Below are 144,179 nucleotides of genomic sequence, written 5' to 3'. Positions count from 1 at the left end.
ATGTGTGGAATGTTTAAACAACTTAGACAGTGTGTGGAATACTGTTTATTTAAACAATTTATCTAAGCAATATCCCACCTCCACAATTGAGAAGGCAAGAAGCAGCAGCAAGAGAGTGGTCAAAAATTCATGACTCAGATTACCCACAAAATCTATCAATCCATGATGTTTTGAACGAAATACCATCTACCAGCTTGAAATCACGGAAGCCTATATGGGTTAATACACAAGAACATCAACCTGACATCATGGAGCAATGGCGGCACTTTTGGAATGATTCTCGAATTAATAAACAAGGTATCCAAGATCCTACTCTGGAATTACCAGGCTTTGACCTGAAGAGATGTACCTGGACTAAATTAAGCCGTATCAGAACGGGTCATGCAAGATGCAATGCATATAAGTACAAGTGGGGTCTATGCGACTCACCAGCCTGTGACTATGGAGCACCAGAACAGAACGTCCGCACTATTATTGAGGAATGCCCCTTAAGAGGATACGCCGGACCTCTCTCTGAGGTTATATTTGTAAAACCCTCTGCTTTGGATTGGCTGTACAATCTAGATATTGAGCTTTAAATATACGAATGAGTTTCTAGTCAGGCTTGCCAAGCTTTTAACGTGTAGTTATTTCGTCTTGAGTGTTTGTTGTGCTATTGCTTGTTTTCTTTACACATGTACTATTTACACATTGTTTTGTTTTATACATTTCGTTTACATATTGTTGTACTTATATAAAATATTGTCGCTGTATTGCCATACGCAACATAAATAAATAAATAATAAATAGGATATAAGGCAGTGTTTGAAATATAGTTTATTCATTTATTTAAAGAATTTGTCGGGTATCGAGTACTGTTAATTTAAACAATTTACAGGGTACAAGGTGGCATATGGAACATAGTTTATTTAAAGAATTTGTCGGGAAATCGATTGCAGTATGTGGAATATTTAAAAAATTGCGGCGGTTTTTCATTCCGATCGCGTAAGGAAACACGTAGTTACACTGTCACATATTGCTTAAACATGTCTGAAACACTTTCTCTCGTCTCGCCACCCACACAGGCTGGGCAGAGTAGGGGTGTGTGTGTCAGAGGGACTTACAAGCACCAGTGGGCTCGCCGCATAGCTGTTGGCTGCCGGCTGCCCCCACAGCTCCGTGAAATGCCACAGTAATCCCCGAGATAAAAGCACAAATCCTGTCGGCGTCCTCTGCCATCTCACGTGGTCTGAAGGCACGCACCCATCTGTCAGTTACCAGCACACGCGAGAGGTGTGAATCGATCCAGACACACTGCTGAAGTTAATAAATAATTAATTTCCGGTCACATGATCGTGATATAGGGGATGTAAGAAGGACGTAGTACCTACTCCACACAGACACACACACAAATTGACGATGTCACAAAACTAGTAGCTGGCTGACTAGAAATACACTTTAAAAAAGGTCGTTGCATACAAGGAGAGAGAGAGAGAGAGAGAGAGAGAGAGAGAGAGAGCTGCAGTTAGCTTTGCAGATGACATAGGAAGAAGCATGGGATATTTAAACAATTAAACTTCTTCATTCAGCCATGGATTCTAAACTGCCCCCAGTCTTCCTGATTCTCTTTCTTGTAGTACACTTCACGAACTGCTTCAGGAGTTATTAAATCTGGTGCAGAATATCGTATCTTGAAGAGGACACAAATGTTGCTTCAGAAGATGTACCACAGGAAATATTAATTAAATCTTTAATATAGGCGTTTAAAAACTTTGCTTCAGTCACACACAGTTTTAAATTACTCGAAATCACAAGATCGACACTGCATAATAGTTTGCATGCATAAACAATAGTGTTATGTTTTTGACGAGAGATTTCATTAAATAATCCAAACCTATTATTATTTCACATCACGGTTGGAAGCTGTAGTGTATGAAATGATAGTTGGAATTTCAAATTTCTACGTGAATTTATAGTGTCACAGTTATGGCGTTACCAACGACTCCAGGTCTGCTAAGTGTATTTTCTTTTTTAAAAGTACTGTAGATATGGGAGTATCCAGCGAAGGGCAGGGGGGGGGGGGGGCAGGGACAACTGTAGAATTCCTAAGTTGACTGATTTTGTCAATTACGCCAGGAGGAAGAAGGACGGAGGAAAGAGTCTAGAGCGTGATAGGATAGTAACAATAATAGCAACAATAACAGCAAATACCACTGCAATTATTTGAGAAGCACTAAACATCGTACACTAAGCCGCGTTCCAAACCGTAATAATTTCGTGGCTAGATGTCGAAGATCGCTATCAATCGAGAATTTGACGTCGCGATTGGGTTTTTAAGGCACTTTAGAATTCGTAAACTGGTTCTCTCCACTACATTCGGAAGAAGGAAGGGCCTACTGTGTGATAGAATAGAGACAACAGCAAATAACATTGCAAAACAGAGTCCAATGCGATGCACTGAGAAGCACTACACACAACATTCTTAAACCACGATCCCGTCCGTAGCAGTAGTTTTCACGGCTAGATGTCGGAGATCGCTGGAACACTCGCACATCCCGCGCAGTGTACCAATCTCCTCGTACACTGCTGACACCAACGCTCAGGGGTCGGTGAGAACTAGCATCGCGGGCAGCCGTGGAGGGCATCCGGGGATGGTTGGAGTGGTAGGAATTCGGTTGTTATCAATATGTCCAGCGCATACACCTCTCATTTTGGATCAATACACACGTCCACTTCGATCCCCGCTTACGCAGCGCACTGGTCACTTCGTTACACTCCACTGCAGTGGGTCGTATCAGACAGGTCGGTGCATTCTGAATCCTCGAGATAACCCCTGCCGCCAGCTGCGGTGCACTGCCGAACAAACAGCTACGGCTTGTATGTACACAGTAGTTATAACCAATGCCAACCCGATACTGACCCCTCACATTAAAAAAATCCGGTTTACCCAATCAGAGACAGCGATGTTGTTGACAGTAAACCTCGAATTTCTCACGCAAAATGTAGATTTCTTTCCCCATGAACCATAGACCTTGCCATTGGTGGGTAGGCTTGCGTGCCTCAGCGATACAGATAGCCGTACCGTAGGTGCAACCACAGCGAAGGGGTATCTGTTGAGAGGCCAGACAAATGGTTCCTGAAGAGGGGCAGCAGCCTTTTCAGTAGTTGCAGGGGCAACAGTCTGGATGATTGACTGATCTGGTCTTGTAACACTAACCAAAACGGCCTTGCTGTGCTGGTACTGCGAACGGCTGAAAGCAAGGGGAAACTACAGCCGTAATTTTTGCTGAGGGCATGCAGCTTCACTGTATGGTTAAATGATGATGGCGTCCTCTTGGGTAAAATATTCCGGAGGTACAATAGTCCCCCATTCGGATCTCCGGGCGGGGACTACTCAAGAGGATGTCGTTATCAGGAGAAAGAAAACTGGCGTTCTACGGATCGGAGCGTGGAATGTCAGATCCCCTAATCGGGCTAGTAGGTTAGAAAATTTGAAAAGGGAAATGAATAGGTTAAAGTTAGATATAGTGGGAGTTAGTGAAGTTCGCTGGCAGGAGGAACAAGACTTTTGGTCAGATGAATACAGGGTTATAAATACAAAATCAAATAGGGGAATGCAGGAGTAGGTTTAATAATGAATAAAAAAAATTGGAATGCGGGTAAGCTACTATAAACAGCATAGTGAACGCATTATTGTGGCCAAGATAGACAGAAGCCCACGCCTACTACAGTAGTACAAGTTTATATGCCAACTAGCTCTGCAGATGATGAAGAAATTGATGAAATGTATGATGAGATAAAATAAATTATTCAGGTAGTGAAGGGAGACGAAAATTTAATAGTCATGGGTGACTGGAATTCGAGAGTAGGAAAAGGGAGAGAAGGAAACATAGTAGGTGAATATGGATTGGGAGAGAGAAATGAAAGAGGAAGCCATCTGGTAGAATTTTGTACAGAGCATAACTTAATCATAGCTAACACTTGGTTCAAGAATCATAAAAGAAGGTTCTATACATGGAAGAATCCTGGAGATAATGACAGGTTTCAGATAGATTATATAATGGTAAGACAGAGATTTAGGAACCAGGTTTTAAATTGTAAGACATTTCCAGGGGCAGATGTGGAATCTGACCACAATCTATTGGTTATAAACTGTAGATTAAATCTGAAGAAACTGCAAAAAGATGGGACTTTAAGGATATGGGACCTGGATAAACTGGCTAAACCAGAGGTTGTACAGAGTATCAGGGAGAGCATAAGGGAACAATTGACAGGAATGGGGTAAAGAAATACAGTAGAAGAAGAATGGGTAGCTCTGAGGGATGAAGTAGTGAAGGCAGCAGAGGATCAAATAGGTAAAAAGACGAGGGCTAGTAAAAATCCTTGGGTAACAGAAGAAATATTGAACTTAATTGATGAAAGGAAAAAATATAAAAATGCAGTAAATGAAGCAGGCAAAAAGGAATACAAACGTCTCAAAAATGAGATCGACAGGAAGTGCAAAATGGCTAAGCAGGGATGGCTAGAGGACAAATGTAAGGATGTAGAGGCTTATCTCACTAGGGGTAAGATAGATACTGCCTACAGGAAAATTAAAGAGACCTTTGGAGAAAAGAGAACCACTTGTACGAATATCAAGAGCTCAGATGGAAACCCTGTTCTAAGCAAAGAAGGGAAAGCAGAAAGGTGGAATGAGTATATAGAGGGCCGATACAAGGGCGATGTACTTGAGGACAATATTATGGAAATGGAAGAGGTTGTAGATGAAGATGAAATGGGAGATACTTTACTGCGTGAAGAGTTTAACAGAGCACTGAAATACCTGAGTCGAAACAAGGTCCTGTGAGTAAACAACATTCCCTTAGAACTACTGAGAACGTTGGGAGAGCCAGTTCTGACAAAACTGTACCATCTGGTGAGCAAGATTTATGAGACAGGCGAAATACCCTCAGACTTCAAGAAGAATATAATGATTCCAATCCCAAAGAAAGCAGGTGTTGACAGATGTGAAAATTACCGAACTATCAGTTTAATAAGTCACAGCTGCAAAATACTAACGCGAATTCTTTACAGACGAACGGAAAAACTGCTAGAAGCCGACCTCGGGGAAGATCAGGTTGGATTCCGCAGAAATGTTCGAACACGTGAGGCAATACTGTCCTAACGACGAATCTTAGAAGAAAGATTTTAGCATTTGTAGACTTAGAGAAATCTTTTGACAATGTTGACTGCAATACTCTCTTTCAAATTCTAAAGGTGGCAGGGGTAAAATACAGGGAGCGAAAGGATATTTACAATTTGTAAGAAACTAGATGGCAGTTATAAGAGTCGAGGGGCATGAAAGGGAAGCAGTGGTTGGGAAGGGAGTGAGACAGGGTTGTAGCCTCTCCCCGATGTTATTCAATCTGTATATTGAGCAGGCAGTAAAGGAAACAAAAGAAAAATTCGGAGTAGGTACTAAAATCCGTGGAGAAGAAATAAAACTTTGAGGTTCGCCGATGACATTGTAATTCTGTCAGAGACAGCAAAGGACTTGGAAGAGCAGTTGAACGGAATGGACAATGTCTTGAAAGGAGGATATAAGATGAACATCAACAAAAACAAAATGATGATAATGGAATGTAGTCGAATTAAGTTGGGTGATGCTGAGGGAATTAGATTAGGAAATGAGACACTTAAAGTAGTAAAGGAGTTTTGCTATTTGGGGAGCAAAATAACTGATGATGGTCGAAGTAGAGAGGATATAAAAAGTAGACTGGCAATGACAAGGAAAGCGTTTCTGAAGAAGAGAAATTTGTTAACATCGAGTATAGATTTAAGTGTCAGGAAGTCGTTTCTGAAAGTACACTCCTGGAAATGGAAAAAAGAACACATTGACACCGGTGTGTCAGACCCACCATACTTGCTCCGGACACTGCGAGAGGGCTGTACAAGCAATGATCACACGCACGGCACAACGGACACACCAGGAACCGCGGTGTTGGCTGTCGAATGGCGCTAGCTGCGCAGCATTTGTGCACCGCCGCCGTCAGTGTCAGCCAGTTTGCCGTGGCATACGGAGCTCCATCGCAGTCTTTAACACTGGTAGCATGCCGCGACAGCGTGGACGTGAACCGTATGTGCAGTTGACGGACTTTGAGCGAGGGCGTATAGTGGGCATGCGGGAGGCCGGGTGGGCGTACCACCGAATTGCTCAACACGTGGGGCGTGAGGTCTCCACAGTACATCGATGTTGTCGCCAGTGGTCGGCGGAAGATGCACGTGCCCGTCGACCTGGGACCGGACCGCAGCGACGCACGGATGCACGCCAAGACCGTAGGATCCTACGCAGTGCCGTATGGGACCGCACCGCCACTTCCCAGCAAATTAGGGACACTGTTGCTCCTGGGGTATCGGCGAGGACCATTCGCAACCGTCTCCATGAAGCTGGGCTACGGTCCTGTACACCGTTAGGCCGTCTTCCGCTCACACCCCAACATCGTGCAGCCCGCCTCCAGTGGTGTCGCGACAGGCGTGAATGGAGGGACGAATGGAGACGTGTCGTCTTCAGCGATGAGAGTCGCTTCTGCCTTGGTGCCAATGATGGTCGTATGCGTGTTTGGCGCCGTGCAGGTGAGCGCCACAATCAGGACTGCATACGACCGAGGCACACAGGGCCAACACCCGGCATCATGGTGTGGGGAGCGATCTCCTACACTGGCCGTACACCACTGGTGATCGTCGAGGGGACACTGAATAGTGCACGGTACATCCAAACCGTCATCGAACCCATCGTTCTACCATTCCTAGACCGGCAAGGGAACTTGCTGTTCCAACAGGACAATGCACGTCCGCATGTATCCCGTGCCACCCAACGTGCTCTAGAAGGTGTAAGTCAACTACCCTGGCCAGCAAGATCTCCGGATCTGTCCCCCATTGAGCATGTTTGGGAATGGATGAAGCGTCGTCTCACGCGGTCTGCACGTCCAGCACGAACGCTGGTCCAACCGAGGCGCCAGGTGGAAATGGCATGGCAAGCCGTTCCACAGGACTACATCCAGCATCTCTACGATCGTCTCCATGGGAGAATAGCAGCTTGCATTGCTGCGAAAGGTGGATATACACTGTACTAGTGCCGACATTGTGCATGCTCTGTTGCCTGTGTCTATGTGCCTGTGGCTCTGTCAGTGTGATCATGTGATGTATCTGACCCCAGGAATGTGTCAATAAAGTTTCCCCTTCCTGGGACAATGAATTCACGGTGTTCTTATTTCAATTTCCAGGAGTGTATTTGTATGGAGTATAGCCATGTATGGAAGTGAAACGTGGACGATAAATAGTTTGGAGAAGAAGAGAATAGAAGCTTCCGAAATGTGGTGCTACAGAAGAATGCTGAAGATTAGATGGGTAGATCACATAACTAATGAGGAGGTATTGAATGGAATTGGGGAGAAGATGAGTTTGTGGCACAAATTGACAAGGAGAAGGGACCGGTTGGTAAGACATGTTCTGAGGCATCAAGAGATCACAAGTTTAGCACTGGAGGGCAGCGTAGAGGGTAAAAATCGTAGAGAGAGACCAAGAGATGAATACACTAAGCAGATTCAGAAGGATGTAGGTTGCAATAAGTACTGGGAGATGAAGAAGCTTGCACAGGATAGAGTAGCATGGAGAGCTGCATCACACCAGTCTCAGGACTGAAGACCACAACAACAACAACAACAATATAAGTTATTTTCGAAGACAAGAAGTCGGGTCATACACGCGTTTTCGCATCGCTTAAGTATCGTTTGTTGTGAAAATCCTGTAACAGTATGGCATAAGCTACATTTTCTTTAAGTATTCCCTCATCAGGTAGAAAAAAATCTTTTCTTATCTGCTACGTCATGCATCACAGGACTAGAACTATAAAATCATTTTTGGCTCATGACGAAGTGCTGAGAGCCTGCTGTATCTCTGTCACAGGATGCCTCCTCACTTTCCAACTCACTCGTAAAATGACCAAATGTCTCGCCACATAGGAAGTCTCCTAAGTTAACAGCACAGAGAAATCGTAAATATCAGGTTTATGCTACGTATCGCATTATAAATTCGGTAATATATCTGATTTTATCACGATGCTCGTCTCTCCCGGTAAAATGGAAATGAGCGTCTGGTGTCATTGGCCGGGAGGCCCCTTGCGGGGCAGGTCCGGCCGCCTTGGTGCAGGTCTTATTACATTCGACGCCACATTGGGCGACATGCGCGCCGGTTGGGAGTGAAATGATGATGAAGACAGCACAGCACCAGTCCCTGAGCGGAGAGAGTCCCCGACCCAGCCGGGAATCGAACCCGGGCCCGTAGGACGGCAATCCGTCACACTGACCACTCAGCTATCGGAGCAGGCGTCTCTCCCGGTCTAAGTGTGAGACTGAAATTTAGTTAAAAGATATCGCCGCAACGAAAAAAAAAAAGAGTCTGATTACCGTTCCACTTCAAGAATCGTATCCGTGGTACCCTAGCCATCGTTTCCAGTCGCCAGGCAGCATGTAATTGATATCAAATTGGTAGGCTAATTAATTAAATTGATCATGAGAGTCACTGTGCATGGCGAGTAATTTTTCTTTTTCAGCAGTAGGATTACACTCACCAGGGAGCTCAAATGGGAATCCCTGGAGGGAAGACCATGATCTTTTCGAGGAACACTATTGAGAATCGACGTTTGAAGCTGAGCACAGAAGGATTCTACCGCCAGTAACATACATTTTGCATAAGGACCGCGCTATTTAAAACAAAATGGCAACGACTATGTTACTGTCACCCAGCATAAAAAAGCACATACAAGAGTCACTGATAGTGCTACACTTTCTGTCAGAAAACCTGGCCATGATTTGGAATCAAGTCTATCCATTCAATCACATACTTGGGTTGGACCCTGTAGAGATGTCTTTTAACGATTACAGTCACTAGTGAGTCATATTCGTTACACTCTCATATCTCGAAAAGAGTCCCATTTTTCGGCCTCATCTACTAAGAACCCCATACAGCAAAACTTTAGCGTGGTTTTTAGACAGTCCCTGTGCAACTTGTAACTGTTTCTCAGTCTCTGCCCCCCCTCCCCCCCCCCCCCCCTATGCAACTGAAAATTGGGTGGAAGTTGAAGAGCGCTATATCTAAGACCTTCTGCATGCTATGGAGAAACATTGTGAGTCAAGTTAATGCGACAGGACCATGTTGTGACCACTTGGTAGAAATGGGAACAGGCTGTAGTAGCTCCGTGAACCACATACAAAGTTCAAAGACAAAGCCAAACAAACCTTTATCCTGTAACACAAGGTAGTAGAAAAGACAGTTGAAGCAGTTACAATGGTGTTTCTTTTTGGAAAAATTAGGAAGACTCCACACCATACAGGAACTGGAAGATAGACGAAGATTCTGCTACTGCACTGTGGTGTCTTCCCAAACTACAGACTGGAGTCTGAAAGAGACCTGCGTCCCTCAGAGGTGCATTTAGGTCTGTCAGCCAAACATTCTCTGTATCCCCATTATTTTGTACCATCAAAACAAGAAAAACATACAGACTATAAAAACTGCACTAACATCACCTTCTCGAGAACTCGATAAGGGTTTACCACATTTCTCTCTTCTGATATATTGGGAAACAAATACCGTCTGTTTGCTGACATCGAGTGTATGTGGTGATCCCATTAAATATACATGTGTTGGTCCACTGGAGCAGGTGGCCAGTGATCAAAGTCGCTCACACAGACCAGTGAAAGGTTTCAGTTTAAATGAGTAGGTAAACTCTTTACAGACCGCAAATGTTAAACATGCAATTTTTCCTAAGATAAGATGTATTGCTTTAAGCTGTATTATAAAACAATTGTGTGTAATAACATCTTCGGTTGTTAGTGTTAGAAATAAGAATGGAAATAATTCGTTTTGGCATCAGAAAAAGCATGTGAAGCTGGACAATTAATTTTCATTTGCATGCAATACATAATTGTTTCAAACAACTTCTGGGAATGCAGCCAGGTAACACTTTCAGCAACCGCCGATATTTCGGCGGAGGACACCCCGCCATTTTTAAGGCAAACTGCAACAGTAGTCTGTTGTCTCTGTGATCGCAAATTTGTTTATGGAAGACTTCGAGGAACGTGCATTGGAGTCGGCGCCTTTGAAACCCGCCTGTTTCTTTAGATATGTTGACGATACCTTTGTTGAATGAGATTTTCACTCTGCAGCGGAGTGTGCGCTGATATGAAACTTCCTGGCAGATTAAAACTGTGTGCAGGACCGAGACTCGAACTCGGGACCTTTGCCTTTCGCGGGCAAGTGCTCTACCGTCTGAGCTACCCAAGCACGATCCACGCCCCGTCCTCACAGCTTTAATTCTGCCAGTATCTCGTCTCCTACCTTCCAAACTTTACAGGAGAGCTTCTTAAACTTTGTTTGCAATCCGGCTCTCTCCCTTGTCAAAAAACAAAGAGACAGAGTCAATGCTACCTCACCTGCGAATTCCTAGTCTCACTATCGATAGCTCTTACTGTGGTCATCTTTGGTGGCACTAGTGTTCAGTGTGTGTGTTATCTTTCGTGCTTCACTCCGAGAACCGAGGTTTTAAATTTGCATGTACGTCGCCTGTCCATTGCAGTTTGCCTTGAAAATGGCGGGGTGTCTGCCGCCGAAATATCGGCGGTCGCTGAAAGTGTTACCTGGCTGGATTCCCGGACGTTATTTGAAAATTGTATACGCCAGGAAAAACTCAGGTCTCACTATACATTAATTGTCTTATATGAAATTCGATTTTCTATGTGTTGCCTTCTGTTTTGATCACATAGTTGCTTACATATTTCCTGTGATATCTTTCACATGGTTTAAGATATAATATACATCAACTGATTTCCTGTACTTAATACTGTACTTAATTTTATGTAATTTTTGCATGTGTGAAAATTAAGATTTTTCCAATAATATTTACCGATTTGTACCACTTTAGAAGCCATATCCCTCCAGGCTTTGGCCTTCTTCAAGATGTTCTTATAATCTACATCGCCTGTATCATAATAATAGTTGGACTTCCTCATCTGTTCGGTAAGTTTTTCTGTTTGCATGATTTCCACAGAATGCACTGCACACTCACCGATACGATAGACCTGCCTGCCGCCTCTGCTGCTGACTCAGCCGACGGTGTGAGAACGTGGAAGGAAATGTGGGTGTGCGTGCTCACACCTGCCGACCGCTGTGGCGAGCCTGTACTTCAAGACAGACTGCCGCTGGCCGTTGCAAATGGCCGGTCGCCGTGGCGGCTAGACGCCCTCTGTGTGATCAGCAGGATGAAACAAAATGCATTTCTAAGACGCGATCTTCCTGTCGCGACTCGACGTGGCAGACCGCTTTCTGTGTGGCCAGCCCTTAGAGAATACAGACACGTACCTGCGAGTTCACTGCCGCATCTAGAATTTTGACGGAAACAAAAACAAACACAGACCTTACTGGCGGCAAAACATTTCGTCTTCAAAGATAACTTCCCGTGTGGTGGAAGGAGTGGCGGAATGCAATGATGCACTCATTGCACAGCAAACAATCTATCAGGAGGACGGCGCCTGGTTTGACGTAACAGTTTGCGAGAAAATAGTTACGAGGATTTCAGCACAAACTTTCTGCAACATACTGGCACCTGGCCACACAGGCGAACAAGACTTTAGCTACAGAGAAACATGGGAAGTGACGTAGTTCACAGAAGATAACCACATCCAGTTGCAGGCGTTGTGAGTATTATCTTTGAAGAACAAATTGTCAGCGAGAATGACTCAGGCTGCGCTGAGCTGCTGGGTAGAGTAAGGAAGGAGTGCACTCTATTTAGTTTGGGACATTTTATTTAGCGATGGAGTATATTTATCACACTGACGCAATACACTCGTCCTGATGTTCTTGGAGTCACAACACACAGTCTGTAGACACGCAAACGACTCCTAATTTTCCGAAATAATTTCAGTACAGACCTGCAAACTGCTCCTAAATAATGTACTCGTAAACTGTCCAAATAACGCATGGCACAGCCTACAGATCCGCTCGCAAATAATGCAATCAACGCACACAAGCACCCCCCCCCCCCCCCCACCCCCCACACCCTGTCCACAGGACTGCGAAGTGATGCGGTCGTTACCAGTCAAACCACACACGGATGCCCACATGCATGAGGCTGGGACATCCCATTCATACTTGATTTCTGAAAAATTCCTATCCAAATACGTGTTCACCTAGACACACGTGCTGACATGATGGGGCCGCGAGTCGCCACCGAACGCAGGTGAAAGTTGCATCTAGGCGCCAATAATGACGCGATCGAACGGGAGCGATGACTTATTTACAGAGCGCAGATGCTCCAAGCTGGCACATGGGTTCGTCAGTATCCTCGCTCTAACTGCGATCTGGCGAAGACGCTGCAGAAATCCATTCCAGAATAGCACAAGCTGCTTTCTCCTTAGCGATTCTAACGGACCATGCGTGATGTGTGGCTAAAGCTTCACCGCATGCAGCTACTTACCATCGCAAACGTATCTAGCAACGTTCTCAATGTTATACTGAAGCCATATTGCTATCTAAAATAATAACCAAGTCGAACGCTAGTAAACTGCATAATCTCCCAGAAATACTTAATGCGCGCTTTTGTAGGAGTTTTCGTGTTGTCTCAGCTTGTACGCACGGAAATTCTTGCCCTAACAGAATCTGTTTACGTAAATAGTGCAGAATAACATCGAATGCACTATTCCCAGCGATCCTAACGTGATACCCCAGTCCATCACATGTTACCCTTCCAGCTTTAAACACACACAAACGTTCCCATCGCTATGTAGAGGCTCCTATATCCCAGCACAAAGGATGTGAATGAATCGAGCAATATGATTGGCTCTTATCGAATTTACCCGCCGTCAGTATCGAAGCACCAGCCACCTCTTCGTTCTCGGACTTTCAGCGGTGGAATTACTTTACACAGATCGCTAAGTTGCATTGACAGTTAAACCCGCAACGTTGTTTACAGATCATCAAATACATATGAGACTCACAAGACTATTGGAACCCAAGAGCATATTTACCAGTGTAACTACAATTAAATATTACGATTGCTGCTACAGTCTGACACCAATCTATGTACAGTTAATGTCTCCTCTTGACGGCTGTGCTTCTGGAACCATTCTCATTATCTATAGCACACGTAATTTTCCACATAAAAAATCTCTCGCAGTTATCTATGTGCGTAATCTATGTGTCCCTCACGATAGGACACATAGTGATCCCCTCTAGTCATGCCGCAACATAAACCACACTAACTTTACAATGCAATATACACACATTTTACACAACGTAAGCCAAATTAATTTTACCATGCAATATATACAAATTTTACACAAACAGTGCAGTTATCTTTTGTATCTGTACAGAACCCAAAAAAATTATCATATGCCTACACTCTCACCTACTTTGTGTCACGCTGCTCCTCAGTCATAGGGAATCACCGTCCACCTTTTCTTTCTTTCTACAGATGTGACTTTCAGCGACAGTAAACTATTTTACACCGTTCGCCATATTGCACTGACAACTAAACCTCGCAAAGTGCCATACATATTGTCAAATACAGAAAGACATCTACTCAATTACACTGTCCTCCCAATAGGGCAAGGAGCTTGAATATTAGTGGGTGAAACCGATCGCCAACTCAGCAATATATCAACGCGTACCATGTCGATGCAGTAAACATACAATTCGAATCCTACACCATAAAAAATCACCCCTTTTACATCAGAAAGCCCTCAGTGAATCGAAGTCACTCTCAGAACTGATGTGCAAAGCCAGGCTCGTTTCCCCCTCAGTACAAACACGCTACTGTTTCTGGTCTGGACCTGCCTGTTTACTTGCTTGCTTCTACACCCATCTCCAGACTCGCATTACACGAACACAAGTATTTACGCATAATTTGCTATAATACTATATCATTTTCGCGGTACTTCTCGATATCAAGCACACAGCACTAGCCTCCCGATCGCTCACGTAACATAATTCCGAAGATATAGACTGGATATTATTTCTCTACAAAGCTGAAACTTTAGCTACATGGAGCGTGCTCTAGACCACTGCATAACCAGAAACAAACACATTAAAAATCATATTTCCATGCGCGAGTATAGATCTCGCTGATGTAACAGATTCCAAATCATCCCTATAATTTACAAGCCAACTAAGGTCTTTCCAATGTCTAGAGAAACGGCAAACATATCTTCCACATGCCAGATGCACACACCACAATCGATCTTCTCTCAGCTAAATAAAGGCGTGAAATCTGCAGAAGCAGACAACTGAACAATTTACATGGGAGGGAATAGCGGTCCAGCACAAACACACCTCCACACAATCTTTTTAAATTTCCACTAGATCACGAAAGCCATCCATCTTACATATGCGGTCTCAATTGGACGTCACTTGACAATGAGCAAAGTAGCGGAAATACATCCTGCAGTCGGCAGTGGCTTTGGAAATATAAATATCACTACCATTCTTATGACTTGATATACCTTTCCCTTTGCCATCACATACTCCAAGTCAAATCCATACCCTCCTTACGACTGGACATAGTCATTTCCTTTACACAAACACATAATTTATAAACCTGATGCTCAAATGCGAGCATATCAGGCATCCCCTACTACTAAGTATAATACATCGTCAATAGATGATTGCCTATGATACCAAATAATACTGACCGAAAATCAACGATGCGTTTACATGTCTCTTAGATTTCTTCCTGCCAGTGCTAAGACTGTGCCTTAGAAAGACAGACATAATCGGTCAGATGTTAAAAAAAAGCTGATCGCAACAACTACTGCATGTTACTGTCACAAGCGGTCTTGGTTCTACAGGTCCACCCAAGTATCCATGTTAAAAGGAATACCAACTTTACAAATCGACGTACGACATTATCTCTGAATGAGGTTTTTTTTCTGGACAAATACCGTAACAGTGATCGTAGGAATATGTATTATCAGCCCGCAATGCAACCTCATGATAAAATTACCGCATTTTGAAAGTTATTCTGCTAAGGAATGTACTCTCCCCGGCAGCCCAGTGCAGCCTGAGTCATTTTCGCGCCATTTGCCCCCTACAGGCCACCATCTGTTGTTGGGTCACAGGAGGGATGATAATACCCTCTGGTGACAGTAATCTATACTAAGTCAGTTGAAGTCTAGATCTCGTGGTGGAGAAATTGCTTGCAATATAATAATGACTTATGTTTAGCATAGGCAGAGTCGTTTTCTGGCCATTTTGCCCCACCATCTTGGATGACGTCTTGCGCTATGCACGTTAGTATACGTTAGCCCGCCAACATGGGTTGGTAAGAGGACGTGGCGGACGGTTGTGGATCGTGGTGGTGACTTTAACTATTTCCTTCCAAGTCCAGGTGTCCTTTACACTCGCGAAAATTCATTCCAAGTCCGCAGTAGAACTCTCTGGGGGTGTCAGTATGTACTAGGCCTCGTGATGAACACAATGTATGCCCCTGTCTTGAATAACGATAGTCGCGTCATCAGTTGACGTCTTGGTAGCGCCCTCTGGCAGTGGCGCTGTGTACTAAGTCAGTTGGAATCTGGAGCTCTTCGTGAACACAATGCATGCTGCCAACTTGGATTACATCACAGATGAGAGTGCCCTCTGGTGGTGGCGATGTGTACTAAGTCAGTTGGAGTCCGGAACTCATGGTGAACACACCTGCATGAAATTCTTTAAATAAAGACTTATCTCCAAGACCTATTCCCACGAATCCTCTGGAGGAGGTGGCGGTCAGACGACTGAGGTTAGTACTAGTGTCCTTTTTTTCGCGCCGTTTTCTTAGCTTTGTAGAGATATGTGAATTCACGTTTTTTTACCACCAAAATTCAAATTTGACGCCAGTTCATAGGAAGAAGTGTCGGTCGAGTGACTTAGGTTAGTGAAGGTAGTCCAAGTGAGCTTTCTTCCCGTGATTTTCTTTGCTTAGTAGAGATAACCAGGGTGTGATGCATTATCCTATTGGAATTTGAACTTCCCGCCATTTTTTCTGGGTTAGGGGTACGTAGCACTTTCCTATCAAAATTGATGTTTGCAACTTATTACTCTTGTAATGGCTGTTGGAAGGCATTTTAAAGTTAACTCTCATTTAAACATTTTGAGTTGTTAAGTAAAGGTATCAATTTTCTTTTCAGTCACTGAACTATTAGACGATGAAACTCGCTAAAAGCAGAAGGAGACATGCAGCGAAACTGGAGATGCTATGGGAAATCTGAATCTGCAAAACAATATGCTGAAATAGCAGGTAAGGCAGACATCTCAACTTTCAAAATGAAAAATTAGGAGAATTTAGCGGTGTACTATTGTGAATTACAACACATCTCTGACGATTTAAGTTGCATTAATCAATAACTGTAAAAATTCAATTACATTTGCTTTATTATTTAGATGTAAATACTAAATAATGGACACACCTGAGCCTTCAGACTGTATAATTTATCATTCAACATGTTGAACAATATGAATGATGAGCTCTGCAGGTTTCTTTGGATTCACACAATTCAAATGAGGCACTCTCGAGAGAACTACAGTTCGAAATTACGATCCGAGGGAACAAATTAACGTATATTAGATTTCTGTTTTGACATTAGCACAGTTTTTGCATGAATAAATCACTGTTAAATGATCACATGTTTTCATTTCATAATGCAACCCATATTTGCATGGCAACTTATATCCGTAAGACATCTTTCCCAAATTTAAATCAATTTTATACAGGATATACATGTTAGGCTTAGCAAATAATCTGAATAGTTTATCAGTCTGAATTTTTCTGATTACGGTAGTTACTTATTCAACACACCCGTAGCTGACTTAGCCTTCTTCAAAAACTCTGAACTAAATTTCTGCTCAAAGCACTTGCCTTTTTGAACTGACCTTAAAATCAAAAATTTCTCCAAAGACGTTTCTGAGAGCATGGACCTGAACTGAGTTTTGGTCTTTGTAACTGTGCTAAAAATTCTCTCACATTCCGCATTACTGTGTAGAATTGACAAAATAGCCAGCATCACCTTTTCAAGTTTATCATATTGAAGAACCCCATCAGCCGATTTCTTCTGACCTACCAACGCCCACTGAACATCAATTCTCTCTGCTGCCAAGTTGGTTTCTTCCAGCTGAAAGTTACAGAACTGAGAGTGAAGAATACCAACTTCTGCATCTAAGTGTTCACCTTCACTACTCAGAATATTAGGAAATCTGTTTATGAAAAATCTAAGGCTGGAAAATGAAACTTTGCCAATTATAGAAATATTTGCAACTTCTGCATGCATTAAAACTTCATCTTTGAATGGAAATTTGTATATCATGTAATCACATGATGATAAGAAACATTTTCTTACTGACTTAAAGAATATAGACTTTTCCTCAGGCTTCAAAGTGGCCACCAAAGCAAAAGTAGAATTCCCTATCATCAGATTTCATGTAAAGTTTGAAACTTTCTAAATTTTTCTTTCCTCTTTGCACTCCTTTCCAAATAATAAAATATGTCAACAATATTTTCTTCAACGTTTAAAGGTAAACATGCCGCCCCCTTCTCAGCAGCAAGATTAATTAGGTGACAAGAACAGCCTACAATGATTAAGTTAGCAATTTGTTGCTTCAAACATCCTACCACACCCTTTCTTAGCCCTACCATTACAGGAGCATTATCGGCGCCAAAGGCCAGACAATTTTTTAATGGAATACGGAATTCCCTTAAAGTTGAAAGTAGAAGATCAGCAATATTAGCTCCAGTGGCATCCCCTTTTAAATTAGACACAAAGAGTAAGCAATTGTTAATTTCACGGAGTTCAGGGCTGAAGAACGATACGATAATAGGATATAACTTAAAAGTCCGTTTTATTAGTGCCATCGGTAGCAATAGCGAATGGAATCCACTGCAAGTGCGTAATAACTTTCGCTTTTTCTTCCATGCACATTTCCGTAAGGATAGCCGTCGTTTTTGTTCTGGCGCACTCATATCGTTTCGCAATTTCAGAATCGGGAAACATTTTGCGAAATAAAGGCCCAGCGTCGTCGGCACAGTTTATAGGCAATTTATGCTCTACAATAAATGCGGTATATAAAGCCTCGGCATTCGTCACAGAATGTACATTTTGGGGTTTATACGAGAAGTTAAGTTTCTGGTTCCGTTCTACACAATGGACGCTCTTCTGGTGTTTTTTAGTTTGCACATGTTTAAGAATGTCGCATTTCCCGCCATGAGCTACTGAAGAATCACATCTACATACACTACAAAATGCGTAAGTTTGTCCCTTCCTCGATTCACTTAAACACGGAAACTCTTCCTTATGCACGTTTCTGAACACTGCATCATATTTCTTCGCCATTCTGCACGAAAAATAATCAACACCTGCAAGATACACAGCCAACAACTACTACTGAGTACACAAATCGTGCAACAGAACTGAGAACACAATGATCCTACTTTCTAGACAATGGTCTTGTAGCAGTGATGCCAACCCTCGCGCACCCTTTCCCCCTATATTGCACTTCAAATTCCCCTAAATAATTTATCACACCGTCGGGTAAGCAAGCGGGGTGGTGGGGCGGTAAAAGGGAGTCAAGAATGAAATTGTCCAGCGGAGGGGCGGGGAGGGGAGGGAAGTAACCCTAAATATTTTCCCCCTGAAACATTTATCTCTCTAACTTCCCCCTAGGCAGCTTAATTTCCCCTAAATTTAGGGGAAAATCCCCTAACTTGGCAACACTGCCTCTTAGACACAACAATGCTAATCACTTCGCTTGGAACAACTGTCGACTGCTCCTTGTCATGATAACTTTACGGTTGCGCTGGTGTTACCAGAAGCGGAGGAAATTGGCACTAGTTGAAAGATATTCATTTGTCTCCAAACGCTGCCAACAATAAGTTCCTTACTTCCTTGTGGATACGAAGCGCGAGCTACGCCTACTGCCGCTAACCGACAGCCACCGCACCAATCTACCAAGTTAACATAGACAATTAGCAGCTATACCTTGTCATCCACCAATATATCGAAGGCGTAGGATTTTCAAATAGTAAGGAAAGTATTGAAACTGCTCTGAAAATTGGAATATCGTTCTTCACTGTCGGGAGATCGGGAGGAAGAAGGAAAAATCGGAAGTCGCCCGCTTAAATCGGGAGGGTTGGCACGTCTGCTGAGGGTATATATAAATGTCTCAGATGATGTTAAGAAGATTTGTAAATCAAGTAAGTGCCTACTAAATTCACTCCCAATTATTGATCATAAGTAACATTATGGAGTAAATGCTTTGAGAATTTCAGTGTTAGAATGGACAGTTTTTAGACCTTACCTGCGCTGCATAAAAGGAAAATGCTTTAGGACAGATTGAATAAAAGTATGATACAAGTGCTGTTTGATGGCTAATACAGTGAGAAAGATTTCTAAGTGCTAAGCTGACAGTACTGACTTTTTCGTTTGTACCAAAAAGACTCACACTCTGCACAAATGTTCCGGCAGTAATTAAGCTTGATTCTAGATAATTTATTGCTGTTTTCTTGCCATTTGCCAATCATTGTCTCATCACTATTTACTACCTGAAGTAAGTGTAAGGTTATTTGCACAGCAGATGCCGATACTACACCAATCTGCTTTGACTCATGATGTAACTGTGATGTGGTGTGTATAAGCACCCATGGCGAGATGAATCCCCTCATGGTGGACAGCGTCAATGAGCTTTAGATACAAAGGCCTCATCAATCCATACAATGTGCCACCATAGTCCAGCTGCAAATGCACGAAAGCCTTATAAAACTGGAGCAGACACTCCGGTCCACTCCCCAAGACCTGTTGCTAAGGCACTTTATGATGTTCTGTGCCTTGAAGGTTCTGGCTTTCAGGTCTCTCAGGTGTGGCAACCAACAATTTGGAGCCAAAAATAACTCCCAGAAGCTTCACTGAGTCTCTACAATGAACGATCGTGTCCTCCTTATGCAAGTCAGGTAAATTAAAAATACGATGAGAATGATTAAAATGAACACACACGCAATTATCCATAGAAAACTGAAAACCTGTCTTTGCAGTGCACTCCTCTAACCTCTGCAAAGTAAGTTGCAACTGATGGCTCGCTCTTGAACACTGGAGGAGGAACAGAAAACAGCAAAATAGTCCACAAATAAGAACTATTTTACACGACTCCTCACTGTAGAGGTGATACTGTTTATGGCTATGGCAAAGAGGGTAACGCTTCAAACACTGCCATGAGAGACACCATTCTCCTGCTCAAAACAATCTGACAGTGCGTCACCAGCTTGGGTCCTAAGAAACCGCTGAGACAGGAAAGACTGGTCACAAACGCCCCATTGAAAAAGTTATGCGAGACACAGTGTCTCCAAATATACTGATATTGAAGAATATGCCGCTACAGTGATGTTTATGTAGGACATCCTGCTGAATAGCCGCCTCTAGCAGGGTCAGGTTGTCGACAATGGACCAAAGCCTACAGAATTCACACTGAGAGCGGCTAAGGAGTTGTGTAGCCTCTAATAACCAGACCAGACGACGTTTAACCATTCACTCCAGGGTCTTTTCTACACAGCTCATTAAGGTGATACTCTGATAACTACTGGAACATGTATGGTTCTTTCCGCTGGTTTGAGGAGAGGTACCCAAATTGCCTCTCGCCATAAGTTGGGGAACTAAAATGACTGCCATATCAAAATAAAAATTTCGAGGAGGACTTCCTTTGACACTGCTGACGAATGTCGAAGCATGTGGTACTGGATTTGATGGAACCAGGTGCAGTATCATGAGTCTCAGATAGTGCTGATTTTAGCCCCCACATGGAGAAATGGCAGTTGTAAAACTCAGAATAGTGGGATCTGCAGTCCAATTTGCCCCTCTCTTCAGTCGCTTGGTTGCAGCGAAACGCTGGATCTTGCTTGCACTGACAGTAGTTTTTGCAAAAATCTGTGTCTGCATCCGAGTGATGTCTCCAGGTGTTGTTTGAAGAAACCGCTATTTCAGCACTGCTGTTATTGGTAAACGACTGTGTTTACTAGAAGCCCTCTGGATGGCTTTTCATACTCTTGTAGAACAAGTGGAAGAATTGATAGAGTCCAGAAATGCTTGCCATGACCTTTCGTTGCTCACCTTGGGTCTTGCGACTTGAAAGGCTATCAGGTTGTCTGCTGTCAGCTGGCATTTAATTCGTGTAAGTGCTGTGCACCTGCCCCAGACTGCTGAACAGCACTCATCTGTCCACTAAAGTATAGGTCCCTCCTAGGATGAGCTGAACACTTTGGGATCGACAGGTCAGTGGTATGATGGATCACTCTCGCGGTATGGTTCACCCATTCCTGGATGCTGTTGTGGTGTTCATAGCCAGCTGGCTGAACACCATTCAGTTAATCTTGCTGACCATCCATTTTGGTGGCTTCTCTTCAGGGAACGCTTCATCCAGTACATGAATCCAGAGCGGATAATGGTCACTAGAATGAAGGCCATCAATGGCCTCCTATTGAATAGAGTCTGTGAGGGCTGGAGAGCAAAAAGAGAGGTCGATGGCTGAGAATGACGCAGTAGCAGTACAGAAATGAATGAGTACCCATGTTGAGGATTCACAACTCTTCAGACGCCATGAGGCTCTCAAAGCCTGACCCTGAGGGCAAGCAGAGGTTGAGGGCCAAAAGACATGCTGGGCATTGAAGTCTCTCAGTCATGGAAGTTGTTCCACAAGATATGAGACTGCCTTGGGGTCTATTGCATCTTGCAGAGGGAGATACACTGACCAGACAGTACCCACATGAATTTCAAAGCAACTGCTTGCAGGTCAGTAGCCAGGGGGACAACAGAGGACTGACACATGTTACCGACAAACACACAGGCACAGGGGGCATTCCTGTGGTAGGAGTTTCATTTCTGCCACATGTGTCCTGAACCCATTGATCTTCCACTGTAATATGGGTGCTGTCTATCAGGGGGTAGTACTTTCACACTGTCTTTTTGCTGGGGAGGGAAGTCTGTAATGGCTGGGGCGAGATGATTGTTCCTGTCTGTCATCAAGGTACTTTAGCTCTGCTGAAGAATCAAGAGATGTCAGATACAATTAGATCGACATTGGACTGTTCACCTCCCAACTTGGCCTTTGACCTTTTGCTTTGGGTAGGCTTTGGAGCCACAATGGCGGCAGTGGTAGTGGTAGCGCTGGATGGTGGACCAGTCTGAACCTTTGGGGGAGCAGGGAACTCTGTAATGTTAGCAGCTACAGACTTTCCAATGCTTTGGGAGAAAGTGTAGGCTGTGAAGTAACTACAGCACACAAGTACACTGACAAATGCAGGTACTAGTGCCAATACTAGCTACCTCCGTTTGTGGTAGCAGCATCAGTTTTCTGTTTTGGTTGTTTAATAACTGATGCAAAGGAGGTTGAGAATGTCGGGGGTCACATTGTCTTATATATCTCTTGGTCCTCGCCATAGGGGATCTGTAATATGGTTTTAATGTGCTTTATCTTCCATTCTTCAAGGAAGACACAGCAGTCCCTACTAGAGATAGGATGACTTCTAGGGCAATTCACACACTTTGGAGGAGATAAACATCTGACTCTTTCGTGGGCAGCCTTACCACATGTGGCCCAAGTAGTTTCTCTCTTATGTCCAAGAGTGGTGTGCCCAAAGAGCTGGAATTTAAAACAGTTCATTGGGTTGGGGATATAGGGTCACACAGTTTAGTGAAGAAAACCCACCTTAATATGTTCTGGGAGTTTTACGCTATTAAAAGTGAGGATGAATGAGTCGGATTTAATAATATCGCCTTAAACCTTTTCACAATATTCTGCACCTCTACAATACCTTCTTGGGACCATTCAACTTTCAGATCTTTGGGGATGTCCGCCATGTCTCTGCATGTCACAACACCTTTATTGTAGCTTAATGTGGTGTGGAGCTCCGTCTCAACGACATATTCTGCAAGGTTTCGGCCTTCTTCAGGTTTGTCACTTGTTGGGAACTTGATGTTCCCACCAACAATATCCCATTTCGTAACTGATTTTAAAGTACCTGCAGTCCTGTCTAAACCCTTTTGTATGTAAAAATATGAGACTTTTTCGAAACTTCCCTCTTTTCTTTTAACAATAACAACACTCTGGCCAGCAGCATGCGTTCTTTTATTTAACACACTAAAATTCTTTAATAACTCTAAATTCAGAGGACTTGCTACACAAGCCCTCTTATTTGACTGGGTGTCGGTACCTACCAGCGGCCTGCCCACTCTGCTGGGAGGTAGTAGAGAAAACTTCGAAGGATGCATCTCGGTCCTATGAGCAGCTAGGGAAATAAAAGTCCACACAGACAGAGCCCCATGTGCCTATGTAAGCCTTATACAGCTGAGGTGCGGCAGGTCCCTCAGGGGTTGCCCACTATTAACTGTTCCACCTCAACAGCCATGCATCTCATCAGCATGCAGCACACCTCGAGATTGAGAGTTATTTTAATAGAGGTTTTTACCATCCTTGTGATCCAGGTGGTCAAGCCAAATTCCCATTCCGTGTCACACTCAATGTTCCACTGCCACGCCAAACAGTGGTGAGTGAAGCATGTCCAGAGCTTATGGTGTCAGGGGACTGGTGGCGCTTACCAGTCCCCAGCTCAGGAACCCCGGCATCACCAAGCCTGCACTCAGCAAACAAATAACGAGCCCTTGAAGGGAGTTTTTCGCGATGCTTACTCGTGTTGTATCGATGGAGTTCACGCTTTTGTGTCTCCTAAATGTTTATTTTGTTATTATGAGTTATTTCCCTGACAAATTGCCGATGTTCCATGACAACTTGCATATTTTTTCGATTGAGGGTTCTTCCACAAGCAAGGTAAGACTTATGAAAGCGAAAACTTATTTAGTTGTACAATAACAGAATAGAGCTGACACCCACACTGCATATAAATAAGAATGTAAGAAGGTGGCACAATTTTCATTAAATAATATTTTAAGTAACAAATATAGCTGTAATGAAGAAGAAAAATAGATTTGTTTATGGTGTTATTACTTATGTAAGAAAAAACAATTTAATTGATAGGGTAAACAGGCTCTATTTATTTTCTTATAAATATTGTTCAATGCATTTGCATGTGTATATTTTCGCTAACAAATAAACGTCGGTGTTTTGAAATACTTGTAATTTTTTTTTCTTCTTTTCTACGTAATTCTGTAGCTCTCAATTCGTTCGAGCAATCAATCATTCATGATAGGAAATACAGTCATAGCTCAGTCACTCAAAATGATTCTGAAATTTTACTTGTTAGAATGAAATCAGGCGATGATTCTTCTTCTCTGCAGGCTCGTGCTTTGCGGCAGTCTGCTAATCTGTACAAATAAAATGCCTCGTAATTTTGGGAGCGTTGTATAATCAGTCGGGAAACCTCATATCAAGCGGATATTTGGCTATGATGAAGTTTAACCTTCCGAAGAAGTAATGGAGCTCTTGGATTATTAAATGCAGGTTCGTATCCAGTCTTTCGGAAGTTCCCTTCTGATTAACAACTGCGCAATATATCGATAAATATCATTAATTCTCATATTTCCAATACACACCTTTTATTTGAAGGAGCAATCTATATATATTTCCTCTTAATCGTACAGTTCATATCAGTTATCTTCTGTGATAAATCTCAATAATCAGATTACAGTTCTTCCAAACCAAGCTCAGGCTAATCGGCACGAAGACAATCTCGGAAGCTCTCTTTCTTTTTTTTTTTAACAACCACCAGAGAGAGTACTACAAAGAATACATATGCGCTCGTGGCATAGCTATTGTATGAACTACTTTTCGCATGGATTCTGCGAGTATGAAGATAGAAAATTAGTAAACGTCATTCAAGGGTAGAATTGTATCTGAATAATTCATCGAATATAAAGAGATATTACAACTGCCCCTCACAGCGAGCAAAGTTAATGATAATACACTTTGCGAGCTAACAGAAAAAATTTGTTGGGTTGTTTATTCAAAAGAGGAATATTTTGAATTAGTAGAATTTTACTATAGAGAGTATGGGTAACATGTTAAGACAATAAGTTACGAGAATACCTAAGCTGTAGCTTTTACATGTACCGGGGTATACCCGCATCCCGAGTACATAACCAGGGAAGATGTAGATTGGTGTAATTACGAAAAAGGTCTACCCATTTGGGAACTGGCCTTCACAGGGAAACCCTGGAAAACCCGGAAGAATAGACCCCAGCTCAGGTATTAAAGAAGATAGGAAAGCCTAAATCCAGTAATTTTGAAATATATAGAAGCTCTATAGATTAGATCGAAGGAAAAGTGCCCCATAGCCAAAAAAAATTTACAATATTGCTCAAAAAAAAATTTTTTTTTTAATTCTTCTTTCGACGATGTAGCCGGCGATCTCGTTGTGAAGTCGATGGAACAGGAACACTGGGTACGGACACCGGGTAGGCGACGTACAGCGTTTGGTGGACGCGGCACGGAGGACAGGCGATGGCTTATGGTACAGGATAGAAGCTGGTAATATGCCGTAGAAACAGGAAGATGATCTCAGGAACAGATGGTCCGGGACGTGAACATGAAACAGGTTTAAAGTGGAATAAGAAAAGGTTCTGACTGAATAAATCCCTGGAAGAGATTGGATTAAGGCAATGAAGTCCATATTTCATCGTTGAACTCAAAATCGGAGTGGATCCCTACATTCTTCCATCTGTACTAGACTGGAACATTCATCAGTCCTGACAATCGCGAATTTTTTTTTCTTTTTTTTTTATAGTCCTCAATACCAAAGTTGTTTTGCATTACAACTGCTGATTGTCCAAAACATTGCCATATAGACCGTGGGCATTTAATTTTGTTGTAGCTCATATCGAATGTATTCCTCTCAAAAAAAATTTTAATCTTATCTTCATTTTGTTACAGTGCAGGTGGAAGTAGAGCATTGAATCTGTCCGAGGTTTGCTTTCAATTACGAAATTATGGATAAAATTTAAGTTTACACCTGATGAAAAATTTTAAACATAGGCATATGACACTGACTCCACAAAAGGAATAATTTGAAAAATTTTCATTATTCTTATAATTAATTGATTTATAGATCTACTTGCAAATAAATATCATTAATGATGACGTATGTTCATTTAACAAATCATCCACTGGTAAAATCTTCTTCATCCTCTCATGAACATTTATGGAAATATATTTCAACAATTATGTCCATAATATGAAACACACAAACTGCTATTCTTAAAAAGTTAATTAAAATTCTTAAATTAATTCTCCTGGTAAAGAAGGCATAATGAAAAATCTAAAAATTATAATAATTTTCTCTCGCACAACCAGAGAATTTCTTCAATTGTTTCCAACAGTGACATTATCGACTGTTGCTTCATTTCACAGTTCATTTGTTTTCTTGCGCGAACAGTGCACATCATACACACAGCGTATTTACCTACATATCCCACACTGTTCAAGTTTCACACGCAATTCTCACATGAGTGCCGTGTCTTGAGGAAATGTAGATGCACTTTCATTGTATATCACTGTGGCTTCTGATCATAGTCCACACTTGCAAACACTAGTAATTAACAAACTCTTCTACCTATTTTAAAATTTTGTGCTAAACTATCACAGGAGTAATCTCACTGTCTCTTAACCTATCACAGGAGTAATCTCACTGTCTCTTAACCTAGCACAGGAGTAGTCTCACTGTCTCTTAACTTCTAGACAACACAAACTTCTTGATATTTATGTACACTGTGTAGCTCTCAATTCGTTCGAGCAATCAATCATTCATGATAGGAAATACAGTCATAGCTCAGTCACTCAAAATGATTCTGAAATTTTACTTGTTAGAATGAAATCAGGCGATGATTCTTCTTCTCTGCAGGCTCGTGCTTTGCGGCAGTCTGCTAATCTGTACAAATAAAATGCCTCGTAATTTTGGGAGCGTTGTATAATCAGTCGGGAAACCTCATATCAAGCGGATATTTGGCTTTGATGAAGTTTAACCTTCCGAAGAAGTAATGGAGCTCTTGGATTATTAAATGCAGGTTCGTATCCAGTCTTTCGGAAGTTCCCTTCTGATTAACAACTGCGCAATATATCGATAAATATCATTAATTCTCATATTTCCAATACACACCTTTTATTTGAAGGAGCAATCTATATATATTTCCTCTTAATCGTACAGTTCGTATCAGTTATCTTCTGTGATAAATCTCAATAATCAGATTACAGTTCTTCCAAACCAAGCTCAGGCTAATCGGCACGAAGACAATCTCAGAAGCTCTCTTTCTTTTTTTTAACAACCACCAGAGAGAGTACTACAAAGAATACATATGCGCTCATGGCATAGCTATTGTATGAACTACTTTTTGCATGGATTCTGCGAGTATGAAGATAGAAAATTAGTAAACGTCATTCAAGGGTAGAATTGTATCTGAATAATTCATCGAATATAAAGAGATATTACATACTGTTTCACTTTTCAGCTCTTTACCACACAAAAATGATCAAGAACGTTCATCATCAAGTTTTCTTTGGCCATTAATAAATTTTATCATCGTTAGTTCCTCAATTCAATACCACAGTCTGATTTTTGTATCACAGATGGTAACTCATAACCTCACTTTCACTGTTCATTACTGGGCTAAGAGAACTGGCGTGACCTGCTGGTTGGTGTGAATAGGCCTTAACTCTGATTTGTTTTCATTTGATAAGATAGCTGCCACAAGGCCATTTCACACTGGGTTACACTGCGTCATGTCATGGCACCATCAATGTTCCTCAAGTTTTGAAAGCCAACGTCATCATCTGTTGTTGATCATGTGATCTCCACCACCATTTCCTCCTGATACAAGCCATGTTCTCACCCTCCATACTTCGTTTTGCCATGCTTTTGTTAGGTCATGGTTGACATCAATTGTTAATCTTCCATCTTTGTTATTACTTCTTTGTTATACATTTAAAACAGTTGAAAATACCCACGCAAGTTAAGATCACGTTACCCAAATTGACTTGACTGACTTGACCTGACATGACTTAACAGAAAGTGTGAATATACTCTAATGTGACAGCGCCTAGACGTGATGGCCAGAGTGAACTGGTCTTCACTGTATAGTACATTTAGCTTACTATTTGGAAATGATGGAAGAATTGCCTCTAACTAGTCCTGACCATCGATTGGACAGTGCCCAGATGGCTTCTGACCAATCAGAAAAGACTGGCACTGCATGAATCTCTTGACCAGATGCTTGTGTAACTGGTCCAGATCGTCCTCACAAAAATCTAATGTTTCATCAAAACAAAACAAACAATATAAGAAGACTAAGAAAATACGAAATTTACTATCATAACAAGAGTGACGACTTGAATTCCGATGTAAGCAAATGATTCCATCGTCCCCCACTAATGTCAACAATTTCTTCCCTATAAACGGTAACGCCCTGTACGGTTATGTCCGATGAGTATTGTGGGAAAGTTTTCATATTTCATTTTAAGTGTGAATCTAACTTTATGTATGCGATCCTTTCACATCATTTAGTTATTTCTCAAGGCCCACGTAAACGAGCAAACTTGTTTGTCAAATTTGCCCTTATCTAGCTGCAGGTTTATCAAACAAGCCCATATATGTACAAATGAAGTTTGTCACTTTAACCTCATTTGAAGCACATGCTATTTGGGTTCGTATTTTGACAGTAGTGAGTGTTGGAATTAGCACAATTTGAGCTAACCGACCTTGCTTGGCTTCAACAAACTGAGTCTGGAGGTTTCACAGAACAAAATTCTTTATTTGAGTAACAGTGTCTGCCAAACAGATTGGACACTAAGTCGGATACAAATCTGAATGTTTAACTCACAGGTGATACATTCTGAACATACAGTAACTCAAGAAGAGCCAAAATATAGAAACAGTCATTGACACTATGTCACTCAAAGACTGGGAAAACATAGAAACATGGAACAAAGAATATCATATAAAAATTCGCAAGTCAAAGAATAAACACTACAAAAGAGGAGGAGGAGGAGACTAGTGTTTAACGTCCCGTCGACAACGAGGTCATTAGAGACGGAGTGCAAGCTCAGGGGAGGGAAGGATGGGGAAGGAAATCGGCCGTGCCCTTTCAAAGGAACCATCCCGGCATTTTGCCTGAAGCGATTTAGAGAAATCACGGAAAACCTAAATCAGGATGGCCGGAGACGGGATTGAACCGTCATCCTCCCGAATGCGAGTCCAGTGTGCTAACCACTGCGCCACCCCACTCGGTCACACTACAAAAGAATATGAAACATATTATGATACACTGGTGTGGAAGTTGTTTGACAGCTGTGACTCGTTTGTTCACTTTGAAGTATCACGTGAATAAAGCTTTTCAAGTCACAGGGTGTTTAAGTGGTTGGTGTAGCATGTCTGGAGGCTGTGGAGGGTCATATGCACGCAGCATGGTCTTTTAATTGTGGAAACAATTCCAATTGATTTTCAGCTGGTAACTGTGGTGAGCTGTCCTTGATAAACTCCCCAGGAAGATGCAATGTTCACTGTCAACTAATTCCACAGCTGAGGACTCCAAATCTTACCTACATGTCTGTTGTTCTTAGGCCCAGGAGAACGATATGAAGGGTGAAAGTCCAGGATGTACCATGATACATAAGTGCTGTCTTCAGGGAACAATGCCATCTCTCAATCATGCCGTTACTAGTGGGATGGTACCTAGTAGTATTATGATGTACATACCTGCAAATCTAGCCAGCTGGGTAAACTGTTGCAATACAGACTGCCTCCCTTGATCGGTAGTTATGTGGAGCTGGCAGCCAAACGTATGTAGCTAGCCAAGTTCATGCAAAGGCAGAGTGATGTTGCCAACAGGTGTTGCCTCTCGCCAGAGCATAAATCGTCGATCATTGTAAGGAGATATCCCCGGCCATTCAACAGCAGATGCCATCCTATAACATCAAGCTGTACACGAGCGAAACGAGAGGTTGTGTCTGGAAAATTACCCACTGGTGCATGCACATGATGGGACACTTTGAAACGCTGGCATTGAAGGCATGTCCATGTTCACTCTTGGCAATCCCTCTCAATACCTGCCCAAATGAAGTGTTGCAACATGGGGCAAAAGGTGGGACAGGCTCCCGGGTGACTTAGACTGTGATCATTATCAAAGACTTGTTGTCAGACAGCTGACAGGAGAAAGGGGGGAGGTCTTCCTTGGGAGATGTCGATATTCTCCCAGAATGTCAATGAGTTGCAGCTCCAATGCTGACGTGGCATCATCGACAAACATTTGGAGCTCTTGGTCATCCTGTTGTTCATGTGCCAATTCTGAAAATTTAACAGGGCTCACTATGCTTCTGACAATTGAGACAGTCAGCCACTATATTATCAATGCCGAAAATGTGTCTTAAATACGTACTAAATTGGCTCGTAAACTCCGCATGGTTGAACTGGTGGGGAGAGCAGTTGATGTTATTCCTATGGAATGCAAAGATCACTGGTTTGTGATCCATGTGTGTCGGGCATTTCCTCGCTTCTGTTTGTGGACAGAGGTATTTCACTGCCTCATACATGGCTAGGAGTTTGCATTCGAATGCACTCCACTTACACTGAGATGGCGACGATTTGCGCGAGAAATATGTAAGTGGTTGCCACGAATCTTCTGACCTCTGGTCGCAGTCCGATGCTGAAAGCCGTTTGTTTCACATTTACCAATAATGCGTCCAGCGAGCAGTGCTGCATTTCTATGCTGTGTTTCATGGCCTTGAAAGCAGAGCACATTGTTTCGATCCACTGCTCTGGAGCGCCATCTCGAATCTTGGGGCTAGAAAGTGCTGCATTCAATGGCCCTCACAGTTCCACTGTGCAAGATGAATGTCGGTGGTAACAGGCCTGTGTAATTCCTTGACTGTCATTGGTTGTGGCATCTGCAAGGTTGCTTTGATAATCTCAGTTGGGGGTAGGGAGCCTCTAAATGAAATGCGGTGGCCTAGGAATGTAACCTCATGCTGTCCACACACACACACGCTTGGCCACATTCAAGACCATGCCAAATTGCTTTGGACACGTAAATATTTCTTGTAGATGCTAATGATGTTGCTCCCTGTTGGCTGAAAACAACACGTGTGTGTCGCCCAAGCATGTGAAGCAAAATGGCAGTCCTCGTAGAACAGAGTCAACAAACCTCTGTCAGGTCTGTGCAGTATTCTGTAACCCAAATGTCAGAAATTTGCTCGCAAAAAGTCCTAATGGAGTGATTATCGCTGTCTTGGCAATATCATCTTCTGCTACAGGTATGGGTGTGTTAGTCAGTCCAAAATACTGAATATTGTTGCGCCATTTAGCGCATGATTATTGTCATCCACTAAAGGTACAGGATATTGATCTGGCATGGTTTTAGCGTTGAGTGCACAGTGGTCATCGTAAGGGTACTATGCTCCTCCTCTCTTCAGAACAAGGTGCAGTGCTGACAACCATGGGGTACTTGATGGCCTGATTATGCCTTCCTTAAGCATCACATTTAATTACACTTTAGCAGTGGTTAAACAAACTGGTGCCAATTTCTTCAGTCTGCAGGACACTGCTGTACCATCAGTGGTTTCTATATGGTTTACTGTGTTATGTGCCACGTGCATATGTGCACCTGGTCAAGATCGAATATTGCCCCGCAGTGCAGTGTACTCCTAGTCACACACCTCTATTAGCTTGGCACTATGCATAAATGAGCCATGGTGAAAACCTGCTAAGTGGGTTTGGTAGTACTGTCCACCAGTTTGATGTATGCTACATATGGCAAAAGATGGTAATGTGCAAGATCTGCTCCTATTATCCATTCCATATTTTTGGCGACAATAAAGTCCCATGCAAATGGACAGCATAGTCACAAATTTAACTCTACCCACTGCATACCATACGTAGAGATGGACGAGTTGCCACGTGGGATTAGCCGAGCGGTCTAAGGCGCTGCAGTCATAGACTGTGCGGCTGGTCCCGGTGGAGGTTTGAGTCCTCCCCTTGGGCATGGGTGTGTGTGTTTGTCCTTATGATAATTTAGGTTAAGTAGTGTGTAAGCTTAGGGACTGATGACCTTAGCAGTTAAGTCCCATAAGGTTTCACACACATTTGAACTTTTTTTTTTTTTTTTTTTTTTTTTTTTTTGTTTTTTGATGGACGAGTTGTTTGCAGCAGATAAACGAAATGTAGTCGGCGGTTTATTAAATACTTCTGGCTGGATCTCCTGTCACCAACAGGCACCATGACTTTATTGAGCAGTCAGTTGCACCTACTATCAGCTGCTACTAGCATTTGGTTGTGGACACAATGCTGTACATTTATATGTGTGGTCACCAAAAAACAGCGGTGCCAACATATACGGTGTTCCATGTTAACGACACAGCATTGGTTGATGACTGGCTTCTGTATCTCCAGTGATTACATCCTCTACCATTCCAAGCACTGGCCTGAGAGATTAGTGGACTGATCTGAGTGCACAGTGTGTCTACTTTCGCCGCCAGTGAGGCGAATTTCGTGCACGCGACATTTGGTGCCACTGTGACACTACCGCATGACACTGTTATTGTTCTAACCTGTGTGGGTGGAACAGCCTCTTTACTCTGATCCGCTAGCTCTGCCACTAAGTCCAACAACATTTCTGTCTGTGATGCCATAATCACTTTGACTTGCAGAGGTAATGGGCTGATCCACAGGGTGCATAGCAAGTTGTCAGGGTCGGTAACTCCATCACGTTTTCTCAGCATATAACACAGATACTGTGACAGCTTGCAGTCACCGATGTTTTCTTGCATCAATAACCGTCTGATCCACTCATTGTGCTATCTGGATTAATTTCGATTTGAGCTTTTTACGTGAATTTTCATGCAGCAGGGCAGTGATCATGTATTGTACCCCGCAGCGCAGCGATGGTCAAGTTGGACCACGATGAGGCCGAATATTGTCAGGTCGGCCATAATTCCTGTGTAGCTAAAACTGGCTTCAACTCAAGCAAATCATAAGATCGCGTTGTTCGGCCACAACGGAGGTAAACGGACTGCTAGTCTAGACACCGTTAGCATGCCAGTATTTTGCATGATATTTAAATTCCATAGTAGTCACTCAACATTTATCTTCAGCCCGGATCATGTTGTCAGGATTAGCACAATCAAAGCTAACCAACCTTTGCTTGATGTGAACAACCTGAGTCTGGAGGCTCCACATAACGAAGTCCTTTATTTCGACAACAGTGCTTCCTGAACCGATTGGACACGTGGTCAATGTCTAAGTTGGATACGAATCTGAATGTTTAACTATCATGTGAAACGTTCTGAACAACATATAACTCAGGAAGATGTGAAACAGAAAAATGTTCATTGACACTGTCTGCCTGAGAGACTGGAAGAATATCAAAACACGAAACAAACAAAATCATATAAAAGTTCACACTTTAAAGAATAAACAATACAACGCATTTTATGAAATACAGCGCCCCTAGCTGTTGGCGCGGAAATTGTTAACACGCTCTCTCTCTCTCTCTCTCTCTCTCTCTCTCTCTCACACACACACACACACACACACACACACACACACACACACACACACAAATAATGCACCACTGAACACAAGAACATCATTGGTTGGCGCGAACTTCGCAGCAGACGCTACGTGAGAATGGTCGCAGATGCATACAAAAGCATGTCTGGCACTGACTTTGACGCGGTGTTTACAGAGGAAGAAGACGAAAACAAGACACTGGTCCAGGTAATGGATTAAAATAAAAGAAAGATGTACGCACCAGAACCTGTTAAAGGAATTTTTACTTGCGGAACCTGATGATTACATCAACTTTTTGCGACTACACAGTCAAACAGGATAAGTTACTAAAAACTTGGCTGGAGTTAGTTCATCCTCACATTGAAACGAAGACAAGTATATTTCCACTTGGTACCCTATGAAAGTTCATTAAAATTCCACAGAGTGGTTTCAATACAGTCCACACTGTGCGTAGAATAACTGGAGAACTTAGATTTTTTTATATGCACTCCAGTTTGATGTGCATAGAACACTGATTTCTTATTAACTTCTCCCTGCGTAATTCATGGCTGCGAAAGATGCGAAACCGCTACCATTTTGTTTTTAACCTTGATCATAGCTTTGAAAAATCGTGATACAATGAGATAAATTGTAATACGACTATTTTTCAGTTAACAAATGTGGCAAAACATTGACACAAACGACGTCTCCCATCTTATCAGACTCACCGCCTGTCAAATTTTCTCGCAAACACGATCTATGCTCCCCTAGCACGTCAAAAAGCACCATACATGATCTAAAGGCCCAATTACACAATGTGCGTAACCCGTACACCTATACACCAGCGCCCCAAGTGTGCCTGTCTGTAATTACAGGCCGGTTCACGTAGACCTATTACGCCATCTACGTGGGATATACCCGGCACACACTCGCAGTAGACAGTGATAACGCTCAAAACGCAAACAGAACTGTCTCACCTCTTGTAAAATCGTTCGTTCTACCACGCGAAACATGAGGAGGATCGTGTCACATATTGGAACGTGATTCATTCAAAATTATTTGTCCGACTCAGGGTTCCTATTTAATAAGAAATTGTTTTTATCATTATTTCTTAAGTAATTGTTATTTTCTTATGTATGTCTGAATTACAGACTCAACAGTTAGTTTTATATTATGTCACTTGGTTACGTAGGTATACGCTATGTGATCAAAAGTATCCGGACACACCCAAAAACATAAGTTTTTCATATTAGAGGCATTGTGCTGCCAACAACTGCCAGGTACTCCATATCAGCGACCTGAGTAATCATTAGACATCGTGAGAGGGCAGAATGAGGCACTCCACGGAACTCACGGACTTCAAATGTGGTGACCTGATTGGGTGTCATTTGTGTCATACGCCTGTACGCGATATTTCCACTCTCCTAAACATCCCTAGGTCCACTGGTTCCGATGTGATAGTGAAGTGGAAAAGTGAAGGGACACGTACAGCACAAAAGCGAACAGGCCAACATTGTCTGTTGGCTGACAGAGACCACCGGCAGTTGAAGAGGGTCATACTGTGTAATAGGCAGACATCTATCCAGACCATCACACAGAAATTCCAAAGTGCACCAGGATCCATTGCAAGTACTATGACAATTAGGCAGGAGGTGAGAAAACTTGGATTTCGTGGTCGAGTGGCTGCTCATAAGTCACACATCATGCTAGTAAATGCCAAACGACGCCTTGCTTGGTGTAAGGCGCTTAATCATTGGACGATTGAGCAGTGGAAAAATGTTGTGTGGAGTGGCGAATCACAGTACACAACGTGACAATCCGATGGCAGGGTGTGGGTACGGTGAATGCCCGGTGAACGTCATCTGCCAGCGTATGTAGTGCCAACAGTAAAATTCGGAGGTGGTGGTGTTATGGCGTCATCGTATTTTTCATGAAGGGGGCTTGCATCCTCAGTTGTTTTGCGCGGCACTATCACAGCACAGGCCTACATTGATGTTTTTAGCACCTCCTTCTTTCCCACTGTTGAAGAGCAATTCGCGGATGGCGATTGCATCTTTCAACACGATCGAGCACCTGTTCATAATACACGGCCTGTGTCGGAGTGGCTACACGACAATAACATCCCTGTAATGGACTGGCCTGCACAGAGTCCTGACCTGAATCCTATAGAACACCTTTGGGACGTTTTGGAACGCCGACTTCGTGTCTAGCCTCACCAACCGACATCGATACCTCTCCTAAGTGCAGCGCTCCGTGAAGAATGGGCTGCAATTCCCCAAGAAACTTTCCAGCACCTGATTGAACGCATACCTGCGAGAGTGGAAGCTGTCATCAAGGCTAAGGGTGGGCCAGCACCATATTGAATTCCAGCTTTACAGATGGAGGGCGCCACGAACTTGCAAGTCATTTCAGCCAGGTGGCCAGATACTTTTGATTACCTAGTGTCTGTATTTATACAGCATTTTGTACATGGAGGACCAACTTGTTTTTGGAGCTATTGCCCTGGCAGTGGCAGTATATCTTCGGATTAGGGCAGAACGAAGACGAAAACAAGAAGCCACACGTTGTCGAGTTCGACCCTGGCTGAAAAGACGGGATGGAGGCTAGGATTATATTCACTGCTTATGACAGAACTGATGCTCGAAGATACGCACGAATTTCGGAGCTTTGTGAGGATGGACATGGCCTGTTTCGAGAAGCTTCTGTCTATGACAGAAGATGGAATTAGCAAGTGTGACACATTCGCGAGGGAGGCAATCTCAAATTCTCGAAAGTAAAAATTAAATCGTACATTATAAGTTTTGTGATCATACCAGCCTAGATCACGAATAAAATATCGGTAAATGCCCTGTTATGTTTCAGGCTGGTTGTAACATTACGTTTCCTGGCTACTGGGGAATCTTTTAAGAGCCTGGCTTTTAGCCACAGAATACCACAGCCCACCGTTTCAAATGTTGTTGTGCACTGCAATTTACAACACTTTAAAGGACCAATACTTAGGGCCAAATTGCATGGACTTTCTCCCCTATCACTGCCAGTTTCTCTTTTCTGGCATGCTGAAATAAAGCAAGAGATGCAATCAAATCAGACATGAACTTTCGTAAGCCAAGATGTTACGGGACAAATCGTAAAATCACCGTATAAAGTTATGTGCGATAGCTGACGTACCTTTGATACAGCAGGTCATACATACACCTTTCCTCGCTGTACGCCTGAATTAAGGCGCTTAACGCCTCTTTGCTCCATTTCATTTCTAGAATACGAAGCAATCAATAGAAAAAATGCTTTCACAAACAACTGGTATAAAGGAGTGTGCTGAGAGAAAAAAAAATAATCTGCATTTATGAAACCTACTTATAGGAAAAAAATGCGGAAAATACCCAACACGAAAATCTGAAATTAGCCATTAGCCGCGTATCAATAAACAAACAACAACCAGAAAGCACTGTGGTACACCCTCTTGCGCATGCGCGACTCATCGCTGCCTACTGTACATGCGCTAATTGATGACAGTTTAGAAATGCTCTCTATTCCGGCGCGCGGATTACGAGTCTGCTAATTTTCGCAGTTTCTTCTGTTCTACCGCTAGATGGCTGCCGCGAAAGACTAGCACTATTCGCGGCGGATCATCGTGTTAGCACCCACTTAATATTTGGCAAGTATAGGAAGTTTGCCAAACCCTTTGATCGTTTACGGGGTCTCCATGGGCCTATTACGCACAAGATAAATCGAGAGTGCGATAAAGAAAGAAAAAAAATGCAGATCTCCAGTTCTCCCACGGACGATGTAGGATAATATGTTCCCATGTTGTGGTATTTTAATGAACTGTCATTAGGGGTCCAAGCAGACATACTTGTCTTCTTTTCAATACGAGGTGAAGTGACTCAAAACAAGTTTTTAATAACTTGTTCTGTTTGTTTCACTGTCTATCCACAGAAAGCTGATAACATCAGCTTCTTAGTAACAATTCCTTTAGCTGATTTTCATGTGTGTGTTTCTCCCATTTTAAGCCATTCCCTGGACCAACGTCTTTTTTTTTCTTCTTCTTTAGTCACGGTGTCAAAGTTAATATTAGAATAATCCACCTGCATTTTTAGTCATTCCCACTAGTGCCAAAATAAAGCATACACTAAAGTGGCTGCTTCAAAAGCAACGTAAAACAGACAAATTTTGCTGATACCTGTACGAGCTTGTATGACATATCCGTGGCTACATAAAAGCTAATTTGACAAACAAGTTAGCTCTTTTACAAGGACCTTGGTGAGTTATTAAAAATTTCATTGTCATTAAAAGAAACTTGGTGTAATAATAAAGTTCTATAAAGTAAAATTTCCTTAGGGGATCTCCGTGGGTAAATCTCTCATTTTAAGCCATTTATGGCCCAGCGTCTTGTTTTCTTCTTCTGCTTTAAACACTGTGCCAAAGTCAATGCAAAAACTGTTTTGTCTTACATTCTCACTACTGTCAAAATACTCACAAAGATGAAGAGCATTAGTTTCAAAGCGACGTCAAACTGACAGACTTTCTTTGTATGTGTATGGGCTTCTTTCGCAGAACTGTAGCTGTAGTGGGCGTAGAATTCTGTGGCCAGTAGATGCGCAGACAGCAGCGCATGCATGGGGAGAGCGGTTGTGGTGGGGGTTACGGGTAGGCGCTGTAGGGAAATGACGAGTGCTGGAGGGGAAATGCCATTCTAAACTGAAGCCTACAGTCACATTTCCGGTAAATGTGAAGTGGGGAACCTCCAAACCCACACTTGCGTGGTGGCCATTCACCTCTGCTTTGGTTGGTATATAAAAAGAAATTTGTCGAAAATGTAGGAATTTATTTTCGCCTGGCTTGTTAACCATTTGTAACAATCAGAGAAGCATCATGGGTGGCAGAATTCGAGTAAAACCTACATATTTCTCTGACTGCCATGTTAAAATTTTCTTCTTTTGTCAAAACACAGTGGATTTTGCAGTTTCACCTCCGTCACATGTTGTACAGGTGCAGTCGAAAAAGAATTCTGAGACAGTGGTTAGTTAAGTGAGGAACTGAGGGAAATTAAAGTCTGTAGCTTATTAAAAAGGTCATTTTCTGTACAGAATAAACATTTAATGTCTTCACTTATGTTGTCCCAAAACCGATAGCATTTCTGGTTACACCAGCAATCGATATCCCTTAAAAACTACATTCTTGTATCGAAAACGTCTGTAGTTAGTGGAGTAACACGGTACATAATGAATACATAATAACCATATAGCAAAATACTCTCCACTTTGTATGCTATCATTCGCCAAAATCTCATTTCGATATCCCAACCTGTTTATAAAATATGAATAATGTTGTGGATATTTCACTCAGGCTTTATCACTGGAATGGCGCGATCGCAAATGAGTGTGCTACGGCAGATCAGTTTTCTCGAGACTGGTGACATTTAGAGGCCTCCACATAACTCTAAAGAAAAGTTCAATATGTTAGCTAAATTTCATACGCTGCAGCATGTTATGTAATATGCACCAAACGCAAAATCAGAGCGCCCTCTGTTTTTCATTGCAAACTTTTTCGAATTTCGCGCAGTGTCTTACTTCCATATAAATATTACAATAACTATCACCATTAACAACATCATAATGAACCAGACATATAAAGCCACAAGTAAAGCAAAAATGATTTGTTTTACCGAATAGTTTCTGTAAAATCGCTTGAGACAGATTGCAGGGCGTGCGCCTCGATCCTGTCATCACCGACCAGCTGAAAGGTTTCAGACGCTGTCGACCTCCGCTTCCGAACAAACAAATGAACTCGCCCAGTGCTTTGGATGAGAACTGGTCACTGTGCATCGGCCACCATATCCCGTGCGGGCTGTGGGCGAATTCGACAAATAAGTCTGCTTGTTTATAGGGGCCTTTAACTGGCGTCATTGAGGTATTTATTTCTTTCCTTCTTTATTGTGTGTGAACTAGATCAGTAAGAAACAAAATCCGCCGCCATAACATGAGTGAGAGCGTCAAGAACAAGTTAACTTCGGATGTCAGCAGATGATGTCATCGACCCCCGATATCGTCCCTGTCAAACCTTTCTTCTCGAGAATCTTTGAAGGTGACAGTCTGTTCTGTTGAACATCTGTGTGAATGCCATTTACAGGCGTCTAAAGCTAGCGAAATGAGGGATGCTCAACTACCGGACCTACCGATAGATGGCTCTACCAGCTGATCACTATCGTCTGTATTGCCCGCCATATTTGAATTTGCCAAGAAGTTTCTCTCGGTCTGTACGGTGTATAAGGAAATGCGGATTATCGAAATTGTGATTTCTTGTTCTGCTTTCAATTGTACGAAGCGATGGAGTAAGGAAAGTGACTTACCATTTCACAGGTAATAGGACTACCGATACAGTACGACAACAATACAGACTTAGTGCGTTTGCTAATTCGATGTTTTTGAACAGGTTTCCTCTAAAGCACCCAGAGCTGCTGAAGAAGTGGATTACTTCCGTGACGCGGAAAGATTTTAAACCTACGTCTTGCAGTTTTCTTTGCGGAAACCTTTTCCGACAAGATGATTACGTAGTGAGCCCTGGAATGTGGAAGAAACGTCTCAGACCCGAAGCAGTGCCATCAGTTTTTGGCTTTCCGACACATTTGATGCCGCCAAATAAACAGCCACGACGACATGTTAGGATTTTGAGTGACGACGATGCTTCTCCATTTGAGGTAGCTTATTAATTTCCTTGCTATGTGTGCGCTTTTGACTTTTGTGAATTTATTTCGTACGGACACAAATGGGCTACATAGGTCTAAGCAATGTTGTAATACACTTCCATATTTTTGTTTTTAGTGTTCTGTCCTGGAATCCGTGCTTGATTTGCCCCCTGCAGAAGCTAGTGATTGCGTGGAGAATGTTGTCAATGAGAATTCTTCCGTGGAAAGCAAGTCCCATTTATCCAATGCAGAAGCTGCGAATTGTATCGAAAACGTTAGTATAAGGATGTTTTCACACCCCCAAAGTTTTCTTATATTATTTTTTCATCAAGCCTTGAGTTATTTCAATCATATATAACGAAATTATTTCTTTATTTCAGAGTGCAGTTGGTTCTCAAGTAATTGATTGTGGTATACAGTCGAAAGTAGAAATGGAAGACAAGGCGACCGAAACTTGCAATTTTTTCTCAGACATTGTTCACGAATTAAAACGTAAACTGAAGTGTGTCTGAGAAAAACTTCGAAGAAGAGAGAAGAAAGTGTTTTCCATGGATAACATCATAAGTTCATTGAAGGAGAAGGGGCATCTTCCTGAGAAGTTACATAACTTCCTCAATCATCAGAAAGGAACACAAGTGGAATTAGTGTGCAATTTAGTGGACAACTCTCTCTCGTCAAAGGGTAATAGATACACAACAAATGTGAAAATGTTTGCGATGACTGTGTACTTTTATTCACCAGCAGCATATGAATACCTGCAAAAATTAATGCCTCTGACCCGTAAATCATTGATTTCCAAATGGGTGGCAAGTGTCGACTGTGAAACTGGCTTCTTAAAAGATATTTTTAAGTACGTTGATTCGAACCCAATTGTAAGGGACCAGTTCAGCGATTCATGTCTAATTGTAGACAGTGTGGCAATTAGGAAGCAAGTAGTTTGGGACCAAGGAACTAAGCAATACACAGGTTTTTTAGAGTTTGGTGGGGAAGTGCCTCAGTCAAAAGAAGTAATAGAGGCATCTGAGGCTCTGGTTTTCATGCTTGTCTCTATTAAAGGCAAATTTATATGCCCGATTGCATATTTCTTTATCAACGGTGTACAGGCAAATAATCAGGCCACACTGATAAAATCCGCTTTAGAGAGGCTGCATAGTTCTGGCATTAGGGTTTGGTGTGTTACATGTGATGGCTGCAAGGTAAATATAAGCACTTTATGTACACTTGGCTGTACTTTAAATTTTTCCAAGGGTGATTTTAAAAGCTACAGTGTTTATTGTATCTTGGACATGTCATGTGATTAAATTTGCCAGAAATGCTCTAGCAGAGGTATCTGCTATTGAGTCTCCAACTGGCATTATTAGATGGCATTTCATTGAGCAATTGAACAAGGTACAACAAGAAGAAGGTATGACATTTGCCAACAAACTATCAGGACAACATATAAGTTATGTAAATAGAAAAATGAATGTTTCATTAGCTCCACAGACTTTGAGTTCTAGTGTGGCAGATAGTATAGTGTTTTTTGAGGAGGGCTGGTGATCGAAATATTAAAGGAAGTGAAGCAACAGTAGAATTTTTGTATAATATTGATAGGATTTTTGATATTCTGAACTCCAGAAATCCATTAGGTAAAGGGTATAAGAGCCCCCTGAGACTTGACAACAAATCTTATTGGCTTGGTATTTAAAATAGAATTTAAAAAATGATTCAAATGGCTCTGAGCACTATGGGACTTAACATCTATGGTCATCAGTCCCCTAGAACTACTTAAACCTAACTAACCTAAGGACATCACACAACACCCAGTCAACACGTTGGTATTTTCAGACACACTGAAAATTATATCAAAAGCTTAAAAATCATTGGTGTTCCATTGCTGCTCCATGCAAGAAATACTTTTGCTTTTGGGATAATTTTCATAGCTCTGACAAGTATGCTTCGTGTTGAATCTCCTTTGAAGTATTTGCTAACATATAAACTGCCACAAGACCACATAGAGCTTTTTTTCCCCTGCATTCGGTCCAGATGTGGTTGGAACAACAATCCAAATGCATACCAGTTCAAATGTGCCATGAGAAAGTTGCTCTTGGGTAACAGTGTCACTGCAATGAATGGGAATTGCTCAAATTTTAATGTGTATTGTTTGCCACCTGTTTATGATTTTCATGCAAGAAAGCATGTAGTAGAAAGTGATGAAAGTGCTGCAGAAAATGGAGTAGAGGAGTGGTGTGCACTTCTTGATAAGATTAAGTTCTCATTTCACAAGTAAAACGTACCCTATTATATTGCAGGGTATGTGTCATTGCGCCTTTCAAGGCAGATCACATGCAAAGACTGTCTTCACATACTGAAGCCACCAGTAGTTAAATCTGCATTAGAATGTGATTCTCTCTATGCTTTTCCCAATATGGCCAGTAAAAATGCATTTGTAAATTTTGTTAACCAGGGAAAACTGGTTAAAACAAGTGACTGCGTGTACTCTGTTGTAGAATACTCAGAAACTGTTTCAGATGTTTGTGATTGCTGGGGATATGCGACAGAAATATATACAGGCCAAGATTTTGCATTGTTAAAAATAAATTTGTAGATTACCCATTTCTTGCTCTTGGTCATGATTACCATTATGAAATTAGGATTGAGGACTTACATCAGACTCAACTTGTTTGTAAGATTGCATCCCTATACTCCTGAATATGCTTAAAAACATGTGGAAAAAAAGCCTGCTGAGAACATTTTAAACAACAAATCAAGTATAAGGCAGACGTTAAATAAACTCGTATTGTTTAATCATGTATAGTGCTCAAATTGGAAAAATTATGTAACGGGACATTCTATGCAGATGGGTGTGACATTTTGACAGATTTTTTAAAACTATTTTGTCCGTAGAGTTGTTGTTGTGTAATGATGAACTTCAAAATATGAATCACATTGAAGTAAAATTAAGTCTTTACATCCTGTGTAGATATTGTAAAAAAATTATAATTGTTTATTATATAAGCTTATTTTAAGATGTTTGGTGTTACAAAATATGCACTTGCATTAAAAACGGGTGATTTGTGTGAAATTAATGAAAAAAAATGTTCTGAGACTTATTTGACAGATGGCTTTCAGTGTGAGAAAATATTTCCCTCAATAATTACGTTAACTTGAATTTTTCACTTCAAGAAAACAGTTTAATCACAGGATGGGTGTGATCTAATGGAGTATGCAGTGGCCCTATGTTTCAAACAGTAATGTTTGTGGATACTCTGCAACATAAGAGCAATAAAATTGTTACTCTGTTAATTCTTGTTTTAATACTTCCTATAATGAACACAATGTTCCAGTTGATCATAAGCATTCTTATTACTTTATAACCATTCTAGAATAAGGGGGCCTGAGTCAGGCAAAACCTGTCTTTATTTTGATAGGATGTCTTTCTATTATATTTTCCTGTGTTGAGGGGGGGGGGGGGGAGAATGCAAATAATAATATAGAATTATCTTTCTAGCACTACAAAGTACGTAATACAGTGATTACAGGTACACCTGGAAATCTAGGACATTTCAGTATTCATGTTACATGCCTAATTTTCATCAACATTTACCTTAATTATACGGTTACATTTTTTGTTGATTTGAACTGTGTACTACATGTTAAAAAGATTTTGTTTGGTCATAGTAATAAAAGCATTTCATTTTGTTAGTTCACATGTCCCATACGGAATTGAAATTATCAAGTTATGATGACAAAGGAAGGAAATAACATTAAGGAATCTTACTTCACAGAAATTATGTAACAATGGTTACACTTTTTGCTAGTTAACTTTAACATAAGCCATTTGGTTTCCATTAAGAGTGATAGCAGTTGCACGAGTCACGTAAAGAACAAAGTTTCCCAAAGGGAACTAAAGTATTTTACGTTTGAGTTATTGCAGACCCAAAGTATTGTGATCTTCATATTTCTATTTAAAAAAGTTTGTAACTCAAATTCACAGACATTTTGGAATCTGTACATACATGTGTGTAGCAAGGTACTTTTCATGTGCCATGTGGAACCTTTAATTTTCTGGTTTAAATATAGTTTTTCATGAATTACCTTTAATACCAGCACTGTCTGAATGCATTATTTACCATTTAGAAGAAGAAATACTAGTGTACAGAATAACAAACCTCATGAAAAATGCGAGATATTGTTCTGTACAGAACTTGGAATGGCTCTTTATCAATAGCAGGTAAAAAAGAAGGCTTCTATTAAATGTTCAAAGAAACCAGTCAGTACCTCTTAATTCACCATAGAGGGGATACAGTAATAAAACAATTTACTTTTTTCAGAATTTCTGCTAAGTATTAAAAGTGTGAAGACCTATTCAATTAGTATTTGCTTTACCAATAACCTGTAGTACAAGCACACGTATAAGCAGATAATTATGGGAGTCAAGAGTTATGTTAAAATTAAAGATACTGACTGTTATTACTTGCTCACAAAGCATTGTAGTTGCTGTACAGTTTATGCTGTATGTGGTGTACCCAATCTGATTCCTGGAGGACATAATATTCTGTTATCCTATGGGAGTGCACTGGTACCACACATGTTGAAAGTACGTTTTGCTGTGGAATAGTTGTATCAGATGTCTGTACCAGAAAACAAATCTCCACTGTGACACCCTCATGTTCTTGGTATGATATTAGCTATTATTACAGGAATACTCTTCACATGGAGGAGGAAGCATAGTGAGATTTTCTTTTTCATCATTTCCAACATTGTACACAACTTTCTTGCACTTTTATGTTATCACATTTTTCCCTTCATAATCGAAAAGAGAGAGGGGAAAAAAAATGTAAGCGAGCTTCATAAAAACTGAAAACTCTACTTGCATCATTTGTTATTTTCAAAATGTTACTCTCTATCCAAATACTGTTCTATTTCTTCCAACCAATTTTGAATTTCTCAGGTTATTACATATTATTTACTGTACTTTGTCCAGCAATACTTCTGTTGTTACCAGATAGTTTGTAATGTGGCACTACCTTTGTGCCACTGCTATTGGCTAGTGTACTCTTGCAGATACGAAAATCGACTGGACTAGAATGTCCTGTCAGTATAGGACAAATTCAGACAATATGGAACTTTTTACACTAAATTTGCAATATAATGTCACCCTTGTCTCACACAGATTGTAGCAGCCATTGGGGTGCCTATCTGGCCAGCTTCTGTAGCTTTCACTTTCAGGTTTGTTTTTTGCTTGGGCCGTATACTGACAACTAGTCATTCCAGTGATTGACACCATGTCAAAGACTGGAACCAAGATTCACAGAAATAGAATTCTATGGTTGTAATTCAAAGTGTAATTAATTTTGCTCACTGACATGTTTTGAATTCAATTTTAAAATTGTTTGGGTGTCAGACTGGAAAATTAGAGTTTTAAGACACCCCAACCTTAAAATTAACAGCTGTGATCGAGGTTATTTTCAACAAGTCCCTTCACTTCCTAGATCATCATGGTTCAGTCCAATATAATATTATTACTAGACTTAACTTCCAAATGATACAAGTCATGCATTTACGAGGAGCCTTAACGTTGGGCTTTGTGTTTGTCTCATTTAAATGTATTTCTTGTCTCGTATCAAAGAGTGAAGCACTGTTAAAAACTGTTGCTTCTACCATATCACTCAGTTTAAATACACCGTGTCATGTACAGGCGTTAATAAAATCATGGCATTTAAATTACTGATCAAACAGAGAGCCAAATTCGTAAGTGCATGTTGCAATTACAGTGTCAGCATATATGTAGATCGGTAATGCATCACTTCAGATAAAGAAAAAATAACGATTTTTACGTTTATACGTAAGTAATACTTTAATAGTTCAGTTGTAACTTCTGTTGTCAGTAAAGATACCCCTAAGCAAACGATGTCAACTTTTTTTCAAGAGACGTCTTCACTGTTGTCCACACTTGATTTTCCGAATTATACCAGCTTCAGCAAGTAAGGTAATTTGTTGACCTCCATTGAATCTTAAATAGTGTTTTAAAACGGGCAAATAAGTAAAGCACTCATAAAATAGTAAACAATTTATAGATCAGCTTGTCAAACTTTCAAAACACACTCGAATTTAGGAATTTCATAGCAGAACTGTCACCGTTTTTTCTCGCTAGATTAGAAACACTTCATTATGTTGATGTGTAGATATCTAGAACATCCAATATAAAATACTTATGAGGGCGCAGAACGAAAAACATTTTCATCCGTGTTTTGACACTTTGTTTTTTGCCAAATTCAGATATGGCGGACACTCAATGATAAGGTCTCTTGCCGGCACGCGCTACAGCCATCTATCGGTAGGTCCGGTAGTTGAGCATCCCTCATTTCGCTAGCTTTAGACGCCTGTATGCCATTTGAAATATATTTTGAAACGTTTTGCCGTTTCATTCTACCGTTTTGTCTGAATCAGCCTAAGAAGGGGCTCCTACACATTGCACACGAAAACGCTGGCATTTGATGCAATAACAACAAAACATTTTCTTTTATTTTACCTTCCCAGGCCTGCAATAGTCAACTAGAGAATTGCATTTAGATAAACTGCTGTCTCGAGGCCAAAAAAATTGTTAAAGTTCCTTCCTTGTTGTAATCAACTGAAATTATTTGCGTTATGTCCACCTGCTTAGCTGGGTGGTAACGTGCTCGCCTCCTGTGCCAGCGGGCCTGTGTTCGATTCCCAGCCGGGTCGGAGATTTTCTCTGCTCGGGGACTGGGTGTTGTGTTGTCCTCATCATCGTTAAATCCTCATCACTGGTGCGCAAGTCGCCCAATGTGGCGTCGACTGAAATAAGACTTGCACTCGGCGGCCGAACTTCCGAAGACGGGGCCTCCCAGCCAACAATGCCATACGCTCATTTCATTTCATTTGTGTTAATTGAAGATGTGTTTGCACGTACATTTTTCCCAAGCATACACCTCTACCAGACTTGCATTGAGTCACGAAATGCGTGTGGTCTTGCCTGAATAAGCAACATCGTGCTATTCCTACTCAAGTTGCAATGGCACTTTAAGGCTGAGCATCCCATCAAGAGTGACCCCTAGGCAATGTGGACTTCTGTTATGCTCCAGTCTTTTCCCTTAGATTTACTGGTATTTCCTTGTTGGCGAGTTGGTTGTTAAGATGGGAACTGGTGACATCTGTTTTGGCAGCACTCAGTTGTAACCTCCAGTTATTTGGCAACAATTTGTAGGTCTCCAGTCAAGGCAGATTCAAGACTGCCCAGGTCTCTGTGACTCACAGCAAGAGCTCAATCATTAGCTTCTTCAGATTTCCTGGTGCATGTCTACAATAAACAGGGAAAACAGAAGAGAGACTAGCACTGATCCTTGTGGAAGACCATTATTAAGCTTCATTAGAGGGCTCGGCTTATCCCCCATTAAAACTTGGAAAATCCTATTGCTTAAGATAGCACTGATTAGGTTTCAAATTTTAAGACACGAAGTGATGCATGAAAGTATGAATATTACCTCTTGCCTCCACCCTCCATCATACGACACTCACTGTTCTTTTGCTGTTTTGAAATTGAGCTTCAATAAAAACTGTCAGTGAGAGGAGCTGGTTGGTGCATATGAGGTTTGGGCGAAATCCTGCCTGTTCAACAGGTAGGTTTTGAAAAATTTTGTAGTTGATTCTATTATACAGTATTCTTTCCAGAAGTTTATATACTGTGTTATGTAAGGTAATGGGTTAGCAGCTTTGCAGTTTAATTCTTTTAAGATGGCTATGATTTTTGCTCTTTTCATATCATGGGGTTTGTTATCAGTTTGGAGAATATCTGTAAAGAACTTGGCTAGCCAGTTTTCTACATAATTCCCACTGTGAATATGGGATGCTGAATAGATGCTATCAAACCACATGCCTCCCTGCTTTCATTTCTTTGAGAGCTGTCAATATTTCCTCAGTGACGAATGGTCTAGTCTCACACAGACTTACAGGCTAGTTTGAGTGCCTTCCATTTGATTTTGACCTTAATAGTAGATCATAATTCATCTGTGGGTTTTTGGTGTGTCATCATGAACTTGACTGGTGCATGATTGTATGTATTTTTTTATGCACCATAGCACACTCACTGCTCTTAACGTAACTTTGACTAAGATTCTGTGCATAGTCCATTGAGTTTGTCACATGGAAACAGCTTGTTTCTTGCATCAGCATGACTGCTGTCCTCATTCAATCTACATAGGTACAGCCACCAGTGCTATGTCTCTATCATGTCACACCATTTGGTAAAGTACTATAAAATTCCGAAACATGTGACTGTTGTCAAAAACAGATCAATGACTCCCGATGATCAGGCCATAAAAACCTTTCTCCAGATTGTCACTTGTTTGCTGTGCATCGATTTCAATTGAGGTTACTTATGACAATGAGAAACAAATACATACATATATAAATGCAAACCTCTACTGTTTTCAAACACTATAATGTCCCACATAAACCTATTACGCACATTCATACCCACAATTTAACCATTATTTGTGAATGTAATAACCAACATGTAACTAAAGTTTTAATTTATTATTTAAATAACCCTATTTATATGAGCAATCCGAGTAATGATCATGCCTCTAGGCACCAGTCTTGACTCCAGATGCCATCGACACACACACACACACACACACACACACACACACACACACACACACAAATAAAGAAACTTCTTAAGATTAATTTCAACTGACAATTGTACGCAAGATGAACCTATATATTTTCACCCACATAAATGTTTCCTTCCTTGAATAATCACATGTCAACATGGCATCTGAATTGTCGGCCACTTTAGTGAATGATGTGCGGGCTGTCGACCGCATTTTACTTTTTATCTGCCTAAGCAATATGCCAAAGGCCATTTAATTTTTAGTTTTGGACCCCCGTTTCTGTATGGTGTCTTTTTTTTTAACCCTTTTTCCACATGCCTGTTTTTAGCTATCTTCTCTTCTGTCAATTGGGACTGACGTATAGTCGTTTAACTCCTCTCTGTGTTTGAGTTCTATAGTTCTGACTTGGGCGTGTATGACCCCAGTTGTTTTTTGCACCCTAAAGGAAAGGAAAACAATAAATTCTCATTTCCCATATTCCTATTTCCTTCACACATATATATTCTCACAATTAAATGAACATCCCCCAAAATTCTTACAGCTACATACATCACAATAGACATGCACATACATGGATTCACACAGAATTATTCATTTCACTCCTACTTTCATTTTCTCTCATACAATCTGAACCACCCACTCCATTCCAGCTGGTCACATAATCACACAACACACATTTATATAATTGCACACAATAAAAAACCCCAAAATACTTAAAACTACGTTGGATTGTGGCCAAATAACCATTATTATGTTCATTCTCTGAAAATACCATCACTTCACCACCTATCAATTCCCTTTTTCAAATCTTACACTCTTTCTGTCATCACTGTCAATCAGTCTGCCTTACATAGATGCATACACAAATACCGTAAATGTCCCCAAATTACTTTCAGTTAACAAATGTTAATACTAATAAAACTGAACACACTTGTGTGTACAAACCAAAACCAATCTCCTTCAACTTCTCACTTACACATATGACAACATGGAAAAATTCTATAAGTCTTGTGGTAAAATTAATTCTTATTTCCCATATGCTTCCCCCCCCCCCCCCCCCCATCCCCAAACCTCATACACACGCACAAATTCTTCATCTGCTATCAACCCACATGTGTGTTCCATTTCCACACATCATTTTCATATGTTGTTGTTGTTGATGTGGTCTTCAGTCTAGAGATTGGTTTGATGCAGCTCTCGATGCTGCTCTATCCTGTGGAAGCTTTTCATCTCCAAGTAACTACTGCAACCTATGTCCTTCTGAATCTGCTTAGTGTGTCCATCTCTTTGTCTCCCTCCATGATTTTCACCCTCCACACTTCCCTCCGATCCGAAATTGGTGATACCTTGATGCCTCAGAATGTGTCCCACCAACCGAAGGGTCTTCTAGAGAAGTTGTGCCACAAATTCCTCTTCTCCCTAATACTACTCCGTACTTCCTGATTAGTTACGTGACTACCCATCTAATCTTCAGCACTGTTCTGTAGCACCACATTTTGAAAGCTTCTATTCCCTTCTTGTCTGAACTATTTATCATACATGTTACACTTCCATACATGGCTACATTCCATACAAATACTTTAAGAAATGACTTCCTGAGAGTTAAATCTATACTCGATGTTAACAGATTTCTCATCTTTAAAAACGTTTTCCTGGCCATTGCCATTTTAGATTTTATATCCTCTCTACTTCGACCATCATCAGTTATTTTGCTGTTCACATAACAAAACTCTTCTGCTACTTTTAAGTGTCTCATTTCCTAATATAATTCTCTCAGTATCACATGATTTAATTCAACTACATTCCAGTATCCTCATTTGGCTTTTGTTGATATTCATCTTATATCCTTGTTTCAAGATCTTGTCCATTCTGTTTAACTGCTCTTCCAGGTCCTTTGATGTCTCTGACAGAATTACAATGTCATCGACAAACCTCAAAGTTTTTATTTCTTCTCCATGGATTTTAATTCCTACTCCAAATTTTTCTTTTATTTCCTTTGATGCTTGCTCAACATACAGATTGAATAACATTGGGAATAGGTACAACCTTGTCTCACTCCCATTTCAACCACTGCTCGACTCTTATAACGGTCATCTGGTTTTTGTACAAACTGTAAATACCCTTTCGCTCCCTATATTTCACCCCCATCACCATTAGAGTTTGAAAGAGAGAATTCCAGTCAACATTGTCAAAAGTTTTTGTTAGTCTACAAATGCCAGATGTGTAGGTTTTCCTTTCCTTAATCTATCTTCTAAGATAAATCGTAGGGTCAGTAGTGTCTTGCATGTTCCAAGATTTCTACAGAATCCAAACTGATCTTCTCCGAGGTCAGCTTCTGCCAGTTTTTCCATTCGTCTGTAAAGAATTTGTGTTAGTATTTTGCAGCAGTGAATTTTTAAACTGATAATTTGGTAATTTTCACACCCGTCAACACGTTCCTTCTTTGGGATCGAAATTACGATATTCTTCTTGAAATCTGAGGGCATTTCGCCTGTCTCACGCCTCTTGCGCACCAGATGGTAGAGTTTTGTCATGGCTGGCTCTCCCAAGGCTATCAGTAGTTCTGACAGGATGCTGTTTACTGCCAGGGTCTTGTTTCAACTTAGGTCTTTCAGTGCTCTGTCAAATTGTTCATGTAGTATATCTCCCATTTCATATTCTTCTATGTCCTCTTCAATTTCCATAATATTTGCCCTCAAGTACATCGCCCTTGTATAGACCTTCTGTATACTCCTTCCACCTTTCTGCTTTCCCTTCTTTGCTTAGAACTGAGTTTCCATTTGAGCCCTTGATATTCATACAAGTGGTTCTCTTTTCTCCAAAGGTCTCTTTAATTTTCCTGTAGGCAGTATCCATGTTACCCCTAGTGATCTATGCTTCTACATCCTTACATTTGTCCTCTAGCCATTCCTACTTAGCCATTTTGCACTTCCCGTCAGTCTCATTTTTGGATGTTTGTACTCCTTTCCACCCGCTTCATTTACTGCATTTTTATATTTTCTCCTTTTGTCAATTAAATTCAATATCTCTTCTGTTACCCAAGGATTTCTACTAGTCCTTGTCTTTTTACCTACTTGATCCTCTGCTGCCTTTACTATTTCATCTCTCAAAGCTACCCATTCTTCTTCTACTGTCTTTCTTTCCCCCGTTCTTGTCAGTCGTTCCCTAATGCTCTCTCTGAAGCTCTCTACAACCTCTGATTCTTTCAGTTTATCCAGGTCTCCCTGAATTCCTACCCTTTTGCTGTTTCTTCAGTTTAAATCTACAGTTCATAGCCAATAAATGTTGGTCAGAGTCCACATCTGCCCCTGGAAATGTCTTACAATTTAAAACTTGTTTCCTAAATCTCTGTATTACCATTATGTAATCAATCTGAAACCTTCTTGTGTTCCAGGTCTCTTCCATATATACAACCTTCTTTCATGATTCTTAAACCAAGTGTTAGCTATAATTAAGTTTTGCTCTGTGCAAAATTCTACCATGCGGCTTCCTCTTTCATTCCTAACCCCAAGTCTACATTCATGTACTACTTTTCCTACTATCGAATTCCAGTCTCCCATGACTATTAAATTTTTGTCTCCGTTAACTATTTGAATAATTTCTTTTATTTCATCATACATTTCTTCAATTTCTTCATCATCTGCGAAGCTAGTTGGCATATAAACTTGTACTACTGTGGTAGGTGTGCGCTTCGTATCTATCGTGGCTACAATTATGCATTCACTAAGCTGTTTGTAGTAGCTCATCTGCACTCCAGTTTTTTTATTCATTATTAAAACTACTCCTGCATTACCCCTATTTCATTTTGTATTTATAACCCTGTATTCACCTGACCTGAAGTCTTGTTCCTCCTGCCACTGAACTTCACTAATTCCCACTATATCTAACTTTAACCTATCCATTTCCTTTTCAAATTTTGTAACCTACTTGCCCGATTCAGCGTTCTGACATTCTACGCTCCGATCCGTAGAATGCCAGCTTTGTTTCTCATGATAACTACGTCCTCCTGAGTAGTACCTGCCCGGAGATCCGAATGGGGGACTATTTTACCTCCGGAATATTTTCCCAAGAGGCCACCATCATCATTTAACCATACAGTAAAGTTGTACGCCCTTGGTAAAAATTATGGTTGTAGTTTCCCCTTACTTTCAGCCGATCGCAGTACCAGCACAGCAAAGCTGTTTTGGTCAATGTTGCAAGGCCAGCTCAGTCAGTCATTCAGACTGTTGTCCCTGCAACTACTGAAAAGGCTCCTGTCCCTCTTCACGAAGCACACATTTGTCTGGCCTCTCAACAGATACCCCTCCATTGTGGCTGCACCTACGGTATTGCTATCTGTATTGCTGAGCCATGCAAGCCTCCCCACCGACAACAAGGTCTATGGTTCATGGGGGGGGGGGGGGGGGGGGGGCGGATTTTCATACTATTTGTGCATATTGTATCATACAATCTCCATAATAACTCAACTACACTGAATGAAAACTCCCCAAAACACATTTACACAGCAAATGACAAACAAATACAGACTTCAACACAACCATTACCTTTCTTTCTTCTGTTGCTTTTCAAACTACTGTGCTTCTGCCATATCTATCTGAAAGACTTGTGCTTCCACTTGTACCTAAGGGAAGATTACATCTGTAGTCATGTCATCACTTAAGTTCTATTCAACCATTCATATTTACTAACAATAATCTCAACATATTCCACTTTAAGGAAATACAACATATCTTTACAATTCACTGCCATTCCATTAGTACACAGGCTAGTTTCATTTATAACTGAAATTGTGTTTTTAGATAACTGTTTTATGCCACAAATCGGAACTGCAGGGACAGAGTAAAGTTCATGGCTTAATTCTTCATGACCCTGCAGTACCCATCGAGTCAGCTGACATTCTTACAACATTATAATGCCAGATTTTCACATTAAATACATATGAATAAATTGGGATAGTAAGGTACATTATTCATGCTATTGTTTTTTAGTGTAGATGTGGAAAACTCATTGCTTTGGTACTCAGGACATATCCTACTCAATGCATTGTTTATAATAATTACTTTGTTTTTTAAAGTACAAAATACATTCTAAGAAGAAAAAAAGAAGAAAAAGAATGCACCACAAATGAAACGTCTAAATGGGAGGAGATCAGTAGATGTGATGTACATGTACAGAGAAACAAATGGTCATAACTTCAAAAAATTCAGTTGATTTATTCAAGAGAAAGAGCTTTGAGCAAGTTAATAACATGTTGGTCCACCTCTGGTGCTTATGCAAACAGATACTCAGCTTTGTATTGATTGATATAGTTGTTGATATCCTCCTGAGAGATATTGTGCAAAATTCTGTACAACGGGAGCATCAGATTGTCAAAATCCTGAGCTGGTTGAAGGGCTTTGGCCATAATGTTCCAAACATTCTCAGTTGGGGAGAGATCCGGAGACTTTGCTGGCCAAGGTAGCATTCAGCAAGCACGAAGACGAGCAGTAGAGACTCTCACCGTGCGCATGCGGACATTATCTTGCTGAAACGTAAGCCCAGGATGGCTTGGTATAAGGGCAACAAAACAGGGTGTGGCATACCGTTAATGTACCATTGTGATGTAAGGATGCTGCGGATGACAATAAAAGGGGTACTGCTATGAAATGAAATGAAATGGTACCTCAGACCACCACTACTGGTTGTCAGGCTGTGCGGCAGGTTGGTATTCCACTGCTGTCTGGGGCACCTTCAGACAAGTCTTTGCTGGCTGGTTGCTGACACATTATTCGAAGCGGGACGCATCAATAAAGACGATTCTATTCCAGTGAATGAGATTCCAGGCCATCATATCAGCATGACCTCAAAGAAATTATTAATCATTCCAAAGGCATTACACGAGAGGCGCTTAGTTAAAGTTTTCAAACCGAATTTAACATGACAGGGAAAAAAAGAAGTACACAGATAGTTGTGTGAAGCACAGGCTACAGTAGGAGGTTAGCGGAAGTTAAAGCATAGAAATAAAACTCTCTCCCCTCAAATAGCTGAAATTCCTGTCATCTATCAATCACATTGCAGTGCTGGCTTACCATGTCTACAATGAATATGCGTGATGTCGCTGTACACTGCTCTGCTGCAACTGCTAGAGCCGGCTGGTGCAGGGCGCGGGCTGTTGTGGCCATTGTTAGAAGCACTCATCTTCTCAGACATGATTGCAAGAAATTTATCTCAGTCCTAAGATATGATAAATCAAACTCTGGCACCTTGGCATGAAGCTGACATGAAAATCTCTTATCCAACTCGTGACAGTCCTGAGAGTAGTGCCTAAGGCAAATTCTCCACGAGTCTCCCTATCGAAAAAATCCTCACTTCTGTTCAAGTCTCAGTGACTCTGATCGGTGCATTTTTTTTTTTTTTTTTTTTTTTTTTTTCCAGCAAATCACCAAAAAGGCCTAATGATCCCTCCAATGAGGAAGACTGGAATTGAGTCCAGTGTCTTCAGGTGACAATTAAAATGACTCAACAAAATTCAGAAATGTGTTTTTGCACCTGGGAAAGGCCTGAAACCACGTTCTCATGGCAGGGCAAATTTTCTGGGATTTTTTGTGAAGTGGAAATTTTCTCAGGTGTAGCTGTGGCAATACACCAGCATTTTGGAGTGTTGTCCAGGAACAAGACAAAATGGTAGTTTCTGCAAGTGGTCACTCAGACACCCTGGGACAGGTTAGGAACTCAAGAGCCTTCAGCCTCTCCATATTCCTAAGCCTTCTGTCCTGTAATGTCTGAGCTAGACATTCAGTCCACCTGACCAGCAGAATGTTTTTGTCCTGCCTGAGCCCCAGATTAGGCTGGCATGGCCAACTTGTGTTTACTTCTGATGGTGAAATCTGTTTCTGGGTTGCCATTACTGTGCTTGGCCAATGGGCTGATTCTTACCAAATTTTCAGGTTCCCATGAGCCAAAAGCAACAAGGTACAAAATGTCTTGTAGATTCAAGTAATGACAGATTTCCCAGAACAGAAATGAAATTGCACTGCTGCCCCTGATCACTCATGTAGCATGAAAAAAATTTGATAATGGAGGCAAAATACTGTCTGAATTGAAAGCGAGAATGAAGGTCTTAGGCAAGTCATATGCAAATCATCATTTAAATAGGAATAAAAATGTGAGAGGATGACCTGGCACAGGCCGACATCTCATCATAAGCTTGTTGTGGCCTCATGTGCTGTACGATGGCTTTGGCTTACCTGTGTGGCCTGGCAACTGTTCTCCAACTTGCCAGCCACATATCACATAATTAAACCTTCTGTTCCTTGACCAATATCTGTATATGACCAACTGTTTGTAACATTTTGAAGACCAGCAACAAAAATAATAGAATGAGGGTGTTACCATGCAACACATTGCACAGTTGAGAATTCTGAAGTAAAAGAATATTCTTGAATGGTTTCCAGCAATACCTCACCCAATAACAAGGATGTGTTGCTGACGTGTGCACCTAGCTCTGTAGCAAGCACTGAGCATGTAAAAACGTCATAGAAAAACATAAACAAAGTCACAAACATTTAACAGTTTGGGGCAGTAAAGAACAAGTACTTAGGGAAGCTTCATCCTGAGTTTATAAGGAAGCTACTTTATGGCTCAAAACTGCCATACAGGGATGGTGTTGTTATTATTTTTTTTAACTGACAGGAGGGGAATGATACAAACCATGCAAAAGTATAGCCCCATTACTCATTTAACTTATATTACACATAAAATATTAAAAGAAACATATGCAATGCAGAAGATTCAAAGGATCAGTGGTCTTAGAAATTTTTAATAATTTATTTATAAAAAATTGTGAGAAAATTGGTTCAAGTATATTACTGCTCATTAATTTCAATACAGCCAGGTATTTCAGATTTAGAATGCAAATCAGATGTTATTTCTCACAAAATATAATTATATTAACTTCCACATATATAATACAATCACAATCATTGTATTTTACTTCCATCAACGTATCCTCCTCCGGATTTAATGACTGCCTCACAAACTTGAGGCATATGGTCAATCAGATTTTGTAGGTATCGTGAATCTATATAATTCCACACATCCTTAACAATATTCCAGAAATGTTCCTTGCCGTATATATTAACTTCCATGATACATCTGTCCACTTCATCCCAGACCATTTCAATGGGTTTACAGTCAGGGCTTTGGGATGGCTATACCATATCATTCAGTACTTTTGTTTTTTCTTTGATGCAATGTAGTTTGTACAGTATGCCGACTGATGTTTTGGGTCATTATCCTGTTGTAAGGTGAACCCTTTCCCTATTAAGTGCAAACCACTTTGTATTGCATGATACTGAAGTATGCGGTGCTACTGCTTCTGATCCATACATTGTTCTATTTTCACAATGTCACCAACTCCATCTCCGGCAAAACATCCCCAAATCATAACAGAACCTCCACCGTGTTTAACACTAGGTAGGACACACTGCTGGGCTACCCTTTCCCCTACAAATATTCTCCTTCTGGTTCCAAAAATCTAGAACTTCAATTCACCGGTGAATAACACTTTCGTCCCTTCTTCCAATATCCAATTACGATGTTTTCTAACCCATTCAAGTCTCTTCTGTTTATTTATGGGTCTTAGAACAGGTTTTGTTGCTGTGACACATCCTTTCAAACCAGCTCCAGTCAGTGTCCTTTTTTACTGTTGCAATAGATATTGTTGTCATGTTCATTTCTACCAATTCTGCACGAATTTCTGTTTTGAATCTATTATTCTTACTGGTAATTCTGGTATATTTATCATCACTTTTAGTTGTTTTACAAGGTCATCCTGGTTGGGGCATGTCCTTACTGCTACCTGTTGTCTTCTGGCGGTCAAGGGTGTATTGCACTCCCCTTATAGACAAACTACACTGTTTCGCAATTTGGTGAATAGATAAACCTGCTTGGGAAAATGCTACACTTCAATGCCACGAAGGAACTGACGTGCAGGAGTCACATGTTATGTATCGTAGCAATGCTTGCCGTCTGCTGCGGGCATCACATCACTACAGGGAACAACACAGGTGCACCATATGCGGCGTCCGTCGGCAAATACGTAAACAAACATATCAGATAGGTACATAACATTTATGTACGTAACATTGTTGGATACTATTGTATCTGAATGGCCACAAACAAAAATCATGACATGTACAATTGTTGTACTTTTCCTTTGCTTCCTCAATTGTACCCATGATATTAGACCTTATCTACAGAGAACTAGATGACTTTTATTGGGTGAATTGAAATTAATGAGAGGATGTGTAGTTCGGGAGAAAAAGCAAAACAGTACACCAAAGAAACAATACAGCAAAATTTAGTGAAATAAAAATTAGACCCATGTTCCCATCTAAAATTAGGAAAGACCATCATGACTGTAAAGCAGAAGTTCATATGAGATGAATAATCTCTCTCCAGCAATACAGTACGAAGTTGTGGCCATATAATATGTAATGTTATTAGTCAATTATGTCATACACTATTAATTCAGGGTGCTTTCACAGACTGATTAAAATATGCCATTGTTAGGTAGCTCTGTATCTATAAGAAGAGAGACTTCACAGGTGTCACTAATATCCTGTGTCAGTCCTTGCATCATTATCTAATATTTTTGAGAAGGTAATGTATTCCATGGTTGTCACTCAACTGTGCACTAACAGTTTGAATTTCAAGAGGGCCACACTGTTGTGTCAGCTATTTATACATTTACTGAGCATGTAATAAAATCTCTAAATGATAAATTGTCACCAGCTGGGATACTTGTGACTAATCAAAGGCATCAGACTGTGTCAGGCATAATATTCTATTAACAATGAAAATTACTGGATGGAATAATATTTAAAATAAACCACACACCTATAATTGACTGATGAGTGGTGCATAGAAACACACAAAAGACAATACTATTTACTTTAGTTTTTGAGCTCTTGCTCTGTCTCTAGAAAAACTACACACATACAACCAAACAGAAACCCAAACGTTCTCATCCACCATTGTAAAGAGGTGGACTGTTGGTTACCAATTATTTTGAGACCAGTTGCTTGTTTGATGGAGGTGTGGAGGGGGTAGGGAACAATGGACAAGGCAAGAATGGGGCAGCAGGGTAGTGTGAGGCAGGTCTTTCAGCAAATGATTTAGCAGCTGTATGACAAGTTAAAAGGAGTTCAGAGAGTAGGGCATATAAAACGTCAAGAGAGGAAAGGAGGGGAGAGGAGAGGAGGTGAAGGTGGAGATAAAGAGGGACACAAGGAGGGAAGAGAGAAATGGGGATGAGTGGAAAATGAGAGGGGGGGAGAGGGAGGGAGGGAAGGAGGGAGGGAGGGAGGGAGGGTGAAGGTTGAGTGGGGGAGAAGGCTATATGCAATCTGGACAGGGAATGACTAGTATGGACAGAGAGAATGGAAAAGTTAAGGTATTGCAGTGGGAAACAGGTTAGCAGAGGTTAGCTGTTGAAACCATTAGTGCTGTGTGACTTGTGACGTGCAGCATGTTCGGCAACTGGATGATGAAGTTTACAGTTGGCCCCAGTTTTGCAGTGACCATTCATGCGAGTAGACAGTTGATATTCAAATAACTTATGGGAATGCAGCCGAGTGATGTCATCAACAACTGCCAATATTTCGACAGGAGCAACCCTGGCATTTTCAACACTGCAGCAAGTGTGAATTTGAAACCTCAGTTTTCAGAGAAACTCCATAAAGACCCCCCCCCCCCCCCACACACACACACACACTGCAAACACTAGCATCATCAATCATCAAGCACCATCACAAACCAAATATGACCAATGTCAGAAGTTATCAATAGTGAAATTAAAAATCAACAGGTGAGATAGCATAAACTCTGTCCCTCTGTTTTTTGACAAGTGAGAGAGCAGGATTCCATGCAGAATTTAAACAGAAACCACCATCTCTATTCATATTGTAATTTTCTAATTTCATTTCAACAGCTTCCTTAGTAACACTATCCCAATAGCTGGAAGTGCACATCAGGATCTCAATGTTGTTATATTCCATATGATGACCAGTGCCAAGACAATGTTCTGAATGGCGGATTTGCTTGGCTGTGTGCTGCTTACACTCAGTACACCAGTCCTCCACAGTCCTGATAGTCTGACCAATGTACGAGATGCTGCAACTGCAAAGAATACAATAAACACCCACCTTACAAAAACCAAGATCATTTTTATGGACTAAAAGAACCCTGATCTTAGATGGTGGTCAAAAAACATATTCCACATCATATTTCTGCAAAATACAACAAATCCTGTTCAAAATGCTCCCTGAACCAGGCAAAAAGGCCATAGATTTTGGTGACACCTCAGTATTATCACCACTCATTCGGTGCAACACAGTCTAATCTGTCTTTCACTACAATCATTCTGACAAAAAGTGGCTTTGAGGTGGGCTAACTTGGCTGACAGACTCTCTGGGTGTGAGATGACATGGGTCCTATGAACAAAGGTATGAAGTATCCCTTCATGTTGAGTGGGACGGTAACAACTGTCAGCCTGCAGGTACAAGTTAGTGTGAGTAGGCTTCCCATAAACAGCATGTCCCAATGTACTATTCACGTTCCTCCTGACCAACACATCAAGGAAGGGAAGGCAGCCATCTTGTTCCACCTCAATCGTGAAATGAGTATTTGAGCGGAATGAATTCAGGTGTTTTAAAAGGTCGTTAACATTCTCACTGCATTAGGCCAAACAACAAAAGTATTGTCTCCATGTCTGAAAAAAACATGCAGGTTTCAAAGCCACTGACTCCAAGGCACATTCGTTGAAATCATCCATAAACAAATTGGAAATAATAGGTGACAACGGGGATAAGAATAATTTCTGATTTTGGGGATACAGAAGTCAGTAAGCTAACATACTTTATGTATTTTCATTATTCACAAATGAAATTTGTTATCAACTGTTCACTGAGTTTGAGAGTAACAGATATATCACAATATAACACAAATAAAATTTGCCTTTTACTGAATTTAACTTTGGCAGAGAAAGTAATGAATGTGCAGCTATAAAACTCTTTGAAAATCTACCCATGGAAATAAAATGTCTAAGAGATGACAGAAGTGTTTTCAAATGTAGATTAAAGATATTTCCCCTTAATAACTCCTTCTATAACCTCAAGGAATTAATGAATAGAAAAAATGGTTCATTTTCACAGAAAAAATCTTTGGATGGCCAGTATGTAGCCATACAAATATTTTTTCCATTTATATATGTTTGTTCCATTGGCATGTTCCACATCACAACATTTATCATGAATATGATGTATGGAGAAAGTAAATGCTAACTAATTCCTATTTTTTACTACTGACTTACAAACTATTTCATATGGTGCACTTTTCACAGTTACATGTAGAAAACCCTAAGCACAGGCACATACAAGAGACTCAGATAGCAAAGAATAATAACAATGGCATGAGCTGATGAGACAGGTTATTTCCTTGTGTTTTCAAAATCATACTGTCCACTTTTTTGTTATTTTCATACGAAATTGCACTGAATGTGATGAAGCTGACAAGTGAATCATCACTGGCTATCCTGCAAGACAAAGTGCAAGACAAGTTTAAATTGCAGTGTCTACATCCGACACTCATCTCACATTTACTGGTTAACTTTCTTCTGTATTACTAGTAAGATTAAGTCCTCTGTACAAGGCATACAAGTGCAACACATTATTAAGACTAGTAATTCTATTATTTTTTGCATATCACAGTACACCCATAACAGTTTCAGATGATACTTCCAGAAGAGCTCGAGGACCGAGAAGGGTCAAATTTAAAGGGAGAAAGGAGAGGGAGGGAGGGAGAGACCATTTGAAATGAGGCTCACAGTATACATTAGCAAAAGGTAAGTCATATTCTTGGAGTTATCTTTCACGACAAAGTGCAACTGTCCACAAAAATGTTAGACAAAATAACTTTAAAGAATTGTGCAAGATTTTTTTTATAAAGTTTTGGAAAACATTAAGCCACTCTCACCAAAGTGCTCTTTATATGGCCTGATAAAAAGCTTGTACAGCAACTGAGACATCAAAAATTTATTTCCTGGAAAAATATGCACTAAAATATATTCAACAACAGTGGTATGTGACATTGCTATTTGTTGAAAGATAGGTGAAGTGTACTTATATTTAGGCACTGTAACACATGGTACATAAATAACTTAGAACATTACACACAGTCTGCAATGAGGAACTATATGCTACCCCCACTCATTCTATTACCAGCCAAATATTAGTCTTTAATAATACTTCTACCTCCAGATTCAAACTGACTGCCTCTGAGGTGAGCATCTCTACAGAAAAATGCACTAGCAACCTTGCTACAAGGCAAGATTTTCTCATAACTGAAGGGAACCAACAAGGAATGGATAGGGTACTTGATTCAGCTGCTGATAGTGGCAGTCTGTGGTACAGGTAAGGGGGAGATTGAGTCAATAATTAAATCACTGAAGACTAATGACTCTCAAGGATATGATGGAGAGCTTAGCACAATATTAAAGTACAGTGTGTCCCAAGAAGAATGACCCGATTTTAAACAGAATTATTTATAAGGCCGAAGCGCTTAACACCAACAAATTGCATACTAAATTACTCAGAAAAGACAGAAGTTTATAAAAATCCATCATAAATGTTCAATATGTCCTCCATTGGCTGCACGGATGACATCTGTTTGATAGCCGAATTCATCCCAAACTGAGCTTAAGGTGTCTTCTGTCACTGAAGCTACAGCAGCTGATATTCTGGTTTTTAGTTCATCAATGTCGTGAGGTAAGGGAGGAACGTAAATACATAGTTTAACATATCCCCACAGGAAGAAATCACATGGTGTTAAGTCAGGGGGCCTAGGAGGCCAAGAGTGTAAAGCCTGGTCTCGTGGTCCTGTATGCCCTACCCAACGATGAGGCACATTGCCATTGAGGAAACTGCGCACGTTGTTGTGCCAGTGCAGTGATGCTCCATTTGCTGATAGATGAAATTGTCAGGGTCAAGTTGTGAGAATAACCAGTTCCATAGCATTGCAAGACATGATTGTCCTGTTACGGTTTATTTCTCAAAAAAGTAGGTTCCATAAACTTTGCTTTACAAAACAGCACAAAAAAATTCACTTTTGATGAATCACATTCATGTTCAATTGTTTCATGAGGATTTTCGAGTCACCATATCGCACATTATGACAGTAAACCTTACCGCTAATATGGAAAGTTGCCTCATTGCTGAATAACAACCGCAACATAAAAGTGTTATCTTCCATGTCCTCCACAATAGCATTGCTAATGTCCACTCGCTTCACTTTATCAGCATCTCGAAGAGTTTGTACCAGTTGTAATCGGTATGGTTTGAGGGTTAAATGACTCCGTAACACACGCCACACCATCACGTGCAGTAACGCAAGATCTTGGCTAGCAAGACGCATAGACTTGCGGAGGCTCCACTGAAATCCTCGTCGTTGGATTTGTTCCACTGTTTGTTCAGGAACATGTGGCTGGCCAGGACTTTTGCCTTTACAGAGGCACCCTGTTTCTTCAAACTGTTTATACCACCATCGAATGTTCTTTGGTGATGGTGGTTTAGCACAAAATTGAATATGAAACGCCCGCTGAACTGCGATCACTGATTGAGTATGACTAAATTCAATAACATAATACACCTTCTGTTGCGTGGAGACCATATTGCACGAGACTGGCTGCATGCTCCAGGTCAGCGCTCGTAGCAAAATCTAGTGGACTTTCTCTGAAACTGTAGACCATGCCGATTACATCTAGCACTGTTTCAATTACCTAATAACATTTAGTGCTGTTTCAATTACCTAATGACATTTGTCTCAATATTATTACAAGTTAAAATTGGGTCACTCTTTTAGGGGCACCCTGTACTGTGCTGCACATGTTAGCCCTGTATTTAGCCATATTTGTAATTTTTCCTTTAGGAATGGTCAGTTTCCTGAATGATTAAAGTACTCAGTAGCAAGTCCACTTTATAAAAAGGGAGAATGGGATAAGTAGACAATTTTAGACCTATTTCTATGCCATCAGTGTTTGCTAAAGTTATTGAAAAGGTTGTGTATATAAGGATAATTGATCATTTTATATCACACGATTGCACAGTTCGGCTTTACAAGTTGTTTAATAACTGCAAATGCTATATTCTCTTTTCTCTGTGAGGTACCGGATGGGTTAAACAAAAGGTTTCAAATGCTAGGCATATTTTTTATTTAACTAAGGCATTCTATTGTGTTGATCACAAAATATTGGTCCAAAAGTTGGGCCATTACAGAATACAGGGAGTAGCTCACAATTGGTTCACCTCTTACTTTAGCAACAGACAGCATTCACAATGTTGAGAATGGCTGTGATGTGAGGTCTGAGTGGGATACGGTCAAGTGGGGATGCCCCAGGGATCAGTGTTGGGGAAACTCCTGTTCCTTATTTATGTAAATGATATGCCCTCTAGTATTACGGGTAACTCTAAAATATTTCTGTTTGCTGATGATACTAGCTTGGTAGTAAAGGATGTTGAGTGCAACATTGGCTCGGTTTCAATTAGTGTAGATCATGACCTAAGTTCAAAGCTTGTAGAAAATAAACTAACACTAAATAACAGTAAGATTCAGCTTTTACAGTTTCTAACAAACAATTGAACAAAACCTGACGTTTCAATTTCACAGAATGGGCATATGATTAGTGAGACTGAACAGATCAAACTTCTAGGTGTTTAGATAGATAGTAAACTGTTATGGAAAACCCACATTCAGGATCATGTTCAAAGACTTAATGTTGCCAGTTTTACTATTCAAACGGTATCTGATGTGAGTGATCATTCAACATGAAAATTAGTCTACTTTGGTTATTTTCAATCGCTTATGTCATATTGTATTATATTTTGGGATAACTCTTCCCATTCTAAAAGGATATTTTTGACTCAGAAACGGGCGGTTTGGCCAATAAATGGTGTAAGTTCTCGAATCTCTTGTCGACCCCTGTTTCACTAGCCTGGGTATTCTGACATTGGCCTCTCTCTCTCTCTCTCTCTCTCTTTCTTTACATTTGTAAAGGCCTTTACAAATGTCTGCTTGTGTCTGTGTATGTGCAGATGGATATATGTGTGTGTGTGTGTGTGTGTGTGTGTGTGTGTGTGTGTGTGTGTGTGTGTGTGTGTCGTGTGCGTGTGTGTGCGCGCGAGTGTATACCTGTCCTTTTTTCCCCCTAAGGTAAGTCCTTCCACTCCCAGGATTGGAATGACTCCTTACCCTCTTCCTTAAAACCCACATCCTTTCGTCTTTCTCTCTCCTTCCCTCTTTCCTGACGAAGCAACCGTTGGTTGCGAAAGCTTGAATTTTGCGTGTATGTTTGTGTTTGTTTGTGTGTCTATCGACATGCCAGCGCTTTTGTTTGGTAAGTCACATCATCTTTGTTTATATTACTGTCATTTCTTGCTAACAATATCAGCTTATTCCCAAGAATAAGCAGCTTTCACTTAGTTAATACTCAGCAGAAATCAAACCTGTGGATCAGACTTCCTTTAACTCTTGTGCAGAAAGGTGTTCATCAGTATACTGCTGCATCCATTTTCATAAGCTACCACTTGAATCCAAAAATCTCAGCAGTAATCCAAGCACTTTCAAATCAAAACTGAAGAGTTTCCTCGTGGCTAACTCCTCCTATTCTGCTGAGACATTCCTTAAAAAATTTAGCTGATTCTTGTTGTATTGTTGATTGTGTTTACTTAAACTGATAGATTGACATTTTTTGGGTTCATAAACATTTTATTTTTATCTGTTATTACTTTTATGTTGTAATTTCATGTACTGACACATTCCATGACCTCAGAGATTTGCTCCTCAATTTGGTCCAACAGAATGTGACATGTAAACAAATAAATATATAACGACAATGACAATAGTATTAATAATGGCACCAGTAATGAATGGCCTGTGGCATTGAAGCTCTTTTCTTATTTTAAAATGATTGTTATTGTGATAATAATATGAATTTCAGTGAACAATATCTTCAGTTACTGCATTATTCTACTGTTACACAGCAAAGCAATTGTAAGTTTATCTCTCAGTTGTCACTGCCACTATACCTTTGAATCCTTCATACAGCAATCCTTGTGATCAAAAATGAATTATTCAAATACTGCATCACAAGAAATTGAAAACACAGTTGAATTTGTTTTCTGTATTAACCAATAAATGTGCATTTTACAAATGAAAAGTTATCAGGCAGCACACGAATTTAGCAGTCTCAATGTCTTTTCTTGCAAGTCTTAGCCTGGCTGCAAATGAACAGCAATCCAGAGATAGTAAGTGGAATGTTCCAATTATTTTTAATATCACATGTTGTGTTGTGCACAAACATGTCATTTGTTAGGCACATGAATATTAAATTAAGTGTGATTAGTTAAAGGAAGCAACAAAAATTAACAAAACAGCTCATTAATGTAAAAAATATTTACAACAGTGTCTTTAAATGTGCACTGTGCTTCAGCCTTGTTTCAAGCAATCCCACCATTAATAGAATGTTTCCAATATATTACAGTTCTTCATCCAGATCATAATTTTCCTCTGGGAAATCTCCGACTGTAACATGTACTGGTTTCACAAATCCTCCATACTTTGGCTGGCATTCGAAATACCTCTTGCCATTCACACTAGAAAGAAAGGAATCATTCATTAAATTATCCTTTTAAAAATCAGTATAATTACTGTCAGACCTATGTGCTAAACTTATACATCTGTGGAAGTTAATTCAATGTCAAAGGATGCAAATAACACAGTTAATCTAGTAGGAAATGGAAATCAAGTTAGACCACGTGAATTACTGCAATTCTGAAGTAGAAACTTGTGCCTTGGTTATGCAGTATAAGCCATGCAAAGACTGCATCAAACAATGGAAGGAGTAAATACTGTCACTCACTACACAGTATAGCTAAAGCACTCAATGGTAAATAAGTCACATAAACAAGACTGTATCTGTATGTTGACTAAGCGTTTGGACAATGTCCAGCCTTCACACACACAACACATACACACGTGTTACCTCCAAGAAATTATGTAGCTCCATGGAGTTACGTTTTCTAAAAGATTAGCTATGAATTCAGTTTTGTTTAGGTGCCTGTCTACAGCTCAGCAACAAAGTGAGTGGTTAACCTCTAGTTATTCCGTTGAATGTATGCCAACTACAACTTTCCAGCATTGTATTATAGAGTGTATCAACAATACTGAGCTGTACACGTGCTGCTGACAAAAAGGAATCCCACAACACAAAGCAGCAGAAGCTGGACATAAAGTATGTACAATGTGACCGTTATTTCCATGGGCATAGTGCAATAATCACGATTAAAAACTCTGGAAACAGCACTCTGAAGAGAAACAAATGAGTGTAGCTGTCCCAGTATCCAAAATAGAAAACTTTTTTTTGTCTAAATCTAAAACTGCTCACCTGAGGAAAATTCATATATGTACAGAAGACTCAACTATTCAGCTAGGGTCTATCCTGCCTTTGTCCTACCCGGCTTGCTTAATTAATACCATGATAATACTTCACTGTGATAAAATGAGAATTAGTTTATTTTATACTTTTCCAAAGCTTTAGCAAGCAGGCACCAGCTACAATGCTGTGTGGACTTTCAAAATCTTTTATACACCTCTTTTGCTTCTACCACATCTGGAATCACAACTATACCTTATTGTTAATACTGAATAAGTTACCGTAACCACTATTCAACAAATGATACTTAGAAGCTCTCTTCCACTGATCACAAACACTGATGAAGAGACGCCGAGAGGAGCTCTGCTGGCAACCCTGCATTCTTTGTTTCTTTAGCCACATATCAGATGTCAAAAGTGTGTGCATTGATAAATAATTATTTTGTGCAGTCCTTTGTGTTTTAATTACAGAGTCCAAAGTGGATGATAAAGAAAAACTTGTACTGACTATGGACCAGAAACTACGTGCTGTAATGTGACTGGATTCTGGAGTAGCAGCCAAAATTATTGCTTCGGAGTTAGGGTTGTAAAAGGTTCTGCTGGAGACTGGAAGAAAAATTGAGCAGAAACTGGAAAGTGGCGTGCTCCCCAGGCTAGTGGAAGTGGAATAAAAGTAAGGAAGACAATGCTGAAAGGTAAACATAAAGAAGCTGAGAAAGCTACTGACCATACAGCAAAGATGCTCAGTTGCAGATAGGCACAACAAGACTTGTCACAAAATGAGCTTTCACCCAACAAGGTCTTTGTCGAACACACACACACACACACACACACACACACAGACAAATGCAACTCACACACACAAATGCATCTCACACATACAGTCTCTGGCAGTTGAAGCCAGACTAAGAGCAGCAGCACATGATGAGAGAGGCAACCGGAAGGGGGTAATGAGGAGGCTGCAGTGGGGAGGGGAAGGGATATCAGCATAGGGGTAGAGGATGGTAAAGTGCTGCTAGTGGGAGTGTGCAGGGGCGACGTGGAGAGAGGGTAGGGCAGCTTGGTGCACTCAGATGGTTAGATGGATAGCAGGGGGGAGAGGGGGTAGTGGAAAAGGAGATAAGTAAAGAGCTGGGTGTGTTGGTGGAATAGAGGGTATTCTAGTGCTGAAATGGGAACAGGGAGCTGACTAGCTGTGTAAAGACAATGACTAAAGAAGATTGAGAGACCAGGAGGGTTTTGGGAACATAAGATACATTGCAGAATTCAGAAAAGCCAGTATTGGTGGCAAGGATCCAGACGGCACAGGCTCTGAAGGAGTCATTGAATTGAAGACTGATCCCAACGTTATAATACTACCTGCTGATAAAGCCTCCATCACTGTTATTTTGAACTGCAAATACTACCTGGCAGAAGGACTCCACCAGCTGTCAGATTCGTCCACCTACAAACCCTGCCACAGTGGCCCCATTACAGAAATTCAGCAGTATCTACAGTCTCTTAGGCCAATCCCTGAACCTCTTCCCAGAGTCCGTCTCTCTCCTCACCCCTAAAACTCCCTGCATTCCTACCTTCTACATGCTTCCTAAAGCCAACCACCCACAATTCCCCATTGTGGCCAATTACTGTGTCCCCACTGAGAAAATCTCTGGTCTCACAGACCAATACCTGCAATCTACCCTCCTACCTAAAAGAGACCAACATTTCCTCCACCAACTCTCCATGGTTCCTGTTCCTTTACCATACGGTGCCCTGCTCATCACTATTGATGCCACCTACCTCTACACTAACATCCCTAATGCCCATGGCCTTACCACTATTGAACACAACCTTTCCCAATGCCCGACAGATTCCAAACCAACAACCTCCTTCCTACTTGCCATGAGCAACTATACGCTCACCCACAATTACATTCCTTTGAAGGCATTACCTACAAACAAATCTGGGGTATGGCTATGGCACAAGCATGGCACCACCCTATGCCACCCTGTTCATGGACCATTTACAGGAATCCTTATTAAACACCTACAATCCTAAACCACTCACCTGGTTCAGATTCAATGACGACATCTTCGTGATCTGGATCAAGAGTGACGACACCCTATCCACATACCCCCATAACCTCGACACCTTCTCTCCCATTTGCTTCACCTGGTCTTGTATTGTATTGTATTGAACTGGGGACCTAGAAACGACGGAGAGGCTTTGTCCCCGCCATGGCCCTCAGTGGTTCACAACCCTGCAACAGGCTACAGCAGTCCACTCACCCCACACCAAACCCAGACGAGTGTAACCCTAAATGTTTGCGTGGTAGAGTAATTATGGTGTGCGCATACGTGGAGACAGTGTTTGCGCAGCAATTGTCGACATATGAGGAATGTTTTTTAAGTAAGTACCGTTTTGAAATTTAAAAAAGACATGCTAAGATATCTAAATAATTTTATTTTTGCATGAAAGCCTGTACCTTAATCTACTTTACTACAGAATTTCTGTCAATATTGATGCACTTGTCATAACGTTGTACCAGTTTTTGAATACCCTCATCATAGAAGACTGCTGCCTGACTTGTTAACCACTGCATCACCACTGCTTTGACTTCGTCATCGTCTTGAAGATGCTGACTGCCCAGGTGTTTCTTCAATTGCAGGAACAGATGGTAGTCATTTGGTGCAAGATCGGGGCTGTACGGAGGATGATCTAGAGTTTCCCATCGAAAAGATGTGATGAGATCTTTGGTCTGATTCGCCACATGCGAATGGGCATTGTCTTGCAGCAAAACGATGTCCTTGCTCAACTTCCATGGACTGTTGCTTTGATTCTGGTGCGACTTAGGCCACCCATGTTTCATCGCGCATAACAATTTGCCTTAAGAAATCATCACCGCCGTTGTGGTACCGCTCAAGGAAAGTCAATGCACTGTCTAAACATTTGGTTTTGTGCACATCCATCAACATTTTCGGTACCCAACGTGCGCACAATTTTCGGTAATTCAAGTGCTCGGTCACAATGCCATACAAAACACTACAAGAAATATTAGGAAAGTCATCCAGCAAGGAGGAAATCGTGAAGCGTCTGTTTTCTCTCACCTTATTGTGCATTTCCTGCACCAAACTTTCATTAACGACCATAGGACACCCACTCCATTGTTCATCATGCACATGTGTGTGGCCATCTTTAAATGCTCTCACCCACTTTCTTACCATTCCATCACTCATAATGTTTTCTCCGTAAACTGCACAGATCTCACGATGAATATCGACCACTTTTAGGCCTTTAGCACTAGGAAATCTTATAACAGCCCGTACTTCACAGTCGGTGGGACTCTCGATTATCGGAGGCATCTTAAACACTCAGTTCACAACATAAACAAGGAAGAATCAGACTGTAATGGCATCAGTGTGTAGATTAAGGTACAGGTTTTCATGTAAAAATAAAATTATTGATATATCTTAGCATGTCTTTTTTCAATTTCAAAATGGCTCTTAAAAAACACACCTCATATTGTACTGAGGCAGAATAAGGTGAACCAGCCCACATTCGCCGAGGCAGATGGAAAACCGCCTTAAAAACCATCTACAGACTGGCTGGCACACTGGACCTCGACACTAATCTGCCATTCAGATTAGTGCTAGGAACTGTCACACCTTCCCACCTGCAAAGCAGTGCGTGAGACCGCACAGCTAACCGGGTGGGCACTCACATCTGGTCTTACTCAATCCAACAAGCCACCTTCCCCAATTTTGACCTCCACCTCAAAGATGGCTACATCAGTATCTCTGTCCATATCAAACCTACCACCACCAACAATTCCTCTACTTCAACAGCTGCCACCCATTCCACACCGAGAAGTCTCTTCCATACAATCTAGCCACCCATGGCCATCGCATCTGCAGTGTCGAGCAGTCCCCTTTCGAAATATACCGAGTGTCTAAATGAGGCCTTTACGGACCATAATTATCCTCCCAACTTTGTATAAAAACAGATCTCCCATATTTGATCTTTCCAGTCACCCACCACCTCCCAAAGTCCCACTTGCCACCTGTGAGCTCCTGGCCACTGACGCCATATGACCATTTCCATTTTTTCCCAACGTCCCACTGTTCAGCCACAGAGCAGCATGAATGGCCACTGACAAGCTGTGGTCAAGAAACAACTGGACCACCCTGTTGCTAAGTGCACTTCCCAACATGACATTCTTCATTTCAATGACTGCTTCACAGCCTGTGCCATCTGGATCCTTCCTTTTCTGAATTGCACAAGTGGGAACTCTCCCTGCAATTTATTGTACATTTCGTAACCCTCCTGGCCTCTCAATCTTCACTGGTCATTGTCCTTACCACCCATCTAGTCCCTTTCCTGTTCCCACTTCAGCACTACACAGCCCTCTATTCCCTCAACACATCCAGTCTCTTTACTTCTTACCTTTTCCACTACCCACCCTCTATCCTCCGCCCTCCATATAACCTCCTGACTGCACCTAGCTGCCCTACTCTCTCTCCACCTCGACCCTGCACGCTCCCACTAGCAGTACTTTACAGTCGCCCACCCCTACCCTGCTATCCCTCCCTCTCCCTGACCCAGCCTCCTCCTTACCCCCATCCAATTGCCTCTCCCTTCATGCACTGCAACCCATAGTCTGGCTTCAACTGCTGGAAGCTGTGGTCATCTATGTGTGACCTGTGTGTGTGTGTGTGTGTGTGTGTGTGTGTGTGTGTGTGTTCAACAAAGGCATTGTCGGCGGAAACCTCATTTTGTGACAGTCTTTTTGTTATGCCTATGTGCAACTCAGCATCGCCGCTATATGGTGAGTAGCAACTATCCTTTTTGTAATATTGTTAAATTCCATTCTGGATTTTCCATGGTCTGAAGTTGAGGAAGTTTGAGATGGTGCCAATAGGAAAGTGTAGTGATGCTTCTCTCTCGCTACAAAGGCAAAAAATGAACAGTTCTTTGTTTAGAGAATGTGAAAAGCGTGTGATGAAGGGTATTCTGTGTAACAAATGCAACTACTGCTTACACGAAAAGTGTGTGAAAGTAAATCTAAAATTCATCAGCGATGATTTTCCGTGGACATGTCACGGTTGTTTACGTGACGAAACGGCCAATCTTGTAAGTGCAGTTGATACAAAAAATGAAATTATTAAGTGACACTGAGGCATTAAAAACCGAACTTTAGACCATCAAGAAAGAAAAAGATACATTAATACAAGAAAAGAAGTCCTGTGTGTGCAAAAACCATCAAACGGAAAAGCAAGAAGATCGCAAAAATATGAGTGAACGATCGGACTTTAAAAACAACATCATTTCAACTGTTCCCGTTGATGTCTCAATAAACTCAGTAAGCCAAATACTGGAAGATAAATATAAATGGAAGGTGGTGACATACAGCACAGAGAATGTAAACAGTGAAGCTGCTAAATTGCCCATAGCTACAGAAAAAGACCTCCAAGTTACTGGTATAGTGACAGAGGATTTTCGAGTGTTTTGTGTGTACAGATCACCATGGAGCAATATTAGCATCTTTCTGAAAAAAATTGCTAGCTTATTGAGAATGAATATGAAGAGAAACCTTATTATATGTGGAGACTTCAACATTGACTCAACATGTACTCTCCTACATATGTATGCAGTGTTCAAAAACAAGGAGAAGGCTGTAGACATGGATTTAGAGGCTGATGGAACAAGGCTGGAAGAAGTAGAATCTGCTAGATTCTTAGGTATTCTTGGGGATAATGAACTGAAATGGAAAAAAACATATTAATAATGTCTGTAAGAAAATGAGCTCTGTCATATTCTTAATGATGCAGCTATCACAGTATTCAAACAAGAACCTTCTGTGTACAGTGTATCATGGACTTTGAACCATACTTACAGTATAGAGTGACTGTGTGGGGAAACTCAGACAAACAAGAGCAATTAGGACCATTTTAAGAAGAAAGACCTCTGAAACGTGCAGAAGCTGTTTCAAGTACCTTAACTTTTTCATTGTTGTATATATACAAAAAAATAACGTACATCACAAAAGGTAGTGACGACTGGATTACAAATGCTAGTGTACACACCCACAATACAAGAAGGAAGAATGAAGTATGGAGCACATCCCACTGAGTGGCAATGCTAGAAAAAGGACCCCAGTACTCTGGTATCAGACTATTAAGAAGTCTGCCTAAGAACCTGCAAGATAGTGTACTTGACAATGACTTTCCAAAGAAACTTAAAGACTATCTCATTGAAAAAGAGTTTTACAATGTTGCAGAATACTTATGCCATTAAATTTGTATATATTGTTATTCATTACCAATTATGTAAAAATGTAAGCTAAAGGGGTAGAAAAATAAGTGATAATGAATGTTACTACTTTGATACGTCCTATATTACAGGTACATTTACTGTACACAATGTAATCTTACAGGATCAAATAAAATTCAATTCAATTCAATTTTTGTGACATGAACATTTAGGAGGAAAATGTTTGTCCATTTACTGAGCTGATGTTGCAGGAAAAAGCATTGTAATTTCTGTGGCAAATAGAAACAGAAGATTTAGAACTTACTGCGAGTGATGGATAGTTGGATCAGTGGAAAAAATGATCTGATATTCACTTGATTGCCATTACTGGAGAAGTTTTATCTGCTGATAAAGAGGCTGTGCCAATGCTTAAAGACTTTCTTTCAAACATAATTGATGAGGAGGGGAATTTTTTGTGAACCGTAATACAATTGTGATGTGAGTGGTTTAAATTACAAGACGCTCCCTACAGAAAAGCTTTGTTCAAAACAGTAAGCTGTGCCACGTGTATACAAGAAAAGTAAAGAACAAGTTACCATATGTACTGCCTTGCAATAATGCAAATGGCTACTTCAAACCTAGACTTTCATTGCAAGCGAGATCATGGAAGCCTACATCTACAGTTACATCCATACTACGCAACCCACCTGACGGTGTGTGGCGGAGGGTACCTTGAGTACCTCTATCGGTTCTCCCTTCTATTCCAGTCTCGCTTATTGTTCGTGGAAAGAAGGATTGTCGGTATGCCTCTGTGTGGGCTCTAATCTCTCTGATTTAGGTCAGCTGTGCAGGGACTTTGAGAAGAAAGATCAGGTAATTATAACTGGGGAGCAGGAAACAGCCTGGCTATAAATCCAAGATACAGTATTAGGAGTGACCTGGATAAAATAGGAGCAGAAACTGAGCACATAAATGTGGGGTTTGAGGAGGTCTCTCAGTGCCATGATCAGCCCTGGATAAACACTGCTGTAAGGCATGTTAACACTGAGCTGAACAGGATGCTCCAGACACCGGCAAAATCTCAGATAAATGTTTTTCCAGTAAATGCTACTGGTAGGTGGGGATACACTACACATGGCCTGCACCTGAAAAGGATGGGGAAAAATAAAATAGTTTCTCTATTAGCAGAAACTGTAAGGGGGTGCACAGTCACACAAGGGGTGATCCCTGTGGTTAATGGGTCCAGACAGACAGGTTTTTTACGTTAAAACTTAAGTCCAGACAGATGACAATCAAGATAAATAGAATAAAAGAAACTTCATGTACAGTAAATAGGGGTAAAGCTAAGGGCAGTATCAACTTATTTCATTAAAATATCAGGGGAATAAAAAATAAAGTAGATGAGCAATTAGTGTGTTTAGATGAGCTCACAAATAAGAATGAGATTGATATACTCTGTCTGTCTTAACACCATGTAACTGTGGGCATGGATAGTGTCAGTATGAGTGGGTATAATTTAGCATCTTACACTTGTAGATCTAGGATGAATAAAGGATGAGTTGCCATTTTCATAAAACAGCACTTTGAGGTATGTTCATGTGAACTTCAGTTGATAATGTAGTACTGATATTAGGAACAGTGTACAGGTCCCCATTAGGAAACTGGGAGCTGTTCGTAAAAAAGTTTGACTCCCTATTATGCTGTCTGTCAGACAAAAAGAAGAAATTATTAATCTGTGGTGATTTCGATGTAAACTTTCTAAGTAATTCTGGTGTTATTAACAACACATAAATTAGAAGATCTTTTTCCGGCTGCAACCATGTCAGAGATTTAATGCTTATTCACAATACCCTCGTGAAATGGTTGTATGGGACAATCCCCACTTCGTCACTACATCGGAGATGCTGTGGCCTGTCACTCATGCGCTGACTATAACACCACATTCAAACTCACTCAAGTCTTGAATAACCTGCTATTGTAGTAGCAGTAACCAATGTAACAAAAGCACCAGACACTTGTCTTACATAGGTGTTGCTGACCACAGCACCATAATCTGCATGTTTATGTATCTCTGTATTTGAATACGCATACATATACCAGTTTATTTGGTACTAGAGAGAGAGAGAGAGAGAGAGAGAGAGAGAGAGAGAGAGAGAGAGAGGAAGGGAGGGAGTGAGGGAGGGAGTGTGTATATATATGTTTAACTTCATGTATTGGAATAAGCATAAGGAATTATTTCTAGTGAATATGTTCCATATAATTGTAAATTAAAGCAACTAAGTTTAATTAAAAAGATGAGAAGCAAAATATTTATGAGAAGTCCACATCAAAACTTATCCCAGTATTAACAGAATACAGCATTGTTTTCTTTCCAGATAATGTACCTTTTCATAAAGTGCTGGTAAAGAATGCATGAAATTCTCAGAATGGAAGCATAAAATCTCAGCTAGTAAAAAGTAACATAGCTTCTTAATCTGGTATGGCTAAATTATCATTACGATAAAGCTAAAATTCTGCATTCTGGCCCGAAACAGTCCAATTGACCTGGCTGCACTCTTTGTCATCCTCTGCCAGTGACATCATTGGATGCAGTATGGAGGGTATATGGTCAGCATACAACTCTCTTGGTCGATGTTTGGTTTCTCGACCTTGGATCGATTATAATCAGTTGAGTAGCTCCTCAGTTGGATCTCAAGGCTGAGTTCACCCTATCCACTCTTCCCATCAAGGAAAAATCCCTGGCAGTACGAGGAATTAAACCTAGGTTCTCCGCATGACAGTAAGTCGTGCTGATCACTCGGACGACTAAATTAGGATTACTACTTGGTAACTTTCTAAGGAGGAAAAGCTTCCTGCATTGTGACTACCTCCGTGTCATGTATGACATGTGATCAAAGAGTAATGGAAATTTTTGTGTTTTTTCAAGGATCTTCATTTATTCATCAACACCAAATTCATCCTTTTCAAAGTAATCCCCCTCTCATACAATACTCTTGTGCCAGCACTTTTTCCAATCTTAGAAGCACTTTTGGAACTCACTTTTCAGTATAGTGTTCAGTTCGTTCAGTGATTTTGTTTTTATCTCTCAGTGGTGGCAAAACAACATACTTTCTTGTTCCCTTCAGACACTGGAATTGAAAGAAGTCATGTCTGGCACATACAGTGGCTGAGGCCACATAACACCTTCTTCTCTCTCTCTCTCTCTCTCTCTCTCTCTCTCTCTCTCTCTCTCCCCCCCCCCCCTCACACACACACACACACACACACACACACACACACACACACACACACACACACTCCCCCTCCTTTTTTTTTTTTTTTTGCCAAAAAGTCATGAACAAGTATCGAGGTGTGGGCAGGAGCATTATCATGATGCAACTTCCAGGAGTGGTTTTGCCACAATTCTGGTTGTTTTCTTCAGACTGCTTCATGCAAATAGTGCGTAACTTCCAGGTAGTACTCCTAACTGACCGTACGACAATATGGGTGGAACTCATGATGCGCTATCCCATTGTGACTTACGAATACTGTGAGAAGAATCTTGACATGTGATTGAACTTGTCGAATTCTTTTTAGTCTTGGCTCTTCAAGCAGTTTCCATTGGAAAATGCAAACTTTCACGACTGGAATTGAGCCAGGATATGAATGGGACGTTTAACAAAGCTACGAGCCCCCTTGAAAATGTCCTCCACAGATGGGGACGAAACGTCGGGTTTTAAAATGAGATCATTTCGACCAGGGCATAATAGCCCAGAATATTTTATTAATTGTGAGTTTCCATTAGGACGATTGGGTCTTGGTTTCGACGTCACATCCATATACCCACGTTTTGTCACTGTTATAACCTTCTTTAGAAGTTCTGGATCATTGTTGTCTTCATTTTGCAATTCCTAAATGATGTCTACATGATGACATTTTTGGTCGAAATTCAACAATTTTGGGACACACTTTGCTGCTACATGTTTCATGCAAAACATCCAAAAGTTGTTTGGAATGAACCAAAGGATATTCCAACATCAGCAACCTCTCCAATGGTGATTTGGTGATTTTTCAGAAACATTTTCTTTACTTCTTCCACATTTTCGTCAGTAACTGATGTGGTAGGATGTCCAAGGCAGTTGTCATCCTCAACGTCATCTCAGCAGTGTTTGAAACATTTATACCACTTGTAAACTCTTGCCTTACTCATAACTGATTTGCCAAAAGCCACAGTCAACGTTTAAAATGTGGTGCTGCACGTTACTCCATTTTTCAAGTGGAATTTAATGCAAATTCTTTGATCCATCTTTCGTAAAAGTAAAAATTCACTGAGCAGTCAAAAACACAAATAACCCTTTCGACTGTCAACAATGAACTAAATATTCAAAACAGCTGAAAATGCAAACATACATCAGGAACATGTGAGCCAACAACATAAAAAATTTTTTTTTTGAATATCGGATGTAAAAGTTAGTGAAATTATAAAAGTTCCCATTACCTTCTGATCACATCTCACATGTGTGTATCCAACAGAGGTGACGTAAGGAGCAGTGAGGAGCAGCAAACCTATCAAAGATAGCAGGAAATTCCTGAGGAGTGTAATAATTTACTTCTGAGTTATTGTAAACCACACTTTTTTATTAACTGTTTTCTTCTTGGTCTCCAGTATTACACAGTTTTCTTTCTTATTTAGTCTTCTCTTCAGAGGAGAGATAATAAAAGATCCTACATGGTTCTCCAATTTCCATTTGCCTTATCCACCCAGGCCCTCTCTGTCCCCTACACAATTTGGCTCATCTGGCTACTATGCAGATGTGAATGCATCAAAGGGGAAACTGGAGTCAGGAAAAAATTATCACTTGGAAATTACTCACCTGCCATCATTTTTGCCAAGTGGTTCATCATACTTGACACCAATCCACCAGCCATCCTTAAAGTCAACCTGACCTGTCCAAAATAAAAAAATATGACAATTACACTTTTCTTCACGACAGCTACTGCTAGAATGCTTGATGAATGGGAAATCTGCTTTACATTCACAGAATGTTTGCTCCAAGTAGCACCTCAAGATGGAGACAGAACATTCACTGCTACATCAAGGTGGTGATGAGGTTCAGAACACAATCAGGCATCCACTCCACATTGCATTGACTTATGATTGTGCTAAGCAAAAAAATGTCTGCTCTAGTCGTTTTAAGAAGAACTGATCCCACAAGTAAAGAGTTTGTTTTGGAAACAGACATTCCACAGCTATCCTTTGTTTTTGTTTTATTTTATTTATTTAATCTTTCTTTCTATCGGTCACAGTTTGACTAAGGCTTGGCTGCTGGCAGGAATGACTGCTTGACAATAGAGTTGCAACCCCTAAACAAGTTGCAAATACAGAAAAGTAAATAAATAAATAGAATTATCATCAATGCAATTTAGTTTGGCCGTGCCAACAGATAATGCTGGATTGCAGCCTAACAGCTTGGCTGACTCCAGGAATGACTGCTTGGGGACAGGACTGTGATCCCAAAATCTGGCACAGAGAACAAAATATAAATAAATAAAATAAAAACTGTAACTAACTTTCAGCTCATGTTTGAAAAAGTATGGGAAACTAAAAAGATACCAGAAGACTGGAAAGTGGCATCATCCATCCCTTGCACAAGAAAGGTGATAAGCAAAATGTAAATAACTACAGAGGTATATCTTTGTTGTGAGTGGGTTATAAAATATTGTCAACAATACTGCTAAACAAGGAAGAAGCAACACTAGATAGCCATTTGGGGGAATATCAGAATGGATTTAGAAAGGGCAGATCTCGCTCAGAACAGATTTTCAACCTAAAGTCCATAATTCATTACAGACTTACAAACTCCAAAGATATAATTGTAACATTTATGAATTTTAAAAAGGCATTTGACTCAGTTGATAGGGAAACATTAGATAAAGTGATCAGAGAATTTGGCATCAAATATAAATTAGCAAACCTTATTTGTGAAACACTCACAGACACCAAATCAAAAGTAAAGTTTCGGTGTGAAATATCGAAGGCATTCAACATAAAAACAGGTGTAAGGCAACTGCGTACTAGAGAAAATGGTAAGAGCATGGAAACAAAAACTAAAAGAACAGAAGCCATCACCAATCAGACTGGGAACTAAAAACAAAGGTACTGATATTCACTGTTTAGCATTTGCGGATGATTTTGCCATTCTTTCTGAAAACCTAACAAGTGCTGGAATACAAATCAATCTCTTAGAAGAAACAGCCAAAGAAGCAGGTTTAAGAATATCTGTAGAAGAAACAAAATTTATGACAAATATAAAAAATGCTCTGGAATCCCACGCAGCAGATATTGGCCAGATAAAGAGGGTAAATAAATTTAAATATTTGGGAGAAATTATCCAAGAAAATGGTTTAGAAAAATCTGCTGTAGAAGAAAGAGTACAAAAAATGGAGAGAGCTTATGGAAAACAAGGAGTGTTTGCAACAAAAGATGTATGTCTAAAAATTTGAAGATACAGCACTACAGCACATAGTAAAACCAGAATGTCTTTATGCAAGTGAATGTATAGTACTGAACGATAAACTACACAAACTTGAAGTTCTAGAAAGAAAAATCATTCAAAAAATGCTTAGGACACTAAAAAATACCGGGACATGGACATTAAGAAGCAATGAAGAAGTTTATTGCATCACAGAAAACATAAATGAAACATTACGAAAGAGGCGACTGCTCTCTCTCTCTCTCTCTCTCTCTCGTTTTTTTGTTTTTTGACACTTGTACAGAATGAACAGCAACAGGTTAACCAAACAGATTTTTAAATATCTTTTGGACAAGAAGTCAACAATAGCCTGGATTCAAAAAGTTAAGAAAGATCTGGAAAGAAACAACATAAGTGAAAAAGATGCAACAGAAAGAGATTTTCAAGAGGAAAGTTTAAAAAATGGAAGGATTCCAAGGAAAGAGGGAGAAGAAGACATGGTCAAAATGGTCCAAAGAGAGAAAAAGGATACATGGTGAAAAGATGAAAGAATACTGGAAGAAAAAGAAACAACAAAAAAGAAGGAAGCATTGAAATTGGTGTGCGGTCCTTAGATGACCCAAACGAAGAAAGAAAGAAATATATTAAAAACAGACTTAGCTGTGGAATGTCTAGTTATGAAATAAATGCTTTATCAACTATGGACCAGCCATAAAAATTTCCCTTGAAAATAATAGAGAAGATCAGGTTCTGATGGACATTAAAGTGCCGTTATTAATATTCAAAATATAATACATAACAGGACATCTGATACATGCAGAATTACTACCATGCACAAGATGGGAGGGGGCACCTCAATTCTGAACAATACACATTATAGTGCATTTCATACAATAATTATGCAATATGGAATACTACAGTCACTGCTTTATGAACTTCCAGCATGCTGGAATAGCTGTGGGTCAGCAACTTCGGTTAATCAGTACAACGAAAAACCGCTCCAAAGATGCAAATTTTACTTTTTTTTATTCACTTGATGACTAGTTTCAGGGCGAGACACATTTTAAAATCATCTTAACATAGTAAAAAATGGTATTTACAAAGATGTGAAAACCATGTCAAAAATGTATGCATTGTAACTTCAATGCAAATTTTTGACATGGTTTTCATACCTTTGGAAACATCATTTTTGTCCGCGTTACAATGGTTTGAAAATGGGTCTTGGCCAGAAACTAGTCACTAAGTGAACAAAAAAAGTAAAATTTGCAACTTTCGATTGGTTTTTTGTTGTACTAACCATTCATTTGTTGTCAGATCAAATATTACATTCAAATGACAGTATAATGTTTAAATACCAATTATAATTACCTTATTCTCCTTTGACAGTACTATAATATGCAGTTAATTAAATGTGAATGAAGAAATCCGAAACAACAAATCAGGAAATGAGTGTGGAAATCAACAACCAGTGCCTTTATACCAAAGCTCTGGAATCTGACACAGTACAGAATGTGCAGTGCAGTACCTAGTTTTGCTAAGCAACAAATGCAATTTTTTCCATACCTGCATACATCACGGTGCCCCTGCGCTTTGGGTTGCCTGGAACACTGACCTCACAACGGCTACCCACAGTCGCTGCTTTAGCTAAACGTTCATTTTCCTCTTCCTCACGCCGCCTTTCTTCCTCACGTCTTTTCATTTCCTCTTCATTGTACTTACCAAGTTTGTTAGACTCTAGGAAAGCTTTCACCGTGCCTGTAAATGCAGACAAGAAGCAAGATTGTGAATCATTACAATGATCTCTTCCATGCAGCTGCAACGGCACTCTTCTTTTATCAGAACAGTTGCACTTCAGATGGATTTGTTGTATAGATGTGATAAAGATTCAATTGTAATATTATTTTGGCACTTGTCAACTACCATAACAGGTAACTGAGAGTCATATAACATTTATTTAGTCTAAAACATACAGGGTACAGGAAACGAGATTACTCGAGTCTGCAATCACCGAAAAATATACCCCTAGTCATCTATCGTAGATTGTGCTGTAAGACGGTGTATCTGGCCATTATTAACTATCAGCAGGTGAAATTTCAAGTACCTGTTAAATGACACCCTCTGCTTCACACTCACAGCAGGTGGCTCTGTCTCAGCCTGAGGTCTGAGTGAACTATCCCTCCTTTCCAACCCTGCTTCCTCAGACCATCCCTCATTCCTCCCAGCTGAAGGAAATAGATATAGTTTTTTCTAGCTTTTAATGCTTCTTTCAGCAAGTACTTGGAACTCAATATCCTGAACGGCAATATGGCCAGTGATCTAAACATCTTTAATATATTTTTACTGGAAAGCACTGTCAATTTCTTGCAGTAGCCTGCGAGGTACCTGGAAGATTATGTTGCATCTTGCACTGGTAATAAACTAAATTGCTACAATGATTATATCAAAGGGAAAACTGACTCGAGAAAACTGTGATAGTATAAGGAGGCAGTATGGCAGGCCAGTATCGCTCACAGACAGATATAAAAGTACAAAAGAACCATTTGTTTCTTCCTCAAAGGGATGGGTTAGAAATGGTTAGAAATTATGGGCAAGTTACTCAGATTCAAGGATGAAAGGGATTCAGAACCAAGCTGGTCCTCAGCAGGTCATCTACATCTACATCTATATTCTGCAAGCCACCTAACAGTGTGTGACGGAGGGTACCTTGAGTACCTCTATCGGTTCTCCCTTCTATTCCAGTCTATCGGTTCTCCCTTCTATTCCAGTCTCGTATTGTTCGTGGAAAGAAAGATTGTTGGTATGCCTCTGTGTGGGCTCTAATCTCTCTGATTTTACCCTCATGGTCTCTTCATGAGATATATGTAAGAGGGAGCAATATACTGCCTGACTCGTCAGTGAAGGTATGTTTTCAAAACTTTAACAAAAGCCCGTACCAAGCTACTCAGCATCTCTCTTGCAGAGTCTTCCACTGGAGTCTATCTATCATCTCTGTAACACTTTCAAGATTACTACATGATCCTGTAATGAAGTGCACTGCTCTCCGTTGGATCTTCTCTATCTCTTCTATCAACTCTATCTGGCACGAATCCCACACCAGTGAGCAGCATTCGAGCAGTGGGCGATCAAGTGTACTGTAACTTCTTCCTTTGTTTTCGGACTGCTTTTCCTTAGGATTCTACCAATGAATCTCAGTCTGGCATCTACTTTATCGGCAATTAATTTTATATGGTAATTCCATTTTAGATCACTCCTAATGCCTACTCCCAGATAATTTATGGAATTAACTGCTTCCAGTTGCTGACCTACTATATTGTAGCTAAATGATAAAGGATCTTTCTTTCCATTTATTCGCAGCACATTACACTTGTCTACATTGAGATTCAATTGCCATTCCCTGCACCACGCGTCAATTTGTGGCAGATCCTCCTGCATTTCAGTACAATTTTCCATTGTTACAACCTCTCGATATACCACAGCATCATCCACAAAAATCCTCAGTGAACTTCCGATGTCATCCACAACCACAAGGTCATTTATGTATATTGTGAATAGCAACAGTCCTACGACACTCCCCTGTGGCACACCTGAAGTCACTCTTACTTCGGAAGACTGCTCGCCACTGAGAATGACATGCTGCGTTCTGTTATCTAGGAACTCTTCAATCCAATCACACAATTGGTCTGAAAGTCCATATGCTCTTACTTTCTTCATTAAACGACTGTGGGGAACTGTATAAAACGCCTTGTAGAAGTCAAGAAACACGGCATCTACCTGGGAACCCGTGTCTATGGTCCTCTGAGTCTCGTGGACGAATACAGCGAGCTGGGTTTCACATGATCGTCTTTTTCAAAACCCATGATGATTCCTACAAAGTAGATTTCTAGTCTCCAGAAAAGTCATTATACTCAAACATAATGTGTGTTCCAAAATTCTACAACTAATAGATGTTAGAGATATAGGTCTATAGTTCTGCACATCTGTTCGACGTCCCTGCTTGAAAACGGGGATGACCTGTGCCCTTTTCCAATCTTTTGGAATGCTACGCTCTTCTAGAGACCTACGGTACACCACTGCAACAAGGGGGGCAAGTTCCTTCACGTACTCTGTGTAAAATCGAACTGGTATCCCATCAGGTCCAGTGGTCTTTCCTCTTTTGAGCGATTTTAATTGTTTTTCTATCCCTCTGTCATCTATTTCGATATCTACCATTTTGTCATCTGTGCGACAATCTAGAGAAGGAACTACAGTGCAGTCTTCTTATGCGAAACAGCTTTGGAAAAAGACATTTAGTATTTCGGCCTTTAGTCTGTCATCCTCTGTTTCAGTACCATTTTGGTCACAGAGTGTCTGGACATTTTGTTTTGATCCACCTACCTCTTTGACAAAAGACCAAAATTTCTTAGGATTTTCTGCCAAGTCTGTACATAGAACTTTACTTTCGAATTCACTGAACGTCTCTCACATAGCCCTACTCACGCGACATTTCGCTTCTTGTAACTTTTGTTTGTCTGCAAGGTTTTGGCTATGTTTACGTTTGCTGTGAAGTTCCCTTTGCTCGGTTGTTGTACCACGGTGGCTCTTTTCCATCTCATACGATCTGCTTGGCACATACTCATCTAATACATATTGTATGATGGTTATGAACTTTGTCCACTGATCCTCAACACTATCTGTACTTGAGATAAAATTTTTGTGTTGAGCCGTCAAGTGCTCCGAAATCTGCTTTTTGTCACTTTTGCTAAACAGAAAAATCTTCCTACATTTTTTAATATTTCTATTTACAGCTGAAATCATTGATGCTGTAACCGTTTTGTGATTGCCGATTCCCTGTTCTGCGTTAACTGTTTCAAACAGTTCGGGTCTGTTTGTCACCAGAAGGTCTAGTATGTTATCGCCATGAGTCGGTTCTCTATTTAACTGCTCAAGGTAGTTTTCAGATAATGCACTTAAAAAAATTTCACTGGATTCTTTGTCCCTGCCACTCGTTATAAACGTTTGAGTCTCCCAGTCTATATCTCCATCTTCAGGCCACGAGTGGCCTACCGGGACCAGCCGACCACTGTGTCATCCTTGGTGGAGGATGCGGAGAGGAGGAGCGTGGGGTGAGCACACCGCTCTCCCAGCCGTAAAATGGTATTCTTGACCAAAGCCGCTACTATTCGGTCGAGTAGCTCCTCAATTGGCATCACGAGACTGAGTGCACCCCGAAAAATGGCAACAGCACATGTGGCCTGGATGGACACCCATCCTATGCCACTAGAGGGCTCTGAACTGTAATGTGTAACATGGCAGTGTGTAATGTAATTATGTCAGTGTGTGAGAAACAGCGTTCTGCGATCAAGTTATGAATTCGAAGGGTTCATCCACACTACACCAGTGCTGTGACATCTACAACAATCTGATACCTCGGGTTCATTTACATTGATCCTACACGCAGACCCAATGTGGCCCCATCTGATTTTCATCTGTTTCCAAAACTTAAAGAACTCCACTGAGGACTTCACTTTGATAGTGATGCAGGTGGTGGTTCCACCAACAAAGTCAAACATTCTACAGTGACAGTGTCAAGAAACTGGTCTCTCGTTGGGAGAAATGTATTTGTCACTAGGGTGACTATGTTGAAAAATAAATATGTAGACATGTAAAATAAAGATATAGAATTAATAACATTTGTTTTATTTAAAAAGCTTTAACAATTTTCACACAAAATTTGGAACCATTATTTTTCAGCAGGCCCAAGCACTTTTTGTGCAAGAGTTAATTTCTTATAAAAGTTCATCCATGTAATTATAAAACTTTTTTTTGTCTCCATCTATCATTGTGTACACAAAAACAGCAAATGTTTTTAAACTTGGAAGTTCAACGATAGAAAGTTCTGCATTTTTTCACTGGCTAGATTATTATATTCAGTTACACTGTTGCATTCAATCTTTTCTCTTACATAGTCCCAGCTACTTTGATATTTTCCTACAAGACATGCTTCAAGTGTGAGGTGTGTGTTCTCTAACATGTTTTGATTAAGCCAGTGGTTAGTAAAGCGTAGGCCAGAAATGTCATTCAGATCATTTAACATCATTTCCATTTCATCTTAAAATTAGGTACAGGAAACATACGAAGGGTGTTTAATAAACAATGTACACATTTTTTTTCTCAATGTCTGTTGAAAAAATGCAGAATGTGTTGTGGGACATTGTGGAATATTTCCACTTCAGCCTCTATAGTTTCATGAAATTTCTGTACACGGTGGCGCTATATGTCGCCTTCAAAGTGGCGTTTGTAACTGGGGTGTGTTCCAAGCAGACAGCTATCGTGGAGTTTCTTTTGGTGGAAAACCAGAGCATTGCAGATGTTCACAGGCACTTGCACAATGCCTACGGAGGCCTGGCAGTGAGCATTGGATGGGGTGTCTGTCATCACAGCAACAAAGTCGTGCAAACCTGTCCAATTTCCGAAGTGCCCACTGGCAGCACACAGCTGTGACTCCTGCAATGTTGGAACATGTGGACACACTCATTCAAGATGACCAATAGATCACAATCAAACGCCTCGCTGCTCAACTGGATTTCTGTGCTGGTAGAGCTGACACACTCGTCCACCAGTTGGGGTATTCAAAGATCTGTTGCCTGCCGGTTTCCTCACCGCCTAACAGAAGACTATAAAGACGAATGAAGGACCATACGTGTACGATTGCTTGTGCATTATGAGGCTGATTGTGACAATCTTTTGTCGCACTTCATCACCAGTGATGGAACACTGGTTCATAATTTTGAACTGGAAACAAAATGGCAATCCAAGGAATGGCATTGCACCACCCCTCATTTGAAGAAAAAGTTCAAAACCTCACTCTCAGCCAGCAAAGACATGGCAGCAGTCTTCTAGGCCTCTGAAGGAGTTATTCAGTTTGATGTCCTGCCACATGGTGCAACAATCAACTCTGAAGTGCTGCCCCCAGGAAAATGAAGAAACGAGTTCAGCACGTTCGTTGCCACAAAAATGCAAACAAACTTCTCCTTCTCCATGAAAACACAAGCCCTTACACAAGTCTGTGCACCCAAAAAGAGCTCAAGAAACTTCACTGGACTATTCCTCCTCATCCACCCCACAGACTGGATCTCGCAGCACCCAACTTCCAACTGTTTGGCCAAATGAAGCATGCGAACAGTACGTGGATGAGGAGGGGGTTACTGATGCAGTAAGGCTTTGCCTCCTATGTCGACCAGTAGAGTGGTACCACGCAGGCATACAGGTCCTCCCAGTAAGGTAGCGTAAGGCTGTCGCACTGAATAGAGATTATATTGAAAAACAAGGTTTTGTAGCTAAAAGAGTGGGTAATAATATGGTGTACTAGAATCTTCGACAAAACCAACCTGCTTTCAGAAAAAAAGTATTACATTACTTACTGAATACCTCTCGTATTATTTCTTACTTGACCACGTGCCTCACTTGTTGCGCTAGTGTCCTTGGTGGAAGAAACTCGTAATTATTTCTAGGGATTCGATTCTTGGTGTCTCATTTTTGGTTTGTTGGTTCACTAGATGTGGGATTCCGTCATTATTCTATTGATATATTTCCAATTTCTTCTTTACTGCAGTTCTTTTCACCCATATATCTATCAATGACTGCCTTATTTCTGTATTTGTTGGTCTGAAATTAAGATGGGGAGGTGTGTTGCTGTTTTTTTTTTTTTCTCCTGCTCACATGCTGGTTGACAACTGTCTGTTTTTGTTCAGCACTTTCACCTCAAGACAATTACCTTTTATCTGTTCTTTCACTTCAAGACAGTCATTTTTAGCAGCTGTTTCACACCAGGACAGGAGGGTTTTTTTTACCAGTTTGTCTGTTTGTGTATGTTTTTTAAATGTATTTGGTTTTCCCATTTTTGTCATGTGTATGAAAGGGGCAAATTATTGCAAATATGAATCTTTCCCTGTATGTTTCAATGTGTAGACCATGAGCTGCATATCTGTTCTTTTTTGTTTGTCCCCCCCCCCCTCCCCCTCCAGTCATTCAATTTTGTAATTCACAGGCAGTCTTATGTACACCTGTAACAGTCTTGATTTTTTTTGTATCATGTAGTGATTCACAGACTTCACTTTTCCATTCAAGCACTGGACATATTAAGAGGTAATGGATGAATTATTTTGTTCACTTTGTGCAGTAGTTTCAGTATGCATTCTGGAGAAGCCATCATGTTCCTCTGAAATTCTGCCAGAGGTTTTAGTGTCGTTTGAGCCACAATAATGATTAATGTACCGTTTGCTGAGATGTCCTCAGTTAACGTCTCTGCATTTTACACTGCTTTTTTGATTGGTGCACCAGATTTTATGAAATTGTGCACAATGAAATGATTATCTAATTTGTCCTGTAGCAATTTATCATAGTTTCTTCTTGACTACCACCTATGGTAAGAACTTTATCTTCATGATTATTTGATGTCAATGCACTACACTTCTGTTTTCCAATATTCAGCCAACTGTTGGAGTTGGTATGCCCTTGCCTTCCTCCAACCTTCAAAATGTATAAAAAGCAGTATGCTACGTGATACAATCTGATAATATAACTACATCCATTGTTGATAGAAGCTCCCTGAATTAGATGATTTGTATTGCAGTTTGGAACTAGACACTGTACAAGGACACACAGCATACCTGAGCAGCTAATGCATCTGGAATTTAGTATGTGTACAAATCATGGGTTACAATTCTAAAGGTAAAATACATTGCTCATTAATACAACTGCAAAACCATGACTGAATCACAAGAACAGAATAAAATGTGTACTGTACACGATTAATTGTAATACAAATAAAGAACTGAAGTTTCAAACTAATGAAACATAACATTAGCAGAAAAAAATCATAATTATTTACCTGGCCTCTTGGCATACTCTTCTGGAGGTAATTCAAATTTTTCAACTTTCGATAGATCTTCAAATTCAGTCTGCAATTCAAATTTGTCAATAACCTGCAAAATAAACACACTGTTATCAACTATCTGAGAATGAAGATTTAAATTTCTGTTACCAACACATTTTTCTGAAAGCTAATTATAATGATCTCTGTAATGTGGATAATTAATAATAATAATAATATACCATGATCTGGCCTTGTAACAATAACAAAGACAGAATTACAATGTCATCGGCGAACCTCAAAGTTTTTATTTCTTCTCTATGAATTTTAATAGCTACTCCGAATTTTTCTTTTGTTTCCTTTACTGCTTGCTCAATATAAAGATTGAACAACATCGGGGAGAGGCTACAACCCCGTCTTACTCCCTTCCCAACCACTGCTTCCCTTTCATGTCCCTCGACTCTTATAACTGCCATCTGGTTTCTGTACAAATTGTAAATAGCCTTTCGCTCCCTGTATTTTACCCCTGCCACCTTCAGAATTTGAAAGAGAGTATTCCAGTCAACATGGACGGTAAATAGTTTGGACAAGAAGAGAATAGAAGCTTTCGAAATGTGGTGCTACAGAAGAATGCTGAAGATTAGATGGGTAGATCACATAACTAATGAGGAAGTATTGAATAGAATTGGGGAGAAGAGAAGTTTGTGGCACAACTTGACCAGAAGAAGGGATCGGTTGGTAGGACATGTTCTGAGGCATCAAGGGATCACCAATTTAGTATTGGAGGGCAGCGTGGAGGGTAAAAATCGTAGAGGGAGACCAAGAGATGAATACACTAAGCAGATTCAGAAGGATGTAGATTGCAGTATGTACTGGGAGATGAAGAAGCTTGCACAGGATAGAGTAGCATGGAGAGCTGCATCAAACCAGTCTCAGGACTGAAGACCACCACAACAACAACAACAATTATAATGAGAAGGTACTGCTTTGATGGCGGAGCTATGTTCTTACAAACAGGGTAAGGCTTAGGCAGTACTACTCTGTTCAGTCAATGGGTTCTAAGTAAATACTCCCTTTGTCAGAAAAGTTCCAGGACAGTTTGTTTTATTTCTTAGTTTGCAGTAATAAAAAGGACAAAATGTTGTTTTTATGTGATCTGGTGTGTATGTGCCCTTGAAGTGGTGTTGGCCATATTTCCATCCAAACTCACTAAATTGCTTAGCAACGTACTGTTTGGGTTGTTGATGGAATAGTTGTGGGATAAAATGGATGCTGATTGTGAGCAAAGTGTAAACACAGCTCAGGAAACCTGCTAGTGAAACGTAGACAATGATTAAGCAAGAATATGAAGATGAGGCACTTTCAAGAAGTCGTGTTTTCAAGTGGCACAAAAGGTTTTGTGAAGGCGGAGATTCAAAGCAAGGTGCCAGAGCTATACAACACATCACAATATTGTAGTGCCTGTGTTACTCTGAATCACAATGCTATGTTCCTTCAGGCATGCATGCATGTCCAAGGAATTGGCACTGCGACAACTGCAGCCATTATGAAATACATGAAATGTATTTTAATGTACGGAAAGTTCTGGTTGAGAATTATGAATTATTTAGGAATAAAGAAAATGACTCACCGAAAGGCAGAAACACTACATTGTCAATAGGTATGATTATATGATAGCGGAACAAACACTGGTAGCAGTTACTTCTGTAAAATATCTGGGAGTATGCGTGCGGAACGATTTGAAGTGGAATGATCATATAAAATTAATTGTTGGTAAGGCGGGTACCAGGTTGAGATTCATTGGGAGAGTCCTTAGAAAATGTAGTCCATCAACAAAGGAGGTGGCTTACAAAACACTCGTTCGACCTATACTTGAGTATTGCTCATCTGTGTGGGATCCATACCAGATCGGGTTGACGGAGGAGATAGAGAAGATCCAAATAAGAGCGGCGCGTTTCGTCACAGGGTTATCTGGTAACCGTGATAGCGTTACGGAGATGTTTAACAAACTCAAGTGGCAGACTCTGCGAGAGAGGCGCTCTGCATCGCGGTGTAGCTTGCTCGCCAGGTTTCGAGAGGGTGCGTTCCTGGATGAGGTATCGAATATATTGCTTCCCACTACTTATACCTACCAAGGAGATCACGAATGTAAAATTAGAGAGATCCGAGCGCGCACGGAGGCTTTCAGACAGTCGTTCTTCCCGCGAACCATACGCGACTGGAACAGGAAAGGGAGGTAATGACAGTGGCCCGTAAAGTGCCCTCCGCCACACACCGTTGGGTGGCTTGCGGAGTATAAATGTAGATGTAGATGTAGAATGGAAAGTACAGAGATTTGCTAGCTTTAGGAATGACCTCCTTTTTTTCAAGCTTGTAGGAAAAACATGCACACGAACACACACAACTCACTCACATGCACACACCTGTCTCTCTACATTGTGCTCTGTTCACTGCCAGCTCTTTCCTAGCCTACAGTGAGTGTACTGTGATCAGGTGGGGGTGCAGCGTGGAGTAGGGTGAGGATGGAGAGGGGTGGGAGGCAGGTAGGGGGTTGGGGGAAGCATCCAGCAGCTCGTGGGAGAGTGAGGAGCCATCTGTGAGCTAGCTAGGGGTGCAGATAGAGGAGGCAGTGGCAAGATGGCTAGGCACGCGATTTCGTACACTATAGCATGAGATAGTAACAAACAACTAGCTGACACAAAATGGGCAGGGTACTGGCGCAGGGGATGGTGTGCACACACGCAAGCACTCACAATGCATGAACATGAACACACACACACACACACACACACACACACACACACACACACACAATTGGGTGGGGGTGGAGGACAGCAAATTACTTTAGGTTTAGGGCAGGGAGGTTACGGGAGTGAGGGATTCGCTGTAAGGATAGCTCCCATCTACGTAGCTCAGGAAAGCTGGTGGTGGTGGGGAGGATGCAGATGGCATGGGTTGCAAAGCATGTTGTGCTCTGCTGCATGTTGTGCCACTGGGTGGTCCACCTCGTCTTTGGCAACAGTTATGCAGTGGACATTCATTGTAATTGACAGCTGGTTGGTTGTCATACCAACGTAAAATGCTGTACAGTGGTTGCAACAAGATCGACCACCCAGTGGCGCAACGTGCAGCAGGGCACAATCTTTTGTTTGTGTACCTATCGACGATGCAGCACTTCTCCCTTTCGGTGAGTCATCTCCGTTATTCCTAAATAATTCGTAGCTTAATAAATCACCTGAACCAAGGGTCATTCCTGTCAAATCTTCCCATTACTGAGAGGTAAAGACTGGGGAAAGGAAGATTCCAAAAATTCAAGGTCCAACCATTTTTGATCTCATGGCCTTTTGATTTCCAGGCATGCACCTTATTTATTAGACCACCAAATATACTTGCTGAAAATAGAGTATGTAATGATCCACTGTAAGCATATCTTTAACACTCTATTTGCAATAAAATTAAGAGGAGAATATGTAGTGAGGTCAGATTTAGAAAAAAGAATAAATACAAATAAAAAAAGAATAAATATAACTCACATGCAAACGCATTCCATCTTCAATGGGGAAAGATCCCAGTATAGCAGTATCATCCTCCAATTTCGACACAAGTGTGTCTTCCTTGTTATATAGTTCTATTTTCATAGTTGCTGCATTTCCACCTGTCAGTAATTCAAGTTTGTCCTGTAACAGAGAAAAACATGGATCTCCTTTAGGAACATGTGTCATTCAAGTTTAGCACTAATGATTAAAAATTAAATTGCCAATGGCACTTAAGTTCTTCTCCAGAGTGTAGAAAAGCCATTCCACAGTTAACAGTCATGACTTCTGTGATAATGGCTGAAGCATTAAGAATTTCTTCGCGGATTTTCTGTGGCTCAATGATCCAAAGGTTTACTGGAAGATTACAAAGGTACAGGTTCAAGGCTCTAACCTTGGTTGGGCCTTTTTTTCTGGTATTTCATGTGATTTCATTTCTGACAAAGAAAGTTCATATTACACTGTGGCAACAACACGCCGCTTCCAGTAACACTGTGACTAGAAAAGCACTGTGTTATTCAAAACAAACTACACATCAAAAATTGATTGTTTTTTGTTCACTATGTTTTACATTCATTAACAGTGTTTTTAACAAAATGAACCTTCATGGTACTTCGTATAAGTCTAAAATTATTTCGAATAAAAAAATTGGTCCATGTAACATTATTGACAAGGTGTAATTTTGCATATGACAACCTATAATAAATTGCTCAAACTCAACCATGCCAGACATAGTAAAGACTAGTTACCTGCAGCTGTGCTCACTTACAGTAATTTTGTTGTTATGAGTGATGGTGAATAAGTAAGACGTTGTACTTGCAATAATATCAGCTGCCCTCAAATGTCTGCCTGTTCTAGTAAGCACAGCAACCGATGTGCACCCTCTCCCCCTCCCCTGCCACTCCACTGCCCCCCCATGCTTGACTAAGTGGCATGCGCAACGTCACTGCCGAGCTGTGCGTGCCAAGGAGCATGGGCAGTAGCACACATGAATGGATTGCACTACTGAAGTAATATACATCATACAATGTGGACATTATGTAACAAATTTAATAATTTTTAATGCAGTTTATGTTCATTTTTAAGTAGTCCTTGTTCTTCCTCAGGAAGTAAGATGTCTTTATACTGAATTTCATCAAAATCAGTTCAACAGTTTAGTCATGAAAACATAAAAGATAGAGTTAAATAATTTTAGTATGTAAGTATGGACTGAACATGCTGAGGATTATATAAGCATTGTATTCATTAAGTTGAATTGTATTATAAGGTGTACAACTTTGCTTCCGTCGTTTTTTCCCCCATATTTGAGGCTTTAATGAAACAATTTGGTTACACATGTATCATTCAAAGTATTTTCCATCGCTGGCCACTACTTTCTCCCATCTTTTGGGCAGGGTACGAATCCCGCATCGAAAAAATTGTTCATCTTTTGAAGCGATCCACAAATTGATCCAATTTGTAACTTCTTCATGAGACTGGAAGTGTTGGCCATTGATCTAAACAGGTGATAGCTAGAGGGAGCAATGTCTGTAGAATACGGCAGGTGGGGTAGGATTTTCCATTTTAAGGTTTCCAAGTACATTTTGACCTCCTTTGCAACGTGGGGTCAAGCATTGTCGTGCTGCAAAAGCACTTTATCGTCCCTCTCGCTGTATTGCGGCCTTTTGTCTTTTAATACTCTGCTCAAACGCATTAATTGCATTCGATAATGAGCACTTGTGATTTTTTTCACTTGGTTTTAACACCTCATAGTACACGATGCTGAGCTGGTCCCGCCAAATGCAGAGCATGATCTTGGAGCCATGAATATTCAAGACTGTTGACTTGGAAGCTTGACTGGGATATCCCCATGATTTTTTGTGTTTAGGGTTAGCGTAATGAACCCATTTTTCATCCTCGGTCACAATGCGATGCAGAAATCCCTTCCGTTTTTGCCCCTGAAGCAACTGCTCACAAACACACAAATGCCGTTCAATGTCTCTTGGTTTCAGCTCACGTGGGCTCCAAGTTCCTTCTTTCTGAATCATGTCGATAGCCTTGAGACATTTTGAAATGGCTTTCTGTGTCACTCCCACTAATTGTGCCAATTCTTCTTGAGCTTGACGCGGCGAGTCTTCACTCAGCAATGTCTCCATTCTCTCTTCCATCACTATGCCTGTCTGCGACATTAAAATCACCATAACTGAAGCGTTGAAACCACTCACTATACATTCTTTCACTAATAGCGTCCTTACCACACATACTTGAGAGCATTTGGTGAGACCCAGCCACTGTTTTCTTCATACTGAAACAAAACAGTAACACCTCCCACAAATGACGAGAATTAGGCCCGTAAACTGACATTTTCAATCAAGAACAACTTTATGATGCAGACACAAATCGACTAATGTTTAAATGAGATTATGTGGTCTGACATCCAAGCTAACTGCCTGACGTCTGCGATCTGTTTCTTTCGACCACTACTTACCGTTGTCGCCACCTATCGGCAAACGGTGGAAGCAAAGTGGTACACCTTTTACATAAAATATATCAACCAATAAGAGCATTTTCACAAATATGATATGGTTCCAACATCAAAGAGTAAACAGGTTTTTCAAGGAGTAAATATGTTTCCGTATGTTGCTTTGTATTACGATATCTTTTTTCTGTGATCCGATTATTATGAAATACAGCCTAAGCAATAACCCACGTATCAAGTTACCTACAAAAACATTTATCTAGCAGTTTTGGACATTTGAGTGTTCAGACAGACATACAGAACAGTTTTTTTTTTAGTATAGACAATATCCGAACACTACCTGAATATATATAGGGTAGATTAACATCAAAGCGTCTAACCCTCAATTCTTTAAAAAAGTCACATAAAAATATACTACTGGACTAATTGCATGAAATTTCATGTACAAACAGAATCAGGTCATACCACACCCGACTAAGAGGTGGACAACAAATTAAAATAGAAAGACATAAAAGCATCTCTCACTGCATAACTTCTGGACAAACTGCTATCATATTTTTCATATATTCACTATTAATATTTCACAAAATAATATTCTGAGCTGATGTACCTTCACTCATGATCCCTGTGATTTCTGAGATCGTGCGTTCAAACAGTTTACAGGCCTGCTAATAGAGGCCACATGGGTCGGACCCCTGGCACGCTCTGGCGAGCCGCCAAAGAAAGTGTTATTTAAGTGATCACAAACGAGTGCTCAGCTTATTCTTACCCTGTATTACTGTTGGCCACTCAAAGTGTTGACCTCATTCTATACCCTGTATTACTGTTGGCCTGTCAATGTGTTCAGTGCTACATGCAACCTGTATCCTATGAGTTGCTCTATGAAGTACTATGTTCCGTAAATCATGTTTGTTCTTGCTATAGCAAACTTGGTGACAAGTGAAGGTTACATTTTCTCTGTGTTTCTCATTTCCCAGCAGCAATCTTTCACAAAACAACAGCAGGCTCTCACCACCGCTCTATATCAAGTGGCATCTGCGTCTTCGCGGCACGTTATTCTCCCATCAGTGCAACCGTTGCCCTTCCTGGCATACGACGAATTGACTAAAGAGTGGGGTTACTATGAGGCATGGTTACACCAACATTTCCAGGTATTTTGTGTGTATGATGCAAACCTGTGTAGGCTTACAAAGCCTGGGCTGCAGAATTACACAGGCTGGGCCTTCGCTGTAAATTTGTCACAGGTACCCATCATGAATCTACGCTGATCGCATGGTGTGTGACATTATTTGTCTGACCCCAGAAAAATTATTTCAATGTGAGAATCTGATGCTTATGGATGTGCTCAATATAGCACACTCCTTTAAAGTGTTATAGGCTGCAGCCGATCAGATTGCTGTGTGCGGGGAGATATCGGAAGTTGCTCAGTCAACTCCTGTTAGTCACGCTGCAAGTGTTCAAGATTACAGAGGAGCCGTTGCAGCAGTACAACCTTCAACTCAGCATCGCATGGGGCAGCGTCTGTTAACAGCCACAGCAGAAACAGGATGCATCACAGCAGTGGCCGCGTGCCCCCTGTCCGACTTGCCGGTACTGCTTGGTCCAACACGAGCGTTGGGCAGTTTGCAACCAGTGTAACACCTCTTCAAACGTGGCAGACACAGTAGTACTGGTGGACATAAACTGTATCTCTACAATGACTGTTTCCCTAAACTTGTGTGCATTAAATAAACCACTAAAAATGCAAGTGGGCACAAAAACTGCAGTGGCTTTAGTAAATGCACAAACATATGTGGACTTCGGCTCCCCTCCCCTCACACAGGTTTCCCAGAAGCTGGTTGGTTACAATAAACAGTAGATTCCGATCTTAGGTCAGTTCTCCACTCCTGTCTCTTACAAATCTGTTGTTCGCCCTCTCACCTTCCTTGTTGCAATTTGTTCCCATACCGCAGACCTGTCTGGGTAAGGTGCATTTAACGCTTTCAGTTCCTCCATTGCCGACAAGGTGGTGGTGGTGGTGATTAGTGTTTAACGTTCCGTCGACAACGAGGTCATTAGAGATGGAGCACAAGCTTGGGTTACGGAAGGATGTGGAAGGAAATCGGCCGTGCCCTTTCAAAGGAACCATCCCGGCATTTGCCTGAAATGATTTAGGGAAATCACGGAAAACCTAAATCAGGATGGCCGGAGACGGGATTGAACCGTCGTCCTCCCGAATGCGAGTCCAGTGTGCTAACCACTGCGCCACCTCGCTCGGTGCCGACAAGGTAAATTTAGTGTCTGATCAAGCTCTGTATTAGCAACTGGAGTCCAGTTTTCATCTCTTGTTTTCCTCTGGGTTCAGTTGTAGGTTTCCAGGCCCTCATTACCACTAAATAGTCCGCCTTCCCTCGTATTTTTTGGACGTGACAGGTGCTTGTCGTGTTGCGCGACTTTGTTAAGGTCAACTCGATGTCATTCAGCCTATTTCTCTCAGTGAATCTGCTACACCACTGGTTGTCGTTAAGAAGCCGATGGGTAAGCTTCACCTTGCGGTGACTTTACTATCACGATTAATGCACAGCCTGCGATAGATATATACCCGAAGCCCCACCCTGACGTATTGCTTGCAAAATTGTCAGGTGACCATTATTTTTCCAAGCTTAGCTCCAGCTCCCCTCGGATGAGGCTACTAGGCACCTTCTCGTTGTCAGTACACCTTTTGCCCTATATCAGTATCAACACTTGCCTTTTGGGATTGGAATGACTCCTTACCCTCTCCCTTAAAACCCACTTCCTTTCGTCTTTCCCTCTCCTTAAGTACTTTGTAAAGAAAGGTATGAAAGTAAATGACATTCATGCCAATTTCCAGAATGCACTGGGAGACTCTGTTCCTTCATATTCAACTGTTTCCTAGTGGGCAGATGAATGTAAATTTGGTCATGAGAGCTTAGATGATGATCCGCACAGTGGTCAGCCAAGATGTTTCACAACTCCAGAAATCATTGCAAAAATGCACAAAATGTTTGTGGAGGATCGCCAATTGAAAGTGTGTGAAATTGCTCATTCTTGACAGATGTCATCTGAAAGGGTATATCACATTTTAACTGAAGAATTAGAAATGAAAAAATTATCTGCAAGGTGGGTGCTGCGACTCCTGATGCTGGATCAGAAACACTTGTGTCGTCACCATGGCAAAATTACACGAACTACGGTATGAATTGTTGCCACACCTGCCTTATTCACCTGGTATAGGTCTGTCAGACTTCCATCTCTTCCCAAAACTGAAAGTTTTTCTTGGTGGACGAAGATTCATTTCAAAGGAAGAATTGATAGCCGGAGTTGACAACTATTTTGCAGGCCTCAAGGCAACTCATTTTCGAGATGGGATGAAGGCACTGAAACATCGTTGGATCAAGTGCATTAATCTACAATTAGACTACATTTAAAAATAAAAAAAGTTTCAGTGACAAAAGACTTACCTTAGGGGGAAAAAAGGACAGGTATACGCTCGCGCACACACACACATATCCATCCGCACATACACAGACACAAGCAGACATTTGTAAAGGCAAAGAGTGTACACGATCAAAGGCAGAGCCACGTGTGAAAGCACCCACGTGATTTACCAACTGACCTGCCTACACTGTGAAGCTTTCTATGTGGGAATGACCAGCAACCAACTGTCCATTCGCATGAATGGACACAGGTAGACAGTGTTTGTTGGTAATGAGGATCACCCTGTGGCTAAACATGCCTTGGTGCACGACCAGCACATCTTGGCACAGTGTTACACCGTCCGGGTTATCTGGATACTTCCCACTAACACCAACCTGTCAGAACTCCAGAGATGGGAACTTGCCCTTCAGTATATCCTCTCTTCTCGTTATCCGCCAGGCCTCAACCTCCGCTAATTTCAAGTTGCCACCACTCATACCTCACCTGTCTTTCAACAACATCTTTGCCTCCGTACTTCCGCCTCGACTGACATCTCTGGCCAAACTCTTCGCCTTTACAAATGTCTGCTTGTGTCTGTGTATGTGCAGATGGATATGTGTGTGTGTGCGCGAGTGTATACCTGTCCTTTTTTCCCCCTAAGGTAAGTCTTTCCGCTCCCGGGATTGGAATGACTCCTTACCCTCTCCCTTAAAACCCACTTCCTTTCGTCTTTCCCTCTCCTTCCCTCTTTCCTGATGAGGCAACAGTTTGTTGTGAAAGCTTGAATTTTGTGTGTATGTATGTGTCTGTTTGTGTTTCTATCGACCTGCCAGCGCTTTCGTATGGTAAGTCACATCATCTTTGTTTTTTTTTTTTTATCTTCAAATATGTATAATAAATAAACTTGCTGTAAAAATTCATGATGTTATCTAAAAGAGTTTTTAAGATAAGCAATTTTAAAGTTTTGAATACAAATTAAATTTACCATTTCCGAAGGTTCGGAAAACGCAAAACATAAAAACTTTATTTCATGAAAATCTAAAGAGGTGGGTGTAAAATTTATTTTTTATTGGGTGATTTGGTATGGAATGACCCTCTTGGTAAAAAGCCTGGCTTCTCTAGTCGCACCTATGCTCATTCCAGAAGAATCAGAGAGTTGTCATGGGTGACCATGATGAGGAGAGTCATCACCAAATGAAGAATAGCATTCAACAATGGCTATCCCTACATTGTGTTATAATCTAACTGGCAAGGTTGAGAGTGACTTGAGGATAAACATTGTCATCCTTAAGTCTTCTAATTACTACCAAAATCAGGAAAGAGTGTGCAGGCCATATACAGTAATGTTGTCGGCAAATGATGAAAGCCATTCTATGGTCAAAGCGGAATCACAGCTATGAGTACACTATGGATATTTCATATCTGAAGAAATATGTGGGCACTCTAACTCAATGAACTGAGGTCGTTTACAAGACTAGAATTTTACAGAATATATATGTATGATGTTTCCTGGGGTGTGACTAATTTTTTGCCCTGTGTAAGGATGTTTGTCAGCAATAATGTGACAGTACTTCATGCAGGTATAAAACCCAAAGGGGAATGTGAAGGTAAACAACTGCCAATAGGACTCTGCCTAAACTGTGGTGTTCAAACCAGTACATGTGTGATGATTAAAGGTTTCGTTAAGTTATGCCTAATGACTTCTTACATTCCTGGACTGTTATTACATAAAACTTTTCCCCGTCATATGTTGTTTTCTACACATTCCATCGTGGAGGAGAACGTTAGAAAGGCTTTGGGTGTCAGTAGAGAGAAGAAATTATCGAAAACAAATTGTGTGTGTTGCCTTGTTAATTAATTTTCGCAAATCTGGTAAAGGCCAATCTAGATTACGTACCCGTGTAATAAATGACCACCAACCACGAGCAAAAATACATTACTTCGAAAACGGCTGATTCCGAGTCATTATAGCCCTACTAAATAAGAGGTGTGTATCTAATAACCCTAAATGTAGATTGTTAATTGTACGGGATTAAAGTTGCATTTATGCTAATGGAATGAAATGATACTTGCGACGACCGTCGTCATTTGTCACTTATCACTTTACTAAGAAGGTTTTGAAATTAAAGACGGGATCTCTTAAATTTTTAACTCGTATGCAATTATGTATGACTTTTCTTGTTCCCGTTAAAAATATCGAAATAGTTCTACGCAATCCTCTGGAATATCTTTATTATTTTGAGCGGTAGTATTAAAATTTATTAATTTTATTATGTCTTCAGAGTTCACCTTAACCAACTTACAATTTTGGAAGTGACAAACCTTGAGTTCTCGAACAGGTACATTTTTCTGAAATCGTCGTTCTATGCTGGCTCCGGATTGTTGCTTGGAGGTAGTAATAACAACATTTACATAATGCGGAGTTATCACAGTAAATGTATCGGCCATTGTTATGTATTATGCAGATTTATTGAAAAAGTAAATCCCCACACATAAATTTTATGTACAAACTAGTATCAGATTGTCAAAGATTCTCCGTTGCATACACAAACCAAAGACACACGTTATCGCGATGATTGACGGCTCATTTCAAATATGGGTTATGACTAATAGAATTAGATAAAGAATTGGACACAGGTGCAAATTGCATTCGGTATTTTAAGCCCGAAACGAGAGACCCTTCACTGCACGAGTGTTCGTAGTTGTCTGCGTGATTATCATAGGAGATGTAAACACAAAATCTGCAACATCGTTGATGTAAAACATGGCTGGTCTTGAAAGATATCCGATATTGCCAGACGATAGCCAACGTGCATGGGAAAGAATATATGAAAGTGCTGAAGCAAATAATGAGTTTCGAAATTTGGCACATGATATTTCGCAGCCCGCGGAAAAGTTTAAGCCGGCGCGTCCTACCTCATTTCCCGATGATGGTGATTTTGCCTAATGATTACCTGCTGCTATTTTTTTCACGTAGTATTAAATGATTCGAATGTTTATATCTAGTTGTTTGAGTGAAAGTAGCTTAACATCGTGTATTCACAGATGTTGCGGTACGGAAATATATTGGTGCTGGAGTGGGGTTAGCCAGTCTTATAACAGAAAATTTACTTAGTCACCCATTTGTTGTCCTGCGTCGTCAATGCCAGGTGAGTTTTATTGAGGGCAGAAAATCTGCTGGAAGACTGTATACTTAACATAGTGAAATCCTAGAAAATGTTGGCCGATGTGAAATTCTTGTAGGTCCACAACAACTCTGTTCGGTATCACCTCCTGCCTGTCACACTGCTGCCTGTGATGGTCCACTTACACCAACGGCAAGGTTTCACAACGCTATGGAAGGGGCTAGGCAGTGCCTTGCTTGTCAGAGGAATGACCTTGGCAGTTGAGGACATAATCAGTAAAGTTACACCATGGCCTAAGTAAGTACTTCTTTTATGTGTTCTGTGTTACCACTCTAATTTAAAACCCAATTCAGAGCTCCATTTCCAGACTGCCACACCAATTTCAGGAAGTGCAGTGTATGCCTGTAATCAACATCCTATTGTTCAGTGCTCATATAGAGGCATATGAACAGTTGCCTTTCTCTTGTTCATTTTGTATATAGAACAGGGAAGGGTGTGACGTAATAGTAGTAGTACAAGTACAAGGTACCCTCGGCCATGCACCATATGGTGGTTTGCGGATTACGTTTTGCAGACTTTTTTAAATGATCATTCACCTCATGTAGTTGTTAACTGAGCATTTACTGAAATCTGAGGAAATTATTTACTTTAAATTACTGTAGACAGCATCTTAAAGGTGGAGGTGTAGCAGTATTTGTTAGAGAGCAGCTCAAAGTAAATAAATTAAACCATCTAGATCTGTATAATAATGAAGGCTTGACTGAAGTGACAGGCGTTGAACTCCATATCAAAGGTTGCGGAAAGGGCACGATGAAACAGAAAATTATTGGGATTTATCGTCCACCTAAATCAGAGGTAGGGCATTTCGTAGATATCTTTAGTAGAATAGTGGGACACTTTGACCCAGACGAGGTAACAATACTTGGTGACCTGAATATAGAGGCAACATCTTGCAATAACCATAACAGCAGGTTAATAGATACCCTTAACTCCTATAATCTTATGAATGCAGTAAATTCAGATACAAGAGTAACTCAGTCTACTTCTAGTAAAATAGACTACATAATACAAAGTAAAGAGGTAAAAGATAGTATTAGATGCTGGAATGTGGACTTTCACTATTCAGACCACAAATGTCAATTTGTAGACTAAGAACACACAAGCATCCAAGAAAGGACTCAGGTCGTAGAATACAAAAGACTGCTCAAAGAGAAAAACATTAATGCTTTTACAAGTAAACTAGAATCTGAGGAATGGCAACTAGTTCTTCAGCAAAAAGGGTCCGAATACAAATGAGTCAAATTTTATGTTATTATTTTACAATATCTTACTTTTTGCTGCCCAGTGGAAGGAATTGAGAAAGTAGTAACTCACAACCAAAATGTAAAAAACACCAGACTGACTCTTCCAGCTTACATGATTAAACTCGGGCAAAATATCGAGGATCTACTTGTGTTACATAAGTCAACTAAATTGCAAATATTTAAGGATAAGTACAAACAAGCTAAAAAAACAATTTCAGCAACAGCTCTCCAATTTTAGAAAACAGATCCTGGATAAGGAAATAGCTCAGTCATGAAATATAGGGAAGTCTTCATGGAATATAATAAATAGATATCGCAAAGCCACCCCTAAGTTAGATGCTCAGTTTGACAGAATCCAATGTGAAGGAAACCATATTACTGATCCAGATAAAATCTACAATATATTTAATGAATATGTCATATCTTCAGCTGTGAATCCAGTTAATAACACAGGTCTTACTGCTTTCCCCTAGGCTGGAAACTGTTTTTGAATTTAAGGAAGTGAATGTGGAGGAAATAGGAAAAATAATAAACAACTTACAGAATAAGGCCTCATCTGGCTGGGATGGACTGAGTAGTATTATAATTAAAAAATGCAATAAGGAATTAGTTGGAATAATTACCCATATGATCAACAGTAGTATAAGGCAGCACACATTTCCAAATATATTGAAGAAAAGTACAGTTAAACTTGTGCGTAAAAAAGGATCGAAAGAAGAGCTATCAAACTTCAGGCCCATTTCACAAATACCAATTTTCAGTAAAATATTTGAAATTGTTTTGTTGACACAACTTATTGATTATTTCACAAAGAATAATTTACTAGCAGAAACACAGCATGGCTTCAGAAAGCATCACAGTACCATCACAGCAATTACCGAATTTCTCCATAAGGTGTATGATGCCGTGGATGAGGGAATGCAGACAGCAGGGATATTTCTAGACCTTACTAAAGCATTTGACTCGGTGAACCATGAGCTCTAGCAAATCCCAGCTATTACCATTTAAACTTGGTAATTCATACCAAACCTGTATTGATAATATAAGTGGCATCAAAGCAGTAGACACTGACAAATATAAATTTTTGGGGATATACCTAGACAAAAATCGATACATATCAATGTTGTATGCAATAAAATCAGCAGTTCACTGCACTTAATTAGCAAACTATCAAAATTAGTCTCTGAACAAACGTTAAAAACTGCTTATTATGGGACAATATTTGCATATATTAATTATGGAATAGAGGTATGGGGATGTGCTGCTGATAGACACATGAACAGGATCCTAACACTGCAGAAAAGATCAGTCGGGACCATGCATCGACTAGGATACAGAGATTCATGTAGGGAAACCTTTGTACAACATAAATATCTAACAGTATACTCCTTGTATCTGTACAAATAAATAACATCCTTTGTGGACCATAAAAATAATGAAGCTAAGTGCTCTGATGTGCATACCTATAACATAAGACAAAAAGATTGCTTCTTCAGAAACAGAACTAAAGACAACAGATCATAGTCCTTGGATAAATGGTCAGATGTGGTTTAACAAACTGCCAAGTGCTATAAGATGCCACAGAAGTAAAGTATTCAAAAGGGAATTAAAATCATTCTTAACTCCCAAATGTTTGTTATGAAGTACTGTACCTTATATTGCCAAGTGTGTCAGCCTTAAGTGGCTTCTTGTAATTGTGAATTGCAAATTCCTACTGTTTGTACAAAAATTGTGTAAAAATGCTATGACATTAGCAAAAGTCACCAGTTGGTGAATGTACGCAAAAAAGACAATAAATAAATGTAGAAGATGGTATCTGTTGCCAATACTAAATTGAAATAGAAATACATTAATTACCTTACCAAGGACCTATAGTGGTATGCAAAGATTTTGAGATGCTTGCTTTAGCGGTTCACGGGAATTTTGTTGGATAATATGATGAAAACTGCACAATATTTCAAGGAGACAGCTGCTTGTCATCTTCAGGAAGCACCTGAAGCAGTTATTATATCACAAAAGCCTCAAACTGCACATTTAGAAGTGGTTATCAGAAAAAGTGCCAGAACCACCAGTGTTACTGGCTAATGCTTGAGTAGCTCCAAAAAATCATTTTGCCCCCAGGGGCTCAGCATTCATTTGCTGGGTACAGGCTTGGCAACTCCGGGGTTCCTGAGCTGGGGACTGGTAAGCGCCACCAGTCCCTTGTCACCGTAAGCTCTGGGCATACTTCAGCGACCACCGTGATGCGCGGCGGTGGAGCGTTGTGTGTCTCAGGTAATGGGGATCTTGGCTTGACCGCCCAGATTGCGAGGATGGAATAAACCTCTATAAACAACCCCTCAATCTCAAGGTGTGCTGCACACTGATGAGATGTGTGGCTGTTGAGGTGGAACAGTCATTAGCTGGCAACCTATGGGGAACCTGCCGCACCTCAGTTGTACAAGGCTTACCTAAGCACGCGGGGCTCTGTCTAGGTGGACTTATAGTTCCCTAGCTGTTCATGGAACCGAGGTGGAACCCTTGAACTTTTATTCTTCTCCTCCCAGCAGAAAGGGTAGGCCGCTGGTAGGTTCTAACACCCAATCCAGCTAGAGGGCTCTTGTAGCCAGTCCTCCTGATTTAGTTACTGGTAACAGAATGCAAACTGCTTCGCAGAATGTGTTTCTTATAATTAAAAGAAAAGAGGGGAGTTTCGATAAAGTTTCACCATTTTATATACAGAAAGGCTTAGAAGGCGTTGCTGGCACCTTAAAATCTGTCAAGCGCTTGCGAAATGGAACATCGTTGGTTGAAACATCTAGCTTCCAACAAGTCAAGAACCTTCAGAAGCCACTATTTCTTGGGGAGTTTGCGATAGAGACTGAATTTCACAACAGCTTGAACTACAGCAAAGGTGTTGTGACTTGCAAAGATCTCGTTGAAATTCCCCAAGATGAACTGACGGTTGAATGGTCCCGGGAAGGAATTGTTGACGTGCAACACGTTATGAAACGGGTAGATGGTGCTCTCATGAAGTCAGACTCATTTATCCTTAACTTTTAACAGCACCAAATTGCCGGAGCATGTGAAGGCAGGTTTCCTACGTCTCAATGTACGGCCTTATTACCCCTATCCCATGTGGTGTTTTAAATGCCAACACTTTGGGCATACTACTCTCGGCTGTAGAGGGGAAGCCACTTGCGGGAAATGTGTGGTAAAGCCGCCCATGAGGGAGTTGGTTGCTCCTCTCCTCCCATGTGTGTCAACTGCACTGGGGATCACTCTGTGTGGAGTAGGGAATGCAGAGTTTTCCTTGAGGAACGGAAGATCCAGGAACTTAAAACCACAAAACGCATCCCATATGATGAGACAAAGAAAATATACAAGTCCATGCAGCCGTCCACGTTTGCTGACTCCTTGTCTTCTGTTGTGAAACAGCCAGTCTTGAAAACTGATGCCGCTACACAAATGGAGGTTGCTACTGTCAGCACTAACACCTGCGTTTGTCACTGTACATGTGCTGATGTCCTTCCTGCCCCTCCCTGGGTCCAGTCTTGTGCACTGCCTAGTGCTGCTACACCCCCTACCACTTCTGAGGTTTTGGCTCCAATGCCACCTCAGACCAAAAAATCTAAGCCAAAGCCAAAGACTCGCCCGCTGAAGGAGACTGACGGTACACAGTCTGCTGATGTTGATGTCATTCTCTCTGACGTCTCTCTCGACTCCTCTTCAGAGGCGATGGAGGTTGATGTCAGACTGGGGCAATCATCTCGCCCCAAAACTGAGCCTCCACCTGTTGTGGGCTCTCCTCCCCGACAGAAAGTGAGGATGAAGGTACTCCCACCCTGATAGATGGCTCCCATTACACAGTGGAACATGAATGGATTCCAGGAACATGTGGAGGAACTGAAACTCCTAGCACAGCAACGCCCCCTGTGCTTGTGTTTAAAGGAAACACATTTAAAACTATCTGATGCTCCTGTACTAAGGGGCAAGGATGACCTGACTGGGGAAAGGGCCAAAGGCGGAGTCACCGTATTTGTCAATAATGGCCACCACTCCTCTGCTCTCCCCCTGGATACTGACCTGCAAGCAGTTGCAGTTGAAATTCATTCATGTTGGAGGCTTACCGTTTGCTCCCTTTATTTACCTCATCTGGATGCAGTGAACTTAGAGGCTCTCACAGATCTTATCGAACAACTCTCTTGCCCATTTCTCCTCCTGGGCGACTTCAATGCCCATCATGTCCTGTGGGGCTTCACTTCTCTTTGCGCTCGAGGTCGAGTTTTGGAGAGCCTCCTTACATCTCAAGTGTTGTGCATCCTCAACACTGATACTCCGACTCATTTCTCTGCTGCTACTGGGTCATTCTCAGCCATTGACCTATCGTTCTGTTCTCCAACCCTCACCGACTCTATTCACTGGGAGGTCATTGATGACCTTCATTCCAGCGATCACTTCCCCATCCGCATTCATCTCCTGGATGGTGTATTGCTGGAGCAGAGGCCGCCATCGTGGATGATTGGCAGGGCTAACTTGCCACTGTTCAGTCTGTTGGCTGTCTTTGAATGCCGCAACAACGTACAGGAATGGGTGGATCACATCACACTTGTGATCCATCATGCTGCTGACCTGTCCATACCAAAGTCTTTTGGCCCTCTTAAGTGGCACCTTGTGCCTTGGTGGACAGAAGAGTGCCATTCAGCCATCCGGGACAGGCATGCGGCTCTTCGACAATTTAAATGCCGCCCAATAGCGGTCAATCTTATTACCTTTCGAATCGCGAGAGCCAGGGCACGCCGTGTCATTAAAGAGAGCATAAAAAGGTCATGGCAGGAGTTCCTGGACTCCATCAACCATTCCACTTGTTCCACAAAAGTATGCGAAGCCATCCGGAGGATTTCCGGTAGACGCAGCCGTTTACCAATAGCTGCAGTCTTGAACCAGGGACGCCTCCAAATGACACCCAGAGCCATTGCTCAGACGCTGGCAGAGCATTTTGCACAAAGTACTGCCACTGCAAACCAGAATCCAGCATTTCGTCGCTACCGTGCGGCTGTCGGGCGAGTAAACTTGGACTTTCGGTCGAACAGTACTGAGGCCTACAACTCCCCTTTCTCCATGTGGGAACTCTAATTGGCACTTACTGAGACTTCTGACACTGCACCAGGTCACGGCCGCATCTGGTACTCCATGCTTTGCCATCTGCGAACAGTGTCAAAGGAAATCCTCCTCAAATGTTTTAATCTCATACGGCAGACAGGAGTGTTCCCCACCTCGTGGAGGGAGGCAATTCTCATCCCTCTCCTCAAACCAGGAAAGGACCGCACATGTCCCAGTAGTTTTCGGAGTATTGCCTTGACAAACTGTGTTGGAAAGACCCTGGAACGGATGGTTAACCGTCGTCTGGTCTGGCTGTTAGAAACCAGACAGCTCCTTAGCCACCCTCAGTGTGGATTCCAAAAATTTCGGTCCACGGTCGACAACCTGACCGTCCTAGAGGCAGCTATTCAGCAGGCTTTCCTCCATCAGCATCACTGTATCGGTATCTTCTTTGATATCAGTAAGGCATATGATATTACTTGGAGACGCTGTATTCTTGCACAACTGCATCAACGGGGCTTTCGTGGCCGCCTCCCCATATTCATTCGGTCTTTCCTGTCTCAGCGGTTTTTTCGGACCCGCATTGGTAACACACTGTCTTATCGTTTTGAGCAAGAGAACGGTGTCCCCCAGGGCAGTGTTTTAAGCGTTACCCTCCTTGCCACAGCCATTAACAGTATAATGTCTACAGTGAGGAGTCCAGTACAGTGCTCCTTATTTGTGGATGACTTTGCTGTTTTCTGTTCCTCGTCCAGTGTTGCAGCCGTGAGCCCTCAGTTGCAGCTAACAGAGCGGCGGTTAGAGGAGTGGGCTGCAAAGATGGGTTTTCGGTTTTCTGCCAATAAGTGTGTTTGTGTTCATTTTAATCGTTCTCGTCATCTTTTTACTTTGCCTGCCTTGCATATGGGGGATACTGTCCTACATTTTAGAGACACAGTGCGGTTTCTGGGCCTAATTTTCGACTCCAGGTTGTCATGGCTGCCACACCTATGAGACTTGAAAGCCAGAACCCTGAAGGCACTGAACATCCTCAAGTGCCTCAGCCACAGGTCTTGGGGAGCGTACAGGGCACGTCTCCTTCAGTTTTATCGGGCTTTTGTGCATTCACGGCTGGACTACGGGTGCATGTATGGGTCAGCGAGGCCATCTTAATTGTGGATGCTTGACGCTGTCCACCATGCTGGGATTCGACTGGCCACGGGTGCTTATCGGACCAGTCCCATACCCAGCCTCTGTGCTGAGGCTGGGGGACTGCCACTTACCATCCGGTGGCACTCCTGCTGGTGTGCCAGGCTTGTAAGTTTCTTGCAGCTCCAACCTCGCCTGCTCACCATATTGTTGCTCATCCACCTCTGGACCGCCTTTTTTCCCTCCGTCCCCGGGCTACGTTGCCGTTTGGGATCCGTGTGCAACGTGTGCTAGAGTCCCTCAGTGTGGTGTCTGTACAACCCCAAATCCTGGGTTTTAACTGCCTGCCACCCTGGTTACTGAAGAGGCCCAGAGTGATTAGATTTATTGCAGAACAGGAGAGATTGTACTCCTGCCACCATTTTTAATGTAGCATTTTCTGCCATTTTATCTGAGCACTACGACTATATAGCTGTTTTTACGGATGGTTTGAAACAATTCCGTTGGTTGCTCTGTTGTTTTTCTGGATCGTGTCCTCAAGGTTTGACTGCCTCAGACTTTTACTGTCTTTGATGCAGAATTATCTGCGATCTTGCGGGCACTGGAGCAGATGAGACATTCTTCCTGTCCTAAATTTCTTGTTTGTTCCGATTCACTAATTGCCCTTTACTCATTGCAATGTTTGTATCCAGTAGATAAAATAGTCCAGACCATCCAGGATGCCCTCCTCCAACTACAGCGACTGGGGAAGGTGGTGGCTTTCTGCTGGGTTCCGGGGCACATCGGCATTGCTGGAAATGAAAGGGCAGATCTCGCAGCGAAGGAGGCGTGTCTCGATCCACAAGTATTTCAGTGTGCTACCCCCTGCACGCACTCACCTCACTGTTGAACTCACGAGTCATGCATTGGTGGGAGGATGAGTGGCTGGAAGTGACTGACAATAAGCTCCGTATAGTCAAGCCCACAGCGCGTGTATGGTGTACTTCCTTTCAGCCCTGTCGACTGGACGAGGTTCTCCTTACTCGGCTTCGGATAGGCCACAGCCTTATGACACATGGCTTCCTGCTCCGGCGAGAGGACCCTCCAATGTGTGGTGCTTGTGGCATCCAGGTCACTGTGCGCCATGTTTTATTGGATTGCATTTTATTTTCTGACCAGCAGGCCGCGGCTGACTTGCCAGTGGACCTGCCATCTCTTTTAGGTAACTCTCTGATGAATGTGGTTAAAGTTTTAAAGTTCTGTGGCATGTCAAATGTTTTTACAAAGATTTTAGGGAGAGGATCTCAATTTGCTCACTGTGTGACAAGCTCGCCCATATTTTATGTAAGTGGCCAGCCAATGACAATTTCCTGTGGCATTCTTGCTGCTACGTTTTCCCTTGCTTACGTTTTACTTTCTTATGTAGCATTTTCCTTCTTTTCCTGCTTTCTTTGCACGTGTGCTTCAGTTTTATTACATCTGTCCACTTTCGTTCCTTTTAATGTGTGTCAGGGCGCTGATGACCTCGACGTTGAGTGCCCATAAGCCCCAACACACACACAAAAATCATTTGCTGTAAAATACATTGCCATGGATAGTATGGATTAAGTAAAAAATCACTGCTAGACAGTTGGCAGTGCATGCTTGACAGATGTTGCTGTTTGTAGTTCATCTCTAATGATGGACTACTGTTTGCTAGACCATTTGGCAGGTTATTTAGTTTTGAAAAGAAAAAACATAGAAGATTAGAGTTTAGCATTCCTTCGACCAGAATGTGAAAGCAGAGGACAAGCATGGATTAAGTGAAGGATTGGCCATGTCCTCATCATAGGATACATCTTGGCATTTGCTTTAGCAATTTAGGGAACCTATAGAAAATGTAAGTCTGGAGGGCTGACTCTAAATTGTTCTCTCAAATGAAAGTGCAATGTACTGACCACTGTATAACCTTGCTTGGTTATTCAGTTTTGGTCAATAACAAAACTGAATAACTGGGCAAGGTTAACAGTGGTCAGTACAGTGCACTTTCATTTGAGATAGGCTAAATGAAAGAGAATAATGTTCTTTCCTCTTTGCCTTGAGAAGTGTTAAAAATATTCATTATCATCCACATAATTGAAGCAGTGTGAGACTTCATTGATATTGTTGTCCTAATTGGTGTTGTAAACATTTTGTCCGAACAAGATTTAAATGGTCCGACTAAAAAACGTGGAACACCCAAAAGACATGATCAGTTGTCAGCGTAACTTTATACTTGTACACACCATTGGTAGATTTGTAGATGATTTTCCTTGCAATTCTCTGAAAGAGAGAGAATGGCCATTAAAGTGCATTAGTGGTGTTCATGTTTAGTGTTGTTACCAGGCCTGGTGGTGTTTGTAAGGGATGTAAATAGTGTCAAATGTTGAGTGACCACTGTGGAGGACACAGAGATGCCATGTACTCATGTGAAACAGTATTATTAGCACCAGACAGAGTTTGAAAGGTGCCTCGTTGTAGTCTGTATTTGGCCACTTGGTTGAATTACACAATATCCATATACATAAAGCAATTTGGTATGACAATGGCCCAATGTTGGACTGCATTGGTACAAAAGGGCAGGGATATTCACCGTTGAGGTCTGGTTGACCACGTCTGACAGCTTCAAGCAAGGATTGTCGTATTGTGCCCCAGGCACATCGTAACCTCTTCACATCTGCACCTGCCATTCGAGGACAAGTAATGGACTCCTGCAACATTTTGTGTCATCCTGTGCCATTGAACAGAGGCACAGCAGCTGAACCATGGAATTATCCTACCACGTGTAGGCTGCCATTAACGCCATAACACATATGGCTGCATTTGGAGTAATGCTGTGACTGGTAAGCCTGGACTGCTGATGAATGGCATTCTGTTAGCTCCAGATAACCATCGTTGGTTAACATGGCAGTGACCAGGATAGATTTCCTACTCTTCCAATGTTTTTGAGAGGCGCAGTGGTCGCACGGCAACATAGTGTGGGGGAACTCTCAGGTATGATTTCAGGTCACAGCTCATAGCGTCTGAACGGTACATCGAGGGCATCCTGTGTCCTCACGTATTACCCCCTGTGGTGCATTTTTCAACAGGACAATGCTCATCCCCGCATGGCACATGTCTTTACTAACTGTCTGCATGCTGAAGAGGTGTTCCTGTGGCCAACAAGTATGAGAGATTTGTTCCTAATAGAACATATGTGGGACCAGTACAGATGAGAACTGCATCCCATTGCCAGTATACAGTATATCAAGAACAGTTTTGGGCCAGCTTGTGTCAGAAGAAGATGCAACAACTTTGACACCCTTCCCTGCTGAGTCAGTACTTGTGACTAGGCCAGAGGGGGCGCAGCATCATACTGATAAATTGGCTCATACTGCCAAGTTATGTGTAAATTTGATTCATTTTTGTAATCACTGAATTTATGTCTCATTCCTTCTCAACCCATTCTGGGTTCTTCACTTTTTTTGTTGGGCAATATATTTCTCGCTTTTCAATGGTTGTGAAGTTTTCAGAAAAGGGTCAGTGACATTACTTTGACCTGTAAAACAATGTTAATTGCTCTTAGCTGCTACACTTGATTTGACCCTTGCAGTTACCTGATTGTATTCAAAGAAACTTTTCTTGAACCACTGGATAAGTAATATCTGAGAACACTCTCCACTTAAACTTGCATGAACATCATTTTGACCTTTAGGAATTTGCTGTGTTTGCTTTCAGAACTTCCTCAAATGATCCTCTGAAAGTAGCTATGGGAAAAGTAAATACAATTGTTTTATGAAATGAAAATACAGTACCTTTTGAAACTTCTGGCAGATTAAAACTGTGTGCTAGACTGAGGACTGACCATAAAACATTGTCTTTTGTGGAAAATGCTCTTAGCAATTGAGCTAGTCAGGCCCAACTCCCGACTTGCCCACATAGCTTTACTTTCAGGAGTGCTGGTATCTCAGGGTGTGCAGCAGAACTTCTGTGAAGTGTGGGAGAAAGGAGAGAGGTACTGGCAGAAGCAAAGTGTTAGGTAGTCCTGAGGCAAGGCTGGAAATCATAGTCTGTAAAGGCGTTGCCCATAAATGGCAAGGTTCCATATTCAAGACCCAGTAAGGAACACAGTTTTAATCATCCTGATAGTTTCAAATGGTGACATATTCATTCTGGATTTACAGAAACACTCTGGCTCATATTGCTGGGCTAGCTGTCCTCAAACAAAGGATATAGTGAAGAAATAAAATGGCTTAGAGACAGCCTAAAGGTGTTTCCAGATTGAATCTTTCACTCTGAAGCAGAGCATGCACTATTTTGAAACTTCATGACTGAGTAGAGCTGTTCCTTTTCTTTTTTCCTATTTGTAGTGTCAGTATAATATGAGCAATTATGGTCAATAAAACTTTTTTATGTTAGGGAAAAACAAACTGCAGTACCACCTGTCAGCATAGATCCATAACATCATTAACATGGCAGAATTGAGCGAGGTGGTGCAGTGGTTAGCACACTGGACACGCATTCAGGAGGACATTAGTTCTAATCAACATCTGGCCATCCTGGTTTAGGTTTTCCATGATTTTCCGAAATCGTTTCAGGCAAATGCTGGGATGGCTCCTTTTGAAAGGGGATGGCCGATTTCCTTCCCTAAACCGATGGAACCAATGACCTTGCTGTTGGGTCTCCTCTCCCCAGATCAATCAATCAACCAACCAGCAGTTCTTTCCACCACATAATTCAGTTACAACAAAGAAAGAAGATGGTGGACACCCCTGGGGACCATTATGTTACTCATTATATGTGCAAACAAACACAGGTGGTAAGAGACATGTTTAATTGCACAATTACAAAGAAACTAATGTGATAGCAGTGAAAACTAGGGGTTCAGAGCAGGGATAAACTAAATGTATGACAGTCCTAATAATGAAAATACACCAAAATAAATACTAATGCAAAAATCAAACAAACTACATCCTCAGCAATCAACAAAAAAGTCCTTGGTACCACAAACTTGCACATTTCTCCAATACCTGGTTCACGATATTTCAATTGATCTACATAGATAAAATGAAGTCCACTGTACCAAAAAAGCAAAAAATCTATCGTATGACTAATACTGAAAACGTAACCTCACCAATGTAGGTATAGCAAAATCCATGCTACCTACCAACCCCAGTCCAGTGTAACTATTAACAACTAACAACGCAGCCAAAAAATTCATAAAAAATTCCATTAACACTAATTTGGATATACGAGAAGCACATAATCATGCACATAAAAACACATACCATACGTACTACAGTAAAAAAATAAGGCCATAAAAATGTACATACAAACCAGAGTCTGATGACATATAAATCTAGCAGTCTAGTGATAGCAAAAATATTATGTCTTCAACATAATCTCTCAAATGGCTAACCAGGATTTCTCAAACCAAGAACCACTCCAAATATAATACTACACAGTGTCCCACCAACAGTGCCAGATATGCTGGTCCAAGATACAGCAATTTTTGTCACACTCACACTTCTCCACAAACGCAACACTTCACATACTCAGGAATTAAGCCGAGTAACTGAAAGAATTAAATTGTGATCAACATGTCACCCTCCATTGTGACATACAGCAACCTAGTCTTTAACTTCATTGTCATATCCATAACTTTAAAAAATGAAACAAGAAAATTTAATAATTCTAAATCCGAAAACAGCTCATAACTGCCAAGATCAAAATCACTCACTAACAAACCGCCACAATTTCTTCCAACATTATTCTCACAAACAGCACTCACAAAGTACAATGAATCACTAAAATCACTCAAAAACAGTTTGTAAACATAAAAATCCCACACTAAAGAGCTCCACTGCATAGTCCAACGTATCCTATGCAAACGTGGTCCATTTCAAATATGCCACACCACCATGACTTAACGCAACACAGTTATGTTACAGATCAAAGCATATGGGTTGTACTGCAAACTTCAGTTGATTTTCCTTATGCATTTGGTAAAACCAGTCCCAATAGTTGAGATTGGATATCTCTGCTTGATGCTTTCATCATAAAATTGTATTTGTTTCAGGGAAATAACATGGAATAGTTCACTGAAATCTATTGGCCAACACATCTTACTGAAATGGTGAGAACATACTTCAGTACTTTTCTGCAGTAATAATTAAGTGGAGTGAATTTTTTTCATAGCAATTATTTCTTTTTATTGTTGATTTAGTTGCTTATAAAATGTAGTGTATTGAATCTATTGATACTGTACGTCAGATTTGACCTGTGACATAATGATGTTGTGGCATCTGTCGTTTATTGTGTGCACACAGAAGTAGAATAGAACTTTGACAGTATTTATTTTACTTCTATATTACTTTTTTGGCTTATAGTTTACTGTGGCAGACTTGTCTGTATTGTAGCCTGAGATCTTCCTTATGTTAGAAAGTAACAGTTCAGTGAGGCAAAGCCGGCAAATATGAATACATAATGTTAGTTGTGGGCTATCTCCTTAAGCATAACCCGAGTCCTGTGTTAAGCTGGAAGGTGACAGTTTTGTTGCAAGTGAGGGAAACCAGTGAATGTGATGTCATGAAAGTAAATAAGGAAATGAGCATATGGCATTGTGGGCCTGGAGTCCCCCATTCGGGGAAGTTCAGCAGCCAAGTGCAAGTACTTATTGCGTTCGATGCCACATTGGGCGACTTGCGTGTCAGAGATGGGGACAAAATGATGATAACACAACACAGTGTCCCTGAACAGAGAAAATCTCCTGCCCCAGCCGGGATTTGAACTTGGGCCCATTAGCGTGGCATTCTGCCACGCTGACCACTCAGCTAAGGGGGCGGACATGAAAGTAAATATAATTGTTATGATGGGTATTTTCTGCATACTGGATTTCAGTGAGTGGTTTATACACGGCATTTTGGTCACATCACAGGTCAAAGTGGATGGCACTATTGGCAGATTCAGTATTTCCATAAAATTCAACACAAGAAAAAAAATTGTGTGAATTAATGATGTGTGTAAATTATTGTGTGCTTGTTATAACAAGAATAAGACTGCAGTATTCACATACTTAACAGTGTCAGCCTAGCTGTGGTGACACCATTCTACTCTGCGAGCCTCGTGGAGACTGTCCAGAGCGATATCGCCAGTGAAAAGCCTGGTGTGCTTGATGTCTTCCGTGAAGGCTTTTGCCGTCTGTTGAGTTGGAGTGCCCCTCAGAAAGGTCAGTTTAGGCTGATTTGTTCTCTGCATACAAGGCTTTTTGGTACTCTGCACTAGCGTGCAGTTTTTATTGTTCAAATATTCCCTCTTTCTTGTGAAGAAGGGATATAATATTATTATTATTGGTTGCACAGCAATGTTTGTGGCATTTGTAGGCTAATCTTAAAACAAGGCATGGGAATTGTAACATGTTTGGCCTCTCAGCAGTCATGCTGTTGTAAAAAAACTGGGAACTAGATTGCATACTCATACCTTACAAATAAATGGTGACAATCGTTATAGGCGATCCACCACAACATTGTACTTATATTTGGAATGATGCCACTTCAAATTCCCACCTAGGCATCTAGATTTAAGTTTTTGTGAATTGTTTGACGCTTTCACTTCTAGAGACATGCTCTTTGCGTTCCATGCTGAAGGTGGCTTTTGTTATGTCTGTACTGCACACCAATGTTGGTGCTTGTGCTGAGAGATGGTGTTCTGGCCAATATGAAATACTTATCATCCAATTTTAATAAAAATATTAGATGAAAAAATGATATTGTGAAAAGGAAAGTTGCCACTCAACATATAGCAGAGATGCTGAGTCGCAGATAGGCACAACAAATAGACTCTCAAAATTATAGCTCTTGGCTGTTACGGCCTTTGTCAACAACACACACACACACACACACACACACACACACACACTCTAAACTGCAGTCGGGCAACTGAAACCACAGTGCGAGCAGCACCAGTGAATCATGCAGTGAGGTGTGTGTGTGTGTGTGTGTGTGTGTGTGTGTGTGTGTGTGTGTGTGTGGCACATGCTTGAATATGTGTGTCTCTTGTTGATGAAGGCTTTGAAGGCCAAAAGCTATAATTGGGAGAGCCTCTTTGTTCTGCCTATCTGCAAATCAGCATCTCCGGTATATTGTGGCAACTTTCCTTCTCATAATATTGTTATATTTCATCCTGGATTTTCCATTGTTTGATTTTTGCCTTTAAGTGAAAAAAGTTTTATTTTTGAACATCATACAGTCCAATATCTTCTCTTGATAAAGGACTGAATTTCTTTTCATATGGAGGAATTTTATGAGGGGGCTATGCTCCAGACTGAACGCTGAAAGGCATAATCAGTCTTAAATGATGATGATGATATATACCATAGGTACTGCACTGGATCAAATTAAGTAGAACATTGTGCAAAATTTTAAAGACCTTGCAGAGGTAAAAATACACTGTATGAACTTTGTGAGAAATTGATTTTAGCCGATACATTTCAGTAAATGAAAGTAGATTAGATATTGAAATTTTATTTAAATTTGAGAGCAGAACAATATTTCAATCCATTCTTGAGTTATTGGGATTTATATCTGAATGACAGTCATGCACGATCTGCCCATTCAGACCCTTGCACATCACGAATCGTGTGGTTATAACGAGTGCCTGATTTGTTAAAAAAAAAAGTTCTGGTACTGTCAGCTTCCAGGGAGATGTTTTTGAAATTTAAACTGTCTGAAACTTTATGTTAAAAGTACAAATACAACATTTTTACTGGTAAAAAAATAAAGTCCCATCTTACTGCAGCTCAAAATTTGTGGTTATGATTTTTTTTGTCAGAAGTACTGGCATGGCATACTGATGCCTAATGTCACAAATCGAGCACTGGTTATAACAAGTGTCACATTTCAGAAATGATTCAAGGTACTGAAATGAGGTTTCTTGCAAATGATAGCACACAGTGAGGTATGTATGTTGTATGATAAGTACTTGAAACTCTTTTTATCACTGAGATATGGAAGTAACTCATCCACAGCAGTGAGAGGTCAGTGGGTCAGGACACATACAGACACCTGTATAACTGTAGGAAGACCAAAGCGGCACATGTATTCACTTCCATGTCACCTGGGAAATGGAATAACAGGACATGTGTACACTTCGACAGCAGTGGAAGGGTTAAGATAGAGCAGGGCTTCCCAACGTGTGGTCCGCGGGCCCCTTAGGGGTCCGCCGGCTCTTTGTAGGGGGTCCAAGGCCACCTTTCACCAAATCGTGTAAAATAATGAGTTAAATTATTGAATAAAAATGTGAAAATCAAATACATCACTATTCTTTGTTTCGTGTGAAAAACTTGAACTTATACTTCAGGTCGTATTCCCAAGCAGCCTTTGCCGTTTCTAAGTGAGAATGCATACACAGTTTAGTGCCGGAGAATGCGGCTTCTCTGATCGACTGTTTCGCAACAATACGGGGGTTGTTTGTGCGCCGGCTCACAGCGCTAGATGGGCTGAAACCTTTTACGCATGCGCGGAGCGCACTTTGTCGACCAGGCGCTCGCTGGCACGTATGCGGCCCCAGGCATAATTAAATATTAAACTTGCTTTGTCAGTGCACTACCTATTTCATAAGTCGATTTTTGACCAGTTTATTACTTCTAACATCGATCGGTGGCTGAAGTCAGGATCATTGAAGAAGGGTGCAGTTTCTCCATCACCTTCACAACAAGGGAAGTTCCCAGTTGAAATGAATGAAGAGGTAGGACGGCCAAAGGAAAAACAATCACAAGAAGCTCCACAGCTGGATTTATTATGTGAAAACGCTGGAAGGACTCCATTGGTTGCAATATCCTGTGGAAGTGGAATAACCAAGAAGCGTACGTACAACGAAAGCTATTTAGAAATGGGCTTTATGGAGACAAAGGAGGGTAAAGCTCAGTGTGTAATTTGTGCGCGAGTCCTTCCGAACAGTTCAATGGTTCCAGTTAAATTGGGCCTCCATTTTGAAGGTACTCTTCAAAACCAAGAGTCCTGAACTAGCTGCTTCTCAGCATTGCATGAAAACTCATACAAAAACAATTAATGAACATTCGTTAAAAGCTTCTTTCTTGGTTAATTATCGAGTGTCAAAAACAGGAAAAGCTCATACCATTGCAGAAAATCTCATAAAGCCGTGTGTTAATGATATTGTTTCTTGCATGCTAGACGAAAAGGCAGTAAAGCTTATATCTTCGGTGCCATTATCAAACAATACTGTCAAGAGATGCATTGTTGACATGTAAAATGAAAGACACTCTTGTTTCTCGCATCCAACACAATTCATTTTCTCTGCAGATAGATGAGTCCACTGATGTTGCAGGATTAGCGATTTTATTGGCTTTTGTCCGTTATGAATACTCTGGATGTTTTGAGGAGGACCTCTTATTGTGCAGACCACTACATGCCAACACAACAGGTGCTGAAATATTCCGTCTATTGGACGATTTTTTAAGGACTAACAAAGTTTCATGGTCTAATTGAATAGATGTGTGAACAGATGGTGCAAAAGCTACGACGGGTCCTGTAGTCGGAGCAATAACGAAAGTAAAAGAAAATGCCAAGAATTGCAGTAGTAATCATTGCACTCTCCACAGATAGGCTTTAGCTACGAAACAAATGCCTGTTTCGTTCAAGAAAGTTTTAGACGAATCCATTCAAATCATTAACTACATAAAATCGAGGCTATTGAAGTCAAGACTTCTCACAGTACTGTGTGAAGATATGGGAAGCCTTCACTGTTCTCTGCTTCTCCACACAAAACTAAGGTGGCTCTCACGTGGGAATGCACTTTCTCGGTTGTACGAATTAAGATTGGAAGTCTTAGCCTTTCTCTTGGAGCATAACACCAAATTAGCAGACCTTATTAATGACGAAAATTGGCAGTGTATACTTGCCTATTTATCAGATATTTTCTCCAAAATGAATGAAATGAATATTTCACTCCAAGGGCAAAGTGAAACAAAGGTCACTGCTATCGACAAAGTTCGAGCATTCCAGAGGAAAATCAATTTTTGAGCAGAGAGTGTCAAGGAGGGGGAGGTCGAGTGTTTTCCTGTTCTCAAGGAGTTTTTGAAAAACAGAACATTGGCGCTTGGGAAGAATTTGTTTCATCAAATCCTGGAACATCTCCAAAGTTTGATGTCATTGTTGGAGCATTATTTCCCAACAGCTGAAGTTGAGAAGCTGCAGAAATACGAAAGTGTGGTCAACCCATTCACTGTATCGAAAAAGTCGAACATTCTGTCATCAAATGAACATGAGTTGTTGATAAAAATTGCCACAGACACTACCTTGAAATCAAGTTTTGACAATGACAGTTACTCACGCTTTTGGATCTGTTTGGATATCAAGAAATACTACCCCCTTGTTGAAAAGGCAAAACGTGTACTTCTTCCGTTTGCCACAACATACATGCGTGAATCTGGATTCTCGATCTATGGTGCCCACAAAACTAAGTACCGAAGCTATCTAGATGTGGAACCAGACATCCGTCTCCAGTTGTCAAGAACTGAACCCAACTTTTCAAAATTGTGTCAGCAGAAACACCCTCAACCGTCACATTAGGATTCCATTATTATTCCTAAAGACTCATCTCTAGTAAAGAAGAAAGCATTTTTCTTCGTAGATGCTCAGTGAACGTACCTGAACTATAACTCTGTAGGAATTTTGTTTCTGTCATCATTTACAAAATAATTATTAATTGAATTCTTTTGGCATTGATATTTTTGTTACGAAAATTAAAAATGATCTCTAAAGCTAATTTCTTTTCTTTATAATATATTCCGACCTCTCAGTTAAAAATATGGCCTGCCTATACTTCAATTATAATTACTTGCTATTACTCTGACAGTATATTGTGGCAACTGGCTGCGAGCGTAAACAAATGAGGACTTTTCACGTGCCACCTTGTAAAAGGTAAACATCCTCTGCCAGAATTGTTTCCTTTGAGAAAAAAAGTCTTAAGTTTTTTGAAATGCTTTATTTTCTTATATAAAAATAAGAGAGTCTGTTTGTTTTCCTAATTTGTTTACAATCGAGGCTGACTGCCATGATATAGTGTCCAAGTTGTAGTTGAAGTTGTCAGCTGTGGCTAAACTGTTGCCACGCCACCTCCCCGTTGCCGGCTACTAACTGACAGTACACTGCTGCAACACCGCCTGCTAGCTGCCGGCTATGGACTGACAGCTGCCGTTCAGTAGATACGCAAAGACGTAACAATAACTAGAGTTTCCAAGCTGTTTACATGTGCACGAAAATCTATTGTGGAACTGGAAAACGGCTTTATAAAAGCAGATTTCCAGAATCGATTTTGAAGTGTTTATCTGACCAACCAAAAGCGGACCTGGGACATCGGCTTACGAAATCCGATTTTGAAAACGCATGTAAACTGGGTGAATGTATTCCCATACGTTGCACAACAGATGTCACAATAGTCCTTTAAAGGCAATTCCTTGGCCTCTTTTCTTCACAGCCGTGCAGTCTAAGGTGCCATATCGTCGTGGATTGCGCAGCCGCTCCCGCCGGAGGTTCAAGTCCTCCCTCGTGTGTGTGTGTGTGTGTGTGTGTGTGTGTGTGTGTGTGTGTGTGTGTGTGTGTGTTGTCCTTAGTGGAAGTTAAACTTAGGTTAATAGTGTGTAAGACTAGGGACTGATGACCTCAACAGTTAAGTCCCATAGACTTAACATACATTTGAACATTTTTCTTCGGATTTCACGAAAAACCCCACACACACACACACACACACACACACACACGACTGTTACGAAACATGCATGCTCTTTACACAGTAGTAGCCAAACAGTGGAAGTGAACAGACCACAAGCGGCAGCTTGTCAACAGCGAACAGTTTTGACATGACGTTGATTGCTATTGGAGGAAGGCAGCTCCAACGTGTAATTTTAATCATGCTATAGTGTGGGGAGTAAATCCACTAGTAAGTGTCTGGATACAGTGAGAATTCAAATTGGATCGTTAATTTCAAGATGTTTTCATTTATCTCTAAACCAAAGACTGCTGATACTTCTAGGTGGGGTGGGGGGGGGGGGGCGTCATTGGGAACATGGCAACATGGCACTTGCATTAAGAAGCTTTTTTGAGTTCCCATGGATTTCACTCTGAAATTTAATGTTATTGTGCTCTTGACTGACTAGGGGTCCACCATCGATTTTCGACTGAAGAAGGGGTCCACCAGCTGAAAAGTTTGGGAAGCCCTGAGATAGAGGATGGGATGGTTACTTGAACTAAAATATCAATGTTACAAAAGAATAATAAAGTGCTAGCTATCGTAGGAAATCATTGAAGACATTGTAACTTGCGTGTTACATTCTTTACCTCCAACAGTCTTAATTTCTGTGCAGTGCATGATTCCTTTAATTTGATGGGTGACCCATTGTTTTAAATATGGAGTGATGATATAAACATGGAGCTTGTGCACATGATGAAGTAAACAGATGTATAAGTGACTATTATGTAAATATATTAGTGGCGTTCAATAAGTAATGCAATTTCAGTTGAAAAACTGGTGTAATTTGCTGTCGGAAGTCGTGGAATATTCCTGCTTCAGCTCCTATAGTTTCATGAAGTTCTGATAAGTGGCAGCACTATATATAGCCTTCAAAATGGTGTCTGTTGTGGAAGTGCGTTCCAAGCAAAGAGCTGTCATTGAGTTTCTTCAGGTGGAAAACCAGAGCATCGCAGATATTAATAGGCACTTGTAGAGTGTCTACGAAGATCTGGCACGAGGCACCTGTCACGATTGCAACAAGTTTTTGCAGACCTGTCCAATCTCCTGCTTGCCGGCTGACCACACGCAGCCGAGACTCCTGCAATGTTCGAAAATGTGGACACTATTTCAAGGTGATCAACCTATCGCAGCTAAACACTTCAGTGCTCCACGACAGTGCAAGGCCTCGTATGAGACTGCACACCTTAGAGCAGCTCACAAAACTCCATTGGAATGTTCTTTGTCATCTACCTTACAACCTGGATTTGACTTCCATCTGTTTGGTCCAATGAAGGATGTATTCTGTGGGAAGCAGTATGTGGATGATGTGGAAGTTATAGATGCAGCAGCATCTACCAACATCGACCAGTAGTGTGGTGCCGTGCAGGTATACAGGGCTTCCCAATATGGTAGCATAAGGCTGTTGCATTGAGAAATAGGCTTTTGTAATGAACCGTGTAGGGAATAATATGGTATATTGGAATACTGAATAAAACCAACTTGAATTCAGAGAAAAATGTTTGCATTACATATTGAATGCCCTTCGTATTTGCTTTCACATACTTAGGAAGTGCAGTTCTCATGTGGACTTTAATATTAGCCATAGACATTTATTATTCTGTTTCCATACACAGGTCGCATGCTGCCAGTGTGGGCCCTTGTTGTTCCTACAGTTGCATATGGTCTATTCCGATATTTTTTCACCTTGATTGTACGTGGAACTACTAGCAGGCTGCTGCATATCTCCCACAAATACGAACAGAGAAAACAGGTATGTTGAGTGATTGTGACATTGGAAGTTACGTATTTATGTGTGCAGGTGTGTATTTCTTTGTGGTGTGAGGAAAGGCACCTACTTATCCTATACAATGGGTGGAAGAGAAAAAACTACTAGTTTTGAAATAGCAATTCTTGCAGTTCAGCTTCTTCACAGAGTTTGCTTGTGATATCGCTCACCTGTAGCAATAAAGGTTTGACATCAAGATTGCTGTGTATCACATTGCATAGCAGTCACTTATTTTTGAGCAGTAATCATGAAAATGAGCCTGTCTGTAAATTCCATACTGGAAAGTTGCTACTCACCATATAGCGGAGATGCTGAGCCGCAGATAGGCACAACAAAAAACTGTCACAAATAAAGCTTTTGGCCTTCTCTCTCTCTCTCTCTCTCTCTCTCTCTCTCTCTCTCTCTCTCACACACACACACACACACACGACTGCAGCCTCAGGCAAAATATTGTTACATTCTATCCTGGATTTTCCATTGTTTGAATTCCACACTGGAGTTGGAAAAAAATGTGAATGTAAATTTGGCAAAATGTATGGAGAAAGTTTACAGAAGAAATTTAAGTGCTTAAAAAAGTGTATAGTGTGTGGATTGCCCCATAGAGGGGAGATGGGCACTACAGTCATGTGCTCAGAGGATAGGCTGTGGTCTTAAATTATCCAAAGAAAGGGTATCAGTACAAGTAAAATTAGTTTCAAATTCTGAAGATATGCTAGAAAGAGCTCTGTTTTATTTGAACTGAAGGAAGTACTGAAACACTACAGTTTTACAATTTTGCCTCAAAAAGTATCCATGACATTTTGTGGTTCCTCAGTTCCATATAAGGTCATTTGTTAATAATAAATCCATTAAGTATGTCAGCTAATTCATTTTCCATGGTTGCCCACTCTCATCTTTTGAAGAACTTTATACTGCAAAGAAAATTGAAAAATTTAACTGAATGTATGGTACCATAAGTAGAATGTTAACTAAGAAAGATAGGAAACAATGCTGAAGTTCTTCAGTGGCAGAACCAGCAGATTTACACTGTGCTGACATGTAGGTCCTCAATAACAATGACAAAAGTAGAACCCAAGCTTCCAAAATGAGACTCCTTAAATTAGTTGTGGGGATGATAAAGACAGACAGGAAGAGAAATGCAAGCATATGACAGGCACTCAACATTTAAAGCTTAAATGACAAATTTCTTAGAATATTGTCAGAATCGGAAATTTCTTATAGAACACATGAGCAAAGAATGTTTGCCAGAATTGGCCTGTGGGTAAAGGCCTACAGGGTTCCATACAATGTGCATAACGAAGAGAATTCGGAAGTTCTGTCCCCTTGAAGAAGAAGAAGAAGAAGAAGAAACTATGATGATGATCAGTAATACCAATTATATCTTATAAATTTATGTGAACCCTTTAATGTGATTTTCCTGCCATAATATACAAAACTTTGCTTTTCATTCATTCCATTTCTCTCTCCTTTTGTACACCCCCCCCCCCCTTCCTCCTGAGGTTTTCAAGCAAAACTAAAGACTAATAACTAATATATCTTCTTTCTTGTGTTTTCTTCTCCATTTGGAAATTGATTAATTGTGTTGATCATCATAAGTTTGTTTCTAAATAACTTTCTTGTGAATTAAATTTGATAACTTAACATTATGCACATATTTTGTAGGGAGCATTGTCACGGGAAGTGACTACTCAAGCTGCCTCTCAAGACATTGAACTGCATGCTGCACTTTTTGCAGTATTTGCAGCAGATGTTGTCTTCTTCCCTCTGGAAACAATACTACACAGGTTGGTAATTGTAATGAGTATGACATATTGCATACCAGTATAATGTAATTGGATAGATAAAAAAATCTACTCACCAAGTGGCGGCAGGAGAACACACACACAGGAGGAGAAGGAGAAAATCTGATGATAATGATGGTGCATATGGCAAGTCTTGCAGCAGGGATGATCACAAGGGTAGGAGCCATAGCCTACATTTGTTCGGATGCAGACTCTTTACAGGAATACCCCACCATTCTCACATCAGCCTTTGCTGGACGTAATTACCCCACCGGCCTAGCTCCAAAAAGAGGTTTCCCACGCCGTCACATCCATTGCTGGTACTGCTGATCCCTCCAAAAAACAGTTTCGGAGCACACCACTTGACACTCAGTATTATCCTGATCTTGAATGTATTAATTAGCTCTTCGACAGTGCCAGGACTTTGTGCAATCATCTCCTGAAGTGAGATCCATTCTGAGATTTTGCCCATCACACCTAAAAAAAAAAAAAAACTCCTTGTCAAACCCAATGCTCCTTCTGCACCCATCTCCCTACCCTGTGGCTCCTACCCCCTACCCCTGTGACTATCCCCGCCATGCTGCAAGAATTGCCCTATGCACCCTTCTACAGCCATCTATACCAGCCCTGAACTGACAAAACATATAATATCATAGGGAGAGCCACCTGTGAAATGGTACATCATTTACCAGCAGTTATGTAAACATTGTTCAGCCCATTACATTGGCATGGCTCCCCCCCCCCCCCCAGTTATTGGTCAGGATGAATGGGCATAGGCAGAGGGTGTATACCAGCAACACACAATATCCTGTTGCAGAGTATGACCTTGGTGCCTGTTTCACCACACATACCATCTGGATTCTTTTCCCAGACACCAGTTTCTAAGAACTCCACAGGTGGGAACAAATGCTACAACATGTCCTTGGTTCTCGCCACCCACCCGGCCTTAATTTACAGGAATTCCTTCTATCTCAGCATTTCTTCGTGGTAACTACTCCTTTCTTCACTCCATTTTAGTTTTCTACATTTTTCATTTTCTGACCTGTCAATTTTTCGCCGTCCCCCTCCCACCTCTGTTACACACAATGCACCTATTTTTTCGCTCTTATTAACTTGTGCACAATGTTTTAGTTGTAATTTCTGTCTTTCATATTACCATGTCTTCCACCTTTAAGTTCTCATGTTTTCAAATCTCATCCAGTGCAGTCCCCAACAATCTATCTTTCCTTCTCATACTGTCCTGTATGTCTCCCCTGACCCAGGGTTCTGTGTGACTTTTCCAAACTTTACACCTTTTCCTAAACCTCTCCAGTCCTTTTCCTTCACTCCTCTTCCTTCCCCTTCAACTCTTCTGCCGGAAGGAGGAGCCACTGGCTCTGAAAGCCTGCACAAGTTACACTTTGTGTGTGTGTGTGTGTGTGTGTGTGTGTGTGTGTGTGTGTGTGTGTGTGTGGGGGGTTCTTTTTTTCCCCCTCCTGTTGCCCCTTTGCGAGTAGATTTATCTATCCAATTACATTATATTGTCAAAAAATGAGTATTTGCAGTGTTATTTTACTTACCATTATATTTGTTAGTGTAGAACCTAAGTTTCCAGAATTAGTAATGTGCATTTCTTTGTTCTCTCATGAAAAATATTCACAGTGCAGTCCCAGTGCTCATGTGTCTCCCAGTAAGCAGTCACTCCCACATTTTATTAGTAATTAAAGTATTCCGTTATGGGTGACACACACACACACGCACACACACACACACACACACACACACACACAAGAAGAGAAAGGTGCGTAGGTAGCCAAGTACAATAGAACTTTTATTAGTGCTGAGAAAGTACACAATAACGTGAACAGAAACAGATTCCTAGTATAGATGACTTAAAGATTGTCCTGATTGTCTGAAGGATGGTCACTAACAAAATGTGGTTCTGGAAGGTGCAAGTGAGCACTCACTCAGTCTTTCACAGTCGAGAATCATTGCCGTAGGCACAGTCATTATAGACTGCACTGTGATGGCCTGATTCTGATATAAAGCATTGCACTCTGAGGAAGAGACTTGGGGCACTTCTGAAGTATTGGGTGGTTATAACAAAAGTGGAGCTACTCACAGAGGGCCAGTGTGGGATGTGATTTATCGTATTATAGTGAAACTTGGTAGATACTCTTAGGCATTAATGTGGAACCAATTTACAGTGAAAAAAATTGTTCCAATTTTGGCCACTAGTTGCAAATCTGGCACTGTGAATGCAAGAAAGTTGTATAAAAGTGTTTTCATATGTAATGGATTAGGAATGAGGTGTGGGTGGAAAGGTCAAACAAGTGAAAAGGCATAATAGTGGTTTTATTATTAACCATGGGTTACGCAGTTAGGACAATACGAGCTTCAGAGATGTTAACAAGATGCTGCACCCATAAAACAACATGATTAACTGTTGCTCACAGTAGTTCTGGTGGAATCGTAGCAATGTGTACCTATATACTGGTCTTCAAATCAGGTAGAGACTGAATGTGTCCCCGGTAAACGCGTTCTTTTAGGTATCGCATGAGCTAAAAGCCATGTGGATTCAGGTCAGGTGATCTTGCAGGCCAGGCATCTATCAAAGCTCTGAAGGTAAAACATTTGTGGAAGGTTGCATTAAGCAAATTTTTCACTGGGCAAGTGTCGAGGAGTTGACCAATCTTTCATGAAAAGCAGGAATCACATGCTGTACAAGGAGGTCTTGGTAACATGCAGATATCACGGTATACCTAACAGTCCCTCTGGGTGCGTTCTCTTTAAGAAAGAACAGACCAAGAATAAAGGTGCTTGTGAATCCACACCACACATTCGTACGGTGAGTGGAATAGTTCTTTGTACACAACACACAGTTTAACAGTATCTCAAATTCTGCAGTTCTGTTCACTGCACCTTGTAGTGTGAAGCGTGCCTCATCACTCCACAGAATATTGCCTGGCCATATGTCATCAGCTTCATTCTGTGCGAGAAACTGAAGAGCAAATTCAGAACATTGCTGCATTACGATAAGGTTTCAGTTGTTGCACTGTCTGGGTCTTGTACAGGTACCGTTGTAAAGTAGACTGCAAAACTTTATGTACCGTTGACCATGGTATGGACAATTCTTGTGACACTGCATAAGCGGTAACACTACCTGAGGCACATTCTGCATGGTCAGTTACAGCAACAGCAACCTTATAAGCAACTTCTAGTGGGATAAGATGCCTTCCTCTTCCAAGTGCTGCACAAAGCTCACCCATATTTTTGAATTTCATTATCATCATTTAATGACATTGGGCCTTTCCTTAGACCTTTCAGGTTTCTGGGCCTCACTTTCGACGCCAAATTGTCATGGTTGCCACATCTGCACTATCTGAAAGCCAGAACCCAGAAGGCACTGAATATCATAAAGTGCCTTACCCCACAGGTTTTGGGGGATTGGACAGGGTGCATCTGATCCAGTTTTTAGGGCTTTTGTACGTTCACAGCTAGACTACAGGTGCACAGTGTGTGGATTGGTGAGGCCTGCTTACCTGAAGATCATTGACGCTGTCCACCATGAGGGGCCTAAGCTGGCCATGGGTGCTAGCAGGACGATCCCCATCCTCAGTCTCTGTGCTGAGGCTGGTAACCACCACTGACAATCCAATGGCAACTCCTCATGATACACCAGACATGTACATTCCTCACAGGTCTGAATTTATCTGGATAGGAGAAGAAAGCCAATGTGATCTCTGTGTGCATACCACGTGGCGTCATTCCAGACATGGAATGTGTCCTTCCAGATGCCATGAAGAGCACAGGGTGCAGCCAACTGCAGGTAGTGGCCCATGTCAATACCAGTGATGTGTGTCGCTTTGGATTAGAAGAGATTCTCTCTGGTTTGAGCAGCTATCAGGAGGAGGCCTCAACTTGGGCCATATGGTGGTGGGATTTCGGGCTCGGCTAAATAGGTCCGAAGTCCATTAAAAGCAGGAGGTGACTAACGGGCAGCAGGGGCTGTGTGGCATGGACTAGGTAGTTTTTTGGGTTAGTCTCTGGGAAACACAAAAAGGGCTTTAGTCTCAAAGAGTGGGGATTGAACACAGGAAGAATGTAGATCTAAGAACCATCGGTATAACAGTCGTAAAATGTCATAGCTGTGTTGGGAAAGAACCAGAGCTCCAAGCGCTAATAGAAAGCAGTGATGCTCAAATCGTTACAGGAACTGAAAGCTGGCTAAAGCCAGAGATAAGTTCAGCCGAAATTTTTGCGAAGGACCTAATGGCGTTCAGAAAGGATAGTCTGATCACAGTTGGTGATGGTGCGTTTGTTGCTGTTAGTAGTAGTAGTTAATATCATAGCGAAATTGAAGTAGATAGTTCCTTAGTTCCTATGAGTTAGTATAGGTAGCAATCATTCTTTGCAACTGGAATAGAATACTAATTGGATCCTTTTACCGACCTCCAGATGATAAAATTGCTGAATGGTTCAAAGAAATTTCAAACATGCACCCAACTTGTACAATTATAGTTGGTGGTGACTTAAAGTTATCCTCGATATATTGGTGAAAATACTTCTTTAAATCTGGAGGTACGCATAAAACATCATCCGAAATTGTGCTAAATGCATTCTCTGAAAATTATTCCAAGCAATTAGTTAATGAGCCCACTCGAATAGTAAATGTTTGCGAAAACACACTTGACTTCTTAGCAACAATTAACCCTGATCTAATAATGAGCATAAAAATTACAGGAATTAACAAAAATATGCCTATTAAAAAAGAACAAATAAAAGTTTGCTTGACACCTTCCTGAGAGACAATCTCCACTCCTTCCACATTAACAATGCAAGTGTAGACCAGATGTGGCTTGAATTCAAAGAAATAGTACCAACAGCAATTGAGAGATTTATACCAAATAAATTAACAAATGACGTAGCTGAATCCCCCCTCCCCCCCTGGGTACAGAAAACAGGTCAAAACACTGTTACAGAAACAACGAAAAAAGCATGCCAAATTTAAACAAATGCAAAATCCCCAACATTGGCAATCTTTCACAGAAGCTTGAAGTTAAGCACAGACTTCAATGCAAGATGCTTACAATAGTTTCCACAATGAAACTTTGTCTTGAAACCTGGCAGAAAAGATTCTGGTTGTATGTAAAGTATGCTAGGAGCAAGATACAGTCAATTACTTCTCTGCGCAATAGCAATGGAAATACTGTCGATGGCAGTGCTGTTAAAGCAGAGTTACTGAACGAAGCCTTCTGAAATTCCTTCACCGAAGATGAATTAAATATTCAAGAATTTGAATCAAGTTCCGCTGCCAACTGAGTAACTTAGAAGTAGATATCCTCAGAGCTGTGAAGCAATTAATAAAAGCAAGTCTTCCAGTCCAAACTGTATACCAGTTAGGTTGCTTTCAGAGTATGCTGATGGAATAGCTCCATACCTAACAGACATATACAACCACTCGTTCAATGAAAGATCCGTACCCAAAGACTGGAAAGTAGCACAAGTCACTCCAGTATTCAAGAAAGGCAATAGGATTAATCCAGTAAGTTACAGGCCTGTATCATTAACATCTATAAGCAACAGTATTTTGGAACATGTTGTGTTCAAACATTGTGAATTGCCTTGAAGAGAATGGTCTATTGACACACAGTCAACACCGATTTAGAAAACATGCTTCTTGTTAAGCAGCTGTCTTAGGTTGTTTGCAGATGAGGCTATCATGTATTGTCTAGTAAAGTCATCAGAAAATCAAAATAAATTGCAAAAGTATTTACAAAGGCTATCTGTGTGGTGTGAAATTTGGCCCTAAACAATGGAAAACGTGAGGTCATCCACATAATGCTACTCCTGTTTTTTAGCTGTCCTGTCCTCTGTCAATTGGGATTAACTTGTAGCCATTTTTAACTCTTCTCTTTGTCCTTCGTGTTCTACAGCTTTGACATGGATGCATATGACCCTAGTTGTTTTTGTGCCCCCCCCCCCCCCCCCCACACAAAAAAAAAAAAAAGAGAGAGAGAGAATCCATTAAAGTTTGGAAGGTAGGAGACGAGGTACTGGCAGAAGTAAAGCTGTGAGTCATGCTTGGGTAGCTCAGTTGGTAGAGCACTTGTCCCGCGAAAGTCAAAGGTCCTGAGTTCGAGTCTCGGTCCAGCACACAGTTTTAATCTGCCAGGAAGTTTCAGAATCCATTAAACTTCAGTTACTCGATAAATCAATCAAATCTAAGATTCAACTAAATACCTAGGAATTACAATTATGAACAACTTAAATTGAAAAAAGCATATCGAAAATTTTGTGGGAAGGTGAATCAAAGACTGTGATTTTTAGGCAGAGCACTTAAAAGATGCAACAGACCTACTAAAGGGACTGCCTACACTACACTTGTCCATCCTCTTTAGAAGTTCTTCTGTGTCATGTGGGATTCTTACCAGATAAGATTAACGGAGTGCATTGAGAAAGTTCTGAGAACAGCGTGTTTTTTCATTGTCAACTAGAGGGGAGAGTGTCACAGACACAATACAGGATTTGGGTGGACATCGTTGAAACAAAGGCATTTCTTGTTGCGGCAGGATTTTATCACAAATTTAAATCATCAGCTTTCTCTTCCAAATCCGAAAATATTTTGTTGAGGCCAACCTACGTAGGGAGAAATGATCATCATACTAAAATAAGGGAAGTCAGAGTTTTCATGGAAAGATATGGGTGTCTGCTTTTTCCGCACGCTGCTTTAGAGTGGATTAATAGAGAATTATTGTGAAGGTGATTCGACAAACTCTCTGATAGCCATTTAAGTGTGATTTGTAGAGTATCGATATAGCTGCATGTAGATGTAGATATAGATATCATATTGCTGCTCATCTGCCTCTGGAATGCCTTTTCTTCAATTGTTCATGAGCAACAAGGCTTTTTTGGATCCATGTACAGCATGTGCTGTAATCACTTGGTGTGAGACAAGTCCAACTGCAAATCCAGGGTTTTAACAATCTGTCACCCTGGTTACTGCAGAGGCTCAGGGTAATTTTAGATTTAGTGCAGTAGCAGGAGAGGTTGCACTCCTGCATATTTTTTAATACATTATTTAAGGACATTTTAACTGAGCACCACAACTCTACAGCTGTCTTTATGAGTGAGCCAAAACAGGACGACTCTGTTGGTTCCTCTTTTGTTTTCCCCGATTGTGTCGTAAAGGTCACACTTTTACTGTCTTTGATGCAGAATTATGTGCAAAACTAAATGCAATCTTCTAGGCACAGGAGCAGGTGACACATGATTTGAGTGCTAAATTTCTTGTATGTTCCAATTCTCTGAGTGCCCTTCACTATCTACAATGCTTGTATGCAGCAGATGAAGTAATCCAGAATATCTAGGGTGCCCTCCTCCAACTACGACGACTGGGAAAGGAGGTCTCTCTTCTGGGTACCAGGGCAGAGTTAGCAGCCATGGAGCAGTGTCATTGTCCTCAGTTGTTTCAGTGTGCCATCCCCCTGCGGGCTGTCACCTCACTGTTGAAATATGGCCGTGTCTTGATGGGAGGACGAGTGGTTGGAAATGACAAACAATAAGCTCTGTCTAGTAAAGCCCACAACACAGCCATGATGTACCTCTTTCCAGCGATGTCTATAGGTCGAGGCCCTCCTTACTCTTCCTTGCATAGGCCACAACCCTATAATGCAAAACTTCTTGCTCCAGCAAGAGAACTCTCCAGTGTATGGTGCTTGTGACATACTGATCACTGTGTGCCACATTTTACTACACTATGTTTTATTTTCTGACCAGAGGGCAGCAGCAGGATTGCCTTGTATTTAAGTAACGTTCAAATGAGTTGGTGAGAGTTTTGATGTTATTTGATTTGTCCAACTTGTTTCCTAAAATTTTAGGGCAATGTTCTTAATATGTTAGCAGGGTGACTGGAAATTTTTTGTGAGTGGTCAGCCACGGACATTTCCCTGTGACTTTCTTTCAGATCTGCTGTGGTTTTACTTCTGTTTTAATCCCATGTACAGCACCTTTCTCCCTTTCTCTGTTGTCTTAAGGTGCGTGTGACAGTGATTATGTGGGTCAATACGAGTGAGGTGAGAGTGAGTAAAGTTTGAAATCTGACACCCACTGTGCCCTTTGATGCTTTTTTTTCTGTGCTTGCAATAATATTCTGTGTAACACACATTCTCTCAGCATTTTCCTGCTCTTGGAGGATGTGATGGCCAGCGAGATTGTAATAAATTGAGTGCCAAACCCAAAGCTTTGTTTAAAATGAAACCTCCATTCCTACTGATTAGGTTTTCAAACATCAGAGGAAAAATGGTCATTGGGAGTCGAACTCACAATCATTCATATATAGAGGTGTGATACCAACAATAGTTGGCAGTCTGGCTGGACACCAGGTAGCAATTGCACACAACACCTTAACTTGCAGCACGTAAAGACGACTGAGTTGTTCAACAAAATATTTTGTGGCATGTAACAGGTCACTGGGTAATGCATCATTCCCAGGCTCGGGTTGACAGGTAGGGCTCTCATGTCCCCGCTGGTAAATGCCAGGCCCAGGGAGGGGTGATTGCCTGAGGTGCTACCTTCCTAAATTGCCAATTGGTCACTTTGTCAGGTGTTTGGGAGGTGTGAACAAACACCTAAGATAGGTGCACCCCTTCTGAGGCCTCCCCCCCAGTTGGAAAGAGCACACCATCAGATATGCTAGCAATCGTGGGGGATTTTCTCGTAATGAGCCAATCATCTTTTTCAACGTCTACCAAACATAAACGGAATGAGGCTAATGATTGAAAGACCCTGCCAGCTGTGCCACGGTTCCTTGTGGTTTCACATACAGAAGACGGTCAGTCCTTTATTATTATCATATCCATTTATTATTCAGAAAGGTGATGAAGCAAATGCTGGCCCTGTGAAATCCTGCTCTCCTTTACAAAATGGCGCAGTACAGCAGTACATTCCGAACCCGACGTGCTGATACCAGTGTCACTGTTACAACCACACTCAGTCCTGTCGACACCCGGCCAAATATGTAATTTGTGATAGGGATGCTAACAAGGGCGATTGTCCGCCTCCTCCCCTCTGTATCAACTGCAATGGCAACCATGCCGCCGCCTCCTGAGATTGCCCCTTCTATCTCGATGAGCGGGCTGTCCAGGAGATCCGGGTGAAGGAAAAGGTGCCTTACTCGGTCTCTCACAAGTTGTTGGCTGGTTGGAAACCCTGTGTTCTACTGTATGGCACCTACAGTAGTGTTCTTGCTACATCTTGCTCCACGAAGGATGTGGCCATGCAGATGTGTTATCTCAAATTTAGCATTGCGGTTGTGAAATCGGCCAGCATCATGGTAGTGACCCCATCTCCTCCTCCAGATGAGCAACAAGCCATTAGACTTTCGCCTCACGGGGCGAAGTCACTTGCTACACAACCAGCCGGCCGGAAAGATCAGAAGAAATACTCCCGCGAAGACGTTCTACGTCCCTCCAGCCAAAAAAATCTGTCTTCCTCTGCCAGCTGGAAAGGCTCCAAGAAGTCAAACAAAGGGAAACGGTCTTCTCCTTCGCCAACTCAGAGATCCTCTTCGATGGTGTCACTACGTGATACCCTCGCCTGCCCAACCTGTGTGTTGCTGGTGCACACCACCGACCATTTTTCTGCCGTGTAGTATGCGGACCGATAGAAGGAGAATGCCGATACCTCTGTAGAATTTGTGGACCAGGATCCACCAGCCTCTGTGCCCGGTAGCAGTGAGTTTTTAAGGCTGGCACACAGCAGCCACCCCCGAGGTGACGCCCCTACATTTTTTCCTCGGCATGACTGTCCTTCAGTAGAACATTTGTGGCCTTCAATCTGACAAAGAGGACTTACAGCTGCTCTTAGACTCACAGCGTCCACTTGTACTCTGCCTCCAGGAAATAAAATTGTGTCCTCACAATGGCTTTGAATTCTTACATTCTTCCCTGTCTGCTTTGCCATGCCCCTGAGAACAGCATTCCATCTCGTGGGGGAATCGTGCTCCTATTCTGGGATGATGTTCATAGTCAACCTATCTCCCTAACTACATGGCTCCAAGCTGTTGCAGTCCGGATTTTCCTTCCTCACTTGACCTTTTCCCTTTGTACATCCCTCTGTCATTTGGTGTCACCAGGGCAGACTTCCTCCAGCTTGTTGGGAAATTCCCTCACTCCTTTAATGTGCACCATCCCTTTTGGGCCTCACCCAGAACCTGTCAGAGAGGTTCCTTCTTGGCTGACTTCCTCAGTCACCTTAACCTCATCTGCCTTAATATGGGAATACCCATGTTCCTTTCAGACTTCACTTACACCTGTTCCCACTTGGACCTCTCCTTCTGCACTGCCCAGCTTGCCCATCATCTCAAGTGGTTTGTTCTCTCTAACATGTCCTCAAGCAACCATTTCCTGTGTGCTATTCGATTTCTGACTCGCGCCCCATCTACATGCACACCCAAGGCTGAATGGAGGCTTTACTCCTTCCTGGTGGCAAGGCTTTACTCCTCCTTGGTGATCTTCGCCGAACAACATTTCCCCAGTTGTGTTGGTCAGGTAGAATATCATACAAACGTTATCCTTACCACTGCAGAATGTCCCATTCTCACCTTCCTCTATCCCACGGCGTGTCCCGTCCCTTGGTGGACTGAGGCATGCCACAACACAGTTTGTGTGCGGAGATGTGCTCTCCACATACTTAACTGTCATCCTATGATGGCAAACTACATTCTTTACAAACAGTTGAATGCACAGTGTCACAACATTCTTCGGGATAGCAGAAAAGCAAGCTGGATTTCCTTTACTGGTTCTTTTAACAGTCCCACTCCTTCTTCCATCGGCTGGCCAAGTTCTGACAACTGTTTGGGACCAAGATCCATTCCCCAATTTCCGGCCTGACAGCAGCAGGTGATGTAACGGACCCTCCTACCATCTCCAACACCTTGGGCCCCTATTTTGCAGAGATTTTGAGCTCCAACCACTATCACCGTGCCTTCCCCCATCGGAAGCAAGTGGAGAAGGCTCAGGCGATACCCTTCTCTTCTCAGAATTGTGGGTGCTACAGTGCTACCGTGCTACCTTTACCACGAGGGAGCTAGCTCACACTCTCACTTCATCCCAATCCTCCACCCCAAGGGCCAGACAGTGTTCACATTCAGATGTTGCAGAACCTTTCTCTTTTTGGCTAGCACTTTCTCCTTCATACATACAGTCACATCTGGGCAGAGGGCACATTTCCCCGACACTGGCGTGAAGCTGCTGTCATACCCATACCCAAGCCTGGCAAGGACAAACACCTTCCTTCTGGCCGCTGCCCCATTCCTCTCATCAGCTGTACTTGCAAGGAAATGGAACATGATTCATGCCCGGCTGGTGTAGTGGCTCAAGTCTTGCAATTTACTAACCACTGCATAGGATGAATTTCGAGCATGCCATTCTGCAGTTTACCATCTTGTCACCTTGTCGACCCATGTCATGAATGTATTTCTGTGGAAATCTCAAACTGTGGCTGTGTTTTTTTTATTTGGAGAAAGCCTACGACACCTGCTGGAGGACTGTGGCATCCTCTGTACTCTCAACATGTGGGGCTTCGGAGGCCGATGCCCCATTTCTTTCAGGAGTTTTTAAAAGACTGAGTTTTCAACGTATGTGCGGGTCCTCCCTTGTTGGACACCTTTATCCATGAAAACGATGTGCATCAAGGTTCTGTCCTGAGCGTCATCCTCTTTGCTGTCACCATTAAACTTATAATGGCCTGTCACCCGTTGGGCATCTCCAACTCCCTTTTCATTGACGGTTTTGCGATCTATTGCAGTTCTCTACTGACTTGTTTCCTTGAGCAGCGTTTTCAGCAATGTCTCGATCGTCTTTACTCGTGGTGTATCGACAATGGCTTTCACTTGTCCACTGACAAAACCATTTGTATGAATTTCTGGTGGCACAATTGTTTTTTTCCACCATCTTTACATCCTGGGCCTGTTGCTCTTCCATTTGTTAAAACTATGATTTTCGTGGGGCTGATAGTCAATAGGAAACTTTCTTGGTTCTTCCGTATGTCTTACCTGGCCACCCACTGTATGCAGTCCCTCAATGTCCTGTGTGTCCTCAGCAGCACTTCCTAGGAAGCAAATCGGACCACCCTCCTCCGTTTGTATCAGTCTCTTGTCCATTCAAAACTAGACTATGGGTGTTTCGTTTATGCATCTGCACGTCTGTATCTCTTACGCAGTTTCAATATTATCCACCATTGTGGCATCCGTTTGGCCACTGGCACCTTTTACACTAGCCCACTTGAGTCTGTATGTCAAAGCAGCCAAACTATTACGGTCATACTGCTGTGACTTCCTGCTCGACAGATACAAATGCCTGGCCACCCATGCCATGCCTCCTCCTTCAATTACTCCTTTGACCACCAGTATGGGGTGCGTTCCTCTTCTCTGTTACCTTCTGGAGCTTGCTTTCGGCTCTTGCTCCAGCAGCTTAACTTCGCGCCACATGCCACTTTTCCTTCACCACCTTACTTCATGCAGTGGCCTGCGTTCACTTTGGCCTTCATTCGCTTCCTAAAGACACTACTTCTAGTACCTCCCCCCGTGGAAGTCGAACACGCGCCAGAACAAATGGACGTGGCCAGCCCATAGAGGGTCGTTGTCAGTTGTCGTCAGTTGTCGTCCGACTCGTCCTTGTGTTTACCCGGTGGTGCATGCTCCACCGCCGGCGGCTTCGGCGCAGCAGCTCTCGCGCAGCGAGGGCGCCACCGCTACACCACGTGCAGACCGCGGCCAATAGCCACTCCCTCCAGTTTCGTATATAGGGACCCGCTCTGCCCTAGTCCAGTCAGTCTGGTACTCACTCTGGATTGCGTCTCTATCTTGGCGGTACTGCATTCTGGTCGTTGCTCGTTGTTGACATTCGCCTGGCTCTCATTCCGAGTGGATTTACTGTTGGTGTTTGGTGTTGTGGTTTCCACAAGCCTCCGTTGTTTATCTCTTCCTTGTTGTGTCGGTCATAGTAGGTCGTTGTCGGTTGTCGTCAGTTGTCGTCCGACTCGTCCTTGTGTTTACCCGGTGGTGCATGCTCCACCGCCGGCGGCTTCACTGCCCGGCGGCTCCGATCCGCAGCCCAAGGCGTTCCCGTGGTTGGTTTGGTTACTACCCTACTCCAGCCTCACTCTATCGCTGTGAGTTCCATGACCTTCACATGGAACTTCGTGATAGTATGTTTGTGTACGCTGATGGCTCTCAGACTGATTGTGGTGCCACATGTGCCTTTATCGTTGGCACCAACATTTTTTGGTATCGGCTTCGGGACCATTGCCCAGTATTTGCAGTAGAGCTCTTCTCCCTGTATCAGCCCACGCAGTACATCCGGCGACACAGGCTTTTCAATTGCGTCATCTGCTCAGAATCTCTCAGTGCCCTTCAGTGCCTCAGTGTGCTGTGCACCATCCACCCCTTAGTGCAACGCATCCAGAAGAGCTGTCACTTGCTCACTAATGATGAAGTCACTGTGATGTTTATATGCATTCCTGGTCACGTCGGTCTGACGGGAACTGAAGCCGCTGACGCTGCTGCCAAGGCTGCAGTCCTCGTACCTTGGCCTGCTAGTTCTTCCATACCCTCTGATGATCTCTGTGTTGCTGGCTGTCACTTTGGCACCACCACTGGTCCTCCCTGCATGGGAACAAGCTCTGGGGGATTAAGCCTCTCCAATCGTCTTGGACGACCTCCTCTCGGCTCTCTCGCCACGAGGAGATCATTTTAGCTAGAATGCGTATTGGCCACTGTCTTTTTTAGCCATTGTCATTTTTTAAGTGGTGCTCCCCCTCCACCATGTGCTCATTGCCCTCAACCTCTGACAGTTCACCTTTTCCTGACAGAATGCCCTTTTTTTCTTAATCACTTACATTCTCATTTATGTTTGCCGTATGAGTTATCGGCCATTTTAGCGAAGGACGCGCGGGCTGTCAACCGCAGTTTACTTTTTGTCCATTGTAGCAATATGGTGAAAGAAATTTAATCTTTAGTTAGGACCTCCATTTGTCGATGGCATGTTTTAAGGACCTTTCTCAAAGTCCTTGTTTTTAGTTGTCTTTCCTTCCATCTTTTTTAAGTCGTTTTTTTCTTAGCGTTCTATGGTTCTGACATGGGCTTAGCTGTTTTTTTGCCCTGGGGGCCAAACTGTACAATAACCCTGCCTTCGGTGTGGGGTGGTGGTGGGGTAGGTGGACTGATGTGGCCTGTTGTGGGATTGGGAACCACTGAGGACTACAGCGGGTTCAGATTGTGAAGAAAAATCTATTGTATCTCTTAGGAAGGTCTGGTCACTTGTAAAATCAATGAGTTGCGCCAAAGCTTTCATAGGTCTACCTGGTGTTGAGACTGAAGCTAGTAGCCAGAAAGCAGAAATTCATATTTAAAAAGGTATTTATGCATGATACTACTGTATCAATATTTGACCAACACGTAGACTCACAAATAAAGAGATATTGACAATATGCACCTCCAGGATTGGGGGAAAAAAGAAAATGTTTAAAGTGAACTAGGCACCAATCCTTGATGGAATTCCAATTAAATCTCACATTGAATACGCTGCAGAATCAGTCTCTTCCACAGGTCACATTTAACAAGAATCTCTTGCACAGCAAACGGTCTCACATCAAAAGGGGGATGGGGAGGGATTATAAAAGATCAGATGCACAGAATTATAGATATCAATCAGTAGCAGAATCCTAGAGCATACACTGAGTGAAGGTTACATCCCAGGAGGGAGACAAACTTGTCTCAAAGAATCAACAAAGATTCGAGAACAGCACACATTTGAAACACAGCTTGCTTTATTCATACACAACGTTTTGCAAAAAAATTGATTCTGGTAAATACATAAATTCCATCTATGCATGTTTCTGAAAGGCATTCAACACTTATCCTGTCATCAGATATTAACCAAGATACAATCATATGGAGTATCCTCAGACATACAGTTGGCTCGTTGAATTTTTTTACTAGTGGAACACAGTGTGTTCTACTGTATGGAAAATGCTCAGCAGAAACGAAGGAAAGGTCAAGTGTACACCAAAGAATTGTAACAGGATCTCTAATGTTCTCAATATACAAAAATGAATTATCATGTAGGATCAGTGGTGCTGTAAGTTAGTTCACCAGTGATGCTATTGTCCGCAGGAAAGTATTGGCATGGGTTGATCATAAGGAAGTGCAGAAAGAATTGGACCTCTCTTGATATGTTGTAAATGCAATTTAATGCTCTCTTTAGGTGTGGACAAATGTATGATGACACCTATAACAAAGAGAAGGAACATGGTAGTGTCTGATTCCAAGATCAGTGTTGTACATGTTGAGCACATCAGATTATGTAAGTATTTACGGATGATACCAAGAAGCGATACAAAATGAGTCAATCTGGTAAAATCGGTATTAGGGAAGGTGAGTGGAAGATTTTGCAAGATTTCTATATGAAAATGCAATAGAAATGTTTTGCAAACTTAAATGGGAATTCTTTTAAGAAAGTCTATCTAGTCCTCACAAAACCTTGTTAGATAAATTTAGAGAACCTGTATTTGAAGGAGGTCAGATCCTGAATTATCTTTGGATAACTCAGTTGCTTGAGCACTTCTGTGAACATATGAATTGCTTGCGAAAGGCAAAGGTTCCAGATTCAAGGCCTAGTCAGGCACGCAGTTTTGTTTTGCTGGGAAGTTCCAAACCAGCAAACACTCTGCTGCAGAATGAAACCTCATCCTGGAAATAATGATATTAGCATGCTTAAAGTTTGTCAGGTGTTAGTCTTAGACTCTTTCACTTTATAGACATGTTTTTCCCACTTTTCTCCAAGCTTATTTGTTATCTAGTTGATTTTTAAACAGTAATTTGCCTCCCACTGCAAATCTTGCCACTGCAACAATCATCAGCCTTTGCTAACATCTTTTGTGACTATCACCCTTCCACAGCCCTTCCATTCATAGGAGTGTAAAATGTGTAACTAATGTCAGACTCAGCTCTCTTTGACATGCAGACTTAACAGTTGCTTTCAGTTTGATGCTAATTACTGTGAAACTTGTAGAATTCCTAATTATGGTGTATTATTTGTATATTGTCAAGATCTTTTTATGTAGTTCCACCCTGTATTAAGTGACTAACGGATTTTCTCCACACTGTTAATTTACCTTTCCCTTTAGTCATATTTAGCTATTGACCAAAGAGCTTCTCATTCTAAAAACTTGAGTTGTTATTTACTTGTTGTTGTTGTGATGCCATTTATTCTTACAATGAATGAATAAATTTTGCACTCCATTTGTATGTCCTCACTTGTTAACTTGGAAGCTACTTTATACAAGTATCACACATTTATTGCACCTTTAAAATGGTTCAAATGGCTCTGAGCACTATGGGACTTAACATCTATGGTCATCAGTCCCCTAGAACTTAGACTACTTAAACCGAACTAACCTAAGGACATCACACAACACCCAGCCATGCACCTTTAAAGTTTAATGAAATTTAATTAGCAATTAGGAATAGCAGCAAGTAGAGTGTAACATAAAAGTTAGTAGTATACGTGAGTCGGGAACCGCGCGACTGCTACGGTCGCAGGTTCGAATCCTGCCTCGGGCATGGATGTGTGTGATGTCCTTAGGTTAGTTAGGTTTAAGTAGTTCTAAGTTCTAGGGGACTGATGAGCTCAGCTGTTAAGTCCCATAGTACTCAGAGCCATTTGAACCATTTTTAGTATACGTGATACTGAGACTCATTTATAAGGCATAATACACTTTTACAGAATGAGTCACTACATTTAAATGCTTATGTAAGAAGAGGATGGACTCTATGGCAGATTCTGTACCAGGAACTGCACTCTGGAAAGGGAATATGGAATAGGCTTTGTTTTTCTTTCTTTTTCATTCGCAGGTTGCACCTACAAGGCACTAGAACTATTATTGACAATCTAGATACGGGCTTGGAGGTGATGCCAATACTAACAAATTATGAAGGAGCTGCTGACTGCTATCGTGCGACCCTGGAACAAGAAGGCACAATCGGTCTTTACAAGGGCTTTGGTGCCTTGTTACTGCAGTATGCTGCACACCTTGCCGTTGTGCGTCTGACGAAGATCACACTCACGAGGCTCTCTGTTTTATTCCCTCGTCAGCCCCCAAGACAGTCCCCACCTCCAGAAAATCCTGTCACAACGGGACGAGGTTCATCTCACAGTTATGCGGGGTCCTTCAGACAATGATTAATAAAAGAAATAGTTAAAGATTTTGTACTGCAGCAAGTTGTACTGTTTGTACTTTGATTATTGTACATACAAAAGTATTTTGTAAATAGCTGTTACAACAATCATTGTATTTGTTGCCCATTTCAATATTATTTACAGGATTCCTCATCAAGTTTTGGTATCCTTAGAACATGGCCCTCCCATGTTGATTAAGATAACACTTGTATGTGACCATTGTGTGCAGCAGAAAAATGATGATCATGTAAAAATGCAAAGTCTTGCACTGATGAAATTTAATATAATATTGTTGGGCTTCCAGTCACATGTAGTTGATAAACCTGCATAATCTTACAGCATCATTCTCATCAATTACTGTAAAATAGTTGTGATTGACTGTCGTGTCATTGACAGCAATGTCTTTGTGTAAAGTTGCTACCAGCATATCACAACCTATAGCAATATCTGTATAAGGAAATACCAAAAACTACATGAGAGCTGGTTGCTATCACATTGACAATAGTTAGTGTGTATGGCCATAAAGAAAGAATTTAATGCAACTGGAAGCCCAAGATAATTATATGAAAATGATTTGGGAAAAAAACCACATACAATGCTGAGAGAGAGAGAGAGAGAGAGAGAGAGAGAGAGAGAGAGGATATTATGCCAGGAACTTTTTTACTGTTTCAGAATTCTCATATTATTGAATTGTCTGATTGATCCAATAACTGAATATGTACACAGTTTGTAAATAGATACAGAAAAGATTTTTTTTTTTTAATTATATAGTTGGAATGTTAGCTGGCATGAACATGATATGTACATTTGTCTTATACCAATTCATGAAAGGCGAGGAATTTATTTCAGTTTGTTATGGTCTGTGTATGTTTTCAGAGTCACATTTTACAGCTCCTCATATTGTAAGATAATGGTGAATTCTGTTGTTATTTTTAATACTAGCAGACTTTTCACAAGGGTGTTGTTTTTTTAGTGTTAAAATAGTCATTGTCAGGCAAGTATATAAAGGTTAATTTGTTTGCTCCAGGAGCATTTTTACTGCAGTATTTGAATTACATTCAACTTGTCATTGTTATCTGTCACACATTCTGTTTGGTCCATTATAAAGGATTATAATTAAAATATTAAGATGGTTATTTTGATAAAAATTAATTTTCAGATACAATGTAGCAATAATTTTCAATTTATTTGGTTAATTTTATTCATGTGAACCACAGATTGTGGAAGGATGTTATTGTACGCAATACTGTCAAAGTAACATCAGTTAGTCTAGTCAAGCTATGTGACTCCATATTAAAGCAGTTGCATTCCAATCATGTCTATGAAAAAACTAAATTGAAAAGCTTACTTGTGATATTTAAGTAATGCTACTAGTCGTAAATGAAGTGGTATTCTGTATGGAACTGTACTTGTTGAAGTTTGACATGTTATTTAATAAAATTCTTATTTTGTTGTAAAATATTTTAATGAAAAGACATTGCAACACACACACACACACACACACACACACACACACACACACACACAGAGAGAGAGAGAGAGAGAGAGAGAGAGAGAGAGAGAGAGAGAGAGAGAACTTCCTCCCAGAGCTGTGTGTAATATTGCCATGGATAGTTATTGTTGATCATTTCATTTATTTTTATTCTTGCTGATTAATGTTATAAATAGATAAATCTGCAGCATTACCTGAAGCTCTGCTGCACATATTGAAGCTGTATAATAATTTATATGTAACCATTCAGTGAGTCAGATTGGAATGAAATATTTCTGCAATATTTTTTTCTTTTCCAAGGCAGAGAGAGAGCTTTCAGTTCTGCTT

The 144,179-nt window shown here is 41.2% G+C and overlaps 2 protein-coding genes across 2 annotated transcripts; one reads left to right on the top strand and one right to left on the bottom strand.

Annotated features, from left to right (window-relative positions):
- Positions 1 to 66,008: 66,008 nt before the first annotated feature.
- LOC124623185 (tubulin-folding cofactor B) lies at positions 66,009 to 100,933 on the bottom strand. Its single transcript, XM_047148989.1, has 6 exons — positions 100,535 to 100,933; positions 92,338 to 92,481; positions 88,823 to 88,916; positions 81,517 to 81,708; positions 78,355 to 78,427; positions 66,009 to 66,495 (listed from the first exon to the last, which is right to left on the bottom strand). Exons 1-6 carry the CDS (start codon positions 100,658 to 100,660, stop codon positions 66,378 to 66,380), a joined length of 747 nt encoding a protein of 248 aa, XP_047004945.1. The 5' UTR covers positions 100,661 to 100,933; the 3' UTR covers positions 66,009 to 66,377.
- Positions 100,768 to 143,802, top strand: LOC124623184 (solute carrier family 25 member 46-like). The gene is made up of 8 exons (XM_047148988.1): positions 100,768 to 101,145; positions 101,258 to 101,361; positions 101,456 to 101,634; positions 114,907 to 114,963; positions 115,910 to 116,055; positions 123,209 to 123,345; positions 125,023 to 125,144; positions 142,036 to 143,802. The coding sequence occupies exons 1-8, from the start codon at positions 100,977 to 100,979 to the stop codon at positions 142,361 to 142,363; spliced, it is 1,242 nt and encodes a 413-aa protein (XP_047004944.1). The 5' UTR covers positions 100,768 to 100,976; the 3' UTR covers positions 142,364 to 143,802.
- The last annotated feature ends 377 nt before the right edge of the window (positions 143,803 to 144,179 follow it).

This window comes from Schistocerca americana, chromosome 7 (genome assembly GCF_021461395.2).
Source record: "Schistocerca americana isolate TAMUIC-IGC-003095 chromosome 7, iqSchAmer2.1, whole genome shotgun sequence".
Taxonomy (NCBI): domain Eukaryota; kingdom Metazoa; phylum Arthropoda; class Insecta; order Orthoptera; family Acrididae; genus Schistocerca; species Schistocerca americana.
Note: the sequence above shows the minus strand (reverse complement) of the source record. Positions and strands in the feature narration are given on the sequence as shown.

Excerpts from the sequence above, each read along its gene's own strand:
- LOC124623185 (XM_047148989.1), bottom strand. The coding sequence starts at position 100,660 with ATGGCCGATACATTTACTGTGATAACTCCGCATTATGTAAATGTTGTT. Across the intron at positions 92,482-100,534 it reads TACCTGTTCGAGAACTCAAG|GACAAACTTGAATTACTGAC; the intron begins GTTTGTCACTTC and ends TCTCTGTTACAG. Across the intron at positions 81,709-88,822 it reads AGAGTATGCCAAGAGGCCAG|GCACGGTGAAAGCTTTCCTA; the intron begins GTAAATAATTAT and ends CTGCATTTACAG.
- LOC124623184 (XM_047148988.1), top strand. The coding sequence starts at position 100,977 with ATGGCTGGTCTTGAAAGATATCCGATATTGCCAGACGATAGCCAACGT. Across the intron at positions 101,362-101,455 it reads TCCTGCGTCGTCAATGCCAG|GTCCACAACAACTCTGTTCG; the intron begins GTGAGTTTTATT and ends AAATTCTTGTAG. Across the intron at positions 123,346-125,022 it reads AATACGAACAGAGAAAACAG|GGAGCATTGTCACGGGAAGT; the intron begins GTATGTTGAGTG and ends CATATTTTGTAG.